General features: G+C 41.0%; 1 protein-coding gene across 1 annotated transcript; it reads right to left on the bottom strand.

Moving 5' to 3' along the window:
* Nucleotides 1–61,246: 61,246 nt before the first annotated feature.
* LOC126213275 (F-box/LRR-repeat protein 7-like) lies at nucleotides 61,247–132,665 on the bottom strand. Its single transcript, XM_049940936.1, has 3 exons — nucleotides 132,531–132,665; nucleotides 100,589–101,179; nucleotides 61,247–62,197 (listed from the first exon to the last, which is right to left on the bottom strand). Exons 2-3 carry the CDS (start codon nucleotides 101,169–101,171, stop codon nucleotides 61,734–61,736), a joined length of 1,047 nt encoding a protein of 348 aa, XP_049796893.1. The 5' UTR covers nucleotides 101,172–101,179; nucleotides 132,531–132,665; the 3' UTR covers nucleotides 61,247–61,733.
* Between the last annotated feature and the right edge of the window lie 11,514 nt (nucleotides 132,666–144,179).

The following is a 144,179-nucleotide window of genomic DNA, read 5'->3' as shown; positions in this document are numbered from 1 at the left end:
CTGACAGAGAGGTGGAGGATATGGGGAGGTGGGGTGGGGTTTGTCATCATCTGCTATCATCTGAAATTACCCTATTTTCACTGCTGTCACACATGTAATAGTAGTGCATTTCGTGCTTTTGTGTCATTTTAGCCTTTACGTTACAATTTGTTTATTAGATAACGCAAATATTTCATGATAACTTGGTTATTTGTTTCTGCTCAGTGTTCTTTGCCACGAAAGGCCAGTTATCTGAAAGTGAAAAATGATTTAGGTTTCAAAATACTTTGAGAGAGAAAAAAGCCTACAATGTATGTAAATAAGAACAAACTGATAACACCATTTCTGTTACACAGTCTTTCTTAGCAGTGAACATGTCAGCTCTATTGAATGAAAAAGAGAGAATTTTTTGTGTTGTCTGGCATAAAAAATAAAAATACCCACAACAAATACGGTAAACAGGCTCTAGTCTTGCTTTATAAATATTGTCTGATGTGTTTGTATGTATATATTTTCAATCTAATATATAAAAATGAATCGCAAAATGTGTTGGTAAGCGCATAACTCAACAACGCCTCAACCAATTTGGCCAAATCTTTTTTTAAAATGTTCGTTGAAGTTCAAGGATGGTTTTTACGGCGAGAAAAATTAGAATTATTGCTGGAAAAACCCTAAAAATAGCCCTTTTCTTTTTGTAACTAAAACGTAGTCAATTTGAGCTTTATTGCTATGGTATAAAGTTCATATTAAAATGAATCGCAAAATGTGTTGGTAAGCGCATAACTCAACAACGCCTCGACCAATTTGGCCAAATCGTTTTTTAAAATGTTCGTTGAAGTTCAAGGATGGTTTTTACGGCGAGAAAAATTAGAAATATTGCTGGAAAAACCCTAAAAATAGCCCTTTTCTTTTTCCTATACAAATGATTTGTAACTAAAACGTAGTCAATTTGAGCTTTATTGCTATGGTATAAAGTTCATATTAAATTACAAGCACTCACTGTTGTCTAAGCAATGTAGGTGTGTTCCTAACGTCAAAGATCATATCTATCAAAACAATGTGCGTGTGTGCGTTGGAGCACAGAATACATAGTTGGAGAAGTTTAATGTCGCGTTCCGAAACTCGCGTTTCTTTTGTATTAGTTTCGGCACGCGAGATAAAATGCATCAGTTTCCACGTCATTACATCAGTCAAACAAAAATCGTGTTACAATTCGTACGGCTTAAAAGGATTTGACCTCAAGTCATATAAAATTAAAAAAAAAAAAAAAAAGTTGTCTGTGACCTAATCTACTGAGTTTGCTTTTGTCAACTGATACACGAAACAAATTCGTGTTTTGTGCAGAGTGTTTACTTAGTTAGTGTTTGTTTAGTTCGTGATTAGTGAAAAACTAATTTATATTTCATATGCCTCCTATAAGACGAAGCAATTTAGGTAGAAGAACCAGAAATGCTACAAACCAAGCTAATTACCGATCTAATCGTACGGCACAAGAACGTGACGACGGAAATGAACGTGAAAGAATTCGGATATCACAAACGCGTGAAGCGCGAGCGCGACATTCAACTAATAATCGCGCAAGTTTGAATCGAGCTGCTTTCAGTTACGACGTGTCAATTGACTACAGTAACTACCAATGTGTTGTTATTGGTTCTATGAACTCTGTTTGCTCACACTGTAAGGCATTAAAATACAAAAACGAAGCCAATGGATTGTGTTGCGCAAATGGTAAAGTGAAATTGATACCATTGGACCCACCACCAGAACCATTGTACTCATTGGTTTCAGGAATAGGAACAGATTCTATACACTTTTTGACACATATCCAACAATATAACAATTGCTTTCAAATGACTTCATTTGGGGCAACAAATGTAGTTCGGGAAAATTTTATGCCAACTTTCAAGGTATGTATTATAGCAGTTACTCATAATTATTTTAGCGAACAAAATTTTCTGTCACAAAAGTTAAGATGTGTCACTAATCTTCAATTTCTTAATCACTTATATATCACTTAGTCATCATATTATATGGTGATTCAGTTTCAGTGACACTTTTATTATATTTTATATTTGATAGATATTAGTTCAAACTAAATATATACTTTTTAAGATCAAATATTATTTAAGTTTGATCACTGACAATCCATTAATTTATACCACACCATAATATTTTATTTTATTTACAGATACAAGGGCAAATATATCACAGAGCAGGTTCACTGTTACCAGTGTCAGATAGCGACAACAAATTCCTGCAAATTTATTTTATGGGCAATTCACCACAAGAAATTGATCTGCGTTGTGCACATAACAATTTAGTAAAGAGGTCTATTGTAGAACAATTACAAACTTTATTTCATCAACACAATCAATTGATTATATTGTTTAAAACTGCACTGGATCTGATGCCATCCGATAATCACAAAATTGTAATCAGAGCTGATAAAACACCTGCAGGTCAACATACAAGACGTTTTAATGCACCAACTATTGATGAAGTTGCTATCGTTGTAGTTGGAGAAAACTTGGAATCCCGTGATATTGTTTTACATCGTCGGAATGATCAATTACAACGTATAAAGGAAACACACCGCTCATATGATGCACTGCAATATCCCATTATATTTTGGCAAGGTGAAGATGGCTACGATTTCTCAATAAAAATGATAAATCCCATTACAGGTAACTAAAATATTAATTTAGCTATGGCGATAATATCTCAGTCATTATATTATGTATTTTAATTTTATATTTGAATGTTATTAAAAGAAAATCTATTTACAGGTTCTGAAACCAACAAAAAAGTCAGTTCAATGAACTATTATTCATACCGCCTAATGATTCGGGAAAATGAAGAAAATCACATATTGAAATGTCGGCGATTATATCACAAATATGTTGTTGACATGTATGTAAAAATTGAAACGGAGAGATTAACATTCATCAGGTTGAATCAAACCAAACTCCGATCTGAAGAGTATATTCACCTTCGAGATGCGATTAATACTGATGGAAATGCACAGAATGTCGGTCGGATGACTATTCTTCCAGCAACATACATCGGAAGCCCTCGGCATATGCACGAATATGCTCAAGATGCCATGTCGTATGTTCGTCATTATGGTACAGCAGATTTGTTCATCACATTTACATGCAATCCGCAATGGATAGAAATCAAGCAGGAGTTATTCCCTGGGCAATCACCCATTGGTCGTCATGATATTACAGCCAGAGTCTTTAGACAAAAGTTGAAATCTTTAATGGATTTCATCGTAAAACATAATGTGTTTGGTGAGACACGCTGCTGGATGTATTCTGTGGAGTGGCAGAAACGAGGATTGCCACATGCACACATTTTGATTTGGTTGGTTGAAAAGATAAGGCCAAATGAAGTTGATGCAGTGATATCAGCTGAAATCCCTAATGTACAAGTAGATCCTGGATTGCATGAGGTAGTTATCAAAAACATGATACATGGTCCCTGTGGAACTCTTAATCAAAATTCACCGTGTATGATGGATGGTAAATGTTCAAAACGATATCCACGGACATTAAGATCGGAAACAATTACTGGTAATGACGGTTATCCATTGTATCGTCGCAGATCGACAGCAGACAATGGAAAATCAACAATTGTCAAATTAAATCAACAAGATATTGAAATAGATAATCGTTGGATTGTTCCATATTCACCCATTTTATCAAAGACATTCAAAGCACACATCAACGTTGAATCTTGCCATTCAGTGAAATCTATTAAATACATTTGCAAATATGTAACCAAAGGGAGTGATATGGCTGTGATTGGAATTGGTGCAGAGAATTCCAATGATGAAGTTACCCAATACCAAATGGGCCGCTATGTCAGTAGTAATGAAGCAGTTTGGCGAATATTTTCTTTTCCTATTCATGAGAGACACCCTTCTGTTGTTCACTTAGCTGTGCATTTAGAAAATGGACAAAGAGTGTATTTTACAGCACAGAACGCAGTACAAAGAGCTGCTCAGCCACCATCTACTACATTAACCAGTTTTTTTGAGACATGCCAAAACGATCATTTCGCACAAACATTGCTATATTCTGAAATGCCAAAATATTATACCTGGAATCAATCCTCAAGGAGATTTATACGACGGAAACAAGGAAAACCAGTTCCAGGATATACAGATGTATATTCCACCGATGCGATTGGCCGGATTTATTCAGTACATCCAAGCAATGATGAATGTTTTTATTTACGACTGCTATTAGTCAATGTACGTGGCCCAACATCATTCCAACAGTTACGAACTGTTCATGGTGAATTGTGTGGATCCTACAGAGAAGCCTGTCAACGTTTGCAATTGCTTGAAAATGACGCTCATTGGGAGCAAACTCTCAATGATGCTGTAATATCATCACACGCTCATCAAATACGAACATTGTTTTCTATAATCATATCTACATGCTTCCCATCAAACCCAATTGATTTGTGGATCAAGTACAAAGATTATATGTGTGATGATATTTTGTATCAAATACGGAATAGAATGGGAAATCCAAATATACAAATCAGTGAAGAAATTTACAATGAAGCATTGATTTCCATTGAGGACATGTGCTTTATAATGTCAAACAAACTATTAATTCAATTAGGCCTGACCGCGCCCAATCGTCCAATGCATGACGCTTTTAACCAAGAGTTGCATCGAGAAAAACTGTATGATCTCAACGCTTTGAAAGAATTAATTCAAACAAATCTTCCACTGTTAACTGAACAACAGAAGTATGTATTTGAAACTCTTATGAAAGTAACAAATGATGAAACTGGAGGGATTTACTTCTTAGATGCACCTGGTGGTACAGGAAAAACTTTTTTGATTTCATTAATATTAGCAACAATTCGCTCACAAAATAAAATTGCACTTGCACTCGCTTCGTCGGGAATCGCAGCAACTTTGCTTGAAGGTGGTCGAACAGCCCATTCAGCACTAAAATTGCCATTAAATATGCAAAGCAATGAAACTCCAACCTGCAACGTTTCGAAGAACTCTGCAATGGCAAAGGTTTTGCAGCAATGTAAATTGATTGTTTGGGATGAATGCACGATGGCACATAAAAAATCTTTGGAGGCTTTAGACAGAACCTTAAAAGATCTACGGAGCAATAATAACCGATTTGGTGGTGCAATGATTTTATTAGCAGGAGATTTTCGTCAAACATTCCCAGTGATTCCACGATCAACGCCAGCTGATGAACTCAATGCATGTCTAAAGTCCTCCAATTTGTGGAAACATGTCAAAGTACTTCATTTAACCAAGAATATGCGTGTCGAGTTGCGAAATGACCAATCTGGAAACATATTCTCTAAACAACTCATTGACATTGGTAATGGCAAATTTCCTATAGACATGTTGACTGGCTGCATTAACTTTCCTCAAAGTTTTTGTCAGTTAACTCGATCAAAAGATGAACTTATTCAGAAGGTGTTTCCAGATGTTTCTCAACATTACAGAAACCATGATTGGTTGAGCGAAAGAGCTATACTGGCTGCAAAAAACATAGATGTAAATGAATTAAATTTCAAAATTCAAGAACAAATTACAGGCGAATTGAGGATATATAAATCAGTTGATTCGGCTACTAATCAAGATGATGTAGTCAACTATCCACCGGAATTTTTAAACTCGCTGGATTTGCCAGGATTGCCACCTCACAATCTTCAATTAAAGGTTGGATCGGTGGTTATAATGTTGCGAAATATCAACCAACCGCATCTTTGCAACGGTACACGGTTAGCGATAAAAAAATTACTAAACAATGTGATAGAAGCAACTATACTCAAAGGAAAGTATAAAGGAGAAGATGTTCTCATACCGCGCATCCCAATGATTCCGACTGATGTGCCATTTGAGTTTAAACGACTACAGTTTCCAGTGCGGCTTGCTTTTGCTATGACTATAAACAAGTCCCAGGGGCAATCATTAAGTGTTTGTGGTATTAATCTAGAAAACCCATGTTTCTCACATGGTCAATTGTATGTTGCCTGTTCCCGTGTTGGAAAACCATCAGATTTGTTTATCTATGCGCCAGGTAATCAAACAAAAAACATCGTATACCACAAAGCACTACAATGATAATAATAATAATTATGATTCACATGATTAACAATAAAGCGATTACTTACTTTTAAATCCTTATATATGTTTTATTTAATTATTTTTTATTCACAACGCCCTATCACCAGGGTGACGGTTCTGTTCAGGAGAATTTTTTTAAATACGTAGGCAAAAAAACTGCCATATTACAAATCTTTTTGACAGGACGAAGTCTGTCGGGTCAGCTAGTAGCAAATAAATGTCAATGTCTTTAATGACTGGCAAATAGTTTTCCTGTTGTTCCACTTATCAGCAATTTACCAAACAATCTTTATCAAGGGCATCCATTATGAAGTGCGTTTCATTCATTAATGAACTTCATCATTTTATTTCCTTAATTCTGATAGCTTGTACTGATGTTTGGCATCACATACAGTATCTCGTAATCTCACTTTCACCGTCCGGTATTGGGTGAACGAAAGTGCCGTTCAACTGATGTTCGACTTACTGTAACCACACTGACATTTGACGGTGACTGCCTGCCACCCAGTTCTGTTGGTGCCTTCTGTGAATCGTCCTTTAATCTGGAATGTCTGTTAAACTGTAAATGTGGGACAGAAGCGTAGGAACTCCGGAATTAGACATACAGGCCATCTACCATTTATTTGAAGTGAGTATTTGATAAACAGCATGACAAAGCATGCTAGAAAGCACAGCTTACATTCTCCATAAAGGCACAAAAATACAGAATCAACAAAATGTGTGGAGCAAAATGTCAACTATACTGCGAATGTTAGACAGTCGCATAAACATCAATATCTGCTACTAACAATATAAATGAAATTACTGATGATGGCAAAACTTCGACATATTTTTGAGTGAGCTAAATGGGGTGAATTTGTGTTTGTCCAAAACAGAACCATATTTCAATAAAACATGGGACAAAAAGGAAGCCTCAATTACAAGATGAATATCTGAGACCATTAAAAAGTAACAGCACCCACTCAACTTTTGCAGACCGTTTATCTCACAGAATCACCAGCCAAGGAAAGAATCAGGTCTAAATGGAGTGTTCCCAGAATTTATCATTCACCTTGGCAAAAATGGAAGAGCACAAAGATTCTTTACAGACTGCACGTGCTTTTCCTTATGTAACCATACAATTGCCCCCACACTGTACAGCAACACGCAATGGAGGTGCACAGTGTTTTGTATACACTCGTACAGCTTAAATTTAAATTTTGGCGAAAGGTGGACAATGAACTTTATTTGTCGGCCTATTTTTCTTTGTATGTTGGGTTGGAGATGTCAGCTTGTCTTGCTTAGACATTATCTTACAGGAAATACACAACTTACATACAGAATGATAATTCATTAAGTATTTACATGAGAGCGCTGCAAGAGGGGCCACTTCTCCTTTTGGAAACATTGCCAGTCTCTATGCGCATGCACACAAAATATATTTGTTGGCTGTGCAAGAGCCGTTAATGCTCCAAGTATTATTGTGTACAGTTGTTCATACTTCCACTCACACTTTTAGTGCCATTTTTACACTGAGTGTCGTACTATCTGCGGAATTGTTTTCCATTGTGAGTGCGGTGCATGTGCGTTTATTCTTCAAGAACCGATGCTGTGGCAAATAATTCACCTTTGATACTGCCTGGGAAGAAATCTTCTTCATTGTATCCATATTTTCAGTGGAGCGAATACTGCACATCAATACCCGACATCGAGGTAAGTAATGCTTGCACAATTGTAGTTTATCAGATGTTGTGTAGCATAACATTGATCTAACACAAACAGATTCAAACTGTAACGAAGCACTGACAGTTTTTGATTATGATTTCAATTATTTTCCTATTGTGAAGCTCAATTCTTTGTTTTAGTTTGAGAAATATTTTTGAGTGTCTCTTCAAGTATTTATTTCTTTTGTAGTGTTAATTAATGACCCTAGGGGGAGCCTGTAACCCCTAGAGGGCACGTCCTCAGGTGGCGGATAGGGGAATGCCTCCCAGATATAGGTGGTAGGAGGGAAATCAAATACCTCCCGCGGACCAACAGGAAAACTGCCATACTGCAGTCAGGTGTTGGCTCATCGAGGACTAGGCCCACAGCTTAAAACTGTGGATCGGGTCAAACCCTCCTGACAGACCGGCCGATACACTTCCGTCACATCATCGTGGCTCAATGTCAAAATATAAAGGAATGGAAAAAGGCTAGGGCGTCCCCTGAATACGACGTGCGTCATCCGGGCCTGAATGGTGTGAGAAATGAGTGAGGGTTACCGACTTTCAGACCGAGGTTAGCTAAACAAGTGAGCTTTAGTAACAAAATTTGCCACTCTATGACAGGAAGAGCATGCGAAGTAGTGGCAGCATTAAAAAGGTGCAAAAATGAGATCTGCACAGTGCGGGAGACCAGGTAGAGTGGAGCAAAATCACGATATATTGGTGATCGATATAAAATCATCTATAATGGCAGCCCAAAATCAGTCAAAGGAGCTGGGATAATTGTTAGCTTGAAATGTCGGGACTATATAGCAAAAGCAAAGCAATTCGACGACTGTTTGATGAAGTTGTTTTGCCTACGGACAAGAGGAACATCCATATATTCTCATGTTACACTCCACAAACAGGCTGCACGCAAGAGACAAAAGATGACTTCCGGATGTTGCTTGATGATAAGATCTTAGAAGTGCCATCTGAAGATACTTTCAACATATCTGGTGATTTCAATAGTCATGTTGGTTCAAATTCAGATGGATACAGATGCCATGGTAGTAAAGGGGCTGGACATAGAAATGTAGATGGGAAGAGAATATTGAACTTTGCAGAAACAAACGAACTAGTCAGCACAAACACCTACTTCAAGAAGAGGATGTCTCACCTTTGGACTTACTACAGCGGTAACAACACGAGCCAGATAGGTTTCATTCTTGTACAGTGATGCGACCTAACTACGTTTTGGATGCAAAAGCAATTCCATACCAAACAGCTGCCGCACAACACCGCCTGCTAGTTGTCAAATTATGCATCAAACCTCCAAATCAAAGGAAGAGAGAATGCAATGGCCCAGCACATACTAAATGGTGGCAACTCAAAGAAGCAGAAAGAGACATTACTTCGTCCATCACTCTTTCTCCTACTACTGACATAGGGACAACATGGGATGCTAAGAAAAACCGTGTCGTAATAGCGGGCCAGGAAAAATTCGGCACCGCAAAACCAGGCCGACGTAAAATCGATCGCCAAACATGGCTCTGGACTGAGGAGGTGAAGAAAGCTGTGCACTTTAAAAAGCAGCTATACCAACAGTTCCTTGCCTCTAAGACAGATGAAAACTGGAAGGATTACCGTGAAGCCAGGAATGCAGCAAAGAAGGCAATTGCGGCAGCCAGATCGGCCCACTTCAGCGAAGTCAGCAATAAAGTAGGAACGCCTACTGGAGAATGAGAAATTTATCGACTGGTGAAGCAGTGCCATAAACTGCAGGCATTGAAAAATTCTGTGGGAACAATGATGAATAAGGCAAACTTATCACTAACAGAAAGAAAGTAGCAGAGTGATGGAGGAAATACTTTGAGGAAGTTTGCAATGAGGAGTTCCCACATGCTCCAGTTCCAGTGTTAACTCCATTACAGGGTCCCATTGCACCAGTCACCAAGGATGAGGCTGTCGGAGCATTACACAAAATGAAAAATGGAAAGGTGGAAATCAAAACACTGGGGTTCAGCTGAATGGTTGACAGATTACCTTAATAAGATGATTGAGGAGGGAAAGATTCCAGCTGACTGGACATGTAGCACAACAGTTCCAATTTGGAAGCAGAAGAGAAGTCCAGCCAAATGTAACAACTACCACCCGATACGCCTTCTGTCACACCACGAAAGTATTCTAGCACACCATCGATAAAAGGATCCGACAAATTATCAGTCGCTCATCAAACGATGTGGATTCGTGAAGGGCTGTGGGGTGACAGATGCTACCCATGCAGCTCGCCTGCTTATCAAAAAGGACCTCGAGAAGTAAAAACGTCTACACTTTGCCTTTCTCGACCTCGAAAAGGCCTCTGACCGAGTGGCACACGAGTTAATTTGGCTCGCCCTGCGATAGTGTGGAGTACCTGAAGAGCTCGTTAGATGGGTCAGACTGCTCTACCAGAACCCGAAGATCCGGATACAGTCAGTTGCCGGACTGTTCCATTAAGTTTTGGATATGCAGCCGCAAGAAATATCCTCCTTCTAATATTTCGGCTGTATAACATTCAGCCATCTTCAGAGTGAGCCGCAAGACTGCCGCTCCAGTGCTCGCTTCGTCCCTTTATACTCGTGTACCGCCCGACTGCGCATGCGGCCACAGATGCATATGTGCCAGAGACGTCGGTCGGCGGCAGAGACGTGCATAATGCGCGAGTTGTATCTATGACTCTACAGTTGATCGGTGTTGGCATATCGATATATCATTGTGAGCTACACTGTGACGACGTCTTTGCGAGTTTATTACAGCAAGTGCCACATGCGCAGTCGGGCGGTACACGAGTATAAAGGGACGGAGCGAGCACTGGAGCGGCAGTCTTGCGGCTCACTCTGAAGATGGCTGAACGTTATACAGCTGAAATATTAGAAGAAGGAGCTTTCTTGCGGCTGCATATCCAAAACTTAATGGAACAGTCTTTGCGCCGCCAAAACCTGAAGATTCACATCAAGTTGCCAGACTGTCTGCGACTTCCCTATTTCCTTGAGAGCTGATCGTGGATGTGCTCTCGCACCGTTCCTATTTATCACTGTCACAGATACAGTTACAAGAAACCTGCAGAAAACCTCCCCCTGGACATTACTGAATGCCGATGTGCTACTGGCCAGTGAAGATAAGAATGATCTACAACTTCAATTACACGCCCGGAACGACCGCCTCGCTCATGTAGGACTACAGCTCAATGTGTTGAACACACATTACCTTTCCACAGATTTAAATGGCTCTGTAACTATCAGAATCAACGTTTTGAAAAATCGGAGAAAGTGCAGTGCCGAGTGACTGTAGGTCACGAAATCAGCCTATTCACTTCGCCAACAACCACGTGTTGTTCTTGTTACGTCCTTGCTTGCGACCACAATATCGAAACTGTAAGTTACCACACAGAAAACCTGATATATACTCATTTCCATTTGTAATTGCATAATAAACTTAAAAATAAAAATTACATTTTGCTGTTTGCAGATGAGAAATTGTAGACGGTGCAGCAGAGCAGCCAATAAAATGACTGTCCAATAGCGTCATGTAAGGTATGTAAGTCATTGCATACATCCACTCTTTTTACTAATTAACCTATAAATAGAACTTTGACATAATGTTACAAACAACACACAGTGCATCAAGTCATTAATACATATCTCAACTGTGAACTATGAACAAATAATGTATAATATTTTACAACAATTATTTATTCCCAATTGTAAATATTATGTACCATTAAGTTTCATTACATGTTAATATGTAACAACAATTTTACAGTTACAAAATAAAAAATAATCCACTGAGGATCTATACAAAAAGTGCTGAAACTTGTCTGAGTCAACCAGAACAGAAAGAAAGGTGTCTTGCACAAGACAGAATTCCTCGTCCTATTTTCGTCGCAAGCAAGGACGTAACAAGAACAACACCAGAAGATGATTATTTCTATGCCGAGCCAGGTATTTCCTTCGCAGCTGTTCAACAAATTCCAACACAACCATCAAACTTCAAAAACCCATACCCCACATACCTAACTATGTAACCATAACTGTAAACAACATGTCATCAGCAGCACAGCACACAAAATGTAATGCTGAAATCAGGTGGATAAAGCAAGAAATCCGACTCTGTATTCCAAAAAACAGGCTCTGAATATTGAACTATACACACTGCATATAGAACTAGCAAATCACATAAAGTATCCTACAATTTTTGATGAATTAAAAGTACAGGGCTAGGACACACAGATACCATAATAGGCAGAAAACAGACAATCCAACAAAAGAAACTCACCAAAATGATAAACCACACAAACACCTAGCAATCCCACCACCAATACAACAAACACACCTTTCACAAAAGACTGATTAATCTAACAGACTGATTTGATCCATTATAAATGGACACAAAATGGATTTACTTGAAGAACTGGAGATATATTCACATTACAGAAAATGTGAAGATCAAATATTAAATGAAAAACATGAAAGTGAATCAGTGAATTACTTCAGATGTTTCGATAATATACTTAAATAAAAATAGTAAAACATACAAATAAGCACAATTGTAAAATAAATATAAGTAATTTATGAGCCAAATTGTTAAGATAAATAACCCCTGTACAAAAACATATAATCTGTGGGAGACCTATAATGTTATCTCTGTAGACTACCTGTAAGAAGAACTTTGTAACTGTTTTGTTTATATACGATATTTTCTATGTGTAAAGTGTACAACAAGTTGTGTGTGATGTTTAGTGTGTGTGTGTGTGTGTGTGTGTGTGTGAGTGAGAGAGAGAGAGAGAGAGAGAGAGAGAGAGAGAGACTCTGTACAAATGGACCATTAGAAAACTGTAAGTACAAATTCTTCTAATTTTCGCCACTAACTTCACAAAAAGAATTGACACCCAACTAAAAATTCGCGTGTTTCTTATATATTGCAGTAAAAGTCAACGAAATGAAGCAGATACACACACACTGACAACATCAAAAGAAATGGCTTAATACACACAAAAAACGCACTCGAAAATGGGAATTATTTGTAGAAACGCACCATGCGAAAAGTAAAATAAAGAAAAATCTTGACTAGTAGCAGAAGATTTATTTATTAATAAACAAACCTATTATTAAATCTAACAGACATAAAATTATCTGAACAAGAAAGCAGCCTATTTGAAAAATGTCCCAAACATAATATAAACACAATGGTATCACATAGGACAGTAGAAAAAATCATAACAGAAACCGATCACATCAAAGCAACAAGAAAAACTAAACACACCTGAATTCAATGCAAATCTAACAAGAGAACTACTTGCTGAGGAACTAAGAAACATAATCAAAGAGAACAAAATCGCCATAAAAGAAAATGAAAGGGCTGCTGAAGAAAAAACCTACGGAAAGCTACAGAACAAATTAACACAAGAAAATGCCATCATCACAAAGACCAACAAGGGAAATTCAATAGCAGTCACAAACAAACAGGAATACATTGACAAAACATCAGAATTCATCCAAAGCAGCAACATCACAGAATTAAGAAATGATCCAAAACTGATACCACAGTAAATTACAGAAAACCCTGAAAAAACACGGAAACAATTTTTACAGAAACCCAGATTAAAAGAATGATACAGAAAAATCCCAAGGCCCCCCCACCCTAAAATCATTGCCTAAAGTTCACAAACCTGGAATACCTATACGTCCATTGATAAACTTTACCATTGATAAACTTTACCAAAGCACCAACATACTACTTAGCCGAACACACACACACACACACACACACACACACACACACACACACACACACACACTGCTACAGACAATATAAAAATACATTGAAAACAGAAGTCTAAAGAACACAAGTGACTTAATAGAAAAAATAAGAAATGAAAACATACCAAAAACAGTAACATTGATCCCATTTGACAATTTCCATGTACCCACGCATCTCAATAAAAGAAACCATCGACATCATAGAAAGAAACCTGCAACTACAAGGAAACATACCCACAATAAACACACAAGAAATATTAGCCATACTCGGGCTCATCACAGAGCAAAACTACTTCACATTCAACAACAGATTTTACTCTCAACTAGATTGACTAACCACAGGATCAGCAATCACTGGCCTCCTAGCTGACATTTTCCTTAATCAGATAGAAAAAGAATCTTTGACAAAATAGTAATACAAAACAGTACAAAATAATATATTGGTACAGATACATAGATGACATAATTTGCTTAACAGATGAACCACAGCTTCACACAAAAGAAATTCATGACAACACAAACTCCATCCACCCACAAATACAATTCACCATTGAAACACAAACAGATGAAAAACAGTTTCTTAGATCTCACAATACACAAGAGAAACAACAAACATGAATTCACAATCTACAGAAAACCCACAATCACCACCACCATTATTCATAACCAATCCAATCATCCCATAACTCACAAATAAGCCAGCTTCAGATATTTACTACACTGACTGAACAAAATACCCATGAACAAACATGATAATTTAATTTAGCAGTTTAGAAAGTGCTGAGGAATTCTAGAAATTTCAAGCCATGTTTAACTCGGGACACTTTTCAGTTTGTGTGTGTTTGTGTGTGTGTGTGTGTGTGTGTGTGTGTGTGTGTGAATTCCTAAGGGCCCAAACTGTTGAGGTGATACGTCCCTACACTTCCACACTATTTAAACTAACTTATGTTAAGAACAAAACACACACACACACACACACACACACACACACACACACACACACACACACACACACGCCTACACCCAAGAACTGAACACAAGAAAACAAATTGCACAGGAGAATGGATATGATGGAAAGAGAGTAGACAAAATAAACCACAAAATACAAAAACGAACAACACATAACCACGAAACACACGCGCAAACAAATACAACACAACACATAACAAATCAGCAGACAGTAAGCAATGAACAGCTCATAATGACTTACAACGTCAAAGTCACACACGGGGGAAGGGGGGGGGGGTGTAAATATACTAAAGAAACAAGGACTCAACATAGCATACAGAACCAACAACACAATACAAAGCAGACTTGGAAGTAATACCACCAAAACTGACAAATACAGCCGGTCCGGTATATACCAACTTACTTGCAACTGCTGTCAGTCTGTATATAAGGGCCAAACCTGGAGAAATTTCAGAACCAGGTATACAGAACACTTCAGAGCACTGAAAAGCAGGAGAGAGAGGGGTGGGGGAGAGAGAGAGAGAGAGAGAGAGAGAGAGAGAGAGAGAGAGAAGATAGGGGGAGAGTGGGAGGGAGGGAGAGAGAGGGGGGGAGAAAGAATACTACACAACGACAACAACATGTAACGGTGGTGAAAACTCTGCCTATGTTTTGTAAAATCAGAGAAAGTGCAGTGTCAAGCGACCATAGGTCACAAAATGTTTTGCTATGTGTTGATATGAAACAACAATTTTACAGTTAGAAAATAAAAAATAACCCACTGAAGATAGCACAGAAAGTGAAACGAAACAGAAAAAAGGTGTCTTGCATAAAGTGGAATTCCTCGTCCTATTTTCGTAGCAAGCACAGACGTAACAAAAAGAACTGCAACACCAAAATGATGACGAAGACAGCACAACACCCAGTCCCAGAGCAGAGAAAATCCTCGACCCGGCCGGGAATTGAACCCGGGCCTGAAGGACGGCAATCCGTCACGCTGACCACTCAGCTATCAGGCGGGCAGTCTACAGAATATTCGAAGCGATCCTGTTCCTAGTACTGCAAGACAGAATGTTCGAATTCTTGTTTCACGTGTATCCCAGTTGTTCTTGGTGTGAAATATGTAGAGACTTGGGACAGTCGTTATTTTGTCATCAATGAAAAACGTTTTGCACGGAGTGTTGGTCCTTAGGTTACAGGCATCTAATAGCACTACTCCCTCCCCCCCAAATAAAGACCCTTTCAGCTCCAGCAGCATTGCATATCATAAATGTTCCATAATATTTTTGTCATTAGGCATATATCACTAGGCGTAAGGTAGATACTGCGTACAGGAAAATTAAAGAGATCTTTGGAGGAAAGAGAACCACTTGTATGAATATCAAGAGCTCAGATGGAAAACCTGTTATAAGCAAAGAAGGGAAGGCAGAAAGGTGGAAGAAGTATATAAAGGGTCTATACAAGAGCGATGTACTCGAGGGCAATATTACGGAAACGGGAGAGGATGTAGATAAAGATGAAGTGGAAGATATGATACTGCGTGAAGAGTTTGACAGAGCACTGAAAGACCTAAGTCGAAACAGGGCAACAGCAGTTTACCTGAGAGTCTGTGGCCCATTGAATGTTGGCTGGGGTTAGGAAGCACGCTTCTCACGTTTGAGCTAAGTATAGCTATTGACACGATACACACGTACTGTTTATTTTACATTTTATGCGAGTCTTTCACACTTTTGGGCATTCTGTATTAATGTTGGACCACGCCTCTTTAGGCAGTTTGTAGTTTTAGTGCGTTCCAAAGAAGATGTGGTTATCCGCGCCAAAACCTAGGTCAAAATCCGGTTTCTATTTGCAAACGAGGCGGATTCTTTATAATCATTAAATTATTCACGATTGCTGACGCGCTGCAATGTTAAAAGTTCTCATGCTAAGAAAGCATTTTATTGGTATTGTGACATATGGTGCATCGACAATACTCGCATCTTACGAAGGCGTAGCCTCCCTACTGTGTAGTCATTTATGTAAGAATTTAACTGTCAAGCACTGTACGAACCACAAAACGGAAAACTGAGTTATTGTGATCATTTCATAGCTTCTGTTACTGCTAATAACTAGACACCAGTGCCTACGAGCTTTAATTTGTATGCTAAAGCACTGAAGATGATCATTATGTGATCGAAAATCGATTTTGCTGTTAATAAATCATCAAAATTACGGCCAATGCTGACCTTCCTTCTAATTTTATTTATCATACGGTCAAACAGCACTCTATGGAGTCGCCAGTCAATAAAATGGAACTAGCTGTCCACGATGTTACAAATGATGTAGCAGATGTATACCATATACAGGATTTTTTAAGATTCAGTGTATACTGTGTTTTCTGTCAGTCCCAAAAATGAGAGACTCCTTCAGGGCATTTCACAAGAATTACCCTCACAGCTATTAAAACTGGTCCATATTTTTCATGTACGTTGGGTTGGTTTCTCATTTCATGCTGTTCCTCATTTGATGCTGGTCTCGGAACTCACAGTTATCTTGTCAGTCTTTTCGACACTGTGTCATGAAGGTAACATATCAACTCACAAGACACATCTAAATTTGAAGGTTTACTAAAACATTTCACATTAAAACACCTCACAAAATGGTTGCTTACAGTGGAATTAGTTGTGCTTTATAAGGCCCTAGAAATCCTGCAAGTATTAGCACTCTGTATGCAGAAGAGAAGGTCTTCAGACCTTAAAAGTGAAACAAGAAATTGACGTCGCTATAAAAACTCTCGAAACACAAAAAACAAATGACTTGCCGCAAATGAGTACGATCGTACAAGAGTTGGAGGAAAAGCACACATTCAAAGGAGTATTAAAGAACAGTCTTCTAATGAATGTAACAAATGTCAGACTTTTTTTCAGTGTTTGGTAGACAATATAAAAAACCGCCTAGGAGACTTAGGTTTCTTTTTGGATATAGTCGTATTAAATTCAGAAATAGGCCTTCTGACGATTACGAATGTGTGTTTTAAGGTAACATGTCAATTTGTCACTTATGTAAGAAAGTGGATTTTAAATTAAGTGAAACCACGTGAGCATCACTAGACGGCTCAAGTTTAGCTCCAAAGCAGCCTCGGCACAATTGGCAAACCCTCGAACCATGAGGAGCAGCCTCATTGATCTCGTCTGTTCAACTAAACTCTGTATGTGTGTGTGTTAATTGTGAAAACAATAACTTCATAAAATAATAAAAAAATGAAAGTCAACTAACCTTCACATTATTACTAAGGATACCCCTTCAGCACTTAGCAGTTTCGGGAATAATAACTGAAATGCTCAATTCTGAGGCGCAAAATAAATAGCTCAAACTAGTATACAAATCGCCAGTTTCAGGTAACGGAGTAACTGGAAATTAAAAGAATTTAGGAGATATGATCATTTTATGCGATATTTGTCTATAATACCAGATATATGTTGTGTAAAATGGTCACGACCAAATCAATATAAGTTTCCAATTACAGAAATTATTTTGGTCAATTGTATATACCGTGTGTGTAATATTGGAAAATTACATGTTTTTTGTAATTTACATAAGAGTAATGTTTATAAACCACAATTATTATCAGCATTATGTCCTGAATGTTATATTAATGAAATTGTTAATAAGAAAGATAATGAAGCACTTAAAGAATTAACTAATGTACATGCATATGTTGGCAGCAGACCTTATATCTATGCAACTTATTCTCCAAGTCAAGATCATTATGCATTTCAGACAATGGAAATAAGGTGTAAAGATATTACAAATATGTTTGAAACAATATTGCATATGAGCTCAATTCTGTTTTGCAATGTACGTTTAAAAGCGACATTTGGAGAAAGAATACATACAAAATTTGTTGATAAATATATTTATCATGATGTGTCACAAATACAGACTAAAGTGTAATTTTAAAATGTTTTAGGTTACTGAAAACAGGAAAGGAAGACATTTATTATTTTCGTCCAAATCAAAAAGACATTAACCAATTATTTGGATCTAAAATCATGTCTAATAATAAAATTAGTGCTACTGTTTCCTCTTCAGACTATTCTGATACTGAAGACATTACTGACCAAGAACCTCACGTCACAGCAACCCACGACCCCCCCCCCCCCCCTTGCGGTTTCTGACGTCAGCAAGTGTTCGAAGAACGCGCAAAGCGCACTTGCTGACGTCAGAAACCGCAGGGAGGGGGGGGGGGGGGTCGTGGGTTGCTGTTGGCAAGTGATCAGTCAAGGCTATCCAAGCAGATGTAGATATAAAAGGACTGCAGTACACGGCAGATGTTCAGTTGTATTGCAGTGACAATGGAAACATAATGCCTAAGTCGAAAACATGGAAGGACAAAAAGACAGGTGCAACTCGTTCTTTACCGTGGGCTGCAATAAGAAGAATTAATACTTCAAGAGCAGCTACATCTGCGACACGTGCTGCTATTGATACAGATGAGGTGCTTGGCGCTATTGTTGATTTGTTTTCCAATTTAGACGACGAACCACAAGAGCCACGAGCCGTTATTCAAGAAGCGTCTGATAGTAGCGAATTAAACACTCCACCTATTGAGGAAACAGATAAACATTTTGGAATAAAACGGAAAGCAGAAGAAGATCTTCGGCCTGATTCGGCAGAACATAAGCAACCACGTGAAGAAACTTCAGGTAACGAAATAGAAATTGTTAATAAGAAAGATAATGAAGCACTTAAAGAATTAACTAATGTACATGCATATGTTGGCAGCAGACCTTATATCTATGGAACCTCTTCAGAAAATGCATTTCACATAACAGTATTTCGCCTCGAGGTATGTGTTTCAGTCTCATAACCAAAGAATTAAACTCCTGCTGTGAGAGTCTTGTTGAAATTTTCAAACAAAACTTCACTGTCATTTTGCATATCTCACAGTAAAGTACCTTCATAGTTTAGGTACTTTTTTTCCCAGTCACCTTCGTGACTACTCTTCTGTTGCTTTTTTACCACAATAAACGCAGCACAAATTGCCGAGAGATGAAACGGATACGTAGCAGACGGCTGCAGCAAAGAGGCAACGTGTGGACAGGAGAGCGCACGGTTGGTGCCATCTATCGGTAGAGAGACCGACGTGTGCGCACCGTTTGATGATGCACAGAGGAGGTGGTCACAAAAGTTATCGTCCACTACCGAACACGCAGTTGGAGGCCGTGAAATCTATCGACAGATGAAGGCTGTTTACGGTCAGTAGAGTCGAGTGGTTCAAGTGTCGTGGAACGGTGCAAACGGTTACTCGAGGGGCACGAGTCACCAGAAGATTATGCTCGTCCCGGACAGGTTCGTCGTATCATCGCACCAGAAATGGTTGCAGAAGTGAATGCTTTAGTCTCTGACAACTGCAGAATCACCGTAGACGAGATCCGTCGGTTACTGGGTATTAGTCCGGGCACCGTCCACACCGTAATGCATCGACACTCGAACTTTCAAAAAATCTGTGCGCAGTAGATTCCCCACTGACTGACCACCGAACAGCGCAATACTCTAATGGCGCTGTCTCCGAGTCATCTGCAACGTTATCACGAGGAAGAATACGGCTTTCTGTTGCGTATTGTGACAGGTGACGAAACATGGTGTCACCATTTTGAAGCAAGAGTCAGAGCGAGCAGTGGAAACGTGCGACTTCACGACCTCCGTAGAAATCGAAGGCCACGCACAACAGTTCTGGTAAGGTCACGATGTCCTCCTCTTTTGACAACAAGGGTCCACTGCTTGTCGACTTCCCGGAACATGGGACCGCCATCAATGTACAGCATTATCAAGCCACTTTACAGAACCTCAGATGAGCCATCAAGTTGAAATGCCGAGGCACGTTGTCCGATGGCATTATCCTCCTGCACAATAATGCCCGCCCACACAAGGCCAATGCAGTGAAAACAACAAACAGTTTTGGCGGGAAACTGCTGGAACATCCACCGTACAGTCCTGATCTTTCACCGTGTCATTTTCATGTACCTGGACCTCTAAAACAAGGTATCGGTGGACATCAATTTGCAATGGACGACGAAGTGCGTGACTGGGTCCGGGCCTGGATTCGACAGCAGCCTACTGGCTTCTTCGAGGATAGAATCGACTGGTCAGTGTTGCAATGAGATAAATGTGCCAACAGTTCTGGCGACTATTTTGTGTGTGTGTACTCTGTATAACTACATTTTTGAGTTAATAAGGTCACTACTGTTACTTTAAACCAGTGACCAGGTTTCATTTGAATGTGTGTATATACAAGGTGGTCCAAAAGTCCGGAAACACCCGCATAAAATCCAAATGGAGTAGGAAACAAGGAAACAGAGTCCCTACACATGAGGAACGGGAAGGGGGAAACTTTATAGGCTATGCCACCAACATGGCGGCCATCTTGAAAGCCGCCATCTTGGATTCAACTCCAAAATTTCAAATGGGAATGTGGTCTAGTGACATATCAAACAGATAGAGAATTTCACCAGAAAAATAATGCCGATGTCATTTTAAACATAGCTTTATTCATTCTCAGGTTATAGCAAATTACTTTGTGACAGCAGTGGGACGCTCGGCAGCGTGAGTATTACGTACTGAGAAGTCATAAAATGGAGTCTGAAACGGTGCAAAGTGACTATCCCATGCCTGATATGTTACATGTGTTTAACTGTTAGTTAGTATTTACTCATGCTAACGTTTTAATCATTGTTTCCTTATTTACAGGTTACAAAATGTCCTTAACACACGAAGAACGCATTGAAATCATCTTGCTATCAGGAGAAAGAAGCACACAGGCCATTGCTGAGGATTTTCATGTGTCACCCAGCCAGACAGCCATCACTCACAGCGCAGTTGCCAAGCTTTTGGCCAAATTCCGAGCAACAGGTTCTGTCGCAGATAAACCTAAGGCTGGAAGACCAAAATCCGCCACCGATGAAGCGACAACAGTCAGCGTGTTGGCATCATTTAGCAAGAGTCCGCAACAGAGTACTCGTCACCTGTCACAAAGAATGTGAGGTTAGCTGTACCTCTGTATTGCAAATTTTATCGCAGCACAAATGACACCCGTAGAAAATTCAGCTGCTCCAACACCTGAACGAGGATGACCCAGACCGTTGGGTACAGTTCGCAGAATGGGTGACACAGCAGCTGCAGATAAACCCACGTTTCCCCTATCAGGTGCTCTTCAGTGATGAAGCCAATTTCTTTATCAATGGTGAAGTGAACAAGCAGATTCACAGATACTGGTCCGACACAAATCTGCACTGGATCGATGCTTCCAAAACGGTCGACTCACAAAAAGTGATGGTCTGGTGCGGTGTGTGGGATATCAAAGTCGTTGGACCTTTTTTTATTGGTGGTACGTTAATAGCCAACGGTTATCTGAGGTTATTGGATGAAGAAGTGTTTCCCTCATTGTTAACGGAGGAGGGAACATTTCTGGAATTCTTCCAGCATGATGGAGCCCCACCACATTATGGGCACAATGTGCGAGCATACCTGGATGTGCAGTTACCTCAGAAGTGGATTGGTCGTAGGAGTGCTGTGGAGTGGCCACCACATTCACCAGATTTGACTCCTTTGGATTTTTATCTTTGGGGCCATGTCAAAGCACTGGTTTATTCTGTGAAAATACGGGATTTGCATCATCTAAAGCAGCGCATTGTTGATGCGTGTGGTCAAATTCAGCCAAATGTGTTGGTCAAAGTTCAGCAGGACTGGGTTCGGAGGATAGCATTAACAATCCAACATAACGGACAACATATCGAGCCATTCCTACGACTGTTGGTGGTCTCTCGAGACTGGGTAACATCGGCGTAATGTCTCTTCGGCACACAACACACGTGCTGCCGAGCGTCCCACCGCTGCTGGCTATAACCCGAGAATGAATAAAGCTATGTTAAAATAACAACGGCATTGATTTCTGGTGAAATTCTCTATCTGTTTGATATGTCACATGACCACATTCCCATTTGAAATTTTGGAGTTGAATCCAAGATGGCGGCTTTCAAGATGGCCGCCATGTTGGTGGCATAGCCTATAAAGTTTCCCCCTTCCCGTTCCTTGTGTGTAGGGATTCTTTTTCCTTGTTTGCTACCCCATTTGAATTTTATGCGGGTGCTTCTGGACTTTTGGACGACTGTGTATATATGAATACATTAAGTGGAAATGCTGATACCATATATCTCTGAAAGTTATTGACCAATTTACTTCAAATTTTTATATGATACTGTAATGCAGATTCAGATGGACATAGGCTATATATTACAGTAGTATATATGAAGAAGAGATTATAGGGAGAGGGGGGGGGGGGGGAGAAGGTGAAGAAAGAGAGGAGGAGGAGTTGGATATGGACGAAGACATAAGCTATATATTTTTATAATGTATATAACACAGAGTTCCAAGAGGTAACTTTTGAAATGGCGTGTACATGTAGATAGTGAGTTTTCAGGAAATGCACAAATCGCACACCGATTCCTGCTGAGGACTTATTTAATGTGGTCTTACCCTGGAATAAACATTACCACATGAAAAAGCAGTATTCGGCCAGAGACAGACAACTGCAAGGAGAGTTGTGGACTGTATGTTTGGATTGTCATCATCTATGTGCAGGATATGGCTGAAGGCAAGTGAGACAGGTGGATAATGCATTTGGCACTGTGAAGACAACGTTCATCCCACACAATGTTTTTACTGCCATAGAGAGCATTGGCATTTCATTGTCATTAGACAACTGTAAGTTAACAATGGACGGAAATTTAATTCCGTCAGTAAGACAAAATTCCTCTGCGATTGAATATTGAGATGTTTTCAACATTATGAATGAAAGCACACCCAACAATGGCATAATTTTCTGCAATATTTTTTATTTATTTCAGAAGCCGGTTTTTGGCTGTTCTGCCCTCATCATGTACGAAGACAAATATGCGGCGCTGTGATATTTGCTTGGATAAAAGATTTTAAACTAGTACATCATCACAATTCCTCCATTTCCAAGGATTAAAATGATAGATTTAGGAACAAACCGAGAGGAATTATTTAAGTGGAAATGCCATGTAAGATTATTTAACTAAGATAAAATACGTGACACACATCAACTAATGAACTATACACAAGTTAATACAATTGTTCATATAAGAAAATAAATTTAACAAACTTTGGTGACAAAATAATCTTGTCTTTAACAGGTCCTAATTACAAACAGGTAAGATATACTGATGAGCCAAAACATTATGACCACTGCCAATCACGACGTGGGATGCCGCCTGGTGGCGCCACGGACACATGCTGGCGAGAGCAGTATTTTGCTACGGGAGACATTGTCCTGCAATTGCACGGGACCTGTGGTAGTAATCTTCTTGGCGATCAAATTCGACTGACGTAAATCCTACAGAACCCATCTGGGTCACTATCGGGCATAATCAATGTGTACGCAAATCAGCAGCGCGTGAATTGCGTGAGCTGCGTGTTCCTTATTCGTGTGAATGACGTCCCACTTAATGTTCAGCAAGCGGAACTAGTACTTTTTGCAGATGACACAAGTTTTATAATAAATCCCATTCCAGAAAAAGCAGCTGAAGATACTGTTAAGGATGTCTTTCAAAGAATTATTAAGTGGTTCTCAGAAAATGGACTCTCCCTTAATTTTGAAAAAACTCACTATATCCAGCTCTGTACACCAAATATAGTCATACCGACAATTGATGAAGCATATGAACAGGGCTCAGTAAACAGGGTAGATTTCTCCAAATTTTTGGGTGTTCACACTGATGACAACTTTAACTGGAAGAAGCATATTACTGAGCTTCTCAAACATCTATGTTCAGCTTCTTTCGCTCTTTGTATAATCGCTAGTCTCGGTAATAACCAGATCGGCCTCCTAACGTACTTTGCATATTTGCACTCAGTAATGTCTTATGGAATAGTTTTCTGGGGTAACTCACCACTTAGACATAAAGTATTGATTGCACAAAAGAGAGCAGTGAGAATAATTAGTGGTGTTCACCCAAGGACGTCATGTAGTCACCTTTTCAAGGAGTTAGGCATTTTAACTGCACCATCAGAGTACATATGTTCGCTAATGAAATTTGTTACATATAATCCATCTCAATTCGCGAACAACAGTCATGTTCATACGTACAACACTAGAGGGAAAAATGACCTTTCCTATCTGTTATTGAAGCTGTCAGTTGCTCAAAAAGGAGTACATTATTCAGCAACAAAAATGTTTGATCATTTGCGCAACAACATAAAGTGTCTGGCAGGTAGCAGATCAAGTTTTAAATGTAGCTTAAAATCATTTCTTTTGGACAACTCCTTCTACTCCATGGACGAGTTTTTGTTTCAGAAATGGTAAATAAATAAATAAATAAATAAATAAATAAATAAATAAATAGTACCTCTAAATGTAGTTGCATGTTTATAACTAAAAATTTCAGTAATGTTAATATTAGTACTATACATTTGTGTATAAATATATTGTAATCTGACTCGTTCCACATCATGTCGATAAAATAATCGGGAAAATGATCTACGCAACATGACATAACTAAAACTAAACTAAACACTTAATGCCACATACCTCCAATAAACCTACCAACAAACTGTCAGATCCCTGACATGCAGAACCAGTGATGTATTTCATTCCAAAGACGGACAAAAAAGCTATTAAGCAAGTGTTCGCATTTCGTCCCATCAGTGTATACTAGTATGATTAAGTAGGTAAGTGAACCAGCTATCATTATACAAAGTAAATTTTTTAACATGACAGAAATTATACTAACAGAACTAGCATTATAGCTTCTCTTGTTCTGTTAATAAAGTTACTTTGTTTTCTAATTATTTCAACCAATCCAGTCTTAAGACATTCACTAATTACTCGAATGTTTTGACAGTAATTCCAGTGTATCCAAATAATTTTGTGAGTTATCTCAGTTGAGAATGTAAATTCTCAGTGACGGGCTCTCTCCTATAAATTTAACTCAAATGTTTCTCTCAAAACTATAGAACATTACATGGAGTACATTACATGTAGAACTAGAAAGAATACTATAACAGGAACCAACCGAATAAAGCAGTGCAGTTCTTAAGAGACTGATCTCATATTTGGGACGACGGAGTTTGCTCCGTGCAAGCATCCAGTGAAAAGGTGGGGTTACGTGTCTAACTCACTATACCTATCCCGCAGGACAAAGCAACTTTCTCCATCGTACAATTTAATATTATCAGGTAACAATGATCACAAGTAGCGTACTCATTCCAAAACAGAGTAACTGCCACCCAACCCACCCAATACTGAGAAAAACAGGACTATCCACAAGTGGCAAGAAACTAGGAACCCAGCCACAAAGTGTGTCAAAACAGCCCGCAGTGTGATATCGAGGCAGCACCACACCACCGATCGACGTGAAAAACGACAGATATCCTGACGCAGTGTGAGAAGCGCATCCGTCCCTTCCCTCCCACTCTGAGTGAGAAACGGCTTCGCCAGTGCTACAGATGCCTGGGCAAATGCCCCACCGACAGTGTCACCACCAGAGACAATCCCTCCGTTTCCGCCCACATACGGACGGCAACAGACCGCCTGCCGAGATCTTCACGACGGGGGCAGACGACACTGTCGAACTCGTGTCGGCAGAAGAGGTATCGCTCGTGCCGTACCCGGTGATCGCGACGGGGTATTTACGACAGCAGAATAGCCCCGAATGCGGTGTCTGACACCGGCATCGGGGTGCTGCAAGTGGCACCACAGCTTTCATCAGTAACTCGCCACTAGCAACCGGCCGTCTGCATCTGCACTGCAACAGTCGTCAAAACCCAATTCAGAATTGCCAGCTTTCAGACTTTGATCCCGGACGTTGCCACTGTGTTTTTAGCGACTTCTGCTTCAGACTGCAATTTGGACATTTTTGGCAACTGTTGACATCCTTGCTCATTTCTCTGTCTGTGACCCAACAATGTAATTCTGTTCTCTCTCATAGTGGAACTAGTTTAGTGCATTCTAATTGTGCATTTACGAGTTCCATAAATTCGGCCTACACTGATACACGGAGCAGCAGAATAAACACACATTTATTAACCCTTTCCACTCCAATGTCGTGTGCCACTCGACATCGCGAAATTTGTTTTCCGCTCCGATGTCGAGCCTCACTCGACACGACTTTTCGATGCTCTCAGACGTATCTTGAGTCTACTAGGCATTATTGCTGCAGTGTGCTGCCATCTAGGAGAACTAGTGTTAACTCTGTGTCGAACAGTAGCAGCTGTGTTAAGTCAAAGATTGAAATTATTACGTTCGAGTCCACACGCTCGAAATTGCTACTTCTTCACGTACAGTCCTTTCTGAGGAAGAGATTTTAGATCTTTTAGAGCAATCTCTAAGTGAAAACGAGAGTGAAAATGATTTTGATTACGATAGTGATTCATTTCAAAACAATTCGAGTGACAATGACGAAGGAAACAGTGACAGTGTGCATGTTTCTAGTGATTCAGCAAAGGATTCGTGGCGAATGTGGAGCGACACTGACACTGACTTCACAGATTTTCCTTTTGACGAATCAAAGTGTGGTTTTATAACAGAAAGTAGTTCTGTTCCATCATCGTCCGTCGGGTTCTTTCAATTAATTTTTACAGATAACCTATTTCAACAAATAGCAGATGTAACAGAAAGGTATGCTACATAAAAAATATGTAAAGTGACACCACTTCCACAACATTCTGCATGGTGGGACTGGAGAAGTGTTACCACGGAAGAAATGAAACGCTTCCATGATGTGCTACTGTATATGGCATTACAAAAGTGTAAGAACTTGCAGGACTTTTTTCAAGACTGCTTTAGTCGCCGACGATTTATGCAAATTTACTGGGCACTTGATGTTTCTAATCCGACGAGTGCTACACGTGTCAACAGTCAGGTTCAGTCACGTCTGAGTAAAGTGACAAATGTACTGAATTACTTGTCTCGCACGTTTCTCGAAATTTATCGACCGTATCAGTATTTAGCTGCTGACGAACCTACACTATTGTTCAAGGATTGTGTATTATTCAAAATGTACAATCCTCCAAAACCAACAAAATGGGGACTAAGACTTTATGTAATTTCGGAGTCATCAAATGGTTATATCTGCAGTTTGATACCCTATTTTGGCGCTGTAACGACTGAGTCATTGATTTGTCCACACTTGAATTTTTCTGAGAGAATAGTTCTTCACTTGCTGGCTAATATCAGAAATGCTACAGGGCAATCAGGGTATCATTTGTACACTGACCATGTTTATACAAGTGTTGCATTAGCTGATAAGCTGTCGAAAAAGAACACGCATCTCACAGGAACGATTCAGGCCAATCGCAAAAACCTTCCAGCTGCAATCGAGAAACGAGCTCTGCGTCTAAGGAAGCACGAAATAAAATGCCTCCGCAACAACAAAATGACGGTTCTGGCACGGCAAGATAAACGAACAGTTCTCGTGCTTTCTACAAAAGCCAATAACTCAGTGTCACTTGTAGAAAGGAGAAACAGAAAGGAAAGGGAAGAAATAAAGAGACCAAATGTGATTATTGATTATACTTCAAAGACGGGTGGAGTTGATCGATCTGACCATTTTATTTCCGGTTACGGTTTTCTAATCAAAAGTCTCGAGTGGTGGCGAAATCTATACTACTGGCTGCTGGAGGTAGCACTTGTAAACAGCTATTTACTATACAAGAACCACTGTGAGAAAAACAACTTGATAATACCATCTCACAAAGCATTCCGTAGAAGTGTTGTAAGAGGATTAGTTGCCGAAGAAAGAACTCGAGGACAGACACGAGGGCGTCGTTCAACTTCTGACAACGAGGAACGCTTGAATGGAAAGTTGCACATTATCAACAAGCTTCCTGGGAACAAGCATAAGGATTGTGCAGTGTGCTCAGGCAGAAAAAAGAAAGATGGCAGGCGTGAAACTGTGTATTATTGCAAAACATGCTCACAAAACCCAGCTCTCCACCCTGAGGAGCGTTTCAAAAAATACCACACAATGGAAAGTTTCCTACTGTAAAAGTTTACGTAAATATATGAATGAAAGCACACGTTTTGTTTTAATGTATACCCCAATTTCTGGCCAGCGGCCACATTGTTTCCACAAAGAGATCTGCACAAATCTGTGCGGTGCACAGCCGCCCAGGCGGCGGCGATTTAAATAAGAGCACGCGGAGCCGCCCTGTGTCTGCCTTACGGAGTGCAAAGGGTTAAACCACTAGTACTCGGCGATGAGTGGGGGTAATAACCTCGAGTGCTCGTTGGCAGATAACTTGGACAATGCAGTCTGAGTCACTACAGAGTGTTTGAGTGTAGAGCATCACGTGTTTGCAGTTCGACATCTTTTCCGTCAAAAATTTAATGTCGGGCGTCGAGATGCAATCCCAGATCATTGGAAAGGGGATACAGTTCTATCAAAACATCGTAGTTATGACTGCAGAGAAATTCTCATCTGCTACTTTGTACTGCTTCAAAGTTAAGGTTTAATTATCACATTGAACATGAAAATGTAGAACAAAATTCAATTTAATATATAATTCTATTTCTACTTGCTGGGTGAAATGCGTGACAACTACGATAACAGAGGGCAGCAATAGCGAATTACACACTAAATTTATTGACTTCCAAACAAAAAATGAACACGGTGGATTCCTTCAAAGCCTCGTGGAAGTTGGGTGGATGAAACCAAAAGGATAGTCATATGTTTGCTGGTAATCATGGTCTAAAGGTATGGAACCAAAAGGATAGTCATATGTTTACTGGTAACCATGGTCTAAAGGTAAGATTCAGGATTGTAAAATTGCCTTCCAAAGTATTTTGGTGTCAGCAGTGTCTGAATGAGGTGTCTGTGCGATTTACTGAAAGAAGATAAACCTCCATGAGATAATAAGGGAAAATGTCCTCCTTAAAATGCAAAACCAGTGGATTTAACAGTGCAAATAAAAATTTCAACTATTTCCAATCAAGAAAGCACACCATACCAATGAAGAATGGAATTATCTTCAACCTAAATTTAACACGAAGATTATGTGGCCGATTTTCTTAAACATTAAACCATATATTCATATTATCTACCAATTTTTATTTGAAACATTTCCACGGACTTTAAATTAAAATTTGGGAAACCACAAATAGACATGTGATGCCTATATGAAGAGGTCACTGTAAAAATTGAAAACAGGTTTCTCAATGATACTGCTATAAGGGCAGTAATAGCTGAGTTAATAGTGCACAAGAGGCACACTGATAAATTCTTCAAAAAATTACGCAGAGTTAAAGAGAAAACTGAAACAGATTCTACCATTGCAGGCCTCTTGTTTGATTTTATGCAGAAGCTGCAACTGCCTTAGATATCAAGACAAGATATGTTTTACTTGTGTTTTCTTACAGTAAATGTCTTTAATGTACGTTATTTGCAGAATGAAAAGCCAAGTCTTACCTCTTTTATGAAGGAGTAGTACAAATAAGCCCCAATGAAGTCTTAATTTCTTTTTAATGTTGGTTATACAAATGAAAATGTTGGACATACGAAACACCTTTACTTGTTCTCTGACTCGTGTGTAGGCCAATGGCGAGGTTTTGCTTAATGCTTATAGTACAGGGAATATTTCAGTTCATCACCCATTACTTTCCAATAAGAGGCCATTATTACCTATCGTGTGATAAGATTTCAGCACGGTAAAAAGGAAAATTAGGAAGATGAATAGGATATATTTGCTGAATGAATATGCAGAATTAATGACAGAGTCCAGCACACAGATGAATTTTGAAATGAAAATACCATAAACAGAAGAGATGTTAAATTTTAAGGAATGGTGGCCAAAGTTCTACCAAAAGATTGCCATTCCATTGAAACTCAAGGTAGGGCTACACAAAGGCATAAACAGCACTTTCGTGTAACACAATTCGTGCGTTTCTGCTATTCACACAAACTTGACCGAGCCCTGTATGTTAGGTATACGAAAATTGTGAGCCTGTAAATGATGCCCCTCTCAAACGTTCTAAGGATCAGTACAAGAAAAATCTGAAAAACTTGAACATCGATCTGAGTAACTGGTCCACAATAGTTACCTCAAATGCTCTTCAAAACTTTGAGCTGGGCCGTCGAAGAATGGAGGATGACAAACGCCGGAGACGTAAACTCCTCCCGGCTCAGCCACGTCCTCCACCTTCCGTCAGCTGTAATGGCTGTGGCCGCCTGTTCCACGCTAGGATTGGATTGCCGAGCCATCGACGACACTTCCACACCTGAATCGTGACAAAGGAAATCTCAGGAGAGAAATGAAAACTCGGATACGAGTGTCAGCCGCCGCCGCCACCGATAATATTTGCACTCGAGCATATGTCAATTACTGTCTCTTTTAACCAACTCTCTCTTTTTAACAATCTAGCTTTTGTCGTGTTCCATTTCATCACTTTTTATTACTGTAATGCCTCTTATACCTAATAAGCCCATTACAGACTTTACCGATTGCATCCCCCTTTATTTTACATTGTTCAATTAATCATTGAAGAATGTGTGTACGACTACAGTAGCAACATCTGGTGAAATTGCAACACACACATCTAGTGGCTACTGTACGGCAGTTTGTTTTGAACAGTAGTGCTGCTGACAAGACGACTCTCGCATATGCTGTTATTTATATATATTTGACGATGCTACTAAGACTGCAGTACATTAGGACATGTTTTTATAAAACAGGTATGCCTCTTCGTACTTAAAGCGCACAAATGTATACGTATGTCAGTAGTACTTTTCATTATCGTCTATTTTATTGTTTTAAGCTGTAGACAATCTGCTACTGTATTTATGTTTTCCCGTATTTTGCTGCAGATCTGAAGATCATCATTATAGACCAAAACCTGTAGTCTGAGACAAAAATTTGTGACTGTAAACTTAAAGGCAATTTATTCTAAATGTAGGCATCCAAGAGCTTACTGTATCAATGGTTTCAGTATTCTATTACTTACTGCTCCTGTATATATTTTTTAGGACCACAGCATTGTGCTGTATGCACTTTATAACTGACACATGCCAATAATGCAATAGGCATAACCTTCTGAAGGAAGGCACTAAGTGCCCAAAACTAGTAAAGAAATTAAATTTCTTCTATGCAACTGGGTGCTTACTATTTCATTATAATACCAGCAAACACAACTCCAAGATATTTTCATGAACACTGATCCCTCAAGTTCAATGTTCGAGTGTTTTGTTATATTCGTAACTGATGATGACAAAGTGGCTCAAGTCACAAAAAAGTCTCTATGCATCACGAACAATTCAAAGAAAGCAGACCAAAAGTGAACTGAAACCTCATTCCGTACTCAGTTCCCACAAGACAGTTTCTCTTGCTGAGATTCGACTCTTCTCGGCATCATGTTTCATACGAGCATGTCACATATACCAAAATTATCAGATCACTGCAGCACTAATAACGTGGTTAGTCATTTAAGTTTCATGCAGATATTGTCATGTCTTCGTATTGCTGATAACTATGACCAAAAGGAGCCAGGAGAAGACGACTCGCACCCACTTTTCAAAGCACTTCCTTATTGCAATAACTGGAGACAGTTGACACGTTCGAACTTATCGCTCTTCTGAAAAACTGACTACTAATGAAGGTATTTGCCCATTTTCTGACCGTGTCCGTTTTTGTTCTTTATGTGCAGAATAAACCACAAGTATGAAGTGAAGCTATATACACTTGCTGAAGCTCTAAGTGCGTATGTTGTAAACTTCGAAGTTCATGCTGGAAAATGCAACAACGAAAATTCGTCACAAGCTGTTTATACGAGGGTGCTGTTTAGTAGCAATTGCTTGAACAAAGGACATACTGTTTATTTAGATAGATTCTATTCTAGTCCAGAACTCTTTTGAGTAGTTATCTCGCTAAGGTCCTGGTGCCATAGGGGCTGTAAATGAAAACAGAAAGTAAAACACCTACAGATTTGATTGGAGCTAAACTGCAGAAGGTTGAAATGACAAACGAAAAGGAAATGTCTTGGCAATGAAGTGGAAGGACAAAAGAGATGTATGTTCACAGTCCACAAAGCATGTAGCCACTTTTGGATCATACACAAAAAGGAATGGAGTTTAAGTAATGAAGCCACTTCAAATCTTAGATTATAATTTGAAAAAGGCTGGAGTGGATCTTTGAGACCAGCGACTGCAGTATAGTGTGTTCTGGCACAGAAATGTAAAATGGTGGTGGAAGCTGTCTTCTCATTTTCTCTAAATGCATTTTGCTTCCATTTCAGACCAAGAAAATAACAGTAACTGATTTCATTACCAATCTTGCTACGCAGATGGCTCAAGATCCTGTGCCAACAGCTCCGAATAATCAAAACAGGCCTGCAGGCAGACTGACAGACATTTCCTGCAACATTTACCATCCACAAGGATATATATATATATATATATATATATATATATATATATATATATATATATATATATATATATATATATATATGTGTGTGTGTGTGTGTGTGTGTGTGTCATACCTCTTCATTATGCAGGGAGGAGACCCCCCAAGAGGGATCATTGCCGACAAAATTTTATTAAATACATTTTCCATGCATAATGTTCGGCCGTAGCCGGCTTGGGCATACTGTGGTGGAAGGTGCTGGCCGGAAGACCACGGTCGGCACATTCCTGCCACGTGCTCCTCGGTCAGACTCGAATCCCACAGGTCAGTTGCGCTGACGGGGGTACGCTACTAGCAAGGCGCATTGGCGGAATCAATCCTCCAATCAGAGACTAATCGTGTGATCACGTGGGGACGCGGCCGGGAGCGGCGAGGGCGGCTCAGAAACAGCTCCGCGCTCTCTTAGCTTCAGACCTCGGCCCCGAGTAGTCGCTCCTCTAGCCTCTGCCTCTCTGATGAGCAGACGGCCACCCCTCTTGGGGCTGCTCAGCCCTACGTAGGCACCAATGTATCATCGTTACAGGAATAAACTGGGTCCATTCCACTTCATTACTTTTCATTTTACAACGCCCCACTCCTCTATCCTGACAAACAAGTGGTGTCAGAAGTGGGATGCGACCCACCTTACGGTTGTAAACCAACTCATCAGTTGAGTATGAGTACTACGAAGGGGCCGAGGCTGAGCAAGTAAAGGAAACTAGACCGAACGTGGCGAGGCTGCAGTGCGCCACGCGCGTGCCAGCCGGTCGCCTGCGTTGCAGAATGTGCGTGGCCGTGCACTAGCGCGCCACAAGCGTGACGCAGTTCGCCGCCGGACGCGAGCCGAGGAGGGTCCGCGATGCAGTCACGCTCGCCGCCGCCGCTGTCCGTAGCTGCCACGGGTCACCGCCTGCGCCAGGGTCCGGGGTGCGGCCCTCGCGCCGCCCCGCCATCGCAGCTGTCTGTGCTGTTGCCCGCCGCCTGCTGCGCCCGCGCGTGATCGACGCGCCTGCCACCGCTCGTCGACACCGCCGCCGTCCGTCGTCTGCATGCCACCAAATAATGTAAGTCGCTAGCGACGCTACGGTGGTGTAGATGCCCACACTATTGTAACATGCCGATCACCAGGCAGCAATCGGACGCAGGAGCAGCCGGAGAAGATAAAGATCCCCTCTTGGCGCTGCAGTCCCAGTTAAATCAATTAATTTTAACTAATGCGGTGCTTAAGCAACAGACAGATGATCTTAAAATGGCTTCTCCGCAATCTAATGTTGCTAAGCAAGTGCTAGTGGAAGAACAGCCGAAGCAGGTGACTCCATCACTCACTAGTGCAGAATCACCTGTGGCAGTAGCCACCTCTACTTTGGTGCAGAGCTTTCCAGCAGTAGCGTTTATTCCGGCATTCGCTGGAAAGCCGCACGAGGATATTCAAACGCTTGTCCAGAATATCCAGGACATCGAAAAGCTTTGCGGTTGGCCAGATGAATTTCTCTTAAACGTGATGAAAATGAAACTCACCGGCGAAGCGCGGAACTACGTGCAGTTGGTCGAGAGCTTGAAAAATGCCCCTACCTTCCAGTCCCTTGCAACAGGGTTGATTGAAAGGTATACAGACAAACGTGGTACTAGTTACTATCGCGACTTGTTTTCCACCCTTCAGCAAAAAAACGAGTGAAGATTTAGAAGCATTCGCGGACAGGATTAGAAGCGTCGCATGCCACACGTATGCACTAAGTGCCAGTTCTGCTCGTAACGAGGTTCTGTTGGAAGAATCAGAATGTCGTGCGATAGACGTGTTTATTCGTGACATAAACCCTCAAATAGGGGGCAAAATCAAGGTAGCTTCCCTCCGCACCTTACACGAAGCCGTGCGATTAGCACTCTTGAGAGAGGAGACGAGCCGATTTGTGGCCGTCTCCGCGCGGCAAAGCGAGCCCCGACGTGTCTTTTCGAACGATACTAAGTGTGGGCACTGTAATAGACAAGGACATGTGGCAGAGCGATGTCGCGTGCCATATTGTCATCAGTGCAGGAACATGGGTCACCAAAGCGTGCATTGTCCAAATAGTAGGCCACAACCGCCTGCAAATTCCAGGCAAAATGCAAACCAACCACAGAATTCGGGAAACGGCCGCGGGGCAGGAAGTGCCACCCCTCCCGGCCCCCGTTAAAAATAGTGACCCCCCCCTAGCTTATAAGGGAATCACGCAGGTGGCAAGTGTGGTTGTCGATGGTGTTAGAGGCCACAAACCAATACGCATGCTAATTGACACAGGCGCACAGATCAGCTTGGCATTTTTATCGAAGAGAGATAAAAGAACATTGCAACTGCCGCGGTACCATATCAGTGGTATTGGTCTCGGCATAGTGAAACCTGATGGCAGCTGTTGCGTTGAGTTCATGTTGGACTCCACAGAATATGCTTTTACGATGGAGGTTGTACGAAACAGGCGCACGGATTACGACATCATCCTGGGAAGTGACTTTCTGCGTCATTTCCAGGGGGTTATTGACTATAGGTTAAATACCGTCCAATTCGGCGACAACATGCACCGTTTTGGACATGACTGCACGTTGCGGGCGAGCGGAGCTGGGAAAAAAGGATCCGTTTCCCAAGTTTCGTAGTCTCCCGTAACGATGCTAAAAGCCGATAATCCCGTGGAGATACCAGAAGGCACAAGAAAGATCCTTTGGGTGCCTGTCGGGATACGTGAATCCGAAGAGGTTCATTTCTTGGTAGATCCACTCTGCCAGAATGAAACTCTTGACCAGATGCAGGTCCACGTAAAACGTAGCCTGTGCAAAGCGCAGCAAGTACAGAAAGAAAATTGCGTACCCGTGTGTTTAGACAATTTTAGTCACAAGCAAGCTTTAATACCGCGTGGTACAGTATTAGCCAGCTTACAGGTTATCACAGAAGATGAGTTGCCAATGAGAACCCCTTCTCTGAAAAAGAAAAAGACTGCTGCCGCCTCTCAACAGCTTTTGACAATCACGTCACATCTGACAGATAAGTTTAAAGCTAAGCTTAGTCACCTCCCATTGCATGAACAAAAGCTAATAAATGAAGTATTGAATGAGTATTCATGGTTGTTTGAAGACAGGAAATATTTACCAGCAACAGATCTAATCCAACATGAGATTCCAACCGGAAATGCTAGGCCAATAGCTCAAAAAGGGTACCGAATTCCCTACCATCTTCAGTCAGTGGTAGAGGAAACTATACAACAGCAACTAGAAGCAGGAATAATACAACCCTCTCCTAGTGCATGGTCTAGCCCAATTGTAGTCGTTCCAAAGAAATCTATAGACGGAGAAAAATCCTATCGCCTCCGTGTAGACATGCAAGCAGTAAACAAAGTTACTACTCCAGATCATTATCCACTACCCCGGATCGATGAAACACTCAATCGTCTGGGCAATTGCCGGTACTTCACAACATTAGACATGCGCAGTGGGTATCACCAAATTCCAATTGCTCCTCAAGATCGAGCTAAAACAGCTTTTGTAGTTCCTGGTGGCTTATATGAATTCTTAAGGATGCCTTTCGGGCTTCTCAACCCACCAGCAACCTTTCAGCGATTTGCAGATCTGCTATTACGTGGGTTGAAACCTACTATGTGCCTTGTGTATCTTGATGATGTAATTATATTTTCAAAATCCATTGCTGAACATGCTGAACATTTACGCAGCGTATTGTTGCGCTTGCAAAATGCTAATTTAAGCTTAAAATTAGAAAAATGTTCTTTTGCTCAATCACAAGTGCAGTATTTAGGTCATGTCATCAGTTCAAGCGGAGTCAATCCAGATCCACAATTAACTGAAGCAGTAGACACTTTTCCTATTACAACAAATTTAAAGGAATTACAATCCTTCCTTGGCCTTGTAAATTATTACCGCCGTTTTGTTAAAGTTTATGCTACTATTACCAAACCACTTGAAATGATCTCAGCGACAAATCTAAAGTGTACAGTGAGAACTACTACGTGTGCAACAACGAAGATGCAGGTGAAATGCATTTACATCGATTGGATGAACGTTATAGAAACAATCACTCGAAGCCGACGTTTCACGTAAGTCACATGCAACGAAAATCTGCAATGTAACCATCTGTGTGTGGCGTGTTTGTAATTATGTTTTATTTATATTTTAGGACAATTTATCTATAAAAACACACCAAATGTAGAAAGAAAGCGTATAAATCCGTCTGATGATGAATCGCAACGATTCGAAACCGGTAACAGTTTCCTCTGAATAAAGGAACTCAAAGTAAATTTGTGGCTGGTTGCTGCCCTAAAAACATCAACATTTGTCTTCTAAAACAGCCACGGTCTCCAACATGTCATCATATGACAAAATTGCACTTACTAAATTGTTGAAAAAGGATACTCCTTTTGTTTAGATGGATGAATGTTCAACTGCCTTTCAAACAGTGAAAACTATTTTAACTAGTTCACTTCTACTTGTTTACCCAGACTTCGCTGAACCTTTTATTTTATCTTGTGACGCATCTGATTTTGCTGTAGGATGTGTCCTAAGTGAAGTGCAAGATGGTGAGGAAAAACCCGTTGGGTATGCCTCTCGTAAACTGAATAAAGCAGAAACTAATTACAGTACTACAGAAAAGGAATTGCTTGCCCTTCTTTTTGGAATTAATTATCTTAGATGTTAGCTTTATGGTCGCAAGTTTACAGTTCTTACCGATCACTCTGCTCTGCAGTGGTTATTGAATCTTAAAGACCCTAGCAGCAAACTTATGCGCTGGGCCATGAAACTGTCAGAATATGATTTTGAAGTTCGGCACAAGCCTGGTCGGTTGCATCAAAATGCTGATGCGTTAAGTAGAAAGGTGCATGTCATTCAATCAGATGAGGTATCAATTGAAGAGTTACAAGAAGCACAGCAGGTGGACGTTCAATGTCAAAGATACGCCACCTTGCCAGAATTTGAAGTAATAGACGACCTTTTGTATCGAAGAACTCCCTATGGAAATCGTTTGGTAATACCGGAATGCTTGCAGCAACGTATAATACGGCAATGCCACGATACAATCCAAGCATGTCACAGCGGAAAACGCGCTACGAACGTTCGAATTGCGACACGTTATTGGTGGCAATACCGACAACGTGACGAGGACAGGTATGTAAGATCTTGCCTGCCGTGTGCACAACGAGCACAAAATAGGCATCAGCGAGTGCCGCTGCAAACACTTCCTCAGGCATCTTCACCCTTCGAAATTCTTTCTTTAGATTTCCAAGGTCCTTTTCCACAGTCGCAACAAGGTAACAAATACATTTTGTATGTTATTGATCACTTTTCACGTTATCTAATTTTGGTTCCCCTCCCCGACATGGCAGCTGAAACTGTGGCGAGAGAGTTTGTAAATCGTGTGATACTACCTTTTGGAAGTCCTGATGCCATTTTAACGGATCAAGGAACCAATTTTATGTCTGCTTTATTTGTACAAGTTTGTAAATTGCTAAGAATCAAAAAATGGCGTACAACTCCCTTCCATCCTAAAGCCAACGGTCGCGTTGAACGCGTACACCGTACAATTTGTAAAATGTTATCCTATTATGTTGCAAAAACGCACGCTGATTGGGACAGATATGTACCGTATATTTCTTCTGCATACAACACCCGAATACATGAATCCACGGGGTATACCCCTTACGAAGCTGTGTTTGGACGGCCGATGAATTCGCCGTTCGAAATAGACAAACTACCTCAAGGTGTAGAAATAAAGGAAGTAAAAGGTTTAGCCCGCCGGCTAAAAGCGATCTGGTATAAGGTAAAGAGGAATAATATCAAAGCTACTAATAAACAGTTGCACAGGCAGAACAAAAATGCTGTTTTACCGACTTATCAAACAGGTGATTTAGTGTTACTACGAAACCCGGCAATCAAAAAGGGACGAACTAAAAAGTTCTCTCCCCACTTTGAAGGCCCGTATCGGATTGTACGGTTGACCTCACCAGTCAATGCAGAACTGCAATTAACCGATCGTACGGTGATAGTGCACTTTAGCCGCCTGCAATCTTACCACAGTAGGGCTGTGTCACCACAACAGGTCGCAGCCCCCGATCCGCCTGTGTCACCTCCACCTCAAGTGGAACAAAGACGAAAGAAAAAACGGAGGAGATTACCTCCACAGGGTTGTAGATACCCTTTGCGGAATCGACACCCTTATGGGTTGAGGTCGCGTGATTAATCACGCCTAATTAGAGTTTTATGTTATGTTTTATTGCAGCTTAGTTTAAGTCATTTTCTCCAGGGACTTGGAAGCAAGACGTGCCTGGCCACCACGGAGTTCCCAGCCATTCTCAATTGTCAATTTCCAGTCCTGTCATGTATTTTTGCTGATTTTCATATGTATGATTATGTTTTATGTTTTGCAAGCAATGCCACGCATTAGACGTCACGCAACTGACTAGCTTCAAATGCAACCATTACACTTGGTGTTGGCAGTACCGCGGCAGCTAACTCCGAATAATATTCTTCAATGTCCTCTATTGCCATCTATTTGGCAAACCAGTACATGTGCAGTATTTTTACTTCGAGCTTTTCTTAATACTTGTTACGTTGACGTCTAGTGTATTGTGCTATATGTCGTAGTTCTGTATTTGTTGCAGCTAATTGTAAGTAATCGGAACAGATAAAGCCAGGACTTGAAATGCATACACCCGTACGCTTTGTTTACGGGACCAGCTGTTGGCGGGGCAACACATCAGCTGTCGCCTCCCCTCCTCTCTTCAGCGCTGTCCCATCTCCTCGCCAAGAACTGGCCAGCGGCCATAATTTTTTCTCAGCCAGCAACAGCGCTCCGCGCGATGACGTATCTTATCACCACGTGCGCTGCCGCCTCCAGTGTCTCTTTGCCCTATCCTCCGTGTATGACAGACTACAATGCATTTACCATCATTTTATATAACAGCCTTTTTAAAAAAACTCTTATTCTAGATAATTAGCAATTTCTAATTCATCGTTATTTCTTGTACACGCTAAGCGCGTGATATTTGTCGCTGCAGTAGCGGCCGGTCTCTCGCGGCTACGCGCCGTCTCACATGACCGCTGACGTGCCGGTGCCTACTCCACACCTACGCGTGTGCTGCGCGCTCGCTAACAGCTCCGAGCTGGTTTCTTTCATGCAGCCGGAAGACACGGCAAACAAAATTCATTCAAACATCCCAATAAATCTTAACAATTAAGTAGATGTGATTCATTGTTTAAATTCTTTTCCTTGTTTTGTTTCACATTAGCTGGATAAATCACAAAAAGTTCTTAACGATTTACATTATTCTGCATACCTTGGTCTGCCAATCCTATAAGTGAAGTTTCACTACTGCTTTGATTCATTATATAAGCTACAAACTACAGCCCTAACCCTCTCACACATCGAACTATGAGGACACTTAACGTTATCTTCCTTGGACAAGGCCAGATTGGGCAAACCAATGCAATGCCACGGGTTTTTCACGCTACTGACGAGGCACAAACGACCAATCGTCCGGGCTGCCGTATATCGGTGGGCGAATGTTCCTCGGTTGCTACGCAGTTATTTTTGCCCTCCCCATTTATTTTACTCTACCGCCGTGGTCATTGTTCTATCCTGTTTTCCTTCTTCTGTCGATGAGGAGGCCCCTACAACATGTTAGGTACCCTCTTCCGACAGTACCGGTCTTTTAATCTTACCACCCATTTACACCGAGATATTGCTCTCCCTTGTTGCAGTCTTGCCCCAAAATATCGGCCGATGATCCATTGTGAGATACGTACTTTGCGTCTGATTAGCCGGTGATGTAAGCGCTACGGGAACTGTGCCTAGTTGTCCTTTCAGTTCAATTTGTTATCGTCAGTTTTAAAACTAACACACACGCAGCCTAGCAGCCAGCCCCAGATGGTCAGTGTTACATGTTAACGTTGAGCGTTCCGACTACTTACAGCGTTATTATTATACATCATTGTGTTTAATTATGTCATTATGCTAGCGCTAGTGATTTATAGTTCATGATTTTCATTTTATGTAGTGTTATGTAATGCGCGCACAAAAAGTGACGCTATTTATGCATGTATGCTATTCTAGCTTCAGAGCTATTTTTATTGCTTGAACAGTCGACATTTTCCTAGTACAGCAGGTCGCTAATAACGCCGCTGATACTTTTATTCCATGTATCGCAGGAAACCCATGTGCCTACACTAATTCTTATTAAGTCAGACGGACGCCCTTAGGCCCGCTGAACCACGGTCTCACAGATAGCTCCAATGCACTGCCTACCTCTCAATTATTAGACTTAAATCTAGGAAAGACTTCATAAAAGTTGAACGTCCATTAACCGCAAGTCAGTCTACAACTAGAGAATCAATGTGGAAACAGAAATTGGATAAAGGCAGTCTGAAAAGTTGGAACATTAAAGAAAAACTTCCTGCTGGATCACAATTGGAATGGAGAGTCTGGAAGAGCCTAAATAGACTTAGATGTCAAATGGGAAGATCACAGGATAACCTGATCAAGTGGGGATACGCCGAAGAAGAGCCCTGCCAATGTGGAGGAAAACAAACCGTGACACACCTGCTGACCTGTCCATCTTTGCTGGCCCCATGCACTTTCCAAGACCTGTGGTTGGCCAACGACACTGCAGTGAAGTGTGCCGAACACTGGTGAGAGATATGAGCCTTGCTTTAGACAGTAATGACGACTTACAATATGTGAAGATCATGAATGTATATATGAACGAATAACTATCATTTACTTGTATTTGTAATCTAGTATATATAGCGTATTAATTAATTACAGATGTAGCTCAGACACGATTAAATAAATAAATAAATAAGACAGGTTGCCTTAGCACTGTCCGCAGGTTGCTCCATTGCCCTGCAAATTATATAATCATCAATCCAAGTCTGCAGATTGCACTAATGCACTGCTGAACTTATTAGTCGAGTCACTCGCAGGTAGCTCATTCGCACCGCGAACTTGTACTTACACGTCACCGAATCCTAGGCTCCTCGGTTGACCACAAAACAATTCATACATCAACCACCGTGAGACAATGTGCACTCACACTACGCCTTTGGCACTCAACCACAAATGAACTGAGCCTCAGACGCTCTTTTATTACATTTTATACAACGCCACTTTCTTCTACATGGCAATTCCATTGCAAAATCATCGGATTCTGCCAAAGATTCAGATACCGTTCCCCAAATGGCAGCCTTTTCCGTTGCTGAACGGATTCGTTGCTTTTCACCATCTGACAGTGCAAACTGCACTTTTAAGAACAATGTTGTTATATACACACACTGTCGGATTCTACTGACGTAGTCCCTTATGCACTTCGTCAACCGACTAAAAAACAACATCCCCTGACGGATTTCGTATCCGATTCGGAAGTTTATGTTCGGGAAATAGTCCCTTTATTTTAGTTCTTGTCAATTATTATTACTTCAATGTCATGTCTTATTGTTATCAATTTCTAGTTATGATTAATGTTAGTACACTTTATGGTTATATGTTATCTTTGTGTCATATTCGGTATTCCCTTTTAATTTTCATTGTTTCTCGACTGGAAGTATCTCTGATAGCACCTATTGGCCTTCAATCCGTATCCGCCATCAGCTACCATTAGTTACACATTTACACAACACTTCACACGCCCAATAACAACTTACAACAAACACACACACTGTTCATATCCACACTACCTTGGTGTAACTTGTTGATGTTACCAGACCTCTATTGTCATATACTAAGTTCATGAATAAGGCTTTTATCGTTTATGCCCTCCGCTCTTCGGAAGGGGAAAGGGAAGTACGTACATACGTACGTTATGTTCAGCAGCAGTTTCTTTTAATCAGCCGCAGCCGTTGGTGGAGGGGGAAGGCCATAGGCATAAATACTGGACCAGGTCCACTCGAGGAGCAGTCTCAGGTCACACCTGATGAAGGTTACGAGCTACATGACCGAAATATCGTGCAAGTACGACGCTGATATCCGGCAGAACACCCGACAACCCAAGATGTCATTAGATCGCCGGGAAAGCCTGAAGAGTTACGTCATTGTAATGATTCTGATTATAGTATCCTGGATCCTCTGTAAAAGAGGGTTTTGCAAGTGTTTCACTTCCTTCCGAGAAGTAGTACCACCCCCACAACCTGAAGGTGAATATCACACCTGAAACTACCTGCCAACCTTGGTGCATGTGATCAGGCATGACCCCCCCCCCCCCTCCCTTACAATTAAGTTGTAGTCTAGGTGTCAGGTCAATGAACTAATTTTGTAATGCATTTGTATTTCTATGTAAATTCTATGGAATCACAATTTAACTGTCGAGTCTTAACCCTCACGTAAGTCATTTTGTTTTCTCTGTAAATTTTTGTCATTTTGTAATGTTCTCATTCACCCACTTGGGCAATTACCATTGTAATCCTAGATTTAAGAACTCAAAGTAATATTACGGGGAAAAACCCCCTTGTGACTGTTGGGCCTGGGAGCATTCTCTCACCCCCACGAGGGTGGAGTGTTTCAGTGTGCTGTGCTCCGGTGCCCCTCACCATCGCCTGGGTACCCACCACCACTGATACCGCCGACACACACTCACAGCATGGCGCCGCCCCACTACCGCCGCACCAACTTCACAAGTTTGTTATTCAAGAGCCTTCCTTCAGGACCTTCAGGCCACTTTGTAACTTTTGCACATATTGATATCACTATGTTATGGATGTTAATTTCTGGGACCCTTCATAATGATCATATATTTTTTAAATGGAATAATCAATTACAATAAGCTCATTCATTTTCATCCAGAGAGCCTTCTTCGGAAGGGGAAAGGATGTGCAGGGAGGAGACCCCCAAGAAGGATCATTGCCGACAAAATTTTATTAAATAAATTTTCCACGCATAATGTTCGGCCGTAGCCGGCTTGGGCATACTGTGGTGGAAGGTGCTGGCCGGAAGACCACGGTCGGCACATTCCTGCCACGTGCTCCTCGGTCAGACTCGAGTCCCACGGGTCGGTTGCGCTGACGGGGGTACGCTACTAGCAAGGCGCGTTGGCGGAATCAATCCTAAAATCAGAGACTAATCGTGTGATCACGTGGGGACGCGGCCGGGAGCGGCGAGGGCGGCTCGGAAACAGCTCCGCTCTCTCTTAGCTTCAGACCTCGGCCCCGAGTAGTCGCTTCTCTAGCCTCTGCCTCTCTGATGAGCAGACGGCAACCCCTCTTGGGGCTGCTCAGCCCTACGTAGGCACCAATGTATCATCGTTACAGGAATAAACTGGGTCCATTCCACTTCATTACTTTTCATTTTACAACGCCCTCCGCTCCCGACCTCTATCCTGACGAACACAACCGACAGTACCTTCACTTTGATAGTTGCCATCCATTCCACATCAAACGCTCCCTTCCCTACAAGCTAGGTATTCGTGGCAAACGTATCTGCTCTAGTGACGAATCCCTCAACAATTACACCATTAACCTGACCAGTGCTTTCCTCTCCCACAACTATCCTGCAGACCTTGTGCACAAACAGATCTCCCGAGCAATACATTCCTCCCCATCCAACAATGATGTTCCTACCCCCAGACCACACAGAAGCATCCCCCTCGTCACCCAATATTATCCTGGCCTTGAATACATCAACAAATTACTCCGCCAGGGATATGACTTTCTCAGGTCAAGCCCTGAAATGAGATCATCACTTGACAATATTCTCCCCACACCACCCAGAGTTGCCTTTCGTTGCCCCCCTAACATCCTTGTCAAACCCTACAATATTCCCAGACCACCTTCTCTACCCAGCGGTTCCTACCCCTGTAACCGACCCCATGCATCTCCCCCCCCCCCCCCCCCCCCGCCCCACAACCACCTACTTCAGCCCCACTACTGGAAAAACATACGCAATTCAAGGCAGAGCCACATGTGAAACAACACGTCATTTATCAGCTGACATGCCTGCACTGCACAGCCTTTTACATCGGTATGACGACAACTAAACTGGCTGAGCGCATAAACGGACACAGACGAACTGTCCGCCTAGGAGATGTCCGATACCCAGTAGCAGAGCATGCCCTAAAGAATAATTCTAGGGATCTAGGAACCTGCTACACCGTACGTGCCATTTGGCTTCTCCCACCAGACAGCAGTCCCTCTGAACTGCGGAGATGGGAACTTGCACTCCAACACATCCTCTCATCCCGCCATCCCCTTGGACTGAATCTACATTAACCAACCTCACTCCCATTTACTCTTCAGTCTTCTCCTCTTTCCCTTTCCTCTTTAGCCATTCACGTATCTTTTCATTCTACATAGTTCTGTTTATCTTTATACTACATACCTCTTTACTTCTCTATGCATCCTCTTTGGTTTGAAGCTGGCACAGTACTTACAGTACAATACCTTTGGCTTCCCTCTGACACCCATGCCTCCATCTTTGCTACCCTCCCTGTTTATCTTTCCCCTGTTGCTTCATAACCTGGGCTGTGAGTAACTGAATCCACTTTCCCTTCTTCCCCTTTCTTCCCCTCTCCCCTCCCTGACGAAGGAACAAAGTTCCGAAAATAGGATACGTAAATTTTCTGTTCTGTTTTGTGTATCTATCGGCTGTCCTGAGCTGAGGTAAGTACTGGCCAGCCCCTCTATCTCTTTGTTAGTATTTGTAGCTATATACTGTGTTTGTTTGTGTACATAGCTTAATAATGCATGTTATAAGAAGCAATCTGATGTGAAAACCACAAGGCAGTGCACTCACCAGCACTGCATCTAGCTACACTTGGTCCACAACATAAAGTTTCTGTAACACCTCCATCTGAAGACGAGCCTGCAGTGGCTCGAAAACACGTTCGTGGCTGAATAAATTGTAAAAAAGCGACCGGTTGTGCATATTTATTACCAGATAAATGGCAGTTTGTGTCATACTCATTCTTAAAAATCAAAGAAAGGAAGTGGAAAAGCAACTCACAAGTAGACACATTATCAGTGTGAACAGTGCCGTGTGGGGTTGTGTGTCGAACCCTGTTTTAACCCCTCAAGCCGGGAGCCCGAGCACGTACACGTGTGCTGCGAATGTCCGCACCGGCGGCATCCCGACCACGTACTCGCCAGTTGCAGTCTCGGAGGTAAAACTAGAGAGCCTGTATACGGAGAGAGTGGCCGTAGGTGAAGATGCCCGGGATCGGTCGATTAGCCTCGGCGCCATTATTCTGCCAAACGTCTCTCGCGCTTCCTACGTGCTTTCGAGTTGAATTGAAGTTCAGAGGACTTTTGGAAACGATTAAAAGGTATTTGAATTATTGAGGACTTGTTATGCGTTGTGCATGCATGTTCAATTTAGTTTTATATCGTTTTTAGTACGTAATTAGCATTTGCGATCTTAAATACGAGTTGAAACAATGAAGCGTTTTGTGATGAAGTCGGTAGGCCTACATGTTTGAAGTAAACACGTTAGTAATTGTACAGTATTGTTTTTGACATCTGTAATTCATTCTGCAGATGTTCGTAAACGATGCCACGTTGTAGTGCATTGGGTTGTTCCATTAGAGGCGAAGGTGGGTTTCGCATGTCAGCATTTCCACGCAATGAAGAAAAACGAAAGCAGTGGGCAGTCGCAGTCAACACGGCTGACATAAATCAAACAGGAGCCTTGTGGAAACCAACCGAGTACTCTTATCTATGCGAAGTAAGTCGTTTTTGGTTTTTACTACATATAAAACAACTTGCAATATACATAGTTAAATTTGAAAACACACCTGTCAATTGTCTGTGTGAAAATTATTATAACACAATATTCTTATAAACATAGAATTAAAATGGGATTCTGTAACTAATGTCTAAGAATTTTGCTAAGCTGCAGACATCATAATTACGTCCTTCAGTGTCATAAGGTGTTTTTTTTTTAACAGTACTGTATTGAAGATTTCCACGAGTGTCATTTGATTTCTAAGCCACTGTTATTAATTCCAGGTAATCTGATTGTAGTTTTATAATTATTTCATTAATGCTGTTAGGGCAGGAAGTTTCCCAGATTTCGGATTTCTGTCTCCATTTTTTCTTTCTGTAGTAGCCTTATCATGTAAACACATTATTCAAATAGTGTATCAAGTAATGGCAATTATGTTCTTTTCCTTACAGAAACATTTCACTGATGACCAGTGGGAGAAAGTCAGGGTTGATGGCAAAAGAAAACTTAGGTCAACTGCCACACCAACCATTTTTCCACACACAGCACCAAAGACAAAAAGAAGAAAATTGACACTAGATCAACAGCAGTCTACTTCTGGAAATGAGTGCAGTAGCCCTTCAGTGGAATTAGTTGCAAAATTCCAGCAGCAGTGTGAAGAAGAGTCAATGTGTAGTGTGGATGAGCTTAGGGTTAAATTAAAAGAGCTAGAAGAATATATTCAGGCACACCAAAGACAAATATCAGCTCTTAAGGAGGTCAATGACCTTACTTTAAAGAATATCCATCTAAAAAAGAAACTTGGCAATATGTGTACCACTGTTCCGCAAAAATTGAAAACATTATTTAATGTCAATCAAATGAACTCTTTACACCAGAAAAAAAGTTAAGTGGACAGCTTGTAGTGTGAAAAAGGCCCTTGAGGTGAAATTTGCATGTGGTGGCAAAGTATTTGACTTTTTAATCAGTTCTGGTTTTCCATTTCCATCTCAGCACACACTACAAAGAAGGCTTCAAGATTTAAACTTCAGTTCAGGTATTCTTGACCAAGTATTTTCCCTTTTAAAGGAAAAGGTTCAGACTATGAGGGAGAAAGAATGTAACTATGTCTTACTGCTTGACGAAATGTCAATTACTCCAAGCATGGAATTTGATGTGGGGACAGGTGAATTTACAGGTAATGTTACACTTCAATGTCATGAAGGTGTGGCCACACATGCTTGAGTTTTTCTTTTGGGTCGTATCACTTCCAGATGGAAACAGGTAGTGGCTCATCACTTTACTGGAAGTAGTATAAATGGAAAAGTTTTGTGTGACATTATTTTACAAATCATTAAGTGTAGTGAAAATATAGGACTACGTGTACATTGTGTGACATCAGATATGGGTGCTGCAAATCAAAGTATGTGGAGACAATTTGGAATTGTGTCTGGAAAAAACTGTCATTCAGAATTATATTGTAAACCCTGAAGATCCATCAAGAAAAATATATTTCATTGCAGATGTGCCACACCTTTTAAAAAACATTAGACAATGCTTGTAGTCAAACACTATTATAAACATTCCAGAGAGGATAGGAGAAAAGTATAAGCTGCCATCCACAGTTGTTGACTGTGATCACATTAAGGATCTACATCATATTGATCAGCATGATGACTTGAAACTTGCTCCAAAACTAACAATGGATGTAATACGAGGGCTATCCACAAAGTACATTATGTTTTGGAATTTAAAATAAATAAAGTATTGGAAATTTTTTTTATTATATACACATGAAAGCCACACTTAAATATTACTTTTCTACATAGTTGCCATTTAAATTAAGGCACTTATCATAGCGATGGATGAGCTCGGAAATTCCTTCGTCGTAAAATTCGGCCGCCTGCACCTTCAACCACGTGGTTACCTCTTTTGGGACAGAAAAGGTGTGATTTTTGTGGATTTCCTGGAAAGAGGCACTACAATAAACTCTCAAAGGTATTGCCAAACTCTGCACAACCTCAGAAGAGCAATACAAAACAAGCGCAAGTTGGGCTCAAAGATCTTGCCGATTCACGACAACGCCCGGGCCCACACGGCAAATGCCACTCGTGAAGTTCTCGAATCTTTTAAGTGGGAGTTGTTTCCTCATCCGCCGTACAGTCCCGACCTGGTACCGAGCGACTTCCACTTATTCCCAGCAATGAAGAAGTGGTTGGCTGTGCAGCGTTTTGATGACGACGCACAGCTTCAAGAAGAGGTAACCACGTGGTTGAGGGCACAGGCGGCCAAATTTTACGACGAAGGAATTTCCGAGCTCGTCCATCGCTACGATAAGTGCCTTAATTTAAATGGCAACTATGTAGAAAAGTAGTATTTAAGTGTGGCTTTCATCTGTAAATAATAAAAAAAATTCCAATACTTTATTTATTTTTAATTCCAAAATGTAATGTACTTTGTGGATAGCCCTCGTAGAACCAAATAAATTTAGTAAAATGAAAGTTTCTGGGGCACGAAATTTTCTCAGTCATGAGACGAGTTGTGGTCTGAAGTTCATATCCTCAGAAACAGAAAAAACAGATTACACAACAACAGCCTGGTTTGTGGAGATGGTTGATAAGTGGTTTTCCACAATAACTTCCAGACATCCAGTCACTGCCCTCAGCACATTCAACCCAGAAAAATATGAAGAGGCTATTACTTTGCTGAATGAAGCGATGATGATATTTGAGCATATGGCAATTGGAAAATATGGTCACTGGAAACCAGTTCAAAGTGGTGTAAGACAGTCCACGCAAAGTGTACTTGATTTACAGGAACTCTTTTTGATCAACAAGGATTACAAATTTTTGCTTACTGCTAGATTTACACAAGATTGTCTCGAAAATTTGTTCTCATGTGTTAGAAGCATTCAGAAGTTACCCACAGCATTGCAGTTCAAAAATAATTTGAAAACAATTTGTGTTGCTCAGTATTTCTCAGATGTAGGGAAGGGTTCCTATGACAAGTGTGATTCTGTTTACCTTTCCAGTTTTTTGGACCAATGTTCAGTTAAACACACCCAATCATCTGTTGTTCAGCCTCTGTTTAAGGTTCCAAAAGACTGGAATGAACATGTTATCAATTGTGAAGATGAATTAAGTAATGCTGAAAGAAATGTGTTATATCACATTGTTGGGTATGTTATAGGGAGGGCAAAGAAGTTTGACAAGTTGTGTGGTAACTACCTGAATGCAGTAGCTTCTTGTAACAGGCAAAACAAAGACTATTGTAAATTTGTGAATACGAAACAGTTCAGCCAAGGTAAAGACAGCCTTATCTATGCATCAGATGATTGTTTCTCCTTTTTTTTAAAAAAATGGAAGTGATTTTGAACTGCTTACAATTTGTTCTAGATAAATTCTGTAGTGATGATAACATTCAAAGAATTGAGTTTCCAGGTTGCCACAACATAAAGCTGAAGTCAATGAAACGATTTATCACGTTTCGCCTTAAGATACCCTGTATGAAAATGAAGAGGAATATGGCACTGAAATTTGGACATGAAATGGACAGCAAAACCTCGGGTATGCATTCAATTTGCAGCGGGACTTTGAATTTCGCCGCGCTACACTCATTCCTTCAGATATAAATTATATCTTCACAGCTGTACGAGCGCTCGACGGCAGAGAAAATATATAAGAAAATGAAGGTACTAAAATTGTAACTCTTTTTGTTTTTTCTACCTGCTTTTGTCTTTGAGAGCGGAAGCTTAACTTTCTTATTAGCTAGTCGTGGTCGGATTAAGACGAAAAAACTCATTGATGTGCAGACATATTGTGGAAGTTGGTATGAAATTCGGAGGGTGGAAGTAGCATGGTAAAATAAATTGTATTCAATGCCAAGATGGTTTTGACTTGTATAAATTAGTGATTCCTGGACGAATGCAAAATTTCGGAGCAGCTACGACTTTTCACGCAGAAATGAAACAGGAAATTTTTGGAGAACGAGACCTGGACGCTGCACAAGAGAAGACATGTTAACATGGTAAAGAATGAACTCTTATCTACGCCATTTCCCCCTGTTAATCACATTTTGTTATTCTCTGTTCTGTTTCAAATAATTTTTGTAGTGGAAATTGGTTTGACTTTTGCTCAGAAACGCCACAAAGACCACCCCGACAATAGCTTTTCCGAATCACGAAGTCCGATAACTTTTCTGTAATACGAAGTCAGACTTGCATTTCATTCTTTCCCTTTTGTCACGGTCATTAACGATTTTAAAAACCCCTTTTTATTCACAATTTATTCCCACATTTTCAACCTTTTCTTTTCTTCTCTTTTTTTCTTTTTCATTAATCACTACAAATTGCTCAAAATGTTAAGTAGGCAAAGTATTATTTCTTACCTTTCCTTTGACAGACAATATAGAGTAGTTGAATTAAATTACAAATTTATAACAATACCCTACTGTAGCTACGTAACATCAGTGTCTTTAATTACTGAATATATATGCAGTTATGATGTAAATGTACGATTTCTGGGTAATATCATAGTCAGTGGGTGGGCGATCAGGCATCCTCTACCCAATTACCACCTTTTCTTTGAGATAGTGTAAATGATGGGGTGCAGTAACTTGAAGATCAGCTTATGTGTAAAGGTGTGCTAAAACACACACACACACACACACACACACACACACACACACACACACGTAAATATTTTCAATTTTTTCATTTGTTTAAGTCCTGTATACCATTGACCTTTTTGACATAGTGTATTTGATGTGGTGCACTAGTTCGAAGATCAACTTTTGTGTATAGGTGTGCTAACACACACACTCTTGTAAATATACTTTACTTTTCTTCGTTAGTTTAAGTCATGTGTATAGTGCACCGATTGACATAGTGTATGGTATCAGATGTGGTGCACTTGCTTGTAGATCTGCTTTTGTGTGGAGCTGTGCTGACATACCCTCCTCTAAATACAGGGTGTTACAAATAGGTACGGCCAAACTTTCAGGAAACATTCCTCACACACAAATAAAGAAAAGATGTTATGTGGACATGTGTCCGGAAACGCTTAATTTCCATGTTAGAGCTCATTTTAGTTTCGTCAGTATGTACTGTACTTCCTCGATTCACCGCCAGTTGGCCCAATTGAAGGAAAGTAATGTTGACTTCGGTGCTCGTGTTGACATGCGACTCATTGCTCTACAGTACTAGCATCGAGCACATCAGAACATGGTTTTGCAATCAGTGCAATGTTTACAAATGCGGAGTTCGCAGACGCCCATTTGATGTTTGGATTAGCACGGGGCAATAGCTGTGGCGCGGTACGTCTGTATCGAGACAGATTTCCAGAACGAAGGTGTCCCGACAGGAAGACGTTCGAAGCAATTGATCGGAGTCTTAGGAAGCACGGAACATTCCAGCCTACGACTCGCGACTGGGGAAGACCTAGAACGACGAGGACACCTGCAATGGACGAGGCAATTCTTCGTGCAGTTGACGAATGGAGCACGTTATCGTGATTTCGTACGGGATACTCTACCTGTGTTCCTAGAACACGTGCCTTTACAAGTACGACACAACATGTGGTTTGTGCACGATGGAGCTCCTGCACATTTCAGTTGAAGTGTTCGTACGCTTCTCAACAACAGAATCGGTGACCGACGGATTGGTAGAGGCGGACCAATTCCGTGGCCTCCACGCTCTCCTGACCTCAACCCTCTTGACATTCATTTATGGGAACATTCAAAAGCTATCGTCTACGCAACCCCGGTACCAAATGTAGAAACTCTTCGTGCTCGTTTTGTGGACGGCTGTGATACAATACACCATTCTCCAGGGTCGCATCAGCACATCAGGGATTCCGTGCGACGGAGAGTGGATGCACGTATCCTCACTAACGGAGGACATTTTGAACATTTCCTGTAACAAAGTGTTTGAAGTCACGCTGGTACGTTCTGTTGCTGTGTGTTTCCATTCCACAATTAATGTGATTTGAAGAGAAGTAATAAAATGAGATCTAACATGGAAAGTAAGCATTTCCGGACACATGTCCACATAACATATTTTCTTTCTTTGTGTGTGAGGAATGTTTCCTAAAAGTTTCGCTGTACCTTTTTGTAACACCCTGTATATCATGTGCCTTATTGACACATACTGATATGTGGCACTGTATCTTGTAAACCACCTGTCGTACAAACATTTTTTAATAGTATACACACATGTAAACAGTACCCCTCTGGTTTTTGGTAATATTATGTGTAGTTTAAGCCCTTTATATCATTCATCTTTTTGACGTACTGTTACTGGTATGGTGCACAAACTTGACATGAGCTTTTGTGTATATGCGTTAACATATATTCACATTTTTGATTTTTTGTTGTGTAGGTCATGATATGTACTCTTATGTGGTGCACTAGCTTGTAAATTATCTTATGTACAAAAGTGTGGTAATAACATACTTGATTACTGTAGCACTTTGTTTTGTGGTGATGTGTTGAATTTTGGAATTTTTTAATGACCATATTGCACAGAAATTTCTGACACTCATTTGTGTTTGGGGCAGTAGCATATGAATCACATTTTGTTGATAGACTACAGTTGTTTAATCCTGATTTTTATAGAATTTTATAGACATTGTTTCATACGGGTACTGTTAAATATGTGTTAATTGAAAATAAATTTAAGTTGTATCCAATAAATCTATTTTCTCTTATTTCCTGCATTGTTACTGATATGTGTCATGCTATATATAATTTTGTTATAACGAAGTGACAAATTTGAGCCATTCTGTGTTCTTAATACTTCTAAGATTCATGTAATGTTTACAGGATTTTTTGTTGCCTCGGGAAACACTATTGCTGGACAGCACAATTAAGTATTTCAGGAAGTGCTCCATCACACACTATTTATTGGTGGAAGGACTTTTCTTTCCGGTGACAGGGAACTTTCCTTATCTGCTTTTTCTCCATGATGTGGGCCTGTGGCCCAATGAAACTAATATGTTTCAGTGCTTATGGAAAATGCCATGTGGCTAGCAAATTATTTAAGAGACAAGAAGAGAGAGACGACTAAAATTCCAGGCCATCCTTAAGGTATTCAGTGCATTGATTGGTTGCTGGCTGCAACTCATTACTGATATATTAACTTGAAACTTGACGTTTCATATTTGTGAGAAACAGATGTTCCAAATATCTACTGTATTAGAAACAAGAATATTTTGAATTTGGTAATCTTCGGCAAAATTTGTAACTTCTTGTTGCAGTCTGAAATGCCTAGTCAGGAAGGATTGAGTAACTCTTGTACAGGTACAACTTTCTTAATGGTATATATTATCCGAAATATTTATTTAGTTATGCCTATAAAAATGTTTGGTTCTTCACTTTGCTCAGAGAACTCTGATTTTAAGGTGTCCATTTTTTTTAAATATTATTAGTCACGCAAAACAGGTAGGCCTACTACAATTTACTGCATTTTTAAGCTCTTATTTCTTTAACAGTTCATGCATACTGGTAGCATCACAAGCTTTTCTGAAGCCAATATCTGACAGTCCTTGCTGGAAATGGAAAGTTCCTGTAATTGTCGTGCCACACTCATTCGACTTCATAGCGTCAAACTTTATTTCGTTCCGAATCAGAACACTAGGCATTAATTTGGTTTCAGTATTATTGCCTGACTGTTGACGCAGGCAAGTTGTAAGCACATTTTTAGCAGTTGTCGTGGTTACTGAAACATTATTCGTAGTAAATAATTGTAGGTACTCTTGAAGACAGTTTTAATAGGCCTACTTACTGTGGCGTAAAAGGGATACGGTAGTTTTCTTGTTATATTTGGTCGTTATTACAGTAGCCCACATTTGACATTACCTGATTTTTGTAATCTTTTTAGTTTGTTATCTAAGAGAGGTATTCAGTATGTGTGTGTGTCTTGTGACATGCAAAAAGTTTGAAGACGTGACAAGAAGTACTAATACGTCTCACACTTTTTGCACGTCACAAGTAAACAACTGCTTACGACTTTCATTCATCTGACGTAATACAGGCATGTTAAATCTTTAGTTATGCATTTTCAATACATAACAAATGCTATACACTATATATTTTTTTATTTACGTTACTTTCATTGCAATATGTCTAGTAAAAGGCAAATGCAAGTAACGAATAATTTTTACAGCCACTGTATCAAATTTTCCTGTGCTATATGTAGTAGGCTACTATGAATATATTATAGCTGTAAAGAAAGGCATTTAACGAATGATTTCTCCATATTGTCTTGTGCTTTTGATTCGATGAATGTGTACTCCACTACTCCATTACTGGCCATTCAAAAGTCCAGCCCGCAGTTTGGCAGAAAAAAAGCCACCATATCGTCGTTTTGGCCACTCTCTCCCTATGCAGGCTCTCTAGGTAAAACTGTATTGCTCTGCCATCTGTTGATGACAGCCGATACTACTTTGTCAGCTAACTACAGACTTATCTGTGCTGCTCTGCTTCGAAGAGCTTTGTCACGAAGTGAGGCAGTCGGGAGACATAACGTGTCGTATCTTACAGTCCGAGCGACACTCTCGAACGCAAAACGATGCAGCCAAACATTTTGTGCGGTCTTACTTCAGAGCAAATTCTCAATGAATTGACGAATGGTTTAGATAGTGTAAATGACAGCGGGAGTGATGTAGATGTTGACAATGAAAGTGATTTTGACTGTTTGGAAGAAACACCCGAAAGAAGTGAAGAAGAAACGGCGGACAGTGACAATGACATCAAACCAGGTGCACCAGTGAAACGCGCATGGAATGAAGAAGACTGGAAATAGCAAGAAGTTGACAGCTCTTATGTCTCTTTGAAAACACCATTCGTTGGTAAATGTGGAACTGTGATACAGGTAAATTCTGCAGCTGAAGCGTTCAAGCTCTATTTCGGTGAAACCGTCGTAGAAACAATTGTGAGTGAAAGTAACCGTTATGCTGCAGATTGTATACAAAAACAGACTGTTCTACAACCTCGTTCTAGGCTACGTAACTGGGTAGATACTGACAAAGATGAGCTTTGTGTGTTTTTCGCACTGCAGATGTTGATGGGAATTATTCAGAAGCCATCCATAAAGTCATATTTCAGCAAGCATCCGCTTTTGAGCACGCCGATTTTTTACCAGAGTATGCAACGAGACAGGTTTGAGCTACTGTGCACATTCCTTCATTTTGTAAACAATGAAGAAATGAATACATTTGAAGGCAATAAGAGATTGTTCAAGTTGGGTTCCGTCATTCAGCACTTGAATGATACATTTATAAATACATACAACACGGAAGAAAACATGTATATCGATGAATCTCTTACGTTATGGAAAGGAAGGCTGGCAATAAAAACCTATCTACCTCTAAAATCAGCAAAGTTTTGTATAAAGTCCCATGAGATCTGCGAATCGTCCACAGGTTATTCATGGCAATTTATTATTTATGCAAGAAGTTCCACAGAAATAGAAAAGAAATTTCTTTCTGCAGATACCCTGAAAACCAGTCAGATTGTAGGGAAGCTTGTTGAGCCTCTTTTCAACTGAGGCCATACATTCTGGATGGACAATTATTATAACCGCATACTCTTGTGCCACTTTTTGAAGGAAAGGGGTACGAATGTAGCTGGCACACTTCGACTGAATACGAAGAATGTACCTGATGTCTTGAGACGTGCAAAACTGAAGAAAGGTGAACTCGTAGCATATCATTCACACAGCGTAATGGTACTGAAATGGATGGATAAAATGCAGGTTGCCTTTATTTCTACATTTCATAATGATGCAGTTGTTACGGCAACCAAAAGCGGCAACGAGGTAAGAGAGCCTCGTGCATAAAAGAGTACAACAGTTTTATGGGCGGTGTAGATTTGAAGGATCAGAAACCACAACCTTTTCTCACGGAAAGCAAGAAAGGTGTAAAGTGGTACATGAAAATGTTTAGAAGGCTGATGAATGTTGCAGTGCACAACGCTTTTATTGTTTACAATGCTAGTGAAAAAACAACAGAAGAGATGCGTATAAATTTCAGACTTCTGCTCACAACACAATTGCTGGAAATTCACGGGAAGAATGTAACTTCACCTCGATGTGGGTGACCTTCAAAAACTCCTGTGCCCGAAAGGCTCACAGCAAGGTATTTTATTGAGAAGCCTACAAAGAGATGTTCAGTTTGCTGCAAGAAGACGGGGAAACAGAAGGAAACATCATTCTGATGCGAGGACTGTGGTGTAGGACTTTGTTTTGAAGATTGTTTCAAAATATACCACACTCAAAATTCATTTTAAGTGACAATGTATGTTTTAATCATAACACAGCTCTACAAAATAAAATTTTTTTTTCGTTGCCAGGGAAGTTTGAACGAAAATGGGATATTGTTATGATACTCATTCCGAGTATATTTGTACTTTTTCCAAATTGGCTCTGGTTTTTGAGATATAGTTTATTTGTGGAAATGAGAGTTTCATGTGGATAATATCGACTGCAGGGTCCATATATGGTGTAATGTATTTGCTACCTGTTTTTTAATTAGTGATATTGTACTATCTTTATTAAACAATTGTGCTCAGGGAGTGCATCTGTGTGGTTGAGGATTACATCATGCAAACATCACACTGTCAGCATGTGTTCAGTCCTGTTGTGTTGAAGATATTGAGGGTTGTGCAGATTTGAATTCGGCGGTACTCGACATTCATTTGTTGGCCGAGGTAATCCCCGCAACAGCCGATAGGTAGCGTTCAGTGTAAACAAGAAAAATGGCGATGGTCGAAAGTCACACACATGTGCAGTGCAGCTTCAAGGAGATAGAACCTTTTCATCGTGACGTAGCAAATAAGAGGTGAGTATTCATTTCACACAAAACAATTAATGATGTTTGTTGGATGTGATTGACATGCAAATACAAGAAAGTTCTGCATAATATGTAGTATTTGTGCAATTTTGTTTTAGGAAAACATGAGTTCTTCACGCTGTCTTTGCGTGAACCATCCAGATGAGTTCTGCTACATTTGTGGTGAATACGTTCTTCAAAAGAACAGGAAGAATATCACTCCTTTTGTGAAGGAAGCGTATCTGGCATATTTCGGAATTAAACTTGGAGATCAAGACAAGGCGTGGGCACCCCATAAAGTTTGTAAATGCTGTGTGGAGTGCTTACGGCAGTGGACAAAACGAAAAAGGAAAAGCTTAAACTTCGGAGTGCCTATGGTATGGCGAGAGCAGAAGAACCATACAGATGATTGCTATTTTTGCATTGCTAATGTGAAAGGTTTTAATAGGTTCAAAAAACGAAAGTGGGAATATCCCGATTTGGAGTCAGCAAGAAGACCGGTGGTGCACAGCAACGATGTTCCTGTACCAACCTTCACAACATTACCCACGCTAACATCATCAGATGACGATGTGCACGGCGAGGAATGTACAAGTAGTGGTTCGGAATACGAAGGACGTGAGACACAACCCCAGCAGTTCGACCAGAAGGAGCTCAGTGACTTGATACGAGAACTCAATCTTTCAAAGCAAGCATCAGAACTCTTAGCATCCAGGCTTAAGGAAAAGAACTGTCTTCATCCAAGTGTTAAAATAACAGCTTACCGGACGAGAGAAGAAAACCTTCTTCCATACTTCAACCAAGAAGAGGTTATAGTGTATTGCAGCAATATACCTGGACCTTTACTTGAATTGGGGCTGCCGGAATATAGACCAGAGGACTGGCGTCTCTTCATAGACAGTTCCACTAGAAGTTTAAAATGTGTTCTCCTACACAATGGCAATCGTTACGCATCTATTCCAATTGCCCACTCAACAAAACTTTGTGAAGCATATGCTAACATCAAGATGGTTCTGCAGAAAATTCAGTATATGCAGCACCAGTGGTTGATTTGTGTTGATTTGAAAATGGTGAACTTCTTGCTTGGACAACAAGGTGGATACACAAAGCACCCATGTTTTATCTGCATGTGGGATAGTAGGGCAAAGCACGAACATTGGAAGCAGAAAAAATGGCTCCAAGGGAACATATGGCTGTTGGTGAAGCAAACATCATTAATGAACCTCTGGTTAGTAGGGACAAGATTGTTCTTCCACCATTACATATTAAGTTAGGACTAATGAAGCAATTCACCAAAGCTTTAGACAGAAATGGTAATTGCTTCACATACATCTGCAATACGTTCCCTGGACTCAGTAGTGAAAAACTTAAGGCAGGAATATTTGATGGTCCTCAAATTTGCAGGCTCATCAACGATACCAATTTTACAAGTGTCATGACTGTCACTGAAGCATCGGCCTGGAACAGTTTTGTCGCTGTTGTGAAATGTTTTTTGGGCAATCATAAAGCTCCCAATTACGAGGAACTGGTCAAAAACATGCTCACTAACTTTCAAAACTTAGGAGCTAACATGAGCATAAAATTGCACTTCCTTCACAGCCACTTGGATCGATTTCCTCGTAATCTAGGTGATTTCAGTGAGGAACAAGGAGAGCGGTTCCATCAAGATATGAAAGGAATAGAGGAAAGATATAAAGGAAGATGGGACAGGCATATGATGGCAGATTATTGCTGGAATCTGCAACGTGACTGTTCTGAAGAGACCTATAAAAGGAAAGCGTGCAGGAAGCGGTTCGTCATGGACGGAAAATGATATACTTATAGAGAAACTTTTCAATTATATTTTATACGTGGACAAATGCCTATCAGGTTTTCATAGAAGCTATTTATAAAGATTATTTTCTTTTTTCATTGTAGTTTGTAGCGCTCGAGTTCAGTATTAGCAATTTTTTCTAATTTTTTGAATAAATCATGCATTATCTCAAAAACTAGAGCCAAACTGCATAAATGGTTGCTATATTCATCCTCAGCACCACTAACCCATCCTAAAGCCACTCAAATATCCTTGGCAAGAAAATGAGTGTTGACCAGTGTAATAAATATGTATTGATACTAATTCCTGAAATGTTCATAACACCTAAACACGTAATTCCCATCCTAGAGCAATTTCACTGAAACGCAGCATTCTGGGGCCAGCCGGCCATATAAACTACTGCCACTAGTCTAGGCAAGCACCTGGAAACTACCGGCTTGAAGGGTTAAAACGGTCCGTACCAAAAAGCAGGCCGATTCCATGTCGAAAGTGCTATTGTATTTAAATTTGATATTCAACACTGATCATTATGTATTTATATATTTAATATTATTTTTTTGTCAACACAGATCTAAGAATGTAGAAGTAAGAAAAGAGACGAGTGATGACAAAAATCTGCCGGACGAGACGTTATAGTGAAACGACCGAGTTATTATCCGAGTTGCACACTTAGTTTGAGTTGTAGCCTGGCCAATAAAATAGATTGTGCCCAGAGTACATAGCGTGTTGTTCTACATAGTAAAAGTAGCTGTACAGGAAGACAATCGGAGGTTCCGTCTCTGTCCGGTATAAGGTAAGAAGCATAATTTGAGACGGGAGAAACCGTCACAGGACCGCACAGCGGCTGGCACGGGTAGAACGGTTGCTCGAGTGTCTGATCGGCTGCATTAAGGAATCGTTTATAAAGTTGCAGAGACGTTTAAAGTCAGTGATGTTGCGAGTTACACTAAAGTGTGTACCGGATACAGCCAATGAACTAGACAATGTAAATGTTGGGAAATTACTAGTATTTTGTTGACTAATCTACATCCGTGTTGCGATGCACCTCTTCGGGTTCAACTCTTGCTCTTTTGCCTCGGAGGAACGTGCATTTAGGCTAATTTAAAATTTGACCGACAAACTAATAAAGAATATAAATGATCTTGCATGTCATCTATGTCTTTTTACGAACAGGTCTACTTCAAATGAAGACATTGCTGACCTACACTTTGTAATGGAACGGACTACTGAAACTTCCGACACCACCGGCTGGCGAGGTGTGGGGTGCCGTCAATCAACTTGAAGGAGCAAGTGAACTTCAACTACGTAAGCATAGACTGAAATATTATTATTCTATTACAAAACTGTTAACATGAGGACAATCGTGAGGTATATTGCCACAGAACTATATTATAGACACTTTTCATTTTTCTTACTATGTTTTCATATATGTATACGTGCGATGTGTATATCTATATACAACTAAGGTTGGCGGTACTGCACAGTTCGTAAGCTCTGTAAACAGGAGCCGGTTGTTGGCAAGTGTAGAGACAATGGGCAGTTGGTGTCGAGACGTCTCGTAATACGCTTGCTTTGAGGAGGTCGAGGATAGAGGGAACGAAATTATGTATTGGAAAAGCTGTTACATTGAAAATTACTGAATATCATCATGATCAGCATTTATAAAATAAAAGTTGGAAGCTTAAATATGTGTCAGTTCTTACGCAGCAGAATACACACCTCGGACCTCAAATTGATTTAACAAACAGCGGATGGCGAGATTCATCACTGGACCACGAGCGTGCAACAACGACCAATAAAGGTAAGAAAGTTATATTACTCTAAGCTCATATTGTGACGATGCCTTTCTTTCACTTATGTCTTCAGCCCTGTATGTACTCTGTTGTCAGAGTGAACAGCGTGACGGGGACTTGTGGTCCACTTGGCACACCAGGGAGACCACACAGGTTTAAAATGATAATTTGTAGGTTAATATACTACTACTGATAATAATTAATATTTGTCCCCCAGAGAAAGAGGTGCATTACAACTTACAGAGTACAGGTGACTACAGCAATGCACAAACACTTCTAAAGAGCCAGAGAATTCAGTGCTCTTACCTGTCTCATCAGCGATAGCAAGTTTAGTAACTTTGCTGTTGAATCCAGTGTATCACAACGCATTCTCATCCTTAAACCTTCCCCAACATACCAGTCTTTCCTTCTTGGCAGTGCTAAATATTTCACCTTCTGAAGGGAAGTTTTGGTCAGCATTTCTGCCTATATTGACACAGTGAATTTTCCTTTTTAAACTAACACTAATAAAATAACAACAGTCTCTAAAGAACAAAACAAAAGTATTACACTCACAAGGAACTACTGACAGCAGTAATACAAACAAATTATACACACAGTACTCCGATTCACAGATCTCGCTACGAGATCGAAGGGCACCGAATACAGAAAAGTTAAATAGCTGTGTACACGAGAAATACCCTCGATCGTGGCACACGTCCGTTAGGACCTCTCAAACCTGATTCCGAGGCACACCTTGCCCGTGGTCGACAGCTCCGACCGGTACAGGTAAGAGACGGGCGCGACGGCGCGGATGCGGCGCAAGTGCTCGTCGCCCACCCACCAGCGACCGAGCAGGCACAGCTCGCGCAGCTGCGGCAGCAACCGCACCGCCGCGTCCAGCCGGTCCCCGACCGCCTGCACGTCGTCGCACTTCAGCGTCAGAGAGCGCAGCCGCGGCAGCGCGCACGCGAACTCGTCGCACGGCGACAGGTGCAGCGAGACGAGCCCGCGGCACTGCGTCAGGAAAGACAGGTCGTGCGCCTTGCAGCCGCAGTGCACCGCCGCGTCCGGTCGGCGCAGTCGCTCGTTCAGACACGCCGCCATCTCGCTGAAGTCTTCGAAGGACAGCTTGCGGTCCAGCCGCAGGGTCCGCAACCTCGGCAGCCGGCAGAGTTGGGCCAGGCCTGCAACGCACACCACAATACTTAACGTACCTAAGACAGAAGCATTACTGCTTTGCTATGACACTGAACATGTTTATTATTATTATTATTATTATTATTATTCTTTCTTTTCTCAGACGTTATGTCTGGTCAAAAATGGACAGTGACGCGGACCTTGATCAAGCGTGACTTCCTTTTAACTGTACGGTATATGTTACATTGCATTTAGGAACTTTTGGGTAATTGAACAAGTGTCAATAATTACAGATTTCTGTAGTTCTATATATATGTTTGGATGTAGCTGTATTGCATTGATGTACTGGTGGATATTGCGTGGTATGACTCCTGTAGTTGACAGTATAATTGGTATAATGTCAACTTTATCCTGATGCCACATATCCTTGACTTCCTCAACCCGTTTGATGTATTTGTCAATTTTTTCTCCTGTTATCTTCTGTATATTTGTTGTATTGGATATGGATATTTCAATTAGCTGTGTTAATTTCTTCTTTTTATTGGTGAGTATGATGTCAGGTTTGTTACGTGGTGTTGTTTTATCTGTTATAATGGTTCTGTTCCAGTATAATTTGTATTCATCATTCTCCAGTACATTTTGTGGTGCATACTTGTATGTGGGAACATGTTGTTTTATAAGTTTATGTTGTAAGGCAAGCTGTTGATGTATTATTTTTGCTACATTGTCGTGTCTTCTGGGGTATTCTGTATTTGCTAGTATTGTACATCCGCTTGTGATGTGACCTACTGTTTCTATTTGTTGTTTGCAAAGTCTGCATTTATCTGTTGTGGTATTGGGGTCTTTAATAATATGCTTGCCGTAATATCTGGTGTTTATTGTTTGGTCCTGTATTGCAATCATGAATCCTTCCGTCTCACTGTATATATTGCCTTTTCTTAGCCATGTGTTGGATGCGTCTTGATCGATGTGTGGCTGTGTTAGATGATACGGGTGCTTGCCATGAAGTGTTTTCTTTTTCCAATTTACTTTCTTCGTATCTGTTGATGTTATGTGATCTAAAGGGTTGTAGAAGTGGTTATGATATTGCAGTGGTGTAGCTGATGTATTTATATGAGTGATTGCCTTGTGTATTTTGCTAGTTTCTGCTCGTTCTAGAAAGAATTTTCTTAAATTGTCTACCTGTCCATAATGTAGGTTTTTTATGTCGATAAATCCCCTTCCTCCTTCCTTTCTGCTTAATGTGAATCTTTCTGTTGCTGAATGTATGTGATGTATTCTATATTTGTGGCATTGTGATCGTGTAAGTGTATTGAGTGCTTCTAGGTCTGTGTTACTCCATTTCACTACTCCAAATGAGTAGGTCAATATTGGTATGGCATAAGTATTTATAGCTTTGGTCTTGTTTCTTGCTGTCAATTCTGTTTTCAGTATTTTTGTTAGTCTTTGTCTATATTTTTCTTTTAGTTCTTCTTTAATATTTGTATTATCTATTCCTATTTTTTGTCTGTATCCTAGATATTTATAGGCATCCGTTTTTTCCATCGCTTCTATGCAGTCGCTCTGGTTATCCAATATGTAATCTTCCTGTTTGGTGTGTTTTCCCTTGACTATGCTATTTTTCTTACATTTATCTGTTCCAAAAGCCATATTTATATCATTGCTGAATACTTCTGTTATCTTTAGTAATTGGTTGAGTTGTTGATTTGTTGCTGCCAGTAGTTTTAGATCATCCATGTATAGCAAATGTGTGATTTTGTGTGGGTATGTTCCAGTAATATTATATCCATAATTTGTATTATTTAGCATGTTGGATAGTGGGTTCAGAGCAAGACAGAACCAGAAAGGACTTAATGAGTCTCCTTGGTATATTCCACGCTTAATCTGTATTGGCTGTGATGTGATATTATCTGAATTTGTTTGGATATTAAGTGTGGTTTTCCAGTTTTTCATTACTATGTTTAGGAACTGTATCAATTTAGGATCTACTTTGTATATTTCCAATATTTGTAGTAACCATGAGTGGGGTACACTATCAAAAGCTTTTTGGTAATCAATGTATGCGTAGTGCAGCGACCTTTGTTTAGTTTTAGCTTGATATGTCACCTCTGCATCTATTATCAGTTGCTCTTTACATCCTCGTGCTGCTTTGCAACAGCCTTTTTGTTCTTCATTTATAATTTTGTTCTGTGTTGTATGTGTCATTAATTTCTGTGTAATGACTGAAGTTAATATTTTGTAGATTGTTGGTAGGCATGTTATGGGGCGATATTTAGCTGGGTTTGCTGTGTCTGCTTGATCTTTAGGTTTCAGATAGGTTATTCCATGTGTAAGTGTATCAGGGAATGTGTATGGGTCTGCAACGTAACTGTTAAATAATTTAGTTAGATGTGAATGTGTTGAGGTGAACTTCTTTAGCCAGAAATTTGCTATTTTATCATTTCCAGGGGCTTTCCAATTGTGCGTAGAATTAATTGCTCGGGTGACTTCATGTTGCAAAATTATCACTTCAGGCATTTGTGGTATCATCTTGTATGAGTCTGTTTGTGCTTGTATCCACCGTGCATGCCTGTTATGTTGTACCGGGTTTGACCATATGTTGCTCCAGAAGTGTTCCATGTTTGTTATGTTTGGTGGATTGTCTATTTTAATGTGTGTGTTATCTATTGTTTGGTAAAATCTCTTTTGGTTTGTGTTGAATGTTTGGTTTTGTTTCCTTCTATTTTCACTTTTTTTGTATCTTCTAAGTCGTTTGGCCAATGCTTGTATTTTCTGCTTCTTTTCATCTAATTGCTCTAGTGTTTCTTGTTGTGAGATTTTACCTAACCTTTTTCGTTTTTTGTCTGATATTTCATTTCTTATAAATTGTGTTAGCTGTCCGATGTCTTTTCTCAGTTTTTCTATTCTGATCTGTAGCCTGTGTTGCCATGCTGGTTTTGTGGGTTTCTTCTGTGTGTTGGTTGGTTCTGATCTCTGCCTAGTGTGTATATTTAGTGTAGTGAGTGCTCCTACATAAACCAGTAGTTGTAACTCTTCCATAGTTGTATTTTCATTTATTTTGTTGTGTATGATTGTGTTGATAGTTGTTATTGTTGTTTCGACTTGTGGGTTATTTGGTGGTCTGTGCAAGAATGGTCTAATGTCTGTATTTGTGTCTTTGTATTCTATATGTGTCAGCTGAAATTTTTCTTCTATATCTAACATGTGTGTCACTTCGTGTTCTATTTGTGCTTGTTCTGGTGGCTGTCTTAAGATTTCGTTTTCCTCTGATTGTTTAATTGACGCATTTTGTTCTGTTTGTTTGTTTTCTCTGGGATGTTTGAGTCCATTACTGTATTTTCTTCTTATTCTAATTGCACATTATTTTGTTCCAGTATTTGTTGTACTTGTTTGATGTTTTCTAATTCTGACTGGGGTATCCTGTTATTTTTTATTATTACACGGATCTGATCAGCTAGTCGTTGTTCTGTTAAAAATTTTAATTCCGGGTATCTGGTAATAAATGTTGTGTATACTTGTGATCTGTATCCAGTTGTGTTGGTTCCTAGGTTTGTTGCTTGGTAATAACAGAACATGAGGTGTCGATTAACTTCATCTGACCATCTCATCCTCTGTCTTTGTTTTCCTTCTAGGGTGGTTGCAGGAAGCATATCCTGCAAAACACCTCTATTTGGATTTGAATCATTTTCCAGTTGGCTAGCAGTGTCGTTACCATTGTGGGCGGGCATAGGGTTCAAGCGTTGTCCCCGACCATGACGGCGCTTGTCCGAGGCTTCTTTAGTTCTGTCCTGATCCAACTAATCACACTAAAAGGAGGGTTAGCCCTATTAGTGGTTTGTTCTTTTCGTCGCCTTTTACGACTGGCAGAACATACCGGAGGCCTATTCTTTTCCCGGGCCTCCACAGGAATTATCATCATCATCATCATCATCATCATCATCATCATCATTATTATTATTATTATTATTATTATTATTATTATTATTTCGAGGGTACAATCATAGCTGGGTAAAGTTAATCAAAAAGTTAATTTTGGTAATTGTTAATCCGTTACTGGAAAAGTCAACTTCGTTAAGCATTAGAGTGTTACTTTACATGAGATTCAGAAATGTTTCAGAAATTTCCCGGATGATTAAAACTGTGTGCCAGACCGACTCGAACTCGGGACCTTTGCCTTTCGCGGGCAAGTGCTCTACCAACTGAGCTACCCAAGCACGACTCACACCCCATCCTCACAGCTTTACTTCTGCCAGTACCTCGTCTCCTACCTTCCAAACTTTACAGAAGCTCTCCTGAAAACCTTGCAGAACTAGCACTCCTGAAAGAAAGGATATTGCGGAGACATGGCTTAGCCACAGCCTGAGGGATGTTTCCAGAATGAGATTTTCAGTCTGCAGCGGAGTGTGCACTGATATGAAACTTCCTGGCAGATTAAAACTGTGTGCCCGACCGAGACTCGAAATCAGGACCTAGCTCGGTTGGTAGGGCACTTGCCCGCAAAAGGCAAAGGTCCCGAGTTTGAGTCTCATTCCGGCACACAGTTTTAATCTGCCAAGAAGTTTCATATCAGCGCACACTCCACTGCAGAGTGAAAATGTCATTCTAAAAATGTTTTCATTGGGGAAGATCGAGTGGGACACCGCAGGGGGGGGGGGGGGGGGGGCAGGGGGGGGTAATCATTTAGTTTCATAATTATTTTGTTATCAACATTAAATCACACAAGAATCAAAATACAGGATAATCGGAGAATATCTCACACAATGTACATATTTCCACTCAAGAACATTAACACACATGATAGCGAGGCTTGTTTAGAAGACAAAAACAAAAATGTTCGCCTGGAGCACTTCTGGGCAAAGGGGTTTAATGTTTTTATCAGCTTCTCTAACGATTTGACCACATGTATGGAATTTATGTTTGTAATGAAACAGTTTACTATGGACCAGTCCACACTAGCTGAGACACACCACAGACAACTGATGCAGTTTACAATCCTAAAGTATCTGTTCTCCTGAATCGGATACAAAATTCTTGTTATCACTTAGCCGGCCGCGGTGGCCGTGCGGTTCTGGCGCTGCAGTCCGGAACCGGGAGGCTGCTACGGTCGCAGGTTCGAATCCTGCCTCGGGCATGGGTGTGTGTGATGTCCTTAGGTTAGTTAGGTTTAATTAGTTCTAAGTTCTAGGGGACTTATGACCTAAGATGTTGAGTCCCATAGTGCTCAGAGCCATTTGAACAATTTTTTTTGTTATCACTTAAATGTGGCCACGGATTGTGAAGATAGAACAAGTGCCACAATTTACCTTCCACAGTCAAACCGCTAACAAAAAGTAGTACTTAATGTGAATGAACAACATTTAACATCTGATCACATTAATCACACACACTCCAGCTTAGCCAATTGCTTACATATCCTGAACTTGTGAGGAAACAAATTCCGCGGGCGGTGCAACGTCATTTTTGTCATAAACAGTAGGTACCTAATTAATCTTAACGGACATGAAGAAAGTTAATGAAAGTTAAAGAGTATGTTTATGTTTATTAAAATCAACTTAATCCTTAATATGTTACTGGAAATGAATTTGTGAGAATGGCCTGTGTTCTACTGAGAATGATCGCACTGGCAAACGACAGCAGTCTCTCCCACGAACATTTTATGTAGTGGGAACACCACAATACATGATCTGTGCAGACAGTGCATACGCAGTGACATAACACAGCAGGGGCAAGATGCGGCATGGTGAGCGATAAAACTTGCTAGGTGTGGACGTTTACCGTATTTACTCGAATCTAAGCCGCACTCGAATCTAAGCCGCACCTGAAAAATGATACTCAAAATCAAGGAAAAAAAGTTTTCCTGAATCTAAGCCGCACCTGAAATTTGAGACTCGAAATTCAAGGGGAGAGGAAAGTTTTAGACTGCACTTCAAAATCGAAACAAAGTTGGTCCATTGTAACAAGAGACACAATTAAGGTAGAATGGATTAAGATACAGCTACAGTAGTTTGGTTTGAGTCGTAAGCTTAACAGTTAAGCTTTACTAAGTAGCCATTGCCATGTGTCAGGCGCTCTGTCCACATTTATACAGGTACCCTTCCTTTTTCTCGTGCTTCGTCTGGTTTGAATCGATTGTTTATTTCGCTTTGATCTGATAAGTGACATTCTTTTCGTTATAGGTGTTTACGTCACTCTAAGCTCAAAATGCATTATTGTACTGTGTCGTGGATTGTTTGTCGCATTCTGATAGTGAGTGTTTACGCCCTGTCGCCGCTCGCGGCATGGCTTGCTTACGTGCGTGCTACCAAGGCTTACAATATAAAAAAATAGAGGAATTGTCTCATTAGCGAAACAATGGCAAGAGACTGCTATTTGTTGTTACTTACACTGCTGCTTTCTTTGATAATGGTCAACAAGAACCAAATAATAGACAGCGTATGATAGATGATGTTCAGAACGAGAGTTTAGCGAAAATTTTTCTCCGTTTGAAAATCTTTGCACACACCTCTTTAGTACACTACATACTGCACAGAAATTAGAGTCATCTTAGATTTAAAGATCTAGACAGTTGCTGTGCTTCATTTCTGACTGTATCACTATTGAGCATAAGAATAATACGAATATGAACATGACATGAAACGTATATTCTTCACTCTAGATTCATAGTTTATTAGTCAGGCAGGATTTAAATGAGATAGCAGCAAACACGAAAGAAAACATGGTATAATGTTTACATTCTTCTACCTTTTCTTTTAATTTATTTACTGACGCAGAGGTTTTGGCACCAATATTTATCAATGGGCCTGCAAAGCACGCCTGTGTAGTGCCACATATATTTGACGGCAGAAGTTAGTTGTGGCGGCAACTACCAAAATTTTTCAGAATTAATGCTTACTTTGCACTCGAGTCTAAGCCGCAGGCGTTTTTTTGGATTACAAAAACCGGAAAAAAAGGACGGCTTAGATTCGAGTAAATACAGTATGCCTCGGTGGCGCCCCCTGGACACGTTATTACACATGCAAACAAAGTTGACAGTTGGTGCGGTGGCTGATGGGAGAGACTGTAAAAGCATTTCTCATTTACAGTCACTCCCACCAGCCACCACGCCGAGTGTCAACTTTGTTTGCACAACTATTACAAACACCTCAGAGAAAACAGACGTACTACTGTGTAAATGCTCAAGACAAGCCTTAGATCTTAAATCGTGTTCAATGTGGCCAGACATATTGACTAATGTGTGTGAGTTTACGAGTTGCTAATATTTGGGTCCGTCTTCGCAACTTATGTTAGATAGTTGGAACAATACAGAAGATTACCATTGAAGACGTGTTTGTCATTCAGTATCTGGAAGTTGTGAGAGGCACTTTTACAGCATCACTCTGCCTGGACACAGAGTCAAGAGGAACAAGTTAGCACACAGCCGCAGTACAGAGTAGCTGTGCCAAGACATCAAAACTAAAAGGCAAGTGTATTCGAAACAGAACAACCAAGGGTAGCCCAGACCACACCACACGGAGATCCACCATACAGTGTTCACTGCTCATGGTGTTACTGCTAAACACACACACACAAAATTTTTCCCAGTATAATTTACATCATCAAAAACACTCTGGAACCGCAACTTTGAGAATACCAAGGAAGAATTTTCACACGAAGCTGCCCAATACAAGTTCTCAGCCTGAAACTAATAATGGAATAATACATGTACAGAAATAAACAGCTTTTTACTTCATTCATAGATTTCAAAACAGCGTATCATAGAATCCATACTTTAAAAAAAAAAAAAAGGTGTAAGATATATGGTCTTCATCCCAAATTGATACAAATCATCTAACTAAATTTAACAGACACAAATTCCAAGGTAAAGTTCATGAAAGAAATTTAAAAGCTTTTACAATAAAAACCTGTCTTAGATAAGGTGATGGATTATCCCCACTGCTTTTCATCTCTCATCTCCCCCCCCCCCCCCAAATGCGCACATGCTCGTGCCCCACCTGTGAACACGAACACCAAAAATAAAAATTGGAGCAAAACCATCAATAAGAACAAAGTTCTGGGGGTTAGTGGATGATAAACTCTCTTAGCTCTTGACATGTTAGAAGTTCCTGCCCACACCACCAATATCAAAAAAAATTGCATTAAAAACAAGATTCAAGTATCAACGGTCCTTTGCAAAAACTGAGGATATGCTCATGAAACCCCTTGTGTATTAGTAAAGTCTTCATAATCAATCGAAAGATGTACACAGGTCTATAATTCCAAAAATCTTGGCGAAATCAAAGCATAACATAAGTGAGAAAGAAACGTGGATATACAAAACCAATGAAATGAAAAAAGCTCAAGTCACACACGGTCAATGTATAATATGAAATGCTGTCGACAGAGACTAAGCTCCAACACTGTAAAGCCATAACTCTCCTGAAAGCCACTTGTGACTACAAAACACTGCTCCAAATTACAAATTAAGGAAGAACTGATCAGCTTCTCAAAACTGAAAGAAGAATCATTGTGACTTGCATAAATAATAAACACCAGGTCAAAGGGGTCTGGAGAATCTTACCCAATGAAATTTTCTATCAAGAAATTGACCCAATCGCCAGCACAATGAAGAAGAAAAGAATCTCTCATTTCTTTCTCAACCTGTGACTGCACTGAAACAGTATTTTACAACTCATGATGAGAGATCTTAGAAAGACGACAGAGGACAATGGATCTGAGAAATTCAGCAAGACCTTAAAGTAGCTGGAATCCATATAACAGATGAAGAGAACAAAGATAAAATTAATACTCTTCTTACAAATCATAAATGACACATAGGAGGGCTACAGAGGCTTCATAGGAAATGAGAAAATTACAGTCTGAAAGAATGAAAAGGTACGGGTGGGCAACAACCGAACACTATAAAACCTACATCACAATCACTACTCGGCAACTCACAATTTAGTGCTGGAAGAGGTTCATCAAACCACCTCCACCCTATTGCTCTATCATTTCACACTAACAGCGTGTGTGAAAAATGAAGCTCTGATTTTTATTACAATGATAATTTCTCCCTATGTAGGTGGGTGCCAAGAAATATTTTCACATTCAGAAAAAGAAAGAACTGAAATTTCATGAAAAGATCTAACCACAATGATCAAACCATTGTTTTTATGATTGCTATACTACTTGCATATCATATCCATGACACACTCTCCCATATCTCACGGTAATACAAAATGAGCTGCCCTTTGAAAAAGTTCAATGTCCTGCTTAAATCCTATACGATATAGATCCCACACTGCACAGCAATTCTCCAAAAGAGAACAGACAAGAGTAGTGAAGGCAGTAGAGACTTGTGGCATCTTTTAAGTGTTCTGCCAATGAAACACCCGTCTTCGTATCGCTTTCCCCACGGCGCTATCTATAGTTCCAATTTAAGTTACTTGCAATTGTAGTAACAAAGTATTTAGTTGAATCTACAGCCCTCAAATCTGTGTGATTTATTGAGTAGCCAAATTTTAGCAGATTCCTTTTAGCACTGGAGGATGACGTCATGCGTTTGTTATTTAGGTTCAATTGCCACTTTTTGGACAGTGAAGATATCTCATCTAAATCATTTTGAAATTGGTTTTGATCATCTAATGACTACATGAGATGGTAAATGATAGTATCATTGGCAAAAAAAATCTAAGAGCACTGCTCAGGTCGTCTCCTAAATCATTTATACACAGTAGAAACAGCACAGGGCCTATGACATTAACTAGGGGAATGCCGGTTATCACTTCTGTTTTACCTGACGACTTTCCGCTGACAGCATTCGTTACTTTAAGTAAATAAAGACCTAGTCGTGTCTGACCATGATGTTAGTTTCTCAATTTGTGTGACTATTTGTCAATAAATCATTTTCTTCGAGGTAATTCATAAAGTTCGAACACAGTATGTGTTCCAAAATTCTACTGCAAATCGATGGCTGTGACACGGGTCTGTAATTCAGTGGATTACTTCTATTTCATTATGACCTGTGCAACTTTCCAGTCTTTAGGTAAGAATCTTCCATTGAGGGAGCATTGTATAAGACTGCTAAGTACGGAGCTATTGGATTAGCGTACTCTGAAAGGAATCTGACTGGTATACAGTACAGATCAGAGGCAAGGCCTTGCCTTTAGTAAATGATTTAAGCTGCTTCACTACACCAAGGATATATATTTCTGTGTTACTCATGTTGCCAGCTGTTCTGGATTGGAATTCTGGAGTACTTACTTCATTATCTCTGGAGAAGGAATTTTGGAAAACTGTGTTTACTAACTCCAGTTTAGTGCACTGTCAACAGTAACATTATCACTGCTATCGGACAGTGAAGGTATTGACCGTGTCTTACTGCTGATTACACTACTGGCCATTAAAATTGCTACACCACGAAGATGACATGCTACAGACACAAAATTTAACCGACAGGATGAAGATGCTGTGATATGCAAAGATTAACTTTTCAGAGCATTCACACAAGGTTGGCGCCGGTGGCAACACCTACAGCGTGCTGACACGAGGAAAGTTTCCGACCAATTTCTCACACACACAAACACCAGTTGACCGGTGTAGCCTGGTGAAACATTGTTGTGATGCCTCGTGTAAGGAGGAGAAATGCGTACCATCATGTTTACAACTTTGATAAAGGTCGTGATTGCGGTTTACCATAATGTGACATTGCTGCTGGCATTGGTCGAGATCCAATGACTGTAAGCAGAATGTGGAAACGGTGGGTTCAGGAGAGTAATACGGAACGCCGTGCTGGATCCCAACGGCCTTGTATTACTAGCAGTCGAGATGACAGGCATCTTATCTGCATGGCAGTAATGGATCATGCAGCCACGTCTCGATCCCCGAGTCTACAGATGGGGACGTTTGCAAGACAGCAACCATCTGCATGAACAGTTCGACGACGTTTCCAGCAGCACGGACTATCAGCTCGGAGACCGTGGCTGCAGTTACCCTTGTCGCTGCATCACAGACAGGAGCACCTGCGATGGTATACTCGACGACAAAGCTGGGTGCACGAATGGCAAAACGTCATTTTTTCGGATGAATCCAGGTTCTCTTTACAGAATCATGACGGTCGCATCCGTGTTTGGTGACATCACGGTGAACGCACATTGGAAGCGTGTATTCATCACCGCCATACTGGCGTATCACCCGGCTTGATGGTATCGGGTGCCATTGGTTACACATCTCTGTCACCTCTTGTTCGCATTGACTGCACTTTGAACAGTGGACGTTACATTTCAGGTGTGTTACGACCTGTGGCTCTACCCTTCATTTGATCCCTGCGAAACTCTACATTTCAGCAGGATAATGCACGACTGCATGTTGTAGGTCCTGTAAGGGCCTTTCTGGATACAGAAAATGTTTGACTGCTGCCCTGGCCAGCACATTCTCCAGATCTCTCACCAATTGAAAAGTCTGGTAAATGGTGGCCGAGCAACTGGCTCGTCACAATACGCTGAGAGGTGGCATGAGCCCCCTCTCATATTTCTATCTTACGATTCTCCTCTCTAATTGCATGCGGTGGAAAGTTGCTATTCCTTCACACGCGGACTTCCCACGCAGCGTCTCTCGTCACCCGGGTGGTCCGGTGACAGGCGGGTTCTGTTGAACTGGAGAGGGTTAAGCCGACGGGTGCGAGGAAGTCGAGTGAATGCTTTGCAGATGCCGACATTATCAAAAGACACGCCCGGAGGGGTTTGAAGTAGCGGCTGGGCTAGAGGTTCCGTTACTTCGCAGAATCTTAGCGAAAACACTTTCTGGCGGGCTACCAGCGAGGCGTGGGAATGACTTGTGTACCCAGGCAGTTGTGGCGGGAAAATTCCCGCGCTTTCTGCAAAATAGTAACTGTGATTGGCTTGCTCAGGGCATAGCTCCGTGACGTAGCAAAATCAGCGCAGAAATTGGCGCCAAGAATCTCCATTGGTGGAATGGTAGTGCTCCGGCAATGGAGTGGAATTTTCCGTCGGTTTTCGAGTTGCTGATTGGAACGTTTAACCACGGCCACTGTCGTGGGGGCGGGAATGTTCTGTGTTCGGCCTGTACGGGTGCTCAGGGGTAGTCGGCGGTCGCCTTTCGGTCGAGGACGTCGAAGCAACCAGCCCTCGCCTCCGGTACGCCAGATCGTGTTCTGGCAGTTAAGAAAACAGTTTGGTAATGTACGTCCGCAGCACCGGCAGATAGGGATTTTCCTAGGTGATAATCAGAGCTCAGCAGAGCGCGCCTGTTCGTCTTTTTCCAGCTTTGTTCTGTCTTGAGTACCAGCAATTAATGTTGGGTTAGTTGTGTGTCTCTCTTATGATTTGAGTAGCAAGGAATTGGCTCCACATACCACTTCGTCGTAAACCTCACAATCTAGTTTAGGGACAACTTCACCTTTACAGTGTTTGTATGAGTATCCAATTTGAGCCAATTTGATGTATTGGAAATGTTTCATGTGTTTTGGTTTAGTATTGTGTGTTTAGTCTTAATAAATCATATTGTTATTTTGGACAGAACTTTCATTCTGTTAATCCGTAGAGCAACCCATCATTTCTCACTACGTTAATGAAACCTTCCATTATTTAACTTATTTATCAAATTAAATTATTGCAGGTGCCAAACTCTTTTCTACTCCACTAGCAGGGTTGAGTACAGTCAGTTCGCGTATATTTTTTTAATCCATGTGCAACAGCAAAAGTCGGAGTTAGAATAGGGGGGGCTTAGAGCATCATTTACATGTGTAGATTCTAGAATTTAGTGTTAAATACACTGCTAGCCCCGGCACCTCGCATAATATGGCGACCCTTAGCCTCGGATCTTTCCTGTGAATCACTGATAAGCCAACAGGATTCTTAGTAGGAGCATTCAATTGTTTTTCTCTATTTTTTTTAATGAGTAATACCCAACTTGTTTTTCTTGTAGTTCCGCGATTAGTTTTTAAGTAGCGGCGCATGTTTACCGTTTTTGTTTTCAGCGTATATATTTGTTTGTTTGTTCATTGTTTTATATGTTTCTTTGATGTGGTGTCCGTACTACTTCACACTTTGTTGGGTTTGTGTGCAGTTTCTGTGCATGTACTTACAGCGGTGGAACGGCGTTGTTGAAATTTTGTGTCTATGTCGAAGAATATATGGAGTAGATTAGTTTTATTGTGCATCTTAGATAAAATTGTTTTTCATGAATGATCACGAGAAGTAAGGCACGACTATTATCGAGCGAAGTTAAACCAAAAGAGAATTGCATAATGGATAAGGGGCAGTTTACTGACGGGGATAGGTTCGGAGATGAGATGGGCACATTTTTAGCAGGACAGGACGACAGGGTCATCGATGAGGAAGGTGATTTGGACGCGATCTTAGAGCAACGTCGCCGCCGTGATTATGATAGTGAGGTAGAGGATGAAACAGAGACAGGCACACAGGTCGAGACGGTAGTAGAGGTTTATAATCAAACGAACGAGAGCAGACAGGGGCCAGCTCGGCCACGTCAGAGCTCTAGCGCCCAGGTGTCCAGAGTTACATCACCCATGTGTGACGAGGATCAAAATGATGACATTAACCCAATACTGAGCTTCCTACGATCAATGAAAGAAGAAGCTGACGAACAGCGTAAGAAGGAGAAAGAAGAAGCTGACGAACAGCGTAAGAAGGAGAAAGAAGAAGCTGACGAACAGCGTAAGAAGGAGAAAGAAGAAGCTGACGAACAGCGTAAGAAGGAGAAAGAAGAAGCTGACGAACAGCGTAAGAAGGAGAAAGAAGAAGCTGACGAACAGCGTAAGAAGGACACGGAGGCAATAATTTCGCATATAGGGGAAATTCGTGGGGAATTATTAACAATAAAGAAAGAATGTGGAGAAGCAAAACAAATGTCAATGGTAGCACAAAAAGTAGCAGGCCTAGCCAAAACTGCAGCAACAGGGGCAATGAAAATCACAAGAGTAACTTCTCAACTCGCAGGGCGCTTGCGACGTGCGACACAAGTCCACTCAAAATCCCTAGCGGCCTTAAAGACTCAAGGTAATATTGCGGTTACGAACATCACAAAATGAATGAAAGAAGTAGAGTGTCGGATAGCGAAACTAGAGCGAAACGGGCACGCGAGCACTGCGCGTTCGGATACCAATGATGGAGTACACAGAATTGTGTCTCCGAGGAAAAGCCCGCCGTGCTCCAGCCCAGTGACAGAGTGCGGAACTAACAATGCACACGCAGAAACACCTAGTAATAGTTCAAATAATGGTAGTCCACTTAGGAGAGGGAATTCGGATTGCCACTTCCACTGTGATACAGAGGTAGCACATCACAGTTATCAGCAAGATAGATCAGGACACTCAACAGACGTGCAAGTATCGGAAACGAGTGACAACACCAGTGCGAGGATCGGACAGGATTTTGATCACAATCACTTCCTGTCGATACTAAAATTCCAAAAGTTCAGAGATAATGGAGGGTCGATGCATCCCAAGAGCTGGGTGATGCAGTTTACCAACTCATTACCGTCATCATGGCCAACCCTGGCAAAATTAGAATTCATGTGTGGAAACATCGAAGGCCAAGCCACGGAAAAGATGCGGGATGTGGCAGCGACGTGTCAGACTTATCAGGAATTTGTTGATGCGTTCCTGGGGATCTACTGGTCAAAGGAAACGCAAGACAGGATTAAAGAGGAAATAATATTTTGTCCTGAACTGGAAGTGTCCGGGCAAAGGAGCGCAACCAAATGTTTTGATGATTTACTCAAGAAGAATCAATTTTTAGATAGTCCATATAGCAAGGGAGAAATCATCAAATTTTGTTTTTCCAAATTGCCTGTTAGGTATCAACAGACACTTGTCGGCAAGTGTGGATCTGACATAGAAGCATTCAAGAGTCTATTGCGCGAACTCGAAGTAGTCTTCGATAAACAAGACGCAAAGGACAGGAAGAAGGCGCAAAATAATAAATACCACGGGCCAGCAAGGGCAGACGACAACAGATCGCATAATCGCGGTCGTCAGTTAGGAAACCAGGGTTACGGAAATCAAGGTTACGCAATTCAAGATTATGGAAACCAGAGACACGGAAACCAGAATGTCAGGGAACAGGGTCAATCTAGACAAGGAATCTGGGACAGGAGGAATAACGAACGGCGAAGCGACCGTAACTGGAGAGAGCGAAATCAAGGACCACAGGAGAACCAGGAGATTGAAATTAGACCTGCAAATCCTAAGGCACGTCAGAGGAGGGGGAGTCTGACAAGGGATTGGCGCTAGTCCATAGGACTCCACCACATCTCTCACACAAAGAAGTTCGTGGAATAATAGTAGTTTAAGTGGTGTACATAGTAGAATAGGCAAATATATGAACCTTTCTTCGGGGAACAATAATCGTTGCATTAATAGATTAAGATTGTTAAAGTATTAACACGCTGCGTTTTCTCGCATAAGAATTTACTGCTGTTAACTTTTTTGTCTATGTTCGCGATCTCCTCTGTCGTTGCGATAAGAGGCACTACCTTTCCACGAGCAATGTTTTTGTCCTTTCCTATCTGGTGTCCATGTTAAGGGATAAAGATGAGTGACGAGATGTCGCACAAACGGGCACATACAAGAACGTGCTCTTAGAAGCGTTCTGAGAAGTCGTGATACGCTCCTTAGCGGCCACAACCAGTTCGTGAGACGTTCATACCAATGCTTGCAGGCACGCGTCAGTGCACTGCAAGATTGTGGTATATTGCGTGATTTTGAGGATGAACATGTGCAGTATAGTTTTTACAGTGATGTGCCAGCATCGTTGTCTTGCAAGTCGGGATGAACTTGTGAGCGTTTGACTCCAATGGTGCCCTAGACGAGAGAAATGCGGGCATAAAGCCTACCATGCCAATGTGCTGGTTGGGGATTTAGCGTGCTGCTTGTGACTGTCACAGATGAATAACCAAGGAATTATACTTGGAAATTCGTGACATACTGTGTAGCTGATGTGTGGTGGGTGACAGAATCCTCAACAGGATCCAGTCCTGGCTTGGTCATATTACATTGCCTCTGGAAAGGTGTGCTTTGATCGCGAATACTGCATAACATAAAAAAAGAAGTTGCAACTATAAATTTATTGTCTTGTATAGCCATGGCTAACCCAGTCTCTGGAGTTTCAGTGAGGCGTAGTGAGAACTCGGAGGCCATTTCGTACGGCGCGCACATCACTGTCGTCAATAGTGGTGAGCAGCGAGACATCTCAGCGTAACAGGAATTATGTAAGAGTATTGTATAAGGTAAAAAAAATAAATAAATAAATAAATAAATAAATACATAATAGGGAAAGTATGATATACTAGGATAAGTTAAACTGTAGGATTTAACAATAACTAGATTATTATTGTGGGGGTTTTCTACCACAAGTGTGGCGCGCGCCTGTTGAGATGCTATTTTTCAGGTCACCAAACCACAGACCCGAGATGGAGGGATGACGGGCGAGTGAAAGTAGCATAGTTGCATGTTCCTTATAGCACAGTAAAACTTAGACCTGCATAACAACATAATTGAATTAAAAGACATAGAATGTAGATCGTTGGCAAATGGTAGTTAATTCTTGAGCATGTCTACTGTCGATCTATATAATTAATAGTAATATTAGTGCGGGCCCGCACATTTAGTTCTTCATCCAATATAGCGTCACACACCATGTACAATAGTGAGATCGGTCTCTACACAAATATCAAGATAAATTATTTCCACGATTTTTGTTATGATAGCTACAGATAAATAACTATAAAATTAAAATTAGAGTGTCTGAAATGACAGACCATCAATGTATCGTGATGTAAATTTATTATAACGTAGAAGGTCATGGGGAAAAGTTAGGCATAAGACTTTTGTAAGAATTGTGCAGATGACGGGGATCGTGGCAATGCAGGGGCCAGCCGGAGGTCATCGGCTACCTGCAAGAAGAAAGCGTCAGCGCGCTACCTGACGTGAAGGGCGGGAGGGCATCCGGTCCTACAAGCTGACAGCACCGGGCCGTGTACCTGAGGGATTAGGCGGCAGACAGCTCTCGCCGGGCCACAAGCGAAAGTGGGGCTGGCCGTTGACACTGACACGCGACCCACACGCGACAGCCTGCTAGCTCTCCGGACGCGGCAGCCGTTTGGAGGGATTCCCTGCGGCAGACCACGTTGTCGTGAGTACACGAAGAAGATCACATATCGTGTCAGAAGCTGCGCCCATGTGCCTCAGGACAGAAAGGGACGTTATATACTCACCTGTTTGGGTTTTTACAACTCACTAGCATTGGCCGATCTGCATACACAAAGCAGTATCGTGCCACACTAACAAATGTATGGTCTCATTTCTAATTTCTCCTCTCTTTTAGAGAGCAGTTTTAGCAATCGTCACTCCTAGTTCGATCCTGTATGGATGACCTCACACACTTGTGGAGTCACTCCACGTGCCATCATCCCTCGTCGAACTGCAATATTGGGAAACGTAAAGTACTGTCCAGCGAGAGAAGAGACCTAGACTAGTGATGTATCCCAACAAATAGACCTCAGAGACAATTAATCGACGTGAGGAGAGCCTATCACTGTGTCTTCCTACCCTATTGCCGTTGCAACAACGTAGCAACAACACCCGACGTTTAGCCCTATGAGATGTCAGTACTGTCGAATTTGTGAAGTGCTTCGAATATTTCTAACAATGTGATTTAGTGCCTCATTCTCAGCACAGTCGTGAACTTTGTGCAATGTGCACGCACAACTTGATGCCCCATGAACCTTGTTTTTTTTTCTTAAATTTCTTTCTCTATTGTTGTTTTTGTAATGTATGTTATACCTTGTATGTGTTTGTGTTTTACACTGTAATTCTTATTACAAATTACTGTATTGTTCTCCACACCATGTTTTTTTTGTATTTTGTATTTGTTGTTGTGTGTATGCAAACAGTGTGCCTGAAGTCCCCATAAACTGAAGCAGATACCACCACTGTCATTGTGAATGGACCATCAGTTCAGGGAACATTTTGTAAAGGTTATTCTTGCTGCAGGGAGACAGAATGAATCGGAGGTTGTAACTAGATTCTGAAAGCTCACAAAGAGATTGTTAACTTAAATAGTATCATGTGTGAGTGAGTTCAGGTTAGTTTCATGATTCAAATTGTTGTAAAATCTTGGGCATTTAATTGCGGAGCACTCCAACTCTGATTGTAAAGAATAAACTGCTCCATATTTGGCTCACATGCCCGGGCCATATTTAGAGCGTGAATGTCTGTGTGAATCGGTGTTTGGAAGGGGCTCCCTGGGTATGGATGTGTGATGTGAGTGTTAGTGTTCCATATGAGCTGCATTTTTCAGTTGCAGTGATTTTCTTTATAGAGTGCGGCATGTGGGGTCAGTTTGCGAGATTGTTCTTGGGCGATTGACTCACTACCTTGCTCCTAAGTGAGCCAACCGCTCACCAATTACAATCTAAAAATGGCGTAGGGGCAATGAGAGGTGGCATGAGCCCCCTCTCATATTTCTATCTTACGATTCTCCTCTCTAATTGCATGTGATGGAAAGTTGCTATTCCTTCACACGCGGACTTCCCACGCATCGTCTCTCGTCACCCGGGTGGTCCGGTGACAGGCGGGCTCTGTTGAACTGGAGAGGGTTAAGCCAACGGGTGCGAGGAAGTCGAGTGAATGCTTTGCAGATGCCGACATTGTCAAAAGACACGCCCGGAGGGGTTTGAAGTAGCGGCTGGGCTAGAGGTTCCGTTACTTCGCAGAATCTTAGCGAAAACACTTTCTGGCGGGCTACCAGCGAGGCGTGGGAATGACTTGTGTACCCAGGCAGTTGTGGCGGGAAAATTCCCGCACTTTCTGCAAAATAGTAACTGTGATTGGCTTGCTCAGGGCATAGCTCCGTGACGTAGCAAAATCAGCGCAGAAATTGGCGCCAAGAATCTCCATTGGTGGAATGGTAGTGCTCCGGCAATGGAGTGGAATTTTCCGTCGGTTTTCGAGTTGCTGATTGGAACGTTTAACCACGGCCACTGTCGTGGGGGCGGGAATGTTCTGTGTTCGGCCTGTACGGGTGCTCAGGGGTAGTCGGCGGTCGCCTTTCGGTCGAGGACGTCGAAGCAACCAGCCCTCGCCTCCGGTACGCCAGATCGTGTTCTGGCAGTTAAGAAAACAGTTTGGTAATGTACGTCCGCAGCACCGGCAGATAGGGATTTTCCTAGGTGATAATCAGAGCTCAGCAGAGCGCGCCTGTTCGTCTTTTTCCAGCTTTGTTCTGTCTTGAGTACCAGCAATTAATGTTGGGTTAGTTGTGTGTCTCTCTTATGATTTGAGTAGCAAGGAATTGGCTCCACATACCACTTCGTCGTAAACCTCACAATCTAGTTTAGGGACAACTTCACCTTTACAGTGTTTGTATGAGTATCCAATTTGAGCCAATTTGATGTATTGGAAATGTTTCATGTGTTTTGGTTTAGTATTGTGTGTTTAGTCTTAATAAATCATATTGTTATTTTGGACAGAACTTTCATTCTGTTAATCCGTAGAGCAACCCATCATTTCTCACTACGTTAATGAAACCTTCCATTATTTAACTTATTTATCAAATTAAATTATTGCAGGTGCCAAACTCTTTTCTACTCCACTAGCAGGGTTGAGTACAGTCAGTTCGCGTATATTTTTTTAATCCATGTGCAACAGCAAAAGTCAGAGTTAGAATAGGGGGGCTTAGAGCATCATTTACATATGTAGATTCTAGAATTTAGTGTTAAAATACACTGCTAGCCCCGGCACCTCGCAACGCCAGTCACTACTCTTGATGAACTGTGGTATCGTGTTGAAGCTGCATGGGCAGCTGTACCTGTACACGCCATCCGAGCTCTGTTTGACCCAATGCCCAGGCATATAGAGGCCGTTAGTACGGCCAGAGGTGGTGGTCCTGGGTACTGATTTGTCAGGATCTATGCACCCAAATTGCGTAAAAATGTAATCACATGTCAGTTCTAGTATAAAAAATCTGTCCAATGAAAACCCGTTTATCATCTGCATTTCTTCTTAGTGTAGCAATTTTACTGGCCAGTAGTGTAGTTTGCATGTGACCAAAGTCTCATGAAATTTTCTGCTGATTTTGAGACAGAATTTATATTAAAAAAAATAATATATTTTTTAATTAATGAAAACATCCTACAATGAAAGACATTACACACACACACACACACACACACACACACACACACACACACACACAGATCGCTTTTACAGCTAAAAATAATGATAATGAGTTACAAAAATTTTGAAGATCACCAATAATAAAATCCTGAGTATACTCGTACACTGACATTGGCTAAAATATCTTGAGCCCTGAAGCCCTAAAAATGTATTTCACAACTGTTTACTGTGAGCATAAATCTTGGAGGAGCTGACTGGAGCACAGTGGATGTATTTGTCTCGTACCACTGGCAAGCACTTGTCACATGACTGACTTTCAGTTGCTAATGAAGTAACACTTGACAGCACTGCTTAAACAACAATACAGGGGACACTCTGAAAGCGTGCGTTTTGTTGTCTAATATCCAAAGCTGCACACAGTAAAGACAATATCTAGTGAAAAATCACCTCAATCAAAACACGACAGCCAGGCTAAAATGTAGGACCCGATGCCCTCTAGCAGCCAAACACTTAACTATCAGTGCTGAAACGGATATAAGCAGGATTTTTAAGTTCTGCTCTTAAGTTGCCCGAGTATACTTGTGATTTTAAGTTTCTGTGAAAATAATAAAAACAAGATAACTCAGGGTTTTATGTTATGGGGTTAAAGTTGACAATAAAGGTTTATACTTATCGTGAAGGGTAGACAGAGTGAAACTGAATTCCAGTGACAAAAGTTTGGAAGGTGTTCATGGATATTTTTGGAGAATTTTGGTACACTGGACTTGCTGGTTTTTTGTAGAGTAAATTTACAATTTGTTTCATATTTTAGCAAAAAAATATTTGTCTTTGTACTGCACGAAAACATCTGTACAACAGCGCAAGTGCTTACAGTGTGTGCCTCATTTGGAAACAGACCTTACCGTACTCGCTGTTGATAACACTAATGTTAAATGCACCCTCTGCCCTGAGGCTCGCAAGGTTTGGAACAGTAATATAACGTGTGTGTCAGATGTTCTATATTGATATATAGAAATATTTTTTCTATTTTTTATTGAGCCTCCTAATTTTGTAAATGATTAATTTGTTTTAATTTTAGGCAATTCTTTGCGAGTTTCATGTGAATTTTTAACCATTAATGTATATTTACTGGTCGATGCATATGATTTACCAATAAATCCCCAACCCTGATTCTTTCAGGAGTTTAATTTCCTTGTATAAAACAACTCCAGACATCTGATTACTTCACAAATGAGTGTGTGTGCTCAGATATTTTAAGTTACGCACAAAAACCTTTATGGTTAGAGACGCAAGCCTTAAATATGTTGGTATTATTTGTTTTCACTCCAGGAGTCTAGTTTGGGTAATTTAGGCTCTATTTTACGCAAAGTTAAGTTTTTCATGCATCTCAATGTTTATGACATATCTCCAGAAGTGTGTGTGGTACAATGATATAATTTTGCAGGTACATTCAATGGTATATGAGGATACTGTCCACAAAATGTCTTGCAAATAGAGTTTGTTTTAACTGAGTGATAAAAGTTGTGCTTGATGCTGAAGCTTTAGAGCGTGAACAGTGAAAAAGTAGTAAGTGAGATACATTTTTTATTTTGTAAGGGTGTCAGCGAGAAAAGTTCCAAAAACGTTTTGAATTGCATGTAAGGTCTGTTTTGCAAGTCACTAGTGCCCTAATTCTCAAATACCTGACAAATATAGTCCAGGTAGCTTGCGCGCCTTGAGCTACTCTGCCTCGACATATACTGGTTTCTAATCCAAATACCTGACCTAGTGTGTGAAATCTTTAACACAAGATTATACCCTTCAATAGCACAAGTAATGAAACACTGAAGAAGGGAAACCAGAGGAGAACTCGTCTGCTTTCAGTAGGTGCAAAGGTGTCAAAGGAAAAGGTGGACAGCACAGCGTGTACCGAGCCAGTACAATTAGCAGAGTCGCGGCAAGATGAAGACACACTGAGCTCTGAGGTTCATTGTAAGATGTTATGCTAAACAGGAGGAACTAATACTTAGTGCAATAAAAGTGGTACTGGGAGCTAACAAAGCAAAGAAGCTAAATGAAACAGGTCAACTGCCCCAATTTAATCCTCGCAACACTGAAAAGGTGAATGAAATAAGTATTTGTGTCACTGATGTTGAGAAACAGCTGATATCAATTAAATTGAACAACTCTCCAGACCCTGATGAAATTCCTGTCAAATTCTATACCGAATTTGTGGCTGAGTTAGCCCCTCTTCTAACTGTAATCTGTCGTATAACCCTCTTCTTGGAAAAAGGCACAGGTCGCACCCGTCTACAACAAGGGTGGTAGAAGTGAACCACAAAACTACCATCCAACATCCTTGACATCGATTTGTTATAGAATCTTAGAACATAGTCTGAGGTCAAACATAATGAGGTATTTTGAACAGGATGACCTCCTCAAAGACTACCAGCGCAGTTTTCAAAAACATTTATCGTTTGAAACCCATCTCTCACTTTTCTCATATAACATACTGGAAGTGTGGTGTTCAGTTGTGCACAGGTGACATTCACAAGTGTTCGCTGGTGATCCGCAGGGTGTCAGTTTTAGAGTGAACTGTCAAATGTTTCAGCGTTACCTTCGCTGAGAGAGACAGCGCACTCGCTTTGCCACAATGTGTAAACTCTTGACGTAGTCATTTATTGTGGTTTGCTTTTTTGCAATAATGGAGTGCCTGGATAGAAGTGTACCGGGTGATCAAAAAGTCGGTATAAATTAGAAAACTGCATAAATCGTGGAATAATGTAGATAGAGAGGTACAAATTGACACACACGCTTGGAATGACATGGGGTTTTATTAGAACCAAAAAAATACAAAAGTTCAAAAAATGTCAGACAGATGGTGCTTCATCTGATCAGAATAGCAATAATTAGCATAACAAAGTAAGAGAAAGCAAAGATGATGTTCTTTACAGGAAATGCTCAATATGTCCACCATCATTCCTCAACAATAGCTGTAGTCGAGGAATAATGTTGTGAACAGCACTGTAAAGCATGTCTGGAGTTATGGTGAGGCATTGGCGTCGGATGTTGTCTTTCAGCATCCCTAGAGATGTTGGTCGATCACGACACACTTGCGACTTCAGGTAACCCCAAAGCCAATAATCGCTCGGTCTGAGGTCTGGGGACCTGAGAGGCCAAGCGTGACGAAAGTGTCAGCTGAGCGCACAATCGTCACCAAACGATGCGCGCAAGAGATCTTTCACACGTCTAGCAATATGGGGTGGAGCACCATCCTGCATAAACATCGTACGTTTCAGCAGGTGTTTATTAGCCAGGCTGGGGATGCGATTCTGTAACATATCGGCGTACCTCTCACCTGTCACGGTAACAGTTACAAAACCAGAATCATGCATTTCCTCAAAGAAAAAAGGCCCGATAACGGTAGATGTAGTAAATCCAACCCATACCGTGACTTTCTTGTCATGCAATGGAGTTTCCACGACAGTTCTAGGATTTTCAGTAGCCCAAATTCTGCAGTTGTGGGCGTTGACAGACCCTCGGAGCACGAAATGAGCTTTGTCGGTCCACAACATGTTACTCAACCAGTCGTCATCTTCCGCCATCTTTTGAAACGCCCACACCGCAAATGCCCTCCGCTTCACTAAATCGCCAGGTAACAGTTCACGATGCCGATGGATTTTGTACGGATAGCATCGGAGGGTACGCCTAAGTGCCAACCAAACAGTAGTGTACGGAATGCCGGTGCGACTGCACGAGCGCTGACTTCCCCGTGCATAGACGAACCCGCTACAGTCTCCATTTCTTCCTGAACCGACTCAGCAGCATTACGCCTCGTGCTCGGTCGGCCACTACGAGGTCTGTCGTCTAAACAACCTGTGGCTTCGAACTTCGAAATCATTCTCACCACAGCTGCATTCGCCAACGGACCTTTACCCGTTCGAATCCCCCTCCTACGGCAATAGGATTGTAACGCTGAACTAGCACATTCCCCATTCTGATAATACAGCTTCACTAAAAGCGCCTTTTCAGGTAACATCAACATGTTGCGACTGCTGGCGCATCTGATTCTCTCTCATTTCAGCTCCGTTTATTCATGATTGTCGTGCGCAGTCACTGACGTTTTGCTGTCCAGTGCCATCTGTCGGACATTTTGTGAACCTTTTTTCTTTTCTGTTTCTAATAAAACCCCATGTCATTCCAAGCACGTGTGTCAATTTTTACGTCTCTATCTACATTATTCCGTGGTTTATTAAGTTTTCAAATTTATACTGACTTTTTGATCACCCAGTACTTCTGTTGATAGAAGTATGCAGATCCCACAGGTGCTTGTCGGATCCTAAAGATCCAAATTGCCAATATGCTGACGGTGCCAATACAGCTAGTTAAGTTGCTCCGTGTAATTTCTATAAGCGAAATAAATGTCATCAAAATAAACACATAATGTAGATTAATGTAAAATAAAAATACACTAAAGACCTGGCCATTCTCATAGCCTACATCGAGAGTATCTGTCTTAATGTCACAGTTTAGCTACTACTTTACGAAATATTAATGCAGGAACAGAATACGAAGTCTGTTCAAAAAATTGCCCACTAAATTTTTCTACGCTTACCATTTACTTATTGTGCACAGTCTCCTTCAAAATACTCTCCTTCACAACTGATACACCACTCCCAATGCTGCCTCCACATTCGGAAGCAGTCTCGGTACGCCTAAGTCCGCAGGGGCCAGGTTTGGAGAGTACAGAGGATGAGGCAGCACAACGTTTTCATTTTTTCTGCAATAGTCACGCACCAACAGGGATGAAGGATGAATGCACGAGTGCGTTATTGTGATGCAAGAGCTGTGAATCGTCTTGCCACATTTCAGGCTGTTTCCTTCTCACATTTTCTTGCAGAATGTTACATTCTTCTGTAATCTCTTAGGCAGTCAGTCTTCAATTGGGACACACAATTTCGATGACGTTCCCAATATGAACAATGTCGGTAGATGTCGAAGTGTGTCCTGAACGAGGGTCATCTCTAACTTCTGTCTGGTATTTTTAAACTGTGTGAAGCATTCACAACACCGATTACAGCTTAAGCACTCATCACTGTATGCTTCCTGCATCATCTAGTGTGTCTCTGTAAAGATTTTAATGATTTTCATGCAAAATTTAATACAGATACGTTTCTCCTCTAACTCTGCCATCTCACAAACCACAAAATGTGCAACAACATTCTACCAAATACGGCAATTGTAACGTTCCCTGGCAACACTCACACTATTAATAAACTAAAATTTAATTGTACTATATACGCCGCTATGAAGCAATTTGTATATACTGTAATTATTTAACAAAAAATATTATTTAATTTTGTGTAAAGGACATTTGTTATTATTGTAATATTTTCTGTAGTAATATTCTCGATGTATTTATGATTGTAATATTTCTATACTCATAATGTAATTGCAAAATGTGTCAATATCTGCGATAACAAAAATGTAAAATTCAGCCACAGAGGAAAATAATGTTGTAAGATTACAAAGAGATGTTAAAGGTCAGCAGTAGTATAAAAAGCACCACGTAGTGTGTATTCTTTGTCGTCCTCCTGGAGAGCTGAAAGTGAGAGGAACCTGTGACGTAGCAGTTTATGAATGGGTAGACTTCTTTTGTCTGTATCTAGATTTAGCCGCCATTAGAGGAGAAATTACAAACTAATGAAAGTTGAATTATTGTTGTGGTCTAAATACATTATAATTTAACAAAAGTGTGTATTACTAATTTAAATTAGCTTGCCCATGTCATCTATAATATTTCTTTAAAGAATTTTCAGCATTTTTAGCGGTGTTGCTGGGCTGTGCCGCGACCGAACGATTTGCAGCGGCGGCACATTTAAAAAATTGTTCCGCTAAGAAAAATTAACCAAACCCGTAAATCGGGAGCAGATAAAAATTAGCAGTGAATTATCAAAATGTTTTTCTTTTACAGCGATCCTGAGACTGACGGAATTTATTACTAGTTTCACATTTGTGCATTCATAGGCGGACAGTTAACGTTGAAATTTAACAATTTTGGTTCTTTCAAATATCTTAAATGTATAGTGAAGTGTGTTTTATCAATGATAATTAAACGTCGCCTTGGCAATATTTAACCATTTTCTGCTAATAGAGACAGTCTTGTGTTCCATAGCTAACGCCGGGAAAGAATTCAGTAAATATTTAAAAAAAACCACTGCATTTAGAAAATGTGTGCCAAGGCCGAATTACGTAAAGGATTTAATTCTCAACTAAATATTCTTAATCAGTTAATATGAATTCGCGTAATTTTAAATGTACTTAATTCTGTGTAAATGAATTTTTATTACCACACGTAAATAAGAGGTTCCACAACAAAGTTCGTACGTACAGAAGGAAAGAAAGGCAAATTAACTAAAAACAAATTTAAAAAAGGTAACTGATTATTCTTTAATGTAATTTCATTAAATTGGCGCCCAACGTGGGGCACGAATATGCAGTGGCCACAAAATACCCATGAGATAACTAGGGAATTATTGTAGTCGAACTTTGTTGGAGAACAACTAATATTTTTTTCATGTATTGTATGTATTGCCTAACCAATATTGTGTGGTAATACCTGTATATGATTTTTTGCATGAGAACACTATATACCCAGAGGCAAGCTGAAGAAGAGAGCTCATTATATCGAAAAATTAATTACCTACCACAATACCAGGGGGGCAGCTGCACCCAAGATAGATCACCATAAGGTAAAGCTACAGTGTAGTTGTCCTGTGGGTAGTAAAGTAGCCTCAGTGCAGTGTTCTCGGATCATTAGTGGTGTGCTTGTTGTTAGTGTTCTTTTTTAAAAATAACAGGACATTTGAGTAGTTAGTCATTGTAGTATATAATAAGTGTGTTTCAACAAATGACCATTTCTTGTGTGATTATGTCAGTGAAACTTGAGTGTTAGGATATTTAGTTCAGATTTTGTTTCTTTTGTTGACTATGGTTAGATTGCGTAGTCAGAAAGATATAAACATGGATAATGAACAGCAGTTAGCAAGCAGTGATACAGAGTTAGAAAGTGGGGCACAAAGTAATGTTAGTGGCGTAGTTCAGGAAGTACAATGTGAGAATCTGGGGGCAGAAGGGCAAGAAATGTTGCCACTGCCAGCCAGTGATTCAGTTGTAGGTAGAAATACTGTACCACCCACAAGCAAGAGACACGGACCAGAGAGTGGTGAGGTGTCAGAAGTGCAATCATTAAGAGTTATGTTCGAGCGCATGCTCAATTTCCAAGCTACGTTTATGCATGAACAAGCAGAGCATGATCGACGCCAGCATGAGAGAGATTTGCAGTTAATGCAATCTTTGGAAGCTATGCAAAGTGAGATTGTTAGTTTGAAACAAAACTATGGAACCATACCCAAAGCGGTGCAAGAACTGAGCGAAAGAGTAGATAGTGTCCAAGTGGCTAACGCCAGTATCGTAGATGAAATTAGTGTACTAGCTAACAGGATGGAACAATTAGAAATTGACACAAGTCAAGTAATTGAGCACAAAATGTCCGAACAAGTGCACAAAATTGAAAACCAATTTATAAAAAAAAATAGACGAGAAGGTGCACGCCGCGATTGAGGCCAAAGACTTGGGCTCCAATGCGGAAGTGCAAGACCTAAAAAAGGTGATGCACACTGACATTCTGCTGTGGCAGCGGAATGTCAACCGTCGTCTTGCGGAGCTGGAAACCAGCTTGCTGCATGGCGATGCACAGGCGTGTGTCACGCCAGCCAGGTCCAACAATGATAGGCATATAAATACAGCAGTAAAAAATTGCAACTGCGAGACAGAACAGGCAACCAATGTTAGCGAAACAAACAAATGTCACTCCAAAATAGTGATTGAAGAAAGCCTGATTAGAAACAGACAGTTTCAGGTCTTTACAACGGAGAAGAAATCTGTTCACCCTGTAGTATTTATTAAGGGATTTAGAAACATTTTGCCTAGCGTTTGGAGTCATACACAGAAAATACAGTTCGTTATGTCTTCCATACAAGGAGATGCTGCATTATGGGCAACCGAAGCAGCTGACAGTTGCGACACATATGAGCAATTTGAAAAGGCATTCTTGGCCAAATATTGGTCAACATGTATTCAGGAGAGATTACGGAAAGAGGTATATAATCCAGAGCCATATTCTCCACGATTAGGCAATTTGCAAAAATATTTTGAGAAATACATTAATAAGACCCGTTACTGGGACGAGCAGATTTCATTCCGAGATTTGATCAGACTTTTGAAATCACACTTGCCGATACACGTAAAGGAAAAACTTATGCACGTACCGGAGAACGACATGGAACATTTCTTGTCTGTTCTGGACTCAATTGACCTGATTCAGGAGGATGTTAAGGCAGCCTCTGAACAGGCTAGAAGTAACGGAAACGGTTACAGAAATTGTCGAAATAACACGCCTCCACCAAATAACGGAAACGGCGGAGGTAACAATAGGAGACAAGATTATGTACAAAACGGGAATAGAGGTACAGACCGGAACGGCAATAGTCCGCCGGTGAATAATGACCGGAAAAGGAGGTCAGAGGACCGATATGAAACAGGCCCACCAAGCAATAGTAGATGGAAAAATGCCAGGGGGCCGTGGAACACCAATACCTATAACGATGCAAACCGAACTTGGCCACAGAACCAGAGGCCCAGTCCGGACCGGCAAAACAGTGAAAGATATGACAATAACCGACCGCCACCACAAAATGCGCCAATTGCGCAACCGTGGCGGCCGACGCAACACAACTTACACATAGTGGAGGTCAGCGACACAGAGCAGCCACACCCATCCACCAGTAATAATCCAACAAACTAGATTCAGCCGAGGTACGCTCTCCATCGTCGGCTGAGGTTTGGAGTGAGAGCAGCCCGACACAGAACAAAACATCGGGAATGTATCCTCAGGTATAATGACGGGGTACAGGTGGGACTGAACCACCCACGTGCATAAAGGGGCACAAAGACAAAGTACAAGCGATAATAGAGATCAAAATTAACAATATTGATGTGCAAGCAATCGTAGATACAGGTGCTACTGTCAGTGTCATGAGTATGGACTTATTCAGAGTACTGGGGAAAGAAAAGCGTATGCTGACTTTTCCTGTGAACAATTGCAAATTCACTGGAGCCATCAGTGCACAGCGACAAATAATTAAACTCCAAGTGCGGGTAGAGATGTATATAGGGGGAGAAGCCATAGCGTGCTCATTCCTGGTAGTAAAGGGTTTAAAGGTAGCCTGCATTTTGGGGGTAGATTTTTTGAGAGAAAGGGACGCAGTAATCGACCTTTCTCGGGGAAAATTAAGTTTGATGAACGCGGGTAGGAGGATAGAATTGTCCATGCTCAGATCTGAAGAGGTACCTGTGCCTAATTGTAATGCTATTAACATAAAATGTAGGAATCAGTGGATACTACATTTAGACAATCATTCTCTAGGACAAAATCTCTATTATCAAGACGTACAAAGTGATCAATTAAAAGCAAATGTGGACGCACTTGTGAACAAAGTATCACAGTCCGAAAATTTGAACTCTGCAACAGCAGGATTTGGTACAGTTATTATCTAACTATGCAGATGTATTTTCAGAACGACCAGGAATTGTTACGGGATATCAATACAATATCGAGGTGAAGCCTCACAAAACCTCCTGTCGAGCCTCATACTCCATTCCTTAGTCCAAGAAGGAAATAGTAGCTATCTCTTAGCAGATCCCCAATCAGGGAGAGTACAGGGACTCTATCCGCGTAAGGATGTGAAAATATTCCTACAGTAAATGACTAATAGTCCTATGTGTTATGTGTAAAAAAAGGGACACCATTCTTTTGAAAATGAATGAACATTAATGATGTGTAATCCGTAGAGATAATGTACTAGTTTAGAAGTATTTAGTTATAAGAATATGATTGAATTTCTCTTTTGTTTATGAATATTTGTGTCATGTCTTTTTTAATTAGTGTTAGCTTAAACATGCTCTAAATGTCTGCACAGATAACCTGATTAGTGCAATTATTTATAGTGTTAAATTGTGACAGAGATCAGTCAGAAGGAACATTTTAGTAGTGATTAGTTTGTGTACTGCGTAATATTCTATATGTGTGTCAAACTTGAAATATTTCTTGGTACAATCTTTTCTATTATATGTATATATGTACACTCCTGGAAATGGAAAAAAGAACACATTGACACAAGTGTGTCAGACCCACCGTACTTGCTCCGGACACTGCGAGAGGGCTGTACAAGCAATGATCACACGCACGGCACAACGGACACACCAGGAACCGCGGTGTTGGCCGTCGAATGGCGCTAGCTGCGCAGTATTTGTGCACCGCCGCCGTCAGTGTCAGCCAGTTTGCCGTGGCATACGGAGCTCCATCGCAGTCTTTAACACTGGTAGCATGCCGCGACAGCGTGGACGTGAACCGTATGTGCAGTTGACGGACTTTGAGCGAGGGCGTGTAGTGGGCTTGTGGGAGGCCGGGTGGACGTACCGCCGAATTGCTCAACACGTGGGGCGTGAGGTCTCCACAGTACTTCGATGTTGTCGCCAGTGGTCGGCGGAAGGTGCACGTGCCCGTTGACCTGGGACCGGACCGCAGCGACGCACGGATGCACGCCAAGACCGTAGGATCCTACGCAGTGCCGTAGGGGACCGCACCGCCACTTCCCAGCAAATTAGGGACACTGTTGCTCCTGGGGTATCGGCGAGGACCATTCGCAACCGTCTCCATGAAGCTGGGCTACGGTCCCGCACACCGTTAGGCCGTCTTCCGCTCACGCCCCAATATCGTGCAGCCCGCCTCCAGTGGTGTCGCGACAGGCGTGAATGGAGGGACGAATGGAGACGTGTCGTCTTCAGCGATGAGAGTCGCTTCTGCCTTGGTGCCAATGATGGTCGTATGCGTGTTTGGCGCCGTGCAGGTGAGCGCCACAATCAGGACTGCATACGACCGAGGCACACAGGGCCAACACCCGGCATCATGGTGTGGGGAGCGATCTCCTACACTGGCCGTACACCACTGGTGATCGTCGAGGGGACACTGAATAGTGCACGGTACATCCAAACCGTCATCGAACTCATCGTTCTACCATTCCTAGACCGGCAAGGGAACTTGCTGATCCAACAGGACGATGCACGTCCTCATGTATCCCGTGCCACCCAACGTGCTCTAGAAGGTGTAAGTCAACTACCCTGGCCAGCAAGATCTCCGGATCTGTCCCCCATTGAGCATGTTTGGGACTGGATGAAGCGTCGTCTCACGCGGTCTGCACGTCCAGCACGAACGCTGGTCCAACTGAGGCGCCAGGTGGAAATGGCATGGCAAGCCGTTCCACAGGACTACATCCAGCATCTCTACGATCGTCTCCATGGGAGAATAGCAGCCTGCATTGCTGCGAAAGGTGGATATACACTGTACTAGTGCCGACATTGTGCATGCTCTGTTGCCTGTGTCTATGTGCCTGTGGTTCTGTCAGTGTGATCATGTGATGTATCTGACCCCAGGAATGTGTCAATAAAGTTTCCCCTTCCTGGGACAATGAATTCACGGTGTTCTTATTTCAATTTCCAGGAGTGTATATATGTGTAGCTGTCAGGTTGACAGATTTGAACCCAGAATAATATCAATAATATGAGACCCTGAGAACTTTATTTTCAAACCAGTGTTATCAAAGAGAATAATGCACCCAGTAGTGACCCGAGGGCACCATGAGAGGCAAACTTATTGCAAATCTAAGTAGCACAAGGTTACGCACAAAGAAGCTTCAATTGAAGCATGTGCAGATCCAATCAGTAAAAAGGAGCTAGCCTGATACAGTCCAAGTCAATTTTAGCCTACAGGGACTACACTGTAGTTACGTAGGACCTTGCAAGTAAAGTGAGACATGATTTCAAAGGAGTTATTGAACAATATGCCTGAATCCGGCTGGAATGCACAAATAAAATCTACTCGAACATAAATATAGATGATTTTTGGGCAAACTAATACGAAATTTTAATATTTGTTACCATGTACGCAAATATCACACACCTTGGTAAAGAGCGAACAAAGAAGTTACGAATGTGCTGTTACAAAAATTGCACAACGGACATTGTAAATGAAAAAACTTAAACAAAAGTGCAGTATTGTGTGGCAGAGGCAGACAGTGACTGTTAAACCTGCAGCAATACGTCACGAGGTTGTTTTGAACAAGCAATAAGAAACTGTATCATTCGCCGTGTGTGCAAGTGGACAAGGAACTAGCATGACACGAACAGTGAGCCGATAACAGACGGTGGGCCAAGTTAGTGTCAAACTATAACTCTTTGTGTGTCAAGGGACGCCAGAAAAGCGCATTGACTACAGAGATACATTTTGTCCTAAGGTGAAAACTTGCGTGTGACTAATGACAAGTCATGACATGGTGAAAAAATATTGTGCGCCCATAAAACGTGTTACTGTGACAACGAAACATTGTGCAAACCAGACTAGTGAAGGCCTACTGAATAATAACTGCCAATAACTGTGTGCGTTTTTTCCCACAGCAGGAAAAATGCCCATAAGGATAGTACACTGTTTGTGAACTTGTTGCATGTTTGCTGGAGCACTGCAAGAAGATGTCACACGGGCGAGCTGATACACAACGCGCATCCGGCTACCTCAGCCATGCAGCGGCCGCAGCAGCACGTAGCAGACCAGACGACCACACGCCTCTCCGCGCCGTAGCTGTCAACACCGGGGGCGGTGACCTACACGGAGCAGACGCGCCGCGCCGAGCGCCGCTCAACAATCACTCCGCACCGCTCACCAACTACAGCATTATTGACATATTCCAAAATATTTACACAAACTGCATAACATGTCAATGAACTCGATTTTTGATAAACATTGAACATTTATTATGTATACCCGTAAATTGACAAGAGAAAATGAACACTAACAAGTGTAGGAGATGGATTTGTAACACGTAGGTAGTAGGAACATTATGAAAAGTGGTGTTGTGCTAAATGATTTCAAAAAACTAAGTGATATATCCTAGGACAAGTGACCTTGCAGTATATTGCAAAATTAATCATAACGAGTTGTTAATCACACACAAAAAACTTTTGTTGAACTGTATGTGACTGTGATATTATGTAACCGTTGATGGCCAACTGCTAAATCAATTCAAAAGAATGACTGTTAAGGAGACAAGATTAATCATGAACCAACTGGGATGGCTGGGCTCCGGCACAGTTTTAGCCAGGTTTCCTGTCTGCCTTCGCCCAAATGGGGGAGCCATGAACATATATAACCCTGGGACTAATTAAAAGAGCCATTCCATAAAAAAATACAGAATTGTAAAGAACGTTACTGGCACCATTGTGTCAAAGTATAGAAACTCTTTGCCAAATCCTGCCAGGGGGCAACGTAACGTTCCCTGGCAACACTCACACTATTCATAAACTAAAATTTAGTTGTACTATATACGCCGCTATGAAGCAATTTGTATATACTGTAATTATTTAACAAAAAATATTTTAATTTTGTGTAAAGGACATTCGTTATTATTGTAATATTTTCTGCAGTAATATTCTCGATGTATTTATGATTGTAATATTTCTATACTCATAATGTAATTGCGAAATGTGTCAATATCTGCGATAACAAATATGTAAAATTCAGCCACAGAGGAAAATAATGTTGTAAGATTAAAAAGAGATGTTAATGGTCAGCAGTAGTATAAAAAGCACCACGTAGTGTGTATTCTTTGTCGTCCTCCTGGAGAGCTGAAAGTGAGAGGAACCTGTGACGTAGCAGTTTATGAATGGGTAGACTTCTTTTGTCTGTATCTAGATTTAGCCGCCATTAGAGGAGAAATTACAAACTAATGTAAGTTGAATTATTGTTGTGGTCTAAATACATTACAATTTAACAAAAGTGTGTATTACTAATGTAAATTAGCTTGCCCAGGTCATCTATAATATTTCTTTAAAGAATTTTCAGCATTTTTAGCGGTGTTGCTGGGCTGTGCCGCGACCGAACGATTTGCAGCGGCGGCACATTTAAAAAATTGTTCCGCTAAGAAAAATTAACCAAACCCGTAAATCGGGAGCAGATAAAAATTAGCAGTGAATTATCAAAATGTTTTTCTTTTACAGCGATCCTGAGACTGACGGAATTTATTACTAGTTTCACATTTGTGCATTCATAGGCGGACAGTTAACGTTGAAATTTAACAATTTTGGTTCTTTCAAATATCTTAAATGTATAGTGAAGTGTGTTTTATCAATGATAATTAAACGTCGCCTTGGCAATATTTAACCATTTTCTGCTAATAGAGACAGTCTTGTGTTCCATAGCTAACGCCGGGAAAGAATTCAGTAAATATTTAAAAAAAACCACTGCATTTAGAAAATGTGTGCCAAGGCCGAATTATGTAAAGGATTTAATTCTCAACTAAATATTCTTAATCAGTTAATATGAATTCGCGTAATTTTAAATGTACTTAATTCTGTGTAAATGAATTTTTATTACCACACGTAAATAAGAGGTTCTACAACAAAGTTCGTACGTACAGAAGGAAAGAAAGGCAAATTAACTAAAAACAAATTTAAAACTGAACAATAACTAACAGACATTCAACAATGAAACTTCTCTCAGTTACACATTAAACACAGGCACGTGCAGGGATACCAACCTCATTTCGCTCAAACACACCATTGGCTTGTTATTACAAATGTTCCAGAATTTTTTGAACACCCCATGTAAGTGAAAATTGTTTTCCCCGACAAAGATGTGCCTGATCGTTTGTATATTTTTATATTACATTTCTCATTTTTAGTATCTGTATCTCCCTCGCATTTACCTTTGTACAATCCTTGAGTGTTTTGCATATCATACTACATACGTACAGAATTATTTGGGAAACAGATGCAGTTGACACACGAAACAGATACTCAAGTCTAGTATGTCACTTGTTGCTACAAATTGCAGTGTTAGTGCTTCCCTCACTTGCCAAAAGGCATCATCGACAATTTTGGTCTCCCTTTGAAATCTTTGCCTCAGTCACATCTAAGAGAGGGTGAAAATCATCCATCAACATGCAGGTGAAGTTTCAGAATAAAGCAAGCAATGTTGCAGTTGCAAATCACTGATCAGAGCCAAAATAAGCACATCTTTCACGCCTGTGCATAAATTCAGACATTCGAATTTATGTGTGTCAGCACTGTTGTGCTTTCATGACCAAAAGTGTGTTCACTACACAAAATAAACTGGTTCTATGTGTCTTTCCTCCGTCACACTGTACTGAATATAGCTTAAGCAACTTTTCTGCAACAATGTTTTAGAGACAAAAAACAAAACGCACTGTATCATTTGTCTTCTGTTTCCTTATTTGGAGGCACGAGTCTATGATGGCGTGCACAACCAAACCCCGTGTGCAATGCTTGCAAATGCGCATTCGCCTGTGATCATTCGTTTTAGCTTCTGTGTAAAGAGGGCTTAAAACAGTATTCTGTGATTGCATTCCTTATCACAAAAGGTGAGGCACAAAAAATCACATTCACAGAAAGCTGAAGGAAGTGTGCAGAGATGTTACAGTGGATGTAAGCACCGTCAGACGACGGTTTCGCCGTGGTAGAGAACCTGAAGGGCAAACACCATTTGCCGATATAACACGGAGGGGCTTGCGGACGATGAAGTGACTTCACACGACATCTAGAGGACGTGCTTCCTCATTTTTTGCAAACTAGGTGAACAGACTCTATCCACTAACAACCCCCTCAAGAAGTCTAAAGCACATCTTCAGCGAATTTGACCGGCAAAAGTTAAGGTGGATGTTGTTCTTTTGCAAGACAATGCAGAACCACACGAATTGCTAATAACAGCTTGATAAGCTTCAGGCACCGATATCAAACTGTCGATGTTCTAAATAAAGGAAAGAAATAAATTTAATAAGCATTCAATTAGCAACGTTTTCAACATGGCTGCATGGTCAGTGACCATTTACAAAGTAAAATTCAAGCAATAACAGTCCTCGGTCGCAAAAATTAAGTATTTTGACCTGGTTTCAGCACTACTATGAGTGCCTTCATCAGAAGTAAAACATTCAAGCTGACCTATAACCTAAGTACAAAAATTATGGGTTTTTTTTTTTTGGTATAAATGTAAGTACTGACTGACAGTACAAGAAAGAAACAGTACTTAAATGTCAGGTATAAAATAAATATCAAGCAATACAGCTTTAGTCACAAAATTTTTGAAGTAGAACAGATGGAAGACAAGACGCTACAGTCTCCTCACACATGTCAAGTTACAGGTAGCATCAGATTGAAGCAACCACGTTAGCAATTGCAGGCAGGTGAACATTACACCAAGAGTGCCATCCAGTAACCGCAAATACAAACTGCTTACTGAACATTCAAAATATAGACAGACAAATACTATGATGAACGTTATTTAGTACATGAAGAAAAGGCAATATTTTATCTGATGGCAGCAGACATGGTAACATTTTGTCTACATAAGAGCTTAGAAGTACAGTTTAAAGGCTGAAAATGCCATTATAGAATTACAGAGGGGGCTGAATGACTCAGCGTGTAGAAAAAAGATACAACACGAAATGATTTCGTGTTCCCTCGTGCAGTTACAGAAATGTTTTTTCTACCTAAGTCAACTCATAATTGGTGTTCTTTTGCAAGACAATGCAGAACCACACACCAGGTAGTTCAACACCGGCAAAACTGAAAAAATTTACGGGGAAATCTTGACGTCACCTCGCAGCCGCCAAAGAAGTGCAGACTTCAACAAATTCTGTGCACTAAAGTGCGCGTCAATTATGACGGCTGCCGAGTTTAGGTTCGTTCTGCGCATCTGACGTCACAAAACACAGTCAGCCAATGAACAGAGAACGACATTGCCAGAGCTCAACTGCAGTGCAGAGCACGGACGAGTGTCTTCAGTTTTAGAAACGTTCAGTCATAAATAAAGTAACTGAACGAAAGCAATGTCTTGACAGCAGAATTTCTTTTATAGAAAGTTTTGAAAAAGCATTCTTTATACCAGTTGCTTCATAGTCTATTATTTAATTAAACCAAACAAGCAATAAGCCTCCTAATTCAGGCGATACCAAGGAAAGTTGTTTGTATCATTCTCACTAACCGCTTTTTCACAATAAAGAACAGCGGTAATTGTTTATTTCCTATTGTACTTCGACGAAACGTGAGTAATTCATAGTCATACCAACAGTGTTTATCAGTATTTTGCATCCTAGTCTAAAGTCCTCCATGAACAAAATTTACTGAAGAGCTGCATTAGCGTAATGGTTAAAGTGTTTGGCTGCAAGGCGAAACGTTCCGAGTTCAAATCTTGCTAAGTGCTTAATATTTTCTTTATTTAAAAACAATATCTAAGTGTCTTACTTCATGAATTTTATTCGTTTGAATGTAATTTTTTGAAATTTCTAGTGGCGACAGAAATCAACCATACAGAAAGTATACGCTATGGACTTTTACTTCTGCAAACTCTTCAAAATTTCGTGCAGTGGTTTACTACATTTAATGCTGCACAACAACTGCATTGAACATCGAAACAAAATTCAGTCGTTTATGGGGGGAAGGTAACAGTCAAGAAGATGTGTAAAAATAAAATTTTTGGGCCAAATAGGTTTTGTGAAATCGAATGATAAGTGTGTCAAAGCAGTCGGAACACCGTGTGTCTGCACAGGCGAGCAGTGCAGTGGTGACAAAATCGCGCACAGCGCGGAATGTGGGGAGCACGTCTCTGTAGCAGCGTAAGGGTTAATGCGGCCGTGGTGGCTTTACTTCATTAACTGCGCGCTCCTCCGTAAACGCAAGTTTCCTTGGCGTGTGCAACTGGCAACGCAGCTATCTCCCACGTCCGGGCGGGCATGCGCGAACCGCCAAAATAAAAGAATTGAACTATAGTGGCTGAGAAAGCAAGACCACGATTTCTACTGCACACGTATATGTGCTCTCATTTCAAGGTGGAAGAAAACTGTGGACAAAATGAAACTGTGAATGTTATAGCTGGTATCCTTTGTATATCGAATTTACTTTTGTTGTAAAGAAAAAAAAAAATATTTGGTACTGCTTTCTGACTGACTCTCATACAACACAGTAACACAGCATACAATAGCTATACTTCACACTGTACTGGCAACTAGGTAATGCCGGAACAGCCAAAAATGCACGACTACCGAACCGAGCCTTTCGACACCTAACTCTTACCGATTCGGCACTAAAGAGCTGTCGCAGACACGCCACATACGAGACAGAAGGAAGGGAGGTTACCTACCGCCCGTGGCCGTCAGCCGATCCGCGGGGCATCCTTCGAGGACGAGAGTTTCGAGCAGAGGGCAGTGATCGCAGAGCACCCCCAGAGTCGCGTCGTCCACCACAGTACCGCACTGCGAGAGCGCGCGGAACGACGTGAGGCGGCGGAAGGGCGCGACGAGCAGCAGCCGGTGCACTAGGCGCAGGTGGTGCTCCAGGTGGCCGGGACCCGCCACCGTCAGCTCCGTGAGGTCCGGCGACAGCCGCTCCACCACCTCCGCCAGTGTCGGCCGGAACGCCACCCACGCCAGCGGGGAGAGCGACACGAGGATCTCGCCCCGCGACATCGTCACGCCCGTGCCGTGGCACAGCTCCAGCGACAGGCTGTGGAAGCCGTGCGCCAGCTTCGTGATCTCGAACGCCTCCTTCAGCCTGTTCTCGCCTTTGCCCCGGTACCGTAAGTTCCTCCACAGGCGGCTACTGTGCGTCACACTCTGCCACCGCCTACTCACTCGGGAGCAAGTGACGATGTCAGAAAATGGTAAGTAAGTGAACACCTCCAGCAAAAGCTCCTCGGGAAGCTCTTCTATGCTAGTAGGTGCCATCAGGTTACCTGAAATTACGGATCGTTTTAAAAGACGAAAATACTCTGATATACTTCAAACCAAAATTTATCATCTGAACTTAAATCCCTACATATTATGAAAATAGACATATATACGGACGTGCGTGTGTTCGACAGTTCTCCCTAAAGTGTGGACAGATTTCAATCTAACTCTGTACATGTACCACTTACTGTTTGGAAAGAATCACTGTGGGACTGACAACCGTCAGCCTATAAAAGGGGTGGGGGTGAAAAAATGAGTGCAGCCCACAACAAACGAATATCCAGACTTAAGTCGTGCAGTATTTAACAATGTGAGCACTTCGTGACTTGCAATAAACTTCCTCTACCGAATTTTTTCTAGCTGACAACTGCCAAAAAACGATAAAAAGAAAAAAGTCTCTCAGTTACTACATTTTTGCTGTTCACGAGGCATTACGGCTTTTACTTATTTACTCCTAACTGTGTTTGTGACTGTGACACATTTTGCAGAGAGTATTCACATACACAACTGAATGTACCTGCAAAATTCTACCATTACACGACACATAGTACAGGATATACAGCATCATAAACAATGACATACACAAAAAACTGCAGCATCATGCATGAAAATGAAACTGCAGGGTGAAATTCGATAGATTAGATTAGTATTTGTTCCATAGATCATGAATACGACACTTCGTAATTATGTGGAATGTGTCAGGTTAATAAAAGGTGTCTATACAAGACATTACATTACACAAAATATTACACGACACTTAATATTTTTATTTTTATTTATGTTCATTTTTTATTTATTTATTTATTTATTTAGTGGGGGTTGGGGAAATTACCCATTTACTATATCCAAAAATTCATCTAATGAGTAGAAGGAGTTGCCATTAGAAATTCTTTTAATTTCCTTTTAAATGCTATATGGCTATCTGTCAGACTTTTGATGCTATTAGGTAAGTGACCAAAGACTTTTGTGGCAGCATAATTTACCCCCTTCTGAGCCAAAGTTAGATTTAACCTTGAGTAGTGAAGATCATCCTTTCTCCTAGTGTTGTAGCCATGTACACTGCTATTACTTTTGAATTCGTTCAGACTGTTAATAACATATTTCATAAGTGAATATATATATTGTGAGGCTACAGTGAAGATCGCTGGCTCTTTAAATAAGAGTGTGCAGGATGATCTTGGATGAGCTCCAGCAATTATTCTGATTACACGCTTTTGTGCAATGAACACTCTTTTACTCAATGATGAGTTACCCCAGAATATGATGCCATACGAAAGCAGAGAATGAAAATAGGCGTAGTAAGCTAATTTACTGAGATGTATATCGCCAAAATTTGCAATGACTTTAATAGCATAAGTAGCTGAACTCAAAACATTTCAGCAGATCCTCAGTGTGTTTTTTTCCAGTCCAACCCCTCATCAATGCATACACCTAGAAATTTTGAATATTCTACCTTAGCTACCGATTTCTGATCGAAGTCTGTATTTATTAATGGTGTCATTCCATTTACTGTGTGGAACTGTATATACTGTGTTTTGTCAAAGTTTAATGAGAGCCCATTTGCAGAGAACCACTTAATGATTTTCTGAAAAACATCGTTTACAATTTCGCCAGTTAATTCTCATCTGGCGGGTGTGATAGCTATACTTGTATCATCGGCAAAAAGTACCAGCTCTGCATCTTCGTGAATATAGAATGGCAAGTCATTAATATACCAGGTGATCAAAAAGTCAGACTGATAGGGGGCGGGGGTGGGAGCGGGAGCACAGACAGACAGCAGGGAGATGAACTAATAGATGTCAAGAATAAATATCCAGGTAAAGCTGGTTACTTAACTAGTTAGTATACAAATAACCTAGGAGTAAAAGAGACCACTCACGAAATATAAGACAGTATTGGGTCTTCGAGACAGGTGGTGGCGCGAGAAACGGTTGGGGTGGGGTAGCTGGTAGCTCAGACACCGTGTTATATGCCCTCCAGGAAAATGATCACACTTTAAGTTATTCTCGGGATTGAGAGCTGGCTGAAGCCTGCAGTAGAAAGCTCCGAGATATTTAGCGATTCGTGGAAAGTATATCAAAAAGACAGATTAACATCATAGTAGGGGTAGTGTTCACTGCATCTGACAAAAATATTGTGTGTATTGTTTGCATGTCCAGGTGGACTGCAGTTAATTGTTTTATTTATTTTCTTGTATCAGCAAACTGATTCCACTGTGAAAAAAGAAGTAAAGAAATATCCAGAGCATGCAATATTGGTTAGTGGCGATTTTTATCTTCCGGGTATACAATGGGACTTCTAAAGATTCACTGCACAAGTTACAGACTGACAGGCTTATGAAATGCTATTGAATGTGTTTTCCGAAAACTGTTGAGCAACTAGTTCAATAGCACATAACCAATGGCATTTTATACCCTGTAACTACAAACACACCTGATCTTTCAACAGCATCAGTATAGGGACAGGGATTAGTGACCATGATATCATAATGACTACCGTATTTACTCGAATCTAAGCCGCACTTTTTTTCCGATTTTTTTAATAAAAAAAACCGCCTGCGGCTTAGAATCGAGTGCAAAGTTCTGAAATATGTTGGTAGGTGCCGCCGTAACTAACTTCTGCCGTCTAATATATGCACCGCTACACAGGCATGCTTTGGAGGCACAAAGATAAATACTGGTGCCAAAACTGTCTGCATCAGTAAATAAATTAAAAGAAAAGGTAGAAGAATGTAAACATTATGCCATGTATTCTTTAGTGTTTGCTACTATCTCATTTAAATCCTGTCTGCCTCACAAATTATGAAACTAGAGTGAGACAACAGCAAACGCGGAAGAATATACGTATCATGTCATGTTTATATTCGTATTATTCTTATGCTCAATAGTGATACAGTCAGAAATTAAGCACAGCAACTGACTAGATTTTTAAATCTAAGATGACTAATTTCTGTGCAGAATGTAAAGTACTAAAGAGGCACCTGCAAAGATTTTCAAATGGAGAAAAATTTTCGCTAAACTCTCGTTCAGAGCATCATCTATCATACACACTATTATTGGGTTCTTGTTGATTATCATCAAAGAAAGCAGCAGTGTGAGTAACAACAAATAGCAGTCTATTGCCATTGTTTTGCTAACAAGACAATTCCTCTCCTTTTTAATTCTAAGTGGCAGTAGTGCGCACAAAAGCAAGCCATGCTGCGAGCGGCGACAGGTCGTAAACACTCATTACCAAAATGCGACAAAAAATGCATGACACAATACAATAATGCATTTTCAGCTTAGAGTAACGCAAACACCTACAACAAAGAGAACGGCACTTGCCAGATCAAAGCAAAATAAGCAATTGATTCAAACCACACGAAGCACCTGAAAAAGGAAGGGTACCCATATCAATATGGACGGAGCACCTGGCACATATCAATAGCTACTTGGTAAAGCTTAACTGTTAAGATTACAACTCGAACCAAACTACTGTAGCTTTATCTTCATCCCTTCGACCTAAATTATGTCTCATGTTACAATGGACCAACTTTGTTTTGACTTGGAGGCGCGGCCTAAAACTTTTCTCTTCCCTTGAATTTCGAGTCAAATTTCAGGTGCGGCTTAGATTCGGGAAATTTTTTTTCCCTTGACTTCGAGTCTCATTTTTCAGGTGCGGTTTAGATTCGAGTGCGGCTTAGATTTGAGTAAATACGGTATGTTTAATAAACCAATCAAGAAGGCAAGCAGAGTATTTCTGCTAGAAAGACTAGATACACAACTGTCCCACTTAGGTGATGAATTGATATCAGGCTCATTCCATATCAAGTGTCCTAGGGCTCCCAGTGCGACAACCTCCAATTTTGATGAAATTTATACAGTATGTACCTGAGAGACCTGCATTAACTTCTGCAAAATTTCAGGTTCACCTGTAATTTGATTGAGGCACTAGAGCCATTTTCCTGAAGACCACTTTTTCAGAGACTGGAAAGTTGTGAAGAAATCTTCAATTTTGGCATGGCACTGTTCTTAATTTAAAAGAGTTAGCCCCTTGCTTCTGGGCACAGTGGTACAACTTTTTGTGCTCAACACATAAATGATGCAAGTAAAGTTCAGAACGCAATGCTTTTGGCATAATGTCAGTTCAAAGTGGGTAACAAATCATGTCATGACAAATTTACCCCACTGTTTAATAAGTATTGTCTGTATGGCTGCTAGACATTTCACCAATTAGGGCCTAGTTTGTGGGTTTAATTACTATGCTACAATCCTGTAAATCTGCTAAAAATGTGAATGTAACAAATTATACCTGTGTTCTAACTCAGGTATCTCAAAATGGACACCTACCACATTACATTCATAAACACCAACCAATAGAGCATGTTTCATTGTATTAGAAATACTTATTTCCATTTTGGGATTTCTGTGGGATAAGGTGCAAAAATTTTGCCTAAACTCTCCTGCGGGAGAGCTTCTGTAAAGTTTCAAAGGTAGGAGACAAGATACTGGCAGAAGTGAAGCTGTGAGGACGGGGCATGAGTCGTGCTTCGGTAGCTCAGATGGCAGAGCACTTGCCCGCGAAACGCAAAGGTCCCGAGTTCGAGTCTCGGGCGGGCACACAGTTTTAATCTGCCACAAAGTTTTAAAAACACATGCACTGCAACTGTACTGTTGGAGTCAATCACTGATTATGCAGCAGCCTTTTAGTTCTTCATTATCACTGTAGTGAATGAGAAATGGATGCAACATAGCTTGGCTATTTTTCAAACGAAATCCTTGAACTGGATCTTTGATGATAAAGTAATAATTTTCAGCAAAATACATTAATGTAATCAATTCTCCTGCTTTGAGACATTCTTTAGTCAACTGCAAATTCAAGCTCTGATGCTTTGCAATGCAGTGGTGAGTGGAAGGGGCCAAAAGCTTTGAAACTAATTCCTCAGTGTATGTTTCAAGCAAAATTTTTCTGGTTTCAAGTGCATCTCTGTCAGTGTGAATCCACTATTTAAACAGAATTGGATCCTCAGGATTAATATCTGCAAAAACACTTTTCAAAATTCCTTTAGAGCTTCTGTTCCTGGACATCCATCACAGTGATGAAGTATGCTATCCTCCCCCTCCTCCAAATTACAGACAATTTTGCTCAGTAAAATTTTATAATCTTCTTTTACTGGACTGTATGCCAACATTAGTTTCACATTCTGTTGTATTGTGCAGTTACAAACTGAATGTGAACTAGCTGCACCTACAGTTGCACAACTATGGCCTTAATTCACAAAACTTGGAAAATCCAATTTCCGGTCCATTTTTATTGTGGTAAGCAATGAACATTTCTTTTAAGATGCTCAGCAAAAAGGACTTTCAGTTTTGAACCTTTTCTCCATCTATCCAAACAGTAATACAGTCCTTTCTATCTGGACAAATCCGGCTAAATTCTTCATCACAAAAGTATCCTGTGACACTTGCCTTCACGGCCTCTGAAAGCTCTTTCCCACATTTACCTTTGCCTGTGCCAGTATTCCTCATTCAACTTTTAACTTTCAAGCCTTTCTTAGCATTCTTTCTGGAATACAAAGTACCTCCATAGTCTTTTTGATATACCAGCCTTGGGGAAGCTAAGGTCATCTTTTGAATATTCTCATATGATTTGATACATGTATTTTCTCTTTCAATTCTTGGATCAGCTGGCTGCAATCCCACCAAGTTAAGCATTACTTGCTAGTGCATGGTTGCTCCAGTTCAATGCTACAATTTTCTTAATAATAGAAACTTCAATTTTATGTATTTTTTGCTTTGCACAGCCTTTTGTATCCCTTCCACCAACTCACTGGAATTTTAATGGTGATATTCCAACACTGTTAAGCCTGCAATCAAATTGTGAGGAACATTAGTCTCATCATCTTCATCTGATTGAGGTGTAACTTCCATTTGTGCATATTCGTTGTATCAAACTCTTTTCTATGGTTGGGCACATTTTTTGGCCTGGTTTAATATCAGATGCAGTTATCCTTTTTAAATGGTCTGCTGTTTCCACTTTTTCGTCCAGTATGGTTATTCTTACCAAAAGAGCTGCAGCATGATCTTTGCAAAAATTCAAACCTTTGTTGAAGTAAAGCTTCACAATGGAAGCATAGTTACACATTTTGAATAGTGTCTAAACCACTCCATCAAGTAAGCAATTTTTGTAGTTCTAATGAAAGTTCATTTACAGTTTTCAGTCCTTTTAAAGCACTGTATGTCATTAGATGGCACGGGGAATCATCATTTCTATATTTGCATGCATTTACTTTATCTCGTTTCTCCAATTTAATAACAGCTTGATGAGCTTCAGATGCTAACATCAAACTGTCAAGTCCTAAATAAAGGAAAGAAATAAAATTAATAAGCATTCAATCAGTAGAGTTTAAAACATGGCTGCGTGGTCAAGGACTGTTTACAAAGTAAAATTGAAGCAATAACAGCCCTCGGCCGCTAAAATTAAGTCTTTTGACCTGGTTTCGGGACTACTATGAGTGCCTTCATCAGAAGTAAAACATTCAAACTGGCCTATAACTTACGTTCAAAAATTATGGGATTTTTTTTATATAAGTGTAAGTACTGACTAACAGTACAAGAAAGAAACAGTACTTACATGTCACGTATAAAATAAATATCAAGCAATACAGCTTTAGTCACAAAATTTTTGAAGTAGAACAGATGCAAGGCAAGCTGCTACAGCCTCCTCACACATGTCAAGTTACAGGTAGCATCAGACTGAGGCACCCACGTTAGCAATTGCAGGCAGGTGAACATTACACCGAAAGTGCCATCAAGTAACTGCATATACGAACTGGCTACTGAACATTCAAAATATAGACAGATAAATACTATGATGAACATTATTTAGTACATGAAGTAAAAGGCAACACTTTATCTGACAGCAGCAGACATGGTAACATTTTGTCTACGTAAGAGCTTAAAAGTACAGTCTAAAGGCTGAAAATGCCATTATAGAATCACAAAGGGGGCTGGATGACTCAGCGTGTAGAAAAACGATATAACATGAAATGATTTCGTGTTCCCTCATGCAGTTACCGAAATGTTTTTTCTATCTACGTCGATTCGTAATTTTTTGTTTATTAAATGGGTTCTATTGGCTGCATTTCATGTTTTATAATTTTTGTACACACTGAGTCATTCAGCCTCCTTTGTAATTCTATAATGGCGTGAAAACTGTACTTCTAAGCTCTTATCTAGACAAAACGTTACCATGTCTGCTGCCATCAGATAAAATATTGCCTTTTACTTCTTGTGCTAAATAACGTTCATCATAATATTCGTCTGTCTATATTTTGAATGTTAAGTAGCCAGTTTGTATTTGCGGCTACTAGATGGCACTCTTCGTGTAATGTTCATCTGTCCACAATTGCCAATATGGGCATCTCAGTCTGTGGCTTGACACGTGTGAGCAGCCCATAGTGGCTTGCCTTCCATGTATCCTTCTTCAAAATTTTGTGACTAAAGATTTATCACTTGATATTTATTTTACACATGACTTGTAAGTACTGTTTCTTTGTTGTACTGTTAGTCAGTAACTTTGTGTTCTGCCTTACGGCAGGTCTTGTCATGGGGGAAGCCTCATCACAGAGGTCCACCGCATCAGTGTCTAGGGTAGTGATTCCAGTGGTGGTTTCCCGTTGCCTTCCACTGATGATGATGATGATGATGATGATGATTATGATGATGAAATGATAATGAAGACAACACAACGCCAAATCCCTGAGAGGAGAAAATCCCCGACTTAGCCGGGAATCGAACTCTGACCCCTTGGCGTGACACTGCTGCGCTGACCACTCACCTATTGGGGCGGAAACTGTTGTCAGTACTTAAACTTACATAAAAAAATCCCATAATTTTTGTACTTTATGTTATAGACCAGTTTGAAAGTTTTACTTCTGATCAAGGCACTCACAGTAGTGCCGAAACCAGGCCAAAAGACTTAATTTTTGCGATCGAGGGCTGTTACTGCTTTCATTTTCATTCAATTAGTATTCACAAAAAAAGTTGTGGATCAGTTTTTAGTATAATTAAATGTAGCAATGAGCCTATCATAAACAGGTTAAAATTTTTATTAATCACCACATAAACAGCAGAATGACTATTTACACAATGAATACTTAATCAACAAAATTTCATATTCTAGGACAAATTTTTGCACCTTACCTAAAGAGACAGTAAAATGGAAATACGGATTCTAATAGAACGAAATTCACTCTACTGGCTACTGTTAATGAATGTAATAGAGTAGGTGCCCATTTTGAGGCACATGACTTTGAACACTGGTATAATGTGGTATATTCACATTTTTTAGCATATTTACAGGATGGTAACACAGTAATTAAACACACAAACTAGGCTCTAATTAGTGATATACCTAAAAGCCAGACAGACAATAGTTTGGCAACAGACCAGGTCCATAGTGCCCTTTCCTCACTATTTATGCCTTTGTTAAAATATGGGACAGATTTGTCATGACATGATTTGTTGCCACTTGGAACTGAGATTATGTCAAAAGCATTCCTTTCTGAACTTTACTTGCATCATTTAGGCATTGAGCGCAAAAGCAAGGGGCTAGCTCTTTTAGATCAGAAACAGTGACATGCCAAACTTTAAGTTTCCTTCATGACTTTTCAGTCTGCGAAAAAGTGGTCTTCACAAAAATGGCTCCCGTACCTCAACCAAGTTACAGGTGAACCTGAAACTTTGCAGAAGTTCATGCAGGTCTCTGAGGTACAGACTGTATAAATTTCATCAAAATTGAAGATGGCTGAACTGGGCGCGCATTCCGAACTAGGGCATTTGACGTGGAATGACTCGTCATTTAGTTGCAGTATTACAGACAGAGGAATTATGGTCAAAGTTTAAGTGGAATGTTAATCATGCCCTGGAGAAGTATCGGCCAAGTAAGTGGGTTACGGATGGTAAACACCCGTTGTAGTTTAACTACGAAATTCGGAAAAGAAAATATGCAAATGACAGGCTCAAGATATTAAAGTTCATGCATCCATAAGAAGATCAATGCGCGAAGCTTACAACTATCACCTTTGTACCTTTTCAAAAGAACTCTCTGGGAACCTAAGAAAATTCTGGTCCTCTGTGAAATAGCTAAGCAGCTGCAAGGCTTGTACCCTGCCACTTGTTGAGCAGTCTGGTGTGGCAGTAGAAGATAACAAAAGAAAAGCCAAAGTCTTAAATTTCATGTTTAAGAAATCATTTATGCAGGAGAATCGTACGAACATACTGGCATCTGACAATCGCACAAACTCCCGTGTCGACAAAGCAGCAATAGGTATCGCTGGTGTAGAGAAACAACTGAAAGAATTGAAAAAGTAAGTTGCCACCTTCGGATGGAATTCCAACCTGATTTTACAAAGAGTACTCTACACCACTGGCCCCTTTCTTAGATTACAGAGTCTCTTACCCAAAGCAAAGTCCCACGGGACTGGAAAAAGTACAGGTTAGTTCTGTATATAAGAAGGGTAAAAGAACATACCCACAAAATTACAGACCAGTACCCCCTACATCGGTTTGCTGCAGAATTCATAAACATATTCTCAGTTTGAATATAATAAATTTCCTCGAGACAGGAAAGCTTCTGTCTATGAATCAGCACAGCTTTAAAAAGCATCAACCGAGTGAAACTCAGCTTGCTCTTTTCTCACACGATACCCTGTAAACAATGGATAAAGGGAAGCAGGCAGATTTCATATTCATATACTTCTGAACAGCGTTTGACACAGTACCCGACTGCAGACTGTAATGAGTGTACGATCATACGGAATAGGTTCCTATTTACGCGAGTGGCTCGAAGGCTTCTAAGTATTAGAACCCAGTATGTATTCCTCAATGCCAAGTGTTGTCAGGGAAGCGTGATGACTGCTTTTATTTTCTATATACAGGGTGTACATGAAGTCCGGGAACACTTTCTATTATTTATTGCACAAGAACTAAACACTGCACAGATATCATACATATTGCATTTTGAAGAGAAACTCTGAAAGTTTGTATTTAAAAAAAATAATAATAAAATAAAATTTAAAAAAATTAAAAAAAAATCAAACTAACATTCGACGTGTGAACCATGAGTGACCCAGCAGATGTCAATATAGTAATCGAATTCTTGCCATATTGGTCCCAGCATGGCATTGTCGACTGTGGCAGAGGTGGTACGTACACCAGATCTGTAATGCCCCCCCCCCCCCCCCACACACACACACACAGAAAAAAGTCACACGGGTTGAGATCTGGTGATCGGGGAGGCCATTTCATGAAACAGCTGTCCTCTTCTGTAGCACGGACGATCCGTCGATGCGGCAGCTCTGTGTTCAGGTACCCACAAACTTCACAGTGAAAATGGGGTGGGGCCCCATCCTGCTGAAAGATGGACGGAGAGTCCAATTGCATTTGGGGCATCAGCCATTGCTGCAACATGTCCAAGTAGGAATATCCAGTGACAGTGTTCTTGGCAAAGAAGAATGGCCCATACACAGGGTGTGTACGTGGACAAGGGAAAAAAAATTTCCGGATTTTTCCCGGATTTCCCGGTTAAAAACACACTTTCTCCCGGATGAAAATACACTTATTCCATGTTAAGTGACAGTATACTCTTCCTCGGCACTGTAAAACTCATCAATGCTTTGAATCTTTATGGTTTTATATAAGGACGTAGAATTTCCCGGCACTTTAGAAAACGAAACTCAGGGGGAAAAACACGTCTTGAAAGATCTTTGATGTGCAGCAACATGTACGCTGCGTATTTTCGTATTACGAAGGTATAGGTTTGAATTCCACCAAATAACGCATGTCACTTTCCGAAGTATTGAAATTGAGAATGCGATGCGCTTTCGTAAGCGTCACAGCTCATTCACATGATCTCGCCAGCTGATGACAGCAATAGGAGACGTGATGTAGTCAGCCAATAGCAAAATCACTCTTAAGTAGCGCGAATATACAAATAAGAAAAGTTATTGGCTTAAATTAATATACTTAGCATTCACATATAAAATTGATCTCCAAGACTAATAAGCTGGAAGAGAAGCTAAGCTTCCACATATAATGTTGATCTTTTTTGCGCGTGTTGCACACACAAATGTGCCAGTAAAATTTTTAATAACGACGCAAATGTCTCGTCTTCTGGACTCTAAATACTTCTAAATGATTGTCCTCGAAGAGCTGATTTTTAAATGAGAGTCTCAAACGCTTTGTTATTTAAGAAATTCATCGTACATTCTTGCATATAATTCATTTTGCGTAAATAGTGAGTTTTAAAGTTTTTTAAAGCATTTTAGAATCATATGATCAACATCAGAACCCCGAAAACTGGAGTCTCGATAACTCGACACTCTGGGAAACTCGACAAGCCTGACACATTTTTTGGCTTTGAAAAAAGAAACAAAACACAAACACGCACGGTACTTCCGTAAAAAGGTAATTTAACTTACAGTCATAATCACGCTTATAGGATATTACAGAGCAGTGAATATATGGCTCTGAAAAGACTTACATTATATTTAAATAAATCCTAAACTATCAAACCACCATTCACAATATTTTCCCGTTTCCCGCAACCTGTTAGAAATAGGTCCGTTTCAGCAGTTGCAAGAAAGCACCAGATAACTGGCGTCACCGCGCTTGAGCAGCTACGGAGACGCAGGAAGCCCATATGTTCGTACGTGTAAAACATTAAAAGATCTTACATTATGTCATAAAAGAAACAAGACATCAAAGGATACAAGAGCGTCGGGATTTCGCGAACCATACTAAAGTGCATAATTCGGCTTAAAATGCACATCCGTATGTAAATTTTCTTGGAGTACCAGTACTCATGTTTGGTTCTTTATTATAGCATAATGCCATACGTGCACTTGAAATGCAGCGAACAGTTGAAACTAGCCAATAGTGTGAAATTAAACACTTCGTTTCAAATAGATTGTTAATCCTTTCTACTGAGGCAGTCAAAGGCCAAATCTCTTTAGCAAACCAGCAAAAATAACTTCATTGTTCTATAAGGCGATTAATGCTTGACTGTCAAAGGTGGAAATAAAATCTGAAACTATTAACATATTTTAGCCTGCCGTAATTATGCGAACGTATTTTAATTCATTTGATAGCTCCTGGGCACAAAAATCCGTTTTGTTATCATTTAACGTGAGAGCAATAAACGAAGAGGAAACAACAAAATCACTGAACGTTAACACAGGTCACGTGGAGACCCACCTGCCCACCACAAACCTGACTGCTCTGTGCATCAGCCCCGGATCTACGATATTTCCGAACCGGGGCAATATTAAGTAGTGGCGCCCAGCCACACTTCCGTAACCAGAAGCGGGAGAAGGTACTATCATACGCGACTCAACTGCGCATTCGCAAGAGCCCCCCCGCAACTACTCAAACGAATCTAATTTAAACAGTTGTCACGTCACGCTCATAGGAGGCAATTTGTTGTTATAAAGCATTGCATAGTGTTCCTAAAGCCTTTGGCACACTGTACTGTTGGCAGACGCTTGTATGAGCACTGTTTTGTTGTTGTATACGGCGCATTTCCTTTGCAACTTAAGTTTTACTTTCGTTTCTTTTTTCTCCCGTTCATGTTTTGTTGCTGCAGTATCATTCTGCGGTAGCGGGATACAATAATATCCTCTGTTAGAGTATTGGTTCTTACCAGTCAAAATCACATAAATTTAAGTGAAAAGTAAAACAATGAAAAATTCCCGGAATTCTAAACGATTCCCGGGTTTTTCCCGGTTTTATCCCGGATGGAAAAATTCCCGGGTTTTTCCCGGATCTCCCGGTTGTCCCGGGTCGTATACACCCTGATACAGTATTCGATGTGACAAGACACAAAAACATTTACCTTTGGGGAATCACACTCAAAGACAATGCATTTGTGCAGATCCATTGTACCCCAGATTCGACAATTGTGCCTGTTCAATTTCCCATTAGCGTGCAAAGTGGCTTCTCCACTAAAAATTAAGCGATCAACAATGCCATCGCCATCCTCATGCAATTTTTGCAACAGTGAACAAAATGCTTGTCTTTGTCATCATCATTGAGCTTCTGCACTAGCTCCAATTTGAATGGTTTCATAGAAAGCTTCTGTCGCAGGACTTTCTACGCTGTCATTGGAGCCATTTCGAGTTCACCGGATGCACGAGACACAGATTTCTTTGGACTCCTTATGAATGTCTCTCGTACACGCTGCACATTCACTTCACTCACACTGGGACGTCCGCTTCTCTTTGCCGGGCATAAGCAACCCGCCATAACGAATTTGTTGTGGCAGTGGTAAATGGCCTTCCTTGTTTGTGGCTTCTTACTGTACTAGGTTCTAAACATCCGTCGGACAGCTGTAGCACACTTGTTTTTGTAGAACCCCAACACACAGAAAGTTCGCTCCGCACCTGAACTCGCCACGTTTGGGACTAGCGCTGACTATTAGCAAATTGCCACACTACGCTGTGGCGGTATACATGGGGAAAAAAAACCTTTCACAGTCTCTATTCAAAATGACATTTGTATGATATCTGTACAAGGTTTGGTTCTTGTGCAATAAATAATTGGAAGTGTTCCCGGACTTTATGTACACCCTGTACATAAGTGATGTGGCGGATGGAGGGAGCAGCAATTTGTGGTCGTTTGCAGATAATGCCGCTGTGTAGGGAAGCTGTCGCCACTGACTGACTGTAGGAGGAGACGGGATGACTTCAGACAATATTTGTAGTTGGTGTGATGAAAGGCAGTTACATCCAAATGTAGAAAAATATAAGTTAATGGAAATTAGTAGGAAACACAAATGCGTAATGTTCTAGTACAGCATTAAGAGTATGCTGCTTGACAGTCACGTCAATTAAATATCTAGATGTAATGTTGCAAAATGATAGGAAATGGAATGAGCACTTAAGGATTGTAGTAGCAAAGGCAAATGGCCGGCCCCTGTTTATTTGGAGAATTTTAGGAAAGTGTGGTTCACCTGTAAAAAACAGCACTACACTAGTATAACCCGTTCTCAGGTACTACTCACGTGTTTGGAATCGACACCAGGTCGGATTAAAGGAAGACATCAAAGCGAGTCCGACGCAGGCTGCTAGAATTGTTGCAGGCAAGTTCAAACATACGGAGATGTTTCGGGAACTCAAATGGGAATCCTCAGAGGGAAAGTGACACGCAACATTATTTTTGAGGAACACTATTAAGAATATTTAGAGGTCTGTCATTTGAAGCAGATTCTGCTGCTGGCAGCATACATTTTGCGTAAGGATCACAAAAGAAAAGATACAAGAAATTATGGCTCATGCAGAGGCATAAAGACAGTGATTTTCCCTCATTCTATTTCAGAGTGGAACAGAAAAGAAAATGACTAGTAGCGGTACAGGGCACTCTCTGCCATGCACTGTATGGTGGAGCTTGTGGAGTATATAAGTAGATGTAGTACACCAGCTCTGTTTGCAACTTCTAAACAGCATTTTATGTGGGCACGACCAGTGATAAGGTATCCACAGGAACGAATGGCTGTCACCAAATTGCAACTGTCGATTACGACGGTACGGTTTTGAGGGCACACAAACGACAAGGTCTTTGGCACCCGTAAACTATAGCCGAGAACAGAAAGTACCACTCAGGGGAACAAAATGGAGCCGAGCACACACGCGAGTTCAGTGCCCGGTTCACATCCCGTGACATCTGGACCCCCACCCCTCCATTCCAGCACTAACTTTTCTGGACTACACAGATGGTACATATAATTGTAACAGATCTTTTGCTCCCGTAATCCACTCTGCCTCAATCTCTGCCAGTCCACGGCGCCCACACCCTCCAACCAACATCTCTCTCTCTCTCTCTCTCTCTCTCTCTCTCTCTCTCTCTCTCTCTCTCTCTCTCTCTCTCCTGTCATCCCTACCCCTTTACAGTACCGTCGGCACGAGCTGCACAAACTCACCTCCTCTGGTGCCCGTGTGTCGCAGTGCCTATCCCGTGTACCCACTGCCTCCCTCAGAGTCCTGACCCCTCCTCCTGCTTCCCGCCTCTCGCTCCCTCTGTACACCCTGGCTGACACAACACCTCACCGTGGTCTACCTGCTGAACTGCATTACTGGGACTGCATGTACAGCCAGCACAGTCAACTCGTTAACAAATTCAGCCAAAAGTAGAGAGGGGCAGATTTTTAAAAATGTCCACATATACTCTCTTGATATTTATAAAAGGTTTCGGTATAACTGAGGCAAAAATATTGATATTTTGATATATCTGTCGATAAATATTTACAGGAATTTTAAAATACTGATTGAAGTCACAGAAATGATCAACAAACATTTAAAAATTGATAAATATTTTACTACATCCAACATTAACCACAAAAAGACACACATTGTACAAAAAAACATCACTTATTTACAAAAAATTAATAAAACCAATAATCATCACAGAGAGACATTAAAAGAACTCATTCCCCCGTACCAGCTTTCTTCTGCGATTTGGTACAAGCAAGATTGCTAAGGATGCCACTATTTTAGATAAAACAGAAGAGGCTTGGCATACTATGTATTTTTGAGCACTTTCTGACAAAACAGAAGTGAAATGACGACTGAACATTTCAGACAACAGAGTCCATTTTTCATTACACACCAGTGCATGTGTGATCTTTGTGCCAAGTGTAGTTTACTTTTACAGCGCATCTATCTTTTCTTTATGCAGGCACTCAGGGGGTAAGACAAGTGCACATTCTGTCTCCTATTTGTGAGCAGGGTACGGTAATTTCCACAATTCTCACACAGTGCTGTCACCAAATGCGTGCATTTTGTGCCTTCTACCTATCGTATGCAATGGTAGAAATGACACGTGGAAGTAACAAGCTATCACAGATATGGAGTACAGATACATTAATGTTCATATTCAGAACTGGTACTCATTTGTACGAGGGTGGTTTGTAAAGTTCTCGGAATTGTCACAAGGAGTCAGTGCTAACTCAACGAGTTGTTCACATGATATTCACTGGACTGTTGTCTGTAAATGCATGCCACGTCAGTGCTCTTGGAAGAGAGCTGTGGTGGTGACAACTCTGCTGTTGTTCCCGCGTAGTGATTTGCGAAGATGGAAAAAATTGAGATTCGAGTAATGATTAAGTGCTTCGTAAAGAAAGGCATGAAAGCAATGGACATTCGTGCCGATTTCCAAAATACACTGCTCCTTCATATTCAGCTGTTGGCAAGTGCCCAAATGAATTTAAATTTGGTCAGGAGAGCTCAGATGATGATCCGCATAGCGGTCATCCAAAGTGTGTCACTACTCCAGAAATCATTGCAAAAGTTCACAAAACAGTCACGGAGGATTGCCGGATTGAAAGTGCGTGAAGTTGCTCGTGCCTGTCAGCATTTTAACTGAAGAATTAGGAATGAAAACATTACCTGCGAGACAGGTGTCTCGACTCGTGATGCTGGATCAAACCTGTACGAGAATGGACATATTGGAACAATGTGTGGCACATTTTAGGAGAAACAAACACGATTTTTTGCACCAGTTGTGACCACAGATGAAACTTGGGTGCACTACTATACCACAGACACACAACAACAGTCAAAGCAGTGGAAAAATGCTGATTCTCTCCCACCAAAGAAAGCAAAGACAATTCCGTTGGCGGGAAAGGTCATGGCATCAGTGTTCTGGAATGTGAAGGGGATTCTGTTTGTAGATTATCTCCCCACTGGACAGACAATTACTGGAGAATGCCATGCTAACATCCTGGACAAACTGCAAAAAAAGATATGCGAAAAAAGGCCAGATTTAGCAAACAAGAAAGTCATCTTCCATCAAGAAAATGTGCACCTGCACAAATGTGCCTTCACCATGGCAAAATTACATGAACTAAGGTAAGAATTGTTGCCACACACGCCTTATTTACCTCATATGGCTCTGTCAGACTTCCATCTCTCCTTTGTCTTGGTAGACAAAGGTTTATTTCAAACAAAGAATTGATAGCCGGAGTTGACAACTATTTTGCAGGCCTGGAGGAAACTCATTGTCGAAATGGGATCATGGCACTGAAACATTGATGGGCCAAGTGCATTAATCTACAAGGAGACTACACTGAAAAATAAAAAAGTTTCAGTGATGTAAGTACTTCTTTTCTATTACGATCCGAGAACTTTTCAAACCACCCTCGTAGTACTGAATACGAAATCAAATTAAGCCCACAGTAAGACATTTACTGTCAGACTGCAAAGATTGGTAATTGCTGGGTGGACTTGAAATCTGCCGACGAGAACTATAGTGCCAACCAATCGAGAAAAGATAGACAGTAAAATTTTGCTTCTGATATTCAGTATTAAATATCGATCAATCGATATGTCAATAATTTACATATTGACGATATATATCAATACTATTCTGCAGAGATATTGATATTCTGATACAATGATATTTTTTGCCCATCCCCAGCCAAACGCCATCCAGTTTTCATTCTTTCTCGTGTGCCTAAAGTTAAATTGATGTCACCCCAATGACTGTTTAAACAAAAAGAACTGTTACATCTTCATCTGTGATCTGAAAACCACTGGGAAGGGACTGGCAGATCATCATCATCATTGTACCCCTTATTACGGTTTCTTCCCATTTCACCTGTGTAAGATGAGCAGGAAGAATGACTGCTAAAGTGACTTCGGGCAACCTGCAATAATCAAATCTTGACTTTACAATCCCTAGGGGACTGGGGGTTGGAGTAGGTTTCTGGGTTGTTGTACATATCTGGGTCCCCTACTTAATACTTTTACTTGTTTTTTATTAAATTATGTAATTAGAAAACAAATTGTCTTGGGGAAAATAGTGACTTATGTTGATAAAATAAAAAGATGTGGAATTAACTCTTGACACATTGCTTCTCTGCTTCCATCTCGGGATCTACAAACAATGTATGTTCAATGATTTTTCTGCTGTTTCACTAGTACAATTGGCTGACATTCTCAGGCAAACAAGAGGCTACAAAAGCCTATACAAGTTTGTACTTAAGTCTTTGTTTAACATGACATCACCACCTCTTTCACCTAAATGAGCTGTGCTGGAATGTATTTTAGATCTGAATATTGTTCATTAATTGAAAATCAGATTCAGAAGGATGTAGGTTGCAGTAGGTACTGGGAGATGAAGAAACTTGCACAGGATAGAGTAGCATGGAGAGCTGCATGAAACCAGTCTCTGGACTGAAGACCACAACAACAACAACAACAATTCAAAATCTGTAATCAACATAATAAAGTGATTCAGATGAAGGACTTTCTAAGCCACAATGACTTTTCAGACACTGTATGACATCTTCAGCTTCAAAAGGGTCTAGACAAGTTCTTAGATCTGCTCTCTTAAACCCCACGTTAAAAACAGCAATGTTTTGTCTCCCCCCCCCCCCCCCCTCCGTTGCCCTCCTCCTCCATTCACCAAACACATAAACACATGAGAATAGGGTTGTCACAAGTTTCCCCCAGTGAAATTCCTTGATATTTCCCTGATTTCCAGACAAGTTTTTGCATTTTCTCTGACAAATTTTGAGATGTCAAGGGTAAGTAAAGACATAAATTGACAAAAAATGTAACGACTTCTGCATTTCTGAATGTCCAAGCAAAAATCATAAATACAAACATCAACATCTTTTGTAATGAACTGTTTTGAGATAAAGAAAGCAAGCCAAATGATACGAGGGCAGTTCAATAAGTAATGCAACACTTTTTTTTTCTCGGCCAATTTTGGTTGAAAAAACCGGAAATTTCTTGTGGAATATTTTCAAACATTCCCGCTTTGTCTCGTATAGTTTCATTGACTTCCGACAGGTGGCAGCGCTGTACGGAGCTGTTAAAATGGCGTCTGTAACGGATGTGCGTTGCAAACAACGGGCAGTGATCGAGTTTCTTTTGGCGGAAAACCAGGGCATCTCAGATATTCGTAGGCACTTGCAGAATGTCTACGGTGATCTGGCAGTGGACAAAAGCACGGCGAGTCGTTGGGCAAAGCGTGTGTCATCATCGCCGCAAGGTCAAGCAAGACTGTCTGATCTCCCGCGTGCGGGCCGGCCGTGCACAGCTGTGATTCCTGCAATGGCGGAGCGTGCGAACACACTCGTTCGAGATGATCGACGGATCACCATCAAACAACTCAGTGCTCAACTTGACATCTCTGTTGGTAGTGCTGTCACAATTGTTCACCAGTTGGGATATTCAAAGGTTTGTTCCCGCTGGGTCCCTCTGTCTAACCGAACACCATAAAGAGCAAAGGAGAACCATCTGTGCGGAATTGCTTGCTCGTCATGTGGCTGAGGGTGACAATTTCTTGTCAAAGATTGTTACAGGCGATGAAACATGGGTTCATCACTTCGAACCTGAAACAAAACGGCAATCAATGGAGTGGCGCCACACCCACTCCCCTACCAAGAAAAAGTTTAAAGCCATACCCTCAGCCGGTAAAGTCACGGTTACAGTCTTCTGGGACGCTGAAGGGGTTATTCTGTTCGATGTCCTTCCCCATGGTCAAATGATCAACTCTGACGTGTATTGTGCTACTCTTCAGAAATTGAAGAAACGACTTCAGCGTGTTCGTAGGCACAAAAATCTGAACGAACTTCTCCTTCTTCATGACAACGCAAGACCTCACACACGTCTTCGCACCCGAGAGGAGCTCACAAAACTTCAGTGGACTGTTCTTCCTCGTGCACCCTACAGCCCCGATCTCGCACCGTCGGATTTCCATATGTTTGGCCCAATGAAGGACGTAATCCGTGGGAGGCACTACACGGATGATGATGAAGTTATTGATGCAGTACGACGTTGGCTCCGACATCGACCAGTGGAATGGTACCGTGCAGGCATACAGGCCCTCATTTCAAGGTGGCGTAAGGCCGTAGCATTGAATGGAGATTACGTTGAAAAATAGTGTTGTGTAGCTAAAAGATTGGGGAATAACCTGGTGTATTTCAATGCTGAATAAAACAACCCCTGTTTCAGAAAAAAAAATGTGTTGCTTACTTATTGAACTGCCCTCGTATATATGTTTCATTAAGACCACTGATGTGATTTCATTTCAATAAAATGAAACATTTGGTGACAAAAATACACATTTCATTGGAGTTGCAAGACAGATTTAAAATATCTTGACTGGTTTCAGAAATAACCCCATAAAAAGCAGTCATCTTGAAAGAAGTGTATAACATGGGGAAGAATTGTGTAAATTAACAGTGTAGGTGACTGCCAATAAAATGTTGATTCTACTATGTTCGTTATTACCCACTGTGTTATATCTATTATTTTACCAGTATTGGGCGATTCTTCTTTCAAGAAATATATCAGTACATAGTGTACAATTGACAGTAACTGCCATAATTTCTTCTTCTTATAATCCATACCTTCTAATCTATACATAACTATCAAAACACCAAAAGTTACTAGAATAAATAAAATTTCTATGAAACGTTGCATTGTACAGTGTACTTGTGGTGAGACAGTCACAATTCCTGAAATCCACTGCACGTGGCCTCCGGCCTGCCGAGGAGCACCGCAGTCCCGGTTCCTAGGATAAACCACAAAAATCTGCCACATTACGCCAAACGAGCAAAACTGGCCGTGGGTATATCAGTGACACTACATCTGACGAGCAGGCCTCGCACACCAGTGGGAAACTGTGGGCTCGAGATCGGCAGGCGCAATCCATTACAGGTACCTGTAGATACGGCCTACGGTTTTGGCCCGTCGTGTGAGTCCACTCGTGTGGCCAGCTATTCACGTGTCACAGACACCGCGTCGACGAAATGAGACCGCGACGATCGATCTGTGCGACAGATAACTTGTGGAAATACTCTGAGAATCAATAATAATGAGGACAGGTAGCAACTCACCACGACGACGATTGCCGAGCCACAGACAGGCACACAGAAAAGACAATCACACCCTCACAACTAAAATTTTGGGTACAGCCTTTGTCAGAAAACGAGAGCGCACACACGTTCACACAATCACTCGTGCACAACTCACGTACACGTGACTGCCGCATCGACAGTCTCTCGAGAATCGGAGCCAAACAAACCACTTCTCACTGCCTCTCGTCAGCAGCTGCTAGGCTAGCGGCAAGAAGTGGTGGCAGCACTGACTGCAAGCTGAGGGGAGTGGTAGGAAGGGGAGAAGCAGTAAGAATGAGAGTAGGGAAGCAGAGCATGTGCTCAACTGCACCCAGTGACGATGAGTGGCATTCGGCAAACAAACCATTTCATCTACTGAGACTAAAATGAAGTTTTTCCAGTCTTTTTCCTTTCGAATTTCCAATACATTTGAAAGTCCCTCATTTCCAGGACTTATGGCAAGCCTGGTGGACATCAGTAACCGAGGCAACAAATCACAATAACTAGGTCAATAAAAGTATTCTAGTGCTTTCAATATTAAAAACAAATGTAATCAACCCATATCTTCTGCCAAAGTAAGTCATTAGATCCAGCTATTCTCACTGGGTACAGCATACTGTCCTCCAACTGACAACAACCAATGTCAACAAAGTGCCAAAATCAGTTCACGACACAGGTGCCACCGACAACCTAAGTGCATTTTACCCAAAAGAATTTTCATTTTTACGTATATTAATTTCCCAGGTTCTTGGATAGTTTATAGAATATAACTTAGCACAAACTCAGTCTAAAACAGGCACGAATTGCAGTAAATTACAGGCTATGTTCAACACAGGACACTTTTCAGTTGGTCACTTAAAGGCTAGCCACACAGATGGGATTGCAGTCTGAAGAGCTGCTGAGGGTATTCCAGCATTGTAATGGCACTCCTTCACAGGTTGGCTATGCTTTCTGTCAACAACAACTTGACCACAATTCTCAAGTCCATAGACAGAACCAACAAGCAACAGGAAGTTGAGTAATGAAAGTGGGGGGGGGGGGGGGGGGGGGACAACAACTTTATTTTCCTGACAACAGGCAGAAACAACTGAAAGAGGCAGCATTCCTGACATTATGACCTCATAGCCATAATCTGTAGAGCCTTTTACATGACCTCATACCCATAATCTGTAGAGCCTGAGTTTATAACTGTAATGCTACGTCAAACACTGGTAGTGGTCGTTGCACACTTTCTATTGCTAAAGCAACACATTGAGCATTAAGCAACACATTAAGCATTAAGACGATATCTTCATGATCTGGATGCAGGGCCAAGACATCCAGTCTCCATTTCTTCACTATCTCAACACCTTCTCCCCCATCCGCTTCACCTGTTCTCAATCCAGCACGCCACTTTCTTACATATTGACCACCACCTCTCTGATGGCTCTGTACACACAACATTAAACTCACCAACCACGAAAAGCACCTGCATTTCAACAGCTGTCGTCCCTTTCGCATTAAAAATTTCTCCCACCTTGGCCACCTGGGGATGGGGTACCTGCAGTGACAAGAACTCTCTTGCTAAGTACGCCGAGGGTCTCACCGATGCCTTCACAGACAGGTTCTACTCCGAGACCTAGTCCGCAAACAGGTCTCTCGTGTTATTTCCCTTCACTCCCCGAATCCTCCCACCTCCCCCGAGGACCAGCCATAAAACAGTGCCCCCAGTCAATCGAAACCACCCCAGACTGCAACAACTATATCACATCTTTCGCCAGGACTTTCATTACCCATCACTGAGCACTGAAATGAAGTACATCCTACCAGAGATCCTTTCCACACCTCCTAAAATGGTGTTTCGTCACTCACCCAATCTACACAACATCCTAGTTCATCTCTATGCCACTCCCAATCCCAACCCCAACACCTTGTCACAAGTACCATATTCCCGTGGAAGGCCTGCCATGGTTGCCACAAGTTTCCCCAAGTGAAATTCCCTAATATTTCCCTGCCTTCCAGACAAGTTTTAGCATTTTTCCCTGACAGCTGCAGCTGCAGTACAAGAAACAATAGGACAAATGAGGAAAAATCTAAAACACTTGCAAGCAGATGGTGTTTCCTGATGTGAGCAAAATTCTTACGTACTAACATCAACATCTTTTGTAATGAACCGTTTTTAGAGGGAGACAGTAAGACAAAAGGTACGAGTCTCATGAAGACCACTGATGTTATTTAATTTCAATAAAATGAAACACATTTGGTGACAAAAATACGCATTTCATTGGAGTCGCACAGAAGATTTAAAATCCCTTCACTGATTTCAAAAATAACCTCAGAAAAGAGTGTTTAAAAGGGGGAAGAATTGTGTAAACAAACACTGTAGGTGGCTGAAAATAAAATGTTGATTCTACTATGTTCATTATTGTCGGTAATTACCCACTGTGTTATATCTATTACTATTTTATCGGTATTTTGTGATTTCTCTTTTGAGAAATATATGAGCACACAGCGTACAAACCGCCAACTACTGACACAATTTTCTTCTTTTTGTCGATACTTTGTGACATATAAACTATTTTTGAAGAGCCATAATGTACTAGAGCAAATAAAATGTCTATAAAACACCACACTGCACAATGTACTTGCGGTGAAACAATCCCAATTGCTGAAATCCATTGCCCACGGCCTCTGGCCTGCTGAGGAGTACTGCACTCCCGGGTCCACGGATAAACCAGGAAAATCCGCTGCATTACGCCACACACAAACAGATCCAGCCTGCGGGCTGAATGGTGAGACTAGAGCAGACGGGCAGGGCCTGCACATTAGTGAGAACCGAATGACTTCAGACTGGCATGCCCAATCCACTACAGATAACCACAGAAGCAGCCTGCGGTTTTAGCCCGTTGCGGAAATCCAATCGAGTGGCCAGCTACTCACAAGCCATCGAGAAGCCAGCTACTCAGAAGCCACAGACAGCATGTTGATGAAATGACACCACAGTGATCAATCCACACAATAGGTAAGTTGTTCAAATTCTCTGAGAATCAATAATAATGAGGACAGGTAGCAACTCACCACAAAGGTGAATGCTGAGCTGCAGATAGGCATGTAGAAAAGACAATCACACTTTCACAACTAAATTTTTGGCCATAGCTTTTGTAAGAAAACAAGAGTGCACTCACACATTCACACAATCACTCAGACACAACTCGTGCACACACGACTGCCGTCTGCGGCTGCTGCACCTACATTCTCTGAGAATCAGATCCAGAGAAACCACTCCCCGTGCCTTCCTGCCTCTCACTGGCAGCTACTAGGCTAGAGACAAGAAATGGTGGCAGCACTGACTGCGAGTTAAGGGTGATGTTAGGAAGGGGAAAATCAGTATTAATGAAGTAGTAGGGAAGCAGTGAACGTACTCAGCTGCACCCAGCTAGTGACGATGCATGACACCTCAGTAAAAAAACCGTATCATCTACAGAGAGAAAAAACAAGATCTTTCCAGTTTTTTTCCAAATTTCCCTGGTATTTCCCCAATTTCCTTGACAAATTTGAAATTTCCCGATTTCCACAACCTGTCGCAATCATGCCCACATGCAAGACCTGGCCAAAACACCCACCGAGCACTTCCTTTTCCAGTCCTGTTACAGGCTTACCCTATCCCATCAGGGGTAGGGCCACCTGTGAAAACAGCTGTGTCATTTACCAGTTCCGCAGCAATCATTGCACAGCTTTGTATATTGATATGACAATCAGCTGTCCACCAGGATTAACAACCACCACCAAACTGCGGTCGAGGGCTCAGTAGACCACCCGCAGCTGGACACAATGCGTTCGATTTCAATGGCTGCTTACTACCCGAGCCATCTGCTCCTGTAATTATCCCAGCCTCAATCTACAGTGACACTGTTTCCATACCCTCCACCTAACAGTTTCCTCCGTCTCTGTCCTATCACCTCCATTCTCGTACCCCACCCTCTACTGTAGCCATCTGCCTACACACCCACCCATCTTTTCACACTCCTCTCCTTTTTCACTCTGTTTTCCCCACCTCCCTGCCCCACAAATTCATGGCCCTGCATCTGTTGGCATTCTAGTCCCTGCACCCTCTGTCAGACAGCGTTCCTCTCTCTCCTTACCCAGATGCTGCTATCACTTCCACTTCCCCTCCAGATTGCTGCTTTCGATCCACACGATAGTGGCATTCTGGCCCCAGCTGCCGGAGTTGGCAGTAATGTTTGCCTTTCTCCTTTCTGATGAAGGCTGTGGCTAAAATTTCATGGTAAGTGTCTTTTTTACTAGAAATCTATCTTTTCCTACGTTGTTAAGCATTAAAGTAAGAAAGTTGTTATTAGTACTATATTAAAACTATTTATGTATGTTATTCTTATTAAAACCTAGGTAACCGTAGTAAATTAAAAGTGGGAGTGGCAGCAAATTATGTTTGATGAAGGGAACAGACAAGGAGAAAGTAAGAAACTGTTCTGATCTTCACAAGCTGATCTCTTCTCCCCCCATCCGCCACCTGCATGCCTGAGAATCTGTCCGTGAATCCCTGTATGCTACAGTTAAAGAGTAACATTTCAGTGATCAGTTGATTTTATTTCTAAATACTCATATAAGGACAATATTATTGAAAGGATAGATTGCTGCTCGCCAATAGCGAAGATGCTGAGTCACAGATAGACACAACAAAAAGACTGCCAAACAAGTAACCTTTGGGCCACAAATGCCTTCATCACAATTAAACAAAACAAACACACCTGCCCACACATATGGCTACAGTCCCTGGCAACCGGAGACTGCGGCTATGTGTGCGAGAGTTGTGTTCACGTGAGCGAGTGAGTGGTGTCCAATTCCGATGAAGACTTTTTGTCTGAAAACTTACTCGTTTGACAGTTTGTTGTGCCTACACGTGACTTAACATCTCCACTACATGGCGACTAGCAATCTATCGTTTTTAGAATATTGTCATTATTCCAGTGTGTATTTTCCAATACTCGTATGAAGTAATGAGATACTAGAAGTAGCAGGTGAATTTTGCTATTTGGGCCATAAAAAAGCTGTTGATGGCTGAAAGAGACAGGATATAAAATGCAGACTGGCAATAGCAAGAAAAACATTTTTGAAAAAGAGGTTTATGTTAACATTTAATACAATTTTGTGTGTTAGGAAGCTTGTCTGGAGTGTAGCCGCAATGTAAGTGAAAAGTGGATGGCAATATGGAAATTTCAAATTATGCCTGCATGGTTTGACTAATGATATGATAGCAGACACCCCTCAAATGAAACCGATAAATAACACACAGGGAATCCTTGAGAATGTTGTTGCTGTGGTCTTCAGTCCTGAGACTGGTTTGATGCAGCTCTCCATGCTACTCTATCCTGTGCAAGCTGCTTCATCTCCCAGTACCTACTGCAACCTACATCCTCCTGAATCTGTTTAGTGCATTCATCTCTTTGTCTCCCTCTACGATTTTTACCCTCCACGCTGCCCTCCAATACTAAATTGGTGATCCCTTTATGGCTCAGAACATGTCCTACCAACCGATCCCTTCTTCTAGTCAAGTTGTGCCACAAACTCCTCTTCTCCCCAATTCTATTCAATACATCCTCATTAGTTATGTGATCTACCCATCTAATCCTCAGCATTCTTCTGTAGCACCACATTTTGAAAGCTTCTATTCTCTTGTTGTCTGAACTATTTATCATCCATGTTTCACTTCCATACATGGCTACACTCCATACAAATACTTTCAGAAACAACTTCCTGACAGTTAAATCTATACTCCATGTTAACAAATTTGTCTTCTTAAGAAACGCTTTCCTTGCCATTGCAAATCTACATTTTATATCCTCTCTACTTCGATCACATCAGTTACTTTGCTCCGCAAATAGCAAAAGTCATTTACTACTGTAAGTGTCTTATTTCCTAACCTAATTCTCGCAGCATCACCCGATTTAATTCGACTACATTCCATTATCCTCGTTTTGCTTTTGTTGATGTTCATCTTATACCCTCCTTTCAAGACACTGTCCATTCCGTTCAACTGCTTTTCCAAGTCCTTTGCTGTCTCTGACAGAATTACAATGTCATCGGCGAACCTCATAGTTTTTATTTCTTCTCCATGGATTTTAATTCCTACTCAGAATTTTTCTTTTGTTTCCTTTACTGCTTGCTCAATATACAGATTGAATAACATCGGGGACAGGCTACAACCCTGTCTCACTCCCTTCTCAACCAGTGCTTCCCTTTCCTGGCCCCTCGACTCTTATAACTGCCATCCTCGAGAATATACCAAACAAAACATATTTTTAAAAAACATATAATTTTAATATAATATTTAATTTGATATATACAGCTCAAATAATGTTACACACCCCCCCCCCCCCCCCCACAAACACAAGCATGAAAACCAATACCCGAAGGTTCATTTGACCTATATTCCTCAAATGAAGCCCACAATACCAAGTACCAATAACTAGCAGAACCACAAGTTACGTACTATTAACTCTCGAGTCGATGTGTCCACGTATAAAGTGCACCAACCACAAACAATATTATCTTGTACTGTTCCTCTGTTGTTTTACAATTGGAAGCCCATACCTACTCCTTCGTTACTGCTCCAGCTGACAGTGAGAAGTTGTGTTGTCATACATCTATGTGAGTAGCAGTAATACAAAGTAAACAGTGAGCTGACTGAGAAAAAAATTTAGAATCCATGCAAGAAAATAACACAGATTCCAAGCTAGCAGCACAATCCCACAATGAGGCAACCGTCTGAGAGATAATCAGTAATCGATTAAGCGTTTGGCAGATGCAAGTATGCTGTTTAATGCTCAGGGGGAGGGGGGGGGGCTATTACACTCTCAGGCAACACTTGTACGTGGCAACAGAGTGATACACTGAAGGTTTATTTCATTACTGTTAAATAAACAGTTATTTAGCTCTTATAAGTTTATTTTACTGTTATTTAATTAAACTAAGATGAAACTGTCATTTTGCTCATAAATGTTTACCTTAGTAACAAAGGCAGCTATTCTTTGCACACATATAAATTACGCCACCTGCCTGCTTGCGTTACAAAAATCGGCATGCCCGTTCAAGGGTGAATAATGTTCTGTCATCTGTGACAAATCTGTATTTTTAAATTGCTGTCCAATGCATTTCAGAGCTACAACTCCATTGTCATGGATTGTACGGCTATAACGGGTATTACATCTGCCTTGGTTTTTCTCCAAACAGCAGTAGAATGACAAAAGTGTTAGATTTTTAGCAGACACTTTACTCAGGGGGGATTCCTAACAAAATGCGGGTCACTGGAAGCATCCGATTCCACCTGTCCGCTTTGACTTATGATTTAATGATGTTGCGGTGTGTGACTTAACTATGGTGCCATGTTTTTGAGTTGATTTGTGTTTGTAGATGTTGCAGTGTTTTATCTGGTGGCATGTTCTGTTAGTGGAAGTTGATGTATCGAGTTTAATGTGGGGTATTGGGTTCATTTGAGTCTTGGTTACCAATGGGGTAATGTGGGTTTATATGAGTCAGGGCAGACAGTGCTGTAACATAGATCTGGAAGCGTCTGCTTTGTTTACCACGAGTTGTTGCTTTTTTCCCTTTTTTATGTGTTTGACGTTTTTGTTAGGTCTGACTACTCTGGTGTGTGTGTGTGTGTGTGTGTGTGTGTGTGTGTGTGTGTGTGTGTGTGTGTTGTGATGGTTTTATTCTATGGTAGTTGTGATGTTTTGTCTGTTCTATATTTATGGTATTCTGGTTGTTTTAATCGATCTTGTAAATATGGAGGTGGTGTTTTGTGAGTTATGCAACTGTGTGAAGTTTGTGATTGTGATTTTTTTATTAATGCTTCACCAGTAGGTATCTAGAGCTGCATATCAGCTATACAGGTCAAGGGAAATGTCCGATGCCACTTTTCAAAGTGGTAGGTGTTGGCTTGGAGGGCTTCGTTTGAGCTATGTAGGTCAAGGAAAATGTCTGATTCTGCTTTTTAGAATAGCAGATGTTGCTTTTTTGGTACATTGGGCTTTGTATGAGCTGTGTAGGACAAGTGAAGTGTGCAATTACTGTTGGTTTTGTGACTAGCGTTATGTTGTAAGTTGACCTTCTTTTTGTTGATAACATTTGTTTTGGGATGATGCAGTGTTTCGTTTTGTTATATACTTAGCTTGTTCCCGCCATAAACCCCCTATTTCCCGCAGTTTTCCCATTAGTTTCATGTAATTGCTTGAGTGAGGCATTTCTTGTCTTTTTTATTTTTGTTCACAATAGTTGGCACGCATATGTAGTGACGGCTGTTGCCATTTCGTAGAAACTGGAAGTAGGCATTTCCACCATGGTGACATCATGAGGCAAAGCAGATGGGTGCAATCAGACACTTCCCTTATGCCAAAAATGCTAGGTTGCCTTTATTATTACTCCCCACTTACATAATAGTAAATATAGTATTCCATCATATCACTGTAACATGGGTTATACAAACAGAATTTGTCACGTAATACAATCATAAATATCTTAAATAGTTTGAAAATGTAAGGGCAAATGTGGAAGTTTTTCGCCAATGCAAATCCAAACATTATGTGATGAAATATACTTACTGGTAACATGTTACTACAATTTCTCACATTCCTTTACCATTTACTCATTGATTCCACCTAGGGTATAGTTTATCTCAGTCAATTTAACAACATGGTAATTAACAGGTCAAAGCAGGCTGTTGGAATCTGACGCTTCCCTTGACAAGAAAGTCAAGCAAGAAAAAGATAGAAGCTTTCGAAATGTGGAGCTACAGAAAAATGCTTAAGCTTACATACATCAAATAACAACAAGACGAGATCTACAAACACAACCGACGCTAACACCCTTACGCCATGGGTCAATGCAGACGGGTGGAATCGGACGCTTCCGTTGAACCTCAGTGGGTTGAAAACTGATTTAGGTTGAAGTAGTTATGCAGAGATGAGGCGTGCACAATATAGGCTCGCATGGAGGGCAGCATCAAAGCAGTCTTAAGACTGAAGACCACAACAAACCATTGTTATTTTTTTGTTGGTCATGTATATCAATTCCCCATATTTTGAAAATATGGTCACAAATCATTACTACAATGCAAACTGCTCTTCCATAATCTCAAATGGAAGCAGTGCTTTTGGTAAGTCGTCATTCTGTAACTTTTAACATCAAAAGTATTTCTGGTACACTGTGCCTTTTCTAAATGGCATCAATTTCTGGCACATACAGAACTAAAGCAAGATCTGTTATTTTTACAAATTAACTAATTCCTTCTATCATTAATGGTGACAACACTGACATTTGTGCGATTGCTATTCCTTCTGAATGCTCTCAAACCCGACTCGAAACATTCATAAATTATTATTATTTTTTTTTTTTTTTTGGACGAAGCTACTTTTCTTAGCTCATGCAATTTAAACCCCTTGGCGCATTTCGCGCTTAGTGACTTCGTGACAAAACGCCTAAAATGTCAAACAACAAGTCACGTCAGAAAATAAATTTCAATATAATCGTTTCTGAATACAATTGGAATATTGATATAAATCATCGCATTATCCTTTTTGCCAAGATTATGGCAGCAGCACCTTGTTGTCAATGCTCTAAAAACGGCATCCCAATCTCCAGGCGGAAACGCATCATCGAAATTCACCAATAAATTTTAGACAGACTACATCCCCTGCGAGGTCCTGGATTTTCTCTCAAATGTCTCAGTAATGCTAAAATTTATTTAACTGTATCTGTAATAATTGTACGGCACGGATACATGTCGTTTCGTTGTAACCGCAGTAATGTTTCAAACGTGTTTATTTTGGTATGTTTCTTTGCAATAAAATTTTAAACGGAACATCAACATTTGAATCACAGATCAAGTCTACGTTTGATCCACACAATCATTTTGAGTTACAAATAAGAAACTGCGTAGTAAATGCAGGAAACAAGTATTGCATAACGCACAACTAACCGGCGAGTATATAAATACATCCTACATCAACTACAATATATGCGAGGCGGTCATTAATACGTAATACCTTGTGCCTACAATAATAACATAATATAAGGATACGGTGTCCTAAATTCAGTAACAGAGGTTGTACTTTGGGAATAGTGGTTCGAAATGAACTACTACTACTCCATGTAATATCTCAAAAACTGCCAGCCCGCGGTATAAGGGATTTATTTATTCTGAGCCACTTCTCAATTATAACGCATTAAAGCAAAGCATAATATAAAAAACTCTGCTTCCTTACTTGTGGACCTCCTCAACCGCTAACTCAAACTACACATGTGACTAAGACACCAACAAAATTTCGTGAAGGAAAAAAAATCCTTTTTGAAGTCCTAGAAAAATACTTCAAATGGAAAACTCACGAATTTCAGTGATGACAACCTTTTTTTTTTACTAACGTAACTGATTATACCACTGGCATACAAAAAGGAAAACAAAGGAAATGTAGAACTTACCACTACGTTTAATTACAACGTGACTGGAATTCCTTCAATATTCCCCTGTATATATTTTGGACGTGTGAGAAAGTAAAAAGAAACAGGACATTCACATTCCAACAACACGGTGTACCAATGTTCTTCTCCAGTGCCTACTGCCTACTACTCACATTCACAAACAACTCATAAACAAACGTATTCAGAGATCACGCCACACATCACACTAGCAAATGTATTCTGTGGCAAAGCAAAGTCCTTCATCGAAATATATTAATTTCAAAGCTAATTATGATATCTTTAGATAAATGTAAGATTATTCTGTAAAATTTCAAAACACTGTACAGGTTTCATACTAAAAGTCACACCAAATAAAAAAACCAAAGAGATAGACAAACTTAAACAGCTGTTTTCCAGGCGCCATATTTAACTGGGCTAACAAATCCGCTGTGGGTCCAGACGTAAACATGACAGCGAAAAGCGGTATTGTCTTCCGGAAGATGTGTCTAGGCGCAAATTGAGAAATGTATAGCACGTGTGACGTGACACGACACTACAGCGCGACACGCACGTGCCACACGAATCGCGCGGGTCCGGCGCATATTGCGACGCGTGAACCATTCTTCGGACATGCCGACTGGCGACGCTCTGCGCTGACACAACCGAAGCGCGCGCAACCTGTTATCTTTCTCAAACGATTTTACAGAAACTATTCACTGAAAATATATGATTTTTGCCTTACTTGTAGCGCTATATGTCAGCTTCGTGGCGAAGTGCCCATCACCTCGCTAATGACCATTCTTATTGTGATGACTTTAGTAAGACACTACGCAAAACACAAAAAGTCTGCAACGAAAATTAGGGGACGCTATCAGTTTGCGTTTGGTGCTTATTACACCATATGTTGCTGCGTATGAAATTTAGCTAACATGTTGAATTTTTGTTTAGACTTGGTAGGAGGTCTCTATCTGCCTCCGATCTCGAGCAAATGGGTCCCATGTAGCGCGCTCACTTCCGATCTCACGCCCGCGAGAATGAAATACTCGCAACATCTCTCATATCTCCTAAACCGCTCGAGACATCGAAACGAAAGTTTGGCGAATTATGGCACACAAGGAGGAGACTGTTTTGCCAATTCTTAAACACAGGGAATTTTCTTATCTATGGCGAAATATCAGTACTTATACTTCCCTTTTTATTTATTTCACTCCAGTGACTGTAATTTTTTAAGAGTTATCGACAGCTAGCAAAACAAGAGCTTCCTAGTATGAAAATAAATATGAAATTTCTTCTTTTATGTTACTGCAAACCGACACTATGAGGTTTTTCGTAAGCTATTGTGCTCTGTGATAGCCAATTACTTGTTTAATGAGGCACTCCGTTTCGGAATTCTGTCTCAATAGCTGCTGTGAGATGAGTTTGGCAAATTACACTGTGACAAAGGAAGAACAATTAAACCAGTCACCAAGAGAAATGTGGCTGTTACTCATAAACGGTGATGCTTCTTCGAATGAGGAAAGGTTACAACTCACACAAAAATAGATTGCCAATTCTGTTGGAATTTTGGTGGAATCCCTGTAACCCATCGTATTTTTAACACTGAGCGACTGGAATGGAAACTTACCAAACGATTTTATTCCTTCTCTTGATCTGAGCAGTATTAAAATAATGACGAGCGTTCCTTCAGTTGGAATGATAGGCACAGGCCAGATACTGGTTACTCACCTATGGCTTGCCAAACTGACAATGTGTGGTCGCGAATAAAATAGTTGTTATTGAGAAAACACTTGATCTGTCGCACAACACAATGGTCAGTGTATTGTCAGCAGCGGAGGATAATGTGTGCGACAGGAATGCACAACCTAGCCATGTGTGCCTTGTGAGTTGGAGTTCGAAAAATATTGTCATGAAAGTAGATCTGCCTTTGTCAGCAGTACATTTCAACAAATTAAATATATCGAATCATAACACTCTTTTAGGATATTCCTACTTTCGTAATAATACCGACCATTTTCTTCATTTGTGTAGCCTGTTGTATAATTATTTTATTAATGCTGATAATGTGCATGGAACAATTGAACTGCTCTTTCTCATCACGGCGAACGAATTAAAACATTGTTATTTGCGACTGTTTTACGACTGTTTCTAGCTTGCAGTGGAAATGTGATGTTCACATGCATGTAGTACAGAGTGTTGTATTACATTATTACATACATATCAAAGTAATCACAGAGACTTCTATACTTCAGATCTTGGACGCTTTTTACCAGGAGCACAAAGGGATCACACCTGCGGAGATTATCTCTTTCTAAATTTTTGTAACAGATCGCACAGATACGCCAGCATACTAGGCAGCGAGAAGATAACCTTGTTTTACTTTCCTGCCTTGATTGTTAATCACATAATATTCCTTGCTTCCTTATTCACTACCCCCTGTCCCTTCTTGCGATCTGAAAACATTGCGGAGGCATATGGTGCAATTCCAGCGGCCAATAGCTCATCAGTTACTGAAGTATACATTTTTCTTGACAGAAGAAAAACAAAACAAAACAAAACTATAGAGATATAAATAACAGAAAAGTATAATGTACTAACGAAGAAAGCTGGAGCGTTTAAATGGCGAAAAACTAGACACTACCCAAAGGCAATAAAATTTAGTACACAGTAAGGCAAAATTTATCGTATGTGCAAGACTACCACTGCTCATATGCGCCATTCCGGTGTGAGCATATGGCCGGGCTACTTTTCCGCACTCCGCCTCGAATTTCCCACGGTGCTAGCGAGGCACGCGCGACGCGCGGCGTGAGAAACTGTGCCTCAATCACAACGCCGCGCGACCTGGCGCAGGCGCGTGTCGCGTCCCAGTCGCGTCGCGTCGCAATTTGCGCGTTCCCATTTGAACCTGCGATGTTACAAAAACGCGCGCTGCGCTGCGTCGCGCCACACGCGCTATACGCGTCTCAATTTGCGCCTAGACACTAGACTACAGCGCGACACGCACGTGCCGCACGGGTCGCGCGGGTCCAGCGCATATTGCGACGCGTACACTATACTTCGCACACGTCGACTGGCGACGCTCTGCGCTGACTGAACCGAAGCGCGCGCAACCTCTTATCTTTCTCAAACGACTTTACAGAAACTATTCTCTGAAAATATATGATTTTTGCCTTACTTGTAGCTTTTATATGTCAGCTTCGTGACGAAGTGCCCATCACCTCACTAATGACCATTCTTATTGTGATGTGCACATTTTAGTGAGACACTACGCAAAACTCAAAAAATGGCTCTGAGCACTATGGGACTCAACTGCTGAGGTCATTAGTCCCCTAGAACTTAGAACTAGTTAAACCTAACTAACCTAAGGACATCACAAACATCCATGCCCGAGGCAGGATTCGAACCTGCGACCGTAGCGGTCTTGCGGTTCCAGACTGCAGCGCCTTTAACCGCACGGCCACTTCGGCCGGCCCAAACTCAAAAAGTTTGCAACGAAAATTAGGGGTCGCTATGATTTTGCGTTTGGTACGTGTTACGCCATATGTTGCTGCGTATGAAATTCAGCTAACATGCTGAATTTTTGTTTAGACGTGGGAGGAGATCTCTATCTGCCTCCGATCTCGAGAAAATGGATCCCATGTAGCGCGCTCACTTCCGATCTCACCCCCGCGAGAGTGAAATACTCGCAACATCTCTCGTGTCTCCTAAACCGCTCGAGACATCGAAACGAAAGTTTGGCGAATGACAGCACACAAGGAGGAGAGTGTTTTGCCAGTTATTAAACACACGGAACTTTCTTATCTATGGCGATATATCACTACTTATACTTCTTTTTTTAATTATTTCACTCCAGTGACTAATTTTTTAAGAGTTATCGACAGCTAGCGAAACAAGAGCTTCCTAGTAAGAAAATAAACATGAAATTTCTTCTTTTATGTTAAATGCAAACCGATACTACGAGGTTTTTCGTAAGCTATTCAGCTCTGTGATTGCCAATTACTTGTTTAATGAGGCCCTCCGTTTCGGAATTCTGTCACAATAGCTGGTATGAGATGAGTTTGGCAAATTACATTGTGACAAAGGAAGTACAATTAAACCAGTCACCAAGAGAAATGTGGCCTTTACTCATAAATGGTGATGCTTCTTCGAATGAGAAAAGGTTAACAACTCACACAAAAACAGATTGGCAATTTTGTTGGAATTTTGGTGGAATCCCCGTATTTTTAACACTGAGCGACTGGAATGGAAACTTACCAAAGGATTTTATTCCTTCTCTTGATCTGAGCAGTATTAAAATAATGACGAGCGTTCCTTCAGGCGGAATGATAGGCACATGCCAGATACTGTTTACTCACCTAGGGCTTGCCAAACTGACAACGCGTGATCGCGAATAAAATAGTTGTTATTGAGAAAAATAAACAATTGATCTGTCGCACGACACAATGGTGAGTGTATTGTCAGCAGCGAAGGATAATGCGCGCGACAGCAATGCACAAGCTAGCCATGTGTGCCTTGTGAGTTGGAGTTCGAAAAACATTGTCATGAAAGTAGATCTGCCTTTGTCAGCAGCACATTTCAACAAATTAAATATATCTAATCATAACAGTCTTTTAGGATATTCCTACTTTCGTAATAATACCGACCATTTTCTTCATTTGTGTAGCCTGTTGTATAATTATTTTATTAATGCTGATATTCAAATGGCTCTGAGCACTATGGGACTTAACATCTATGGTCATCAGTCCCCCAGAACTTAGAACTACTTAAACCTAACTAACCTAAGGACAGCACACAACACCCAGCCATCACGAGGCAGAGAAAATCCCTGACCCCGCCGGGAATCGAACCCGGGAACCCGGGTGTGGGAAGCGAGAACGCTACCGCACGACCACGAGATGCGGGCCTAATGCTGATATTGTGCATGGAACAATTGAACTGCTCTTTCTCATCACGGCGAACGAATTAAAACATTGTTATTTGCGACTGCTTTACGACTGTTTCTAGCTTGCAGTGGAAATATGTTGCTCACATGCATGTAGTACAGTGTGTCGTATTACATTATTACATCCATATCAGAGTAATCACAGTGAAACTTCTATAATTCAGATCTTGGACGCTTTTTACCAGGTGCACAAAGGAATCACACCTGTGGAGATTATCCCTTTCTAAATTTTTGTAACAGATCGTACAGATCCGCTAGCTTACTAGGCAGCGAGAAGATAACCTTGCTTTACTTTCCTGCCTTGATTCTTACTCACATGATTTTATAATATTCCTTGCTTCCTTATTCACTATCCTCTGTCCCTTCTTGCGATCTGAAAACATCGCGGAGGCATATGGTGCAATTCCAGTGGCCAATGGCTCATCAGTTACTGAAGTATACATTTTTCTTGACAGAAGAAAAACAAAACAAAACTATGCACTTATAAGTAACAGAAAAGTATAACGTGCTAACGAAGAAAGCTGGAGCGTATAAATGGCGAAAAACGAAATACTACCCAAAGGCAATAAAATTCAGTACACAGTAAGGCAAAATTTATCGTATGGACAATATTACCACTGCTCATATGCGCCGTTCCGATGTGAGCATATGGCCGTGCTACTTTTCCGCTCCCCGCCTCACATTTCCCACGGTGCTAGCGAGGCAAGCGCGACGCGAGAAACTGTGCCTCAACCACAACGCCGCGCGACCTGGCGCAGGCGCGTGTCGCGTCCCAGTCGCGCTGCGTCGCAATTTGCGCAGTCCCATTTGAACCTGTGATGTTACAAAAACGCGCGCTGCGCTGCGTCGCGCCACACGCGCTATACGCGTCTCAATTTGCGCCTAGCCTTACGTAGCGTTTCGGGAACTCGCGGGTTTTGTTCGGCTCTTCGACATGTGATCTAGTGACTTACGTTGGTACCGTCACAACGACCTGTCTCAACATTTTGAAAGCACTATGGAGTTTAACAATAAAAGTAACTGCAAAACATGCACTTCAGTATCTTCTAGGGTGCAGTCAAGCGTAACAACAGGAAGTGATAAACAAATAAAAGATCGCAATCGTGATTCTGTGTAATTTTCGAGCTCTCGATTGTCCGAAGATTTGGTGAGGTCTGATGACACTATTGCCAAGACAGATCTTGCCGCTGTAAGTCGTTCTGGCAATAAAAATTACAGTCGCTTTATTACGATATGTTTCGTTTGCTCGGCATTTAATTATTGATTAATCATCTTGATTGTCTCATTTGAATGCTGCCGTCATGTTTCCAGACTGATCAAAATTTGATACTGGTAATATTATTCTAATATGTGACAAAACGAATTTAAATAAAATGTTATATGGTGTTCAGTGAAGTATTACTTTTTGGAGGACAACATTTTCGTCTTTGTTAGCTTTACTTAAAAATCAGCACAAATCTTTGTATCAGACGTCACTTGATAGTCCGAACAAGCTCGATACTGTATGGAACACTGCAGCATATCGAGAAATCTTGCGCCTGTTCGAAAACGGGTAGCATTTACCCAGACCTAGTTACCAACTCAGGTGAGCGCGTCGCATCGTGGAGTATTTGCTCCGAAATCCTGGCGAAAGAGGCAAGCAAAAATTTAAGTTTGCCCAAAAATGCTAGAAAATGCACTTGGTAATAACTGATTAATTGGTGGTTCGATGAATAAATTTTCAGGAGCTTGGCACATATCTAGGAACTCCTAACCTCGTTTGAAGATCGGCTTTTTCTGCCAGACGACGCGTTTCTTGATTGAGTTGTCAGTTTGAATCTCAATTTTTTGTGACTTTACTAAATGAGGATTCGAATTTGAAACAGGTTCGCGTATTACAGGAAGGTAACAGCTTCTTTTTCAACTTATGTATTAATTTAAATACCTTTATGATAACCTTACAACAACATTTCAAAGTTCAGTTAAGCAAGATTTTGGATCGTCTGCCATTTTCATAAGCGTATTTAAAGGTGTGTCGCGTCTTGTCACGCCATTTCTAAATTACAGTCGCAATTAGTGTAGCATTGCGAACCCGTTTCAGAAATAATAAATTGCGCAAACTTGCACCATTTTTATTTATAATTATTTAAATGACACGAAACTTTCTTATTTTCCCAGTACTTACACGTGTGTTGACGTTAAAAATCTAATCTGCATAACTGGTGACAACACAGAAAGCATTAAATATCACTACCTGCTGTGACGGCTGCCATTGAGAAATTGATTTAATAAGAGCGTTTCTGGTTTTCATTTTTTTTTTTTTTGCGTGCAATCTTTGGTAAGTTAACACATTCTTAATATTTTGAAAATTATCTTTGTGTTGTGTGGATATTATAACAGAACCCTATTAAAGTTCATTTTTGTCAGTAACCAGTGTGGATTGTATTTTGATAATCTCATATCTGAGGTGACCTTAGCAATATTTACACGTTTTATTTTTTAGCCACCCTTCGTGCAAAATATGTTAGAATTTTTCTTACGTTTTGCAGGTCAGAATTGTTTCGTTTTTCAACCTTTGATACTGGAAGAAGAATTTTCGAGACTCGCTTTATTCCATCTCGTTAAGGCATCTCCAGGCAGATCAATTGTTGACAAACTTCAGTTTGTGGAAAACAGAGTCGCTGATATAACGAAGTACCCAGAAGTTGAGAGAACTTCACTCAGTCGTTCATTCCGGTATTTCAAAACGAATTTTAAAAAGAAATGGATGTCTGCAAACAGAAAAAAGTTCCTGCAGAAGAATCGTGATTGGTTGGCAATAAATGAAGGAGTACCTGTGCTTTCTTTCACCGCAGTAGGCCCTGGCCGCCCTCAGAAAGATTTCAGTGAGTCAAGTGAAAGGAGAAAACGCAGGAAAACTGAAGTCCTGTCTCAATATTCAACTCATGATGAGCTGACGTTTGCTGTAATTACACTAGTGGCCATTAAAATTACTACACCACGAAGATGACGAGCTACAGACGCGAAATTTGACCGACAGGAAGAAGATGCTGTGATATGCAAATGATTCGCTTTTCAGAGCATTCACACAAGGTTGGCGCCGGTGGCGACACCTACAACGTGCTGACGTGACGAAAGTTTCGAACTGATTTCTCATTCACAAACAGCAGTTGGCCGGCGTTGCCTAGTGAAACATTGTTGTGATGCCTCGTGTAAGCAGGAGAAATGCGTACCATCACGTTTCTGACTTTGATAAAGGTTGGATTGTAGCCTATCGCGATTGCGGTTGCGGTTTATCGTATTACAACATTGCTATTCGCGTTGGTCGAGATCCAATGACTGTTAGCAAATATGCAATCGGTGGGTTCAGGAGGGTAATACGGAATGCCGTGCTGGATCCCAACGGCCTCGTATGACTAGCAGTCGAGATGACAGGCATCTTACCCACATGGCTGTAACGGATCGTGCAGCCACGTCTCGATCCCTGAGTCAACAGATGGGGACGTTTGCAAGACGACAACCATCTGCACGATCAGTTCGAGGACGTTTGCAGCAGCACGTACTATCGGCTCGGGGACCGTGACTGCAGTTACCCGTGACGCTGCATCACAGACAGGAGCGCCTGCCATGGTGTACTCAACGACGAACCTGGGTGCACGAATGGCAAAACGTCATTTTTTCGAATGAATCCATGTTCTGTGTACAGAATCCATGTTCTGTGTACAGCATCATGATGGTCGCATCCGTGTTTGGCGACATCGCGGTGAACGCACATTGGAAGCGTGTATTCGTCATCGCCATACTGGCGTATCGCCCGTCATGATGGTACGGGGTGCCATTGGTTACACGTCTCGGTCACCTCTTGTTCGCACTGACGACACTTTGAACAGTGGACGTTACATTTCAGATGTGTTAAGACCCACGGCTCTACCCTTCATTCGATCCCTGCGAAACCCTACATTTCAGCAGAACAATGCACGACCGCATGTTGCAGGTCCTGTACGGGCCTTTCTGGATACAGAAAATGTTCGACTGCTGCCCTGGCCAGCACATTCTCCAGATCTCTCACCAATTGGAAACGTCTGGTCAATGGTGGCCGAGCAACTGGCTCGTCACAATACACCAGTCACTACTCTTGATGAACTGTGGTATCGTGTTGAAGCTGCATGGGCAGCTGTACCTGTACACGCCATCCAAGCTCTGTTTGACTCTGTGCCCGAGTGTATCAAGATCGTTATTACGGCCAGAGGCGGTTGTTCTGGGTACTGATTTCTCAGGATCTATGCACCCAAATTGCGTGAAAATGTAATCACATGTCGGTTCTAGTATAATATATTTGTCTAATGAATACCCATTTATCATCTGCATGTCTTCTGGTGTAGCAATTTTAATGGCCAGTAGTGTGTAAGTCACAAAACTGCTGGAAACCCTGATGTGGCTGATATGATGAAAAAAAATAACAGAAACTCCAACAAGGGCAACAAAAATAAAGCAAAAGCTTTCAATGTCTGAAAAGAAGAAGATAATAAAACATACTCCTGAGGAAGCATTGGCAATTTTTAGTAATGCAGAGCTGGCAAGGAAGCAATATGAAGTCATCCATAGTGGAAACAAGGCTGCATACTTGTGCTATTCATTACTAAGAAAAGCGAAAACGCAATGCTATCCTAAAGACGACTCAATTACTGTAAATTAAACATCAGCAGATGTGAAGTTCCAAGGATTTTTAGATCACACCACATTAAGATTGTGTAAGAATTTAGAAGTCTTGCAGGTCATAGATTTAGAAGAAAAGCACAGCTTAGAGCTAATGTCAAAATGGGGTTGTGATGGCTTTCAGAAATCTCAGTTTAAACAAAAATTTCATAATATAAGTGACAGTGATGTTAATATATTTCAGAGTTCCTTTGTAATCATTAAATTATTTACCAATGTTAATGAAAAAAAGAGAATATTGTGGCAAAATCCAAACCCTTTCTCTACAAGATTCTGTAGGCCAATCCGCATCTGCTTTGCGCATGAAACATCAGATGTTACAAACGAAGAAATAAAATACATACATGTTGAACAAAACGATGTAGCAATTACTGAAGGACTGCTAAAGATTAAACACACTTTGTTACTGACAATGGCTGACAGAAAAATCTGCAATGCTGCAACAGGCAATACATCAACAATGAGATGCTATATCTGTGGGCTCACTTCAAAAGATTTAAGTAACCTAGATAAAAGCTTACTGGAAAAACGTGATACTTTGAAGTTTGGTTTGTCTAATTTGCACAAACGGATACTTGAGTTATCATATAGACTTCCAGTTCGAAAGTGGCAAGCAAGAAGTGAAGAAGACAAAAGAATTGTATTAACCACAAAGAAAAACATTCAAAGAAAATCCAAAGAAGAATTAGGACTACATGTTGATGTTCCAAATCCAAGCTTTGGGAATACGAATGACGGAAACACCGCTAGACGCTCCTTTTCAGATCCAGAAACTTCCACGAAAATTACTGGAGTAGATTTACAACTGCCTAATTAAAAAGTTGAAAGTAATATTGGAAGCAGTGACCAGTGGGTTTCACACTGATGAGAGCAAATTCCAAGCATATGCATATGAAACAGCAAAACTGTATGTCGAAATTTACAGTTGGCACCCAGTGACGCCAACAATGCGTAAACTTTTGATTCATGGGGCCACTGTAATAAAAGAGACGTTAGTACCAATTGTTCAGCTCTCAGAAGAAGCTGCTGAAACTAGAAATAAACGCTTTCAACAATACCACACAAATTACTCTAGAAAGTGCAGTAGAGAACATTGCAATAGAGATACTTGTTAGTAGCGGACCTTACATCAGCGGCTCTAGAAAATGGTCAGTAAAAAGAAGCAAGCCTTATTGTAACAACTTCTTTTTCTAGACAAGTCTGATGGCTGCCCTCATGATGAACAAGAAGAAAGAGATGAACAAGAAGGATCTGGAGAAGATGACAGAGATTTTAATTTAGAAGAATCAGACTAAAATTGTTGATATATATGTACACTGCTGGCCACCGTAAATGCAACACCCTGAAAGAAGCATCCGAATCAAGTGAAATTTACACCATGGGTTTGCAGCGATGAGATATGCAACTGATTAGAATTTCAGCGCAGACGCACATCACGCGCGCCTGTGGCCCACCTCATAGCGCCATTTAAGGCTTGGCGATTTCGACGAGTGTACGTTCGGAACGTGTGTTTACCTTGTGGTTGTTTCACAAGACGATCAGTTATGCCTCGTACACAACAGCGAACATCTTTTGATCAAGTATCCGAGTTCGACAGAGGAAGGATAGTGGCTTACCGAGATTGTGGATTATCATACAGAGAAATCGCTAGTCGTGTTGGACGAAACCAAACAACTGTAATGCGGATATGTGACCGTTGGATGCAGGAGGGTACGACGGACCGACGTGGTCGATCGCATTCACCTCGGTGCACCACTGCACTTGCTGATAAGCAAATTGTGCGCATGGCAGTGACGGATCGCTCAGTGACATCCCGAACCGTAGCACAGCACATTGCGTCTGTAACGCATCATCCAGTGTCTGCGCGTACCATTCGACGCCGTTTACAGCAGAGTGGTCTGTCCGTAAGACGTCCATTGCTTCGTCTACCATTGACGCAGAACCACAGACGTCTCCGTCGCCAATAGTGTGATGACCGACGGATGTGGACGGCAGAATGGAATGACGTTGTCTTTACTGACGAGGCACGCTTCTGT

The sequence above is a fragment of the Schistocerca nitens genome, chromosome 11 (genome assembly GCF_023898315.1).
Source record: "Schistocerca nitens isolate TAMUIC-IGC-003100 chromosome 11, iqSchNite1.1, whole genome shotgun sequence".
NCBI lineage: Eukaryota > Metazoa > Arthropoda > Insecta > Orthoptera > Acrididae > Schistocerca > Schistocerca nitens.
The sequence above is the reverse complement of the archived record's forward strand: the minus strand, read 5'-3'. Positions and strand labels throughout refer to the sequence as shown.

What these genes read in the sequence shown, in the direction of transcription:
- LOC126213275 (XM_049940936.1), bottom strand. Translation starts at nt 101,171, where the DNA reads ATGGCACCTACTAGCATAGAAGAGCTTCCCGAGGAGCTTTTGCTGGAG. An exon ending in TCGGCTGACGGCCACGGGCG is followed by an intron (nt 62,198 to 100,588) that starts GTAGGTAACCTC and finishes TGTGCGTTGCAG; the next exon opens with GCCTGGCCCAACTCTGCCGG.